The following is a 144179-nucleotide window of genomic DNA, read 5'->3' as shown; positions in this document are numbered from 1 at the left end:
CCACCAGCATTTGTTACTGGTTGATTTCATGATAGCAGCCATTCTTTCTGGAGTGAGGTGGAATCTCAGCATTGTTTTCATTTGCATCTCTCAAATGACTAGTGATGTTGAACATTTTTTCAAGTATTTATTTGCTATTTCTACTTCTTTGTCTGAGAAATGTCTGTTCATTTCAGATGCCCATTTTCAGATTGGGTCTTTAAATTTGGGAGGTCTGATCTTTTTAAATTCTTTAAAGATTTGAGATAGTAGACCTTTGTCTGAGGAAAAGCAGGTGAAGATTTTTTCCCACATTGTGGGTTGTCTCTTCACACTACTGGTGGTTTCTCTTGCTGTGCAGAAGCATTTTAATAAGAAGAGATCCCATTTGTTGATTGTTTGTGCTAGTTCACAGGCAACTGAGGTTTTGTTCCTAAAATCTTTTCCTACACCAATCCATGTCTTCAAGAGTTCTACCTAACCTCTGTTCCAGCTGGATCAGCATTTCTATTTTAATATTTAGATCTTTCATCCATTTCAGTTTTAGTTTAGTGCATGGCGAAAGATATAGGTCTAGTTTTAATCTTTGGCAAGTTGAAACTCAATTTTTCCAGCCCCATTTATTAAAGAGGCTATCTTTCCTTCAGTGAGGGTGTTTGGCTCCTTTATCAAAGATGAGATGGCTGAGGGTGTCTGGTGTTGTTTCTGCATCTTCTAATCTGTTCCACTGGTCCTCAGGTCTGTTTCTTTGCCAGTACCTTGCTGTTTTTATCACAGTAGCTTTGCAGTATAGTTGCAAGTTGGGGATTGTGATACCCCCTGCCATGTCTCTATTACCTAGAATTGCTTTTGCTATTCTGGGTCTCTTCTTGCTCCAAATGAATTTTTGGATTGTTTTCTCAAGGTCCATGAAGTATGCTGCTGGGATCTCAATTGGAATTGCATTGAATCTATATAGCAGTTTTGGAAGTATGGTCATTTTTACTATTTTAATCCTTCCTACCCAGGAGCAGGGGATGCCTGTCCATTTTCTGATATCATCTTCAATCTCTCTTCTCAGAGTGCCATAGTTTTCAGAGAAGAGGTCTTTGATTTCTTTCATTAGGTTGATTGCTAGGTATTTCAGTTTTTTGGATGCTATTGTGAAAGGAATAATTTGCCCTATTTCTCTATCAGTGAGTCTGTTGTTGGTGTAGAGGAAAGCTATTGATTTTTGTGTGTTGACCTTGTAACCAGCTACTTGACTGGATTTGGTTATTAAGTCTAGAAGACTTTTGGTGGAGTTCTTGGGGTCTTCTATATACGGTATCATGTCATCTGCAAATAATGACAGTTTGACTTCTTCATTTCCTATCTTTATTCCTTTTATTTCTTTCTCTTGTCTAATTGCCATGGCTAATGTTTCCAAAACTATATTGAACAAGAGTGGTGATGGTGAACATCCTTGTCTTGTTCTTGATTTTAGTGTGAAGGATTTCAGTTTTTGACCATTTAGTATGATATTGGCTGTTGGTTTTTCATAGATGGCTTTAATCAGTTTGAGGTAGAGACCATCTATTCCAATTTTTTGTAGGGTTTTTATCATAAATGCATGTTGGATTTTGTCAAATGCTTTTTCTGCATCTATAGAGATAATCATATGGTTTTTGTCCTTGGTTCTATTGATGTAGGGTATTACATGGATTGATTTGCATATGTTGAACCATCCTTGCATCCCTGGGATGAATCCCACTTGATCAGGGTGTATGATCTTCTTGATGATCTTCTGCATTCTGTTTGCCATTATCTTATTAAGGATTTTTGCATCTATGTTCATTAGTGAGATTGGCCTATAGTTCTCTTTTTTGGTTGGGTCTTTCTCTGCTTTGGGGATCAAGGTGATGCTTGCTTCCAGGAATGAATTTGGGAGTATTGCTTCCCTTTCAATTTCATTGAAGAGTTTAAACAGTAGTGGCAGCAGCTCCTCTCTAAATGTCTTGTAGAATTCAGCAGTGAAGCCATCAGGGCCCAGGCTTTTCTTAGTTGATAAGTTTTTAATTCTGTTTTCAATTTCATTGGTTGATATGGGGTTGTTCAGAATTTTTAGGTCTTCTTCGTTCAAGTTTGGTAATTCATATGTATCTAGGAATCTGTCCATTTCTTCTGTGTTGTCCATCTTATTGGCGTATAGGTTCTGGATGTAGGTATTGATGATCCTCTGGATTTCTGCTGGGGCTGTTGTAATTTCACCCTTTTCATTCCTCATTGCATGGATTTGGGCCTTTCCTTTTTCTGACAAGGTTGCCTAAAGGTTGGTCAATTTTGTTGATTCTTTCAACTAACCAACTCTTGGCTTCATTGATTTTTTGTATCATTCTCTTAGTCTCCATTGCATTGATTTCTCCTCTGATCTTTATAATTTCCTCCCTTGTATGTGCTTTGAGGTTGTCCTGCTCTTCTTTTTCTAGAAGCTTAAGGTTCAGCATCAGGTTGTTTAATTGGGCTCGTTCTGTTTTCCTAATATGCATACTCACTGCTATGAATTTCCCTCATAAGACTGTTTTCATTGTGTCCCATAGATTCTGGTATGTTGTATTGTCATTGTCATTTAATTGAAGGAACTATCTGATTTCTTCTTTAATTTCCTCTGTGACCCATTGGTTATTCAGAGGTGTGTTGTTCAATTTCCACGTGTTTATGAAATTTTTTGAGTTTCTTTTGCTATGGATCTCCAATTTCATCCCACTATGGTCTGATAATATACAGGGGATAACTTAATTCCTTTGTACTTACTTAAACATGTTCTATGTGTGAGTATGTGGTCAATTTTGGAGAATGACCCATGTGCAGCTGAGAAGAATATGTATTCTGATTTTGTGGGGTGGAAGACTGTAAACATCTGTTAAGTTCATTTGTTCAAGAGTTTGATTGAGTTCTAGTATTTCATTACTTATTGTTTGTCTAGTTGATCTATCTATTTGTGACAGTGGGGTGTTGAGGTCCCCACTACAATTGTATTAGAGTGTTTATGACTTTTCATGCCCATTAGTATTTGTTTTATATAGTTGGGTACACTAGTGTTTGGTGCATAGATATTTATGATTGTCATTCCTCCTCTTGAATTTTTCCCTTTACAAGGATGTAGTGTCCTTCTTTGTCTCTCTTAATCAGTGTTGGTTTGAAATCGACTTGATGTGCAAAGAGGATAGCTACTCCTGCTTTTTTTTGGGTTCCTGTCTCATGGAGTATTGTTTTCCACCCTTTAACTTTCAGTTTATGAGTTTCATTTTGAATTAAGTGTGTTTCTTGTATGCAGCATATTGTTGGATTTTGCTTCTTGACCCATTCTGCCAGTCTATTTCTTTTTATTGGTGAATTGAGACCATTAATGATGATGATTAAAACTGAAATGTATTGACTTATCATTGCCATGACTTTTTCTTTTTGTTGGGTCTTCCCCCTTTACATTTAATTTCTTGTCATGCCAGATGGGTTCATTCTGCTTTGCTTCCTGGGGTTGTGATCCTCAATGTCTGTTCCTAGGATATCGTGTAAAATTCTTTGGAGTGCCAGTTTAGTTTTCATGAAGTTCCTAAGGTGCTCTTTGTCATGAAAGTATCTTATTTCTCCATCAATTTTGAAAGATAGTTTTGCAGGGTACATCAATCTGGGTTGGAGGCTGTTTTCTTTTAGGGCTTGGAATATGTCACTCCAAGCTCTTCTTCCCTTGATGATTTGTATTGAGAAGTCTGCTGTGATTCTGATGGGCTTTCCTTTGTATGTGATTTGTTTCTTTTCTCTAACTGCTTGCAGAACTTTGTTCTTCTGTTGAGTTTCTGGAATCTTAAAAATTATATGCCTATGTGTAGATTTTTACTTTGATCAAGGCTATTTGGAGTCCTATATGCCTCACTTTATCTGTATGTCAAGTTCTTTTCCCCTGCTTGGGAAATTTTCTGCCATTACTTCTGGGAAGACTTTTTTTATGTCATCTGCATGCTCTCCTGTTTCTTCATTGACTCCAATCAGTCTTATGTTATTCTTCTTTGCATCATCTAGCAGCTGCTGGATTGATTTCTCACATTCCCTTATAATTTTGAATCAATTTTTCTTTTCCTTGTCATTAATTGCAATCTTATCTTCTGTATCTGAAATTCTGTCCTCACATTGGCTCATTCTGCTGTGTAGACTTTCAATGGAGTTTTTCATCTCCTGGAAATCTATTTGCATCTGTTCTATGGATTCCATTTGTTTCCTATGTTGGGATTCCATCATGTTCCTGATCTCCTCTCTAGATTTATTAATCATGTCTTGCACTATTAGCACAATCTCTCCTGTTATCTGAGAAATTATTTCTGATTTCATTTTTTCCAGATCCCCTTTTGTTGCCAGTTCAGTAGGTCCAGGTTGTTGAGTATCAGAGTGTTCCATCTCATTTCCCTTTGGGGTTGCTGTAGGTGATCTGGAAGTCTGGTTTTGAGACTTATTTAAGTGTCTTCTCATTTTGATTGGGGGGGGTGCTGTTGGGGCCTTGGGGATCACCTCCTCTGAGCTGGGAGAGGTGGGACAGGGGCTGGAACAGCAGAAGGGATGGTGGCTGGGAAGCCCCTTCCTCTGGGCCGAGAGCAGCAGGCTAGATGGTGGCTCAGAAGCCACTTCTTCTGGACCAGGAGCAGTGGCATGGCAATTCCAAAGACCCTACCTTTGGGCCAGGAGCAGTGGAATGGATGGCACCCTGGAAGCCCCTTCCTCTGGGCCGGGAGCAGCTGGACAGGTGGTGGCCCAAAAAACCCTTTCCTCTGGGCCAGGAGTGGTGGGACAGAAGGTGGCCCAGAAGCCCCTTCCTCTCGGATGATTTCTTTTTGAGACACAAGAAACAGGTTTAGACCAAGTTTTCCTTGACTTGCTTGATAATGTACTACAGGACTAATTGGGCTCTCCAGATTTGCTGACAGATTTCCCACCTTTCTCACAGCACTGGCTTTATATAAATACAGTATCTCCCACCAACTTCTCTCATTAAAACCTCAATGCCAAATTTGCTTTGGCCATAAGTGTGTGAGTTGACAGAGAACATTGAGATTCCCATGGAAGTCTACTTTTCTCATAAAATGCAGTGTCGGATTATGATAATTCTGTCTCCATCAAATGCCTATAAAAGGCAGAAAAATTGAGGGAAAAGTTAGTGAGAGGTATACAAGAATAAAAGAAAATAGCAAGCTATTCAACTCTCCAAGTTTTTCACAACTGCTGTCATTCTGATAACATAGTTCTTAAAGATCATTTGGGTGCCAGCTCCTTCTAGCTGACACACTGAGTTCCTGCTACTCTAACAAGTGAGCAATGGGTTTGTATGGAGGAGAGCTTAGTCTCACCAGAGGTTTTGTACATGTGAAATGTGGAACATGGGAACATTGGTAAGGCTTATCACATCAGTAGTTTCAAACATGGGTGATAATCACAATAAGGGGAATATGTTATAAAATTTAAACTCCTGATTCCCACTCCTAATGTTCAAATCTACTAGGTCTATTTTTATTCATTTTGTTTTACATTTTTCTTATGTTTTACTAGGCTAAAAATTTATATACAATGAAATACATAGATCCCTTTTCTTCTCTCTTTTGGCATTTCATTTTGAGTCTTTAGTGTTTTTTTGGGGGGGAAGGCTTTTACTTTAACTTCTTGATTGATTTTTTAAAAATAATTTGTAGATAATTACCACATGCATTTTTAAATTTATCACAGTCTAGTATTTTTGCATTTGACCTAGAATACTAGGGCTTAAGATTATGATTCTACTTGCTCTGCATTATTGTCACATATTTTAAATCTAGATGCATTAGTTGTCAATACAATCAATACAATCCAATAATATTTGCATTAAAATGTAGTTGTCTTTTAAAGACATTAAAAGGAAAAATATGTTATTTTAGGTCTACCCACATATTTATCTTTTCTTTTTGCCCTTGAACCTTTCCTGGACATCTAAGTTCCCCAGACTTTAGGATTCTGAATACATACACACACACACAAACACACACACACACACACACACACACACAAATCCATTAGCATTCCTTGTGATATAAGTTTTCTGCTAATAAATCATCAGCTTTTATATATTTTAAAAGTCCTGTTTTTTCTTTCTTCTTGAAAAGATACTCTTTCTGAAAATAGAATTCTGAGTTGAGGGAACTTTCAGTAAAGTAAAAATTTTGTTTCATTGTCCCTCTGTCCTCCACTATATTTGGTGAAAAATGAATTACTTTTGTGTGGTTCATAATCAGTGATTCATAAAATAAAAAGTGAATCATAAAATAAAAAGTGATTCATAAAATAAAAAGTGAATCAAAAGTGATTCATAATCTTCCACCATACTCTTCACCCAATACAAACTTATACTAATTTTTAATTTTTTATATTCTTGGTTATCAGCAATTTGATTATAAAGCATATAATTTTGGTTTTCTATGTATTAATTCAACTAAAGATCCTCTGAGGTTTTTAAATGTGAAGGTTATGAATTTTTGCCAACTTGAAGAATTTAAATTATTATATTTTCAATTTTTATTTCTCCCATTTTATCTCTCTCCTTGTCAGCTGAGATTCCACATATTAGAGTGCTTAATATGACTCACACAACTTTGAATGTTTCTTGTCTTCAATCTTTTCTCTCTATGTTCTTCACATCAGTTTTGTTTTTATTCACTAAGTTTATTGGTACAAGGGAATGGAGAAAATGGATATTTTTTATCTACCTTCAAGTTCAACTATTTCTTCTGTTATCTCCAATGTAGTGTTATGACTATCATGTGGCATTTTCACTTCAGGTATTTTAATTTTCAGCTCTAGAATTTGTATTATTTTTTGTTTTATTGCTTGCATTTCTATGCTGAGATTCTCTATGTATTCATTCAATATGAAATTCTTTGCTTCTGGTCCTTAGACAGTTATAATAGTGGCTTAAAGAAATTATCAGCCAATTCCAGCATCTAATGTGGATTTGTTGTCCTGTTTCTATTAAATTTCTTTTCTTCCTCTTTCTCTTCCTTCTCCTCCCCCTCCTTGTCCTCCTCCTCCTCCTCTTCCTTCTTCTTTCTTTGTACCAGGGATCAAACTCAGGACCTTCTGCTTGCCAGGCAGGCACTGTGCCGCTGAGCTACATCCCTGGCCTCAAACTGCTTTTCTTCTTGATACAGTGTCATAGTTTTATTTTATGTTTTTAATAATTATTATGTTCTAGACATGGTGACTTATACTATGGAGAGATGCTGGATTCAATTATGTTCTCTGAGTGTTATGGATTTTTTGGGGGGATTTTTTTTTCTGCTAGCACATTTTAAAATTACTAGCTGCTCACCTTCAACTTGTGAGGGCTTGCTTTTACGTATTGTTGAAGTAGACCTATTTTTAGATTGTCCATATCTTTAAGACAAATCCCATAGGGCAAAGCCTGTGATACAGTCTTTAAACCAAAAGCATGGTGTTTCAAAGGAAAAACCCAAAGTATTTATCAAGCCCTTTAACTTTTTCCTGACTATACCCTGAATGTTTGCCTTCCCTGAAGTGGGCAGCCTCTAAAATCTTCTTTGAACCTTTTAAATTTCCAAGCTACAGATTCCACTTAGCTTTTTGGATTCTTTTTTAGATTTACACAGTCACCAAGGGTGTGAGAGAAATTTATACTGTGGGGCTCCAATCTCTATAACTCTTTCCTTACCCAGGAGAAATTCTTAGCTACTTTAGGCAGCCCTAAATTCTGTCCTTTGGCAACTCAAACCAAAAATGCTACAATTTTCTGCTTGAGTTCTTGCTTCCCTTTACTACACAAACTGAGATGCAAAAGCACAGTAAGTGCAGTTCCTTTATGAGCAAGATCAAATTCTGATTTTGGTTATTCTCTGGTGCCTTCATGTTTTCTGTCAGATTTTAATGCTACCTGAGTGAGGGAAAGAAGGAATGTTAAAGGACTGTAAATAACCTCACAATTATCAGAACCAGAACACCTGTTTGTGTGTCTGCCTGGTTAATTTTTAAGTAAAGCCCCTCTGTACTTCATTCAACAAACAAATATTTATCAGTGGAACAAGTTCAGACACTCTTCAAGACCATTGACAATGCAACAGTGAGCAAAACATGAATTCCTCATCTTCAGGGAACTTAAACTCTAGTAAAATAGGGAATATATATATATTATGTATTATACATATATATATTTCATATTTTGATAAGTTCTATGAAAAAGTTAGAAAAAGGGTGTAGAGTGTGTCCAGGATAACATTTGAACAGGCTCATTAGAGGAAGGAAGCCTCTCTAAAGACTTTGCCATGTGAACAGAGGCCTCAGTGGGAGGAAGCCATCATGGGAATATTTGAAGAAAGACTGCTTTAGGCTGAAGAAGCAACAGTAAACTCAAAGACTTTAGAAAGGCATTTGGTGGCATGTTCTAGAAATAAGAGTGTTGGTTCATCTGGAGAGAGATAACATATGGTAGGTAGAGAAGCCACTCCAGCCAGCTCACAGAGAGCTTTGTAAAGAGTGTGTATTTTAATGAATGCAATGGAAAGGCAGGCTTTGATTTGGAGAATAGATGGGGGAGGAGTGAAATGATTTTCCCCTGATCACTCATAAATGGATTTGGGAATGCAGCACTGCAGATGCAGCAAGAAGATGCTACCTTGTTGCTTTAGTGTTTACATTGATGTTTCAATGTATGGTCAGAACAGCAGCATCTGCAACCACTGAAGAGTCAGTTTCAGACTCCACCTCAGAACTACCTTTTTTTCTTGTTAGAATTTCTGTTTCCACCTAATAATACCTTACCAATCATTTCTGGCCATATCCATCAGAACACACTTCCAGGAAGATGTGAGTTGCTTTGTTCTGTTAATGTTATCCTCCACTCCTAGTTCCTATATCATTCCAACTTCATACATACATATTTGTCTAAGTAGTCAACATAGGTCAGTGTAAAGAGGGAACAATGAACTGCAGCACATATTCAGTCTATCAACTGGTTTGAGAATACCTTCCAGAAAACAGTCACAGAAGTTTTGTTTGTGTGTATGTATGTATGTAGTGGAGGGCAGATCTGCCTGTAAGTCGACACTGTGTGGTTCTCTCCTCTCCCAAAAGCCTCCCTCACACCATCCAAACTACCTAGCTCCATGTGCAAATACATAATAACTAGTTAAATATTTTACTTTACAAGCTTTTTTTGGCATTGACCATTCATAAACTTGGAAGAAAATACTGCAGCAAAACGGAGTAGTAGTTTCTGATTTAAAAATTTATTTTAAAATGGCTAGGGATTTAGCACAGTGGCACCGCACCTGCCTTGCAAGTGCAAGGTCCTGAGTTTGATCCCTGGTACCGCAAAAAAAAAAAAAAAGTTTATTTAAAAATGAATACCAATCTAATTTAAGGAGATGATAAATTTAAGACATTTATTTTCAAGAAATATTCTTCCTCCTTGGTCTTCAGTATTAAAATTGCAGTTGTTTTCCAATAAGAATAATGACATTATTTTGCAGGGTTTCTTGTAAAGATTAATGATTTATAACTAGCAAGTAATTATATTGTTTAAAAACAAAAATTAGCACTTGATTATAGTGAATATTTAGGAAAAATATTTTAGATATTATATTTCTTAAAAACTTGCCAACAATTGACAAAATTTTGATGTGATTGTTTATTCCTCTCCTTCCTTCAAATGATTTAAAGTATATATTTAAAACATAAAAATCATTCCAATAAAAGTAAAAATATAAATAATAAGAAAAGTGCATGGTATTATTTAAATCAAAACAGGAGCTATTCTGTAATCTAACATTGTACCATAATTTACAGATATTTTATTTTCTTACCTTGCCTGGTGCCTTCCCTGTGTTGGGCCTCATGGAGTTGTGACCTTCATTGCCTTTTTCTAGGATATTGTTTAGAATTGTTTGGAGAGCTAGTTTGGTGTTCATGAAATTTCTCAGGTGTCCTTTGTTGTGGAAATATCTAATTTCCCCATCAATTTTGAAAGATAATTTTGCAGTATACAACAGTCTAGGTTGGAAGTTATTTTCTTTTAGGGCTTTAAATACTTCACTTCAGGCTCTCTTTAACTTGAGGGTTTGTGTTGAGAAGCCTGCTGTGATTCTGATGGGCTTTCCTTTGTATGTGATTTGTTTCTTTTCTCTAACTGCTTGTAGGATTTTGTTCTTCTGTTGGGTTTCTGGGATCTTGACTATTATATGTCTAGGTGTAGCTTTTTTTTTATTGTGGCTAGTTGGAGTTCTATATGCCTCACTTATCTGTTTGTCAAATTCTCTGCCTCTGTCTGGGAAGTTTTCTATTACTTCTGTGAACAGTATTTTTATGTCAATTTTACTTTCTCCTGTTTTTTCATGGACTCCTATCAGTCTTATGTTATTCTTCTTTGCATCATCTAGCAGCTGCTGGATTGATTTCTCATGGTTCCTTACTATTTTGAAGAAATCTGTTTTCATGGTCACTAACTGCAATCCCGTCTTCTATATCTGATATTCTATCTTCACATTTGCTCAATCTGCTGTGAATACTTTCAGTGGAGTTTTTGATCTCCTGAATATCTGTTTGAATCTGTTTCATGGATTCCATTTCTTTCCTATGTTGGGCGATCATGGTTTCCAATTCTTTCTTATGCTGGGCATTCATGGCTTCCAGCATGTTTCTGAGCTCACCTATTTGTTTTTATCTGTTTCTGTTCTAGAGCCTCTAATCATATCTTTCACTCTGCTCACCATCTCTGTAGTTATCTGGGCAATTATTTCTGTTTTGAATTTTTCTAGAGCCTCATTCATTTGTTTTGTTACTTCATGTGCTATCAGTTCAGGATGTCCAGGTGATTGGTTATCATACTCTTCCACCTCGTTTCCTCCAGAATTTGCCTTTGGTGAACTGGAAGTCTGTGTTTGTGTCCTACCAAGGTGTCTTCTCATTTTTAATTCTGTTGTTGGTGCTGTTTTTTGCTTTAATTCCTGGGCTGATACTCCAATATTTCTTATTTGAATATCTTTATTACTGGTGCTTAGAGCCCCTATGGAGTGATTGCTTCTCAGAGATATCTTCCAGGTTTAGTTGGAGTTTTTAGGCTTTGAGTCTCTAATGACTCTTAGGCAATCTGTTTTCAGTATACCAGAGAGGACAACTGATTAAATCAATCACAACACCTTAGCCCAATTGACACAATCAGCATCAAACCCAGCTTAGAAAATAACAATTTGAGGTAGCAGTTAATCTGTCACCTTTAACCTTGCCAGTTAGATCAAAATCTAGGGCCAACACAAAATATGTTTGTAGTAAGTAGACCCTTCATTATGGCAAATTTACCCTTCAGGATAAGGATTTAGGAGGGGTTGGCAAGGGAGGGGTAGAGAGAGAGAGAGGGAAATGTTAGAGGTGAGGCTAGAGGTCATGGGAAGATCATGCAAATTGTGGGGATCTGTTGAAGACAGGAGGAGAAGACAGAGTGAAAGAACAGAGACAAGTACAGAACAAACTGACAACAATAGGAAAGCTAGAAATTGTACTCACCTTCCTATAAAAGTGACAGTCGAGAGAATAGAGAGAAAAAAATTCACAATGGGACAGGAACAGGAACAAAGAGGGAGAGGAATATAGAGCCAGAAGGTATAGAGAGAGAAAAAAAGAAAAGAAAAGAAAAATATATATATATATATGGCAAACAAACAAACAAACAAACAAAAAGGTCTCCCTCAGGATATGTCTCTACTGTCCTGGAAGGCAATGTGGGCAGCAGTGTGTGGGTCTAAGTCAATTAGTCTCAGCAAGCCAGCTGTAGTCTACTGAGATTTAGAATGATTTCTGGCTACAAGGTCCAAATTCAGGTCCCTGACCTCCTGCAGGATTAAACTCTGCAAGGTTCTAATGCAGGTGCCAGCTGTCCTCCCCCTTATTCAAGTCCAGGTTTCTATGGGAGGTGCTGATCCCACCAACTTACCAACCACGATGGCCCAGTGTGCTTTTATTGACTTTTCCAATGGGCTTCAATTTTCATTGAGGAGCATCAGAAAGGCCCTCTCTATTGTTCACTTCTGCTCTATCTTCTGGGGCTCCTAACCATGGCCTTTATGTTCCCCCTGGCACCTCTGCTGTGTGGAATTCAGATGCCTTGCGGCCCCTTGTCCGCGCTACCAGAGGTCTCCGGCAGGGCACTTCGCTTTGATTTATGTCTCACTTCTCAAGTTCTTCACTTTTAGCACAATTTAACTGTTCTCTGTATTTTCACTTTCATTAGCTCAATAGTTCTTTGTGTCTATATACATAAAACTATGCATAAGAAGCAACTATGAAGAAAAGTAATGAATAAATATCTTATCTTTTGTACTACCATTTGTTCCAAAAGAATTCCCCATGGCTATGACTAAAATGCATAGCAAAGTGGCAACATGTTTCTTTTCCAAAAATAAGCTTTGAAAAATATATCATTTTCTGTGTGGCCTGGTTTGTTCAAGAGCATGTAATAATGGGTCAGTGAGACAAGTGTCACTGATTTAAGCCTCTGGAGACTCTGATGTCATCAGTGTGTGCCATGCTGTTGATGTCTCACTGGATGAGAACAGTGAGAGTACAGGGTAGGACTGGCAAAATAAACAGAACAGACAGTTCCATGCAAACCCAGCCCTACATCCAGGAACAACCCGAACTGCACACTCTCACTGTCTCTCTCGGTCATGTTTGCCTTTTTTCTTCTCAGCTCTGTTATGTTGCCTGGGGATGACCTTGCAGTATGTATTTCCAAGCTCCAAATACCATCAGTTGGTAAGAGCATAGGAGAAAAGGAGAAGCTAGAGTACATCAACTTCTGCATTTGGCAGTAGCTACTATGTCTTTAGAAAAGTTCACTGGGTTCCAAATTTCATGCAGCAGGCCAAGGTCATGCTTGCCATCACACCTCCTGCTCTTTTGTCATTTCTTCCATCTACATATGGCAGAAACTTTCTGTTTTGTCAATTTTTAGATAGCCTCATTGTCCTTCTTCAATTAGCTTCTGAACTTCTTCCATTACCCCCAAAGCCATTTCTGACATTAAATTCCTCATATTAAATGCTCTGTTTTTCTTTCTGGATCCCAAGTAATTATACCTTGCTAATAGAGGGTCAGTAGCACTGTTGCTTAAGGTCAATGCACTTTGATCACACTGAATTCTATAATTAGACATATACAAGATGTTCGTGAGAAAGAAAATTATAAAGTCATAAGTATTACAGTTGTTGGAATAGATCCAAAGCAAAAACTGGAAGATGTTCTACAGATTCAAGCGGTTCAAACAGAAATCTTAGATTTATGGCCAAATGCATTCACTTAATCATTAAAAGAGATTTAAATTACAACACAACATGATAGTTTTCTTAAGATATTTGCATGATCCAGAAGTCTGAATACAATTCTTGAATTTTAAACAGATGGTTAGTTTACAGGTAAGTGAATACAAAGTCTCTCCAGAGAGAAACCATAGCCTTTTCATTGAATTGGCAATGGAATAAAGAACCCTGAAATAATCGTGCAAGCCCCAGTTCAAAGGAGATTGAAACCATAATATATAACATGGTGTCATCTCTTCCTTTCTTAAAAGGTTTTATATTCTATTTGCTTAAATGGATTATGAGATTACATATTATTAACATTTTCATTTCTTTTTATAATCTATTACACAATTTGATTTTGTTGTGGTTTTGTTTTGTTTTTTGATTGAACTCAGGACCTTGTGCTTACAAGGCAGGTGCTGGCGTCACTGAGCTAAATCCCCGGCCCTTTAACAGAGAGATGCTATAGTATGTGTTTACTAATACATGATTCAGTAAATAAGCCAACATGAAGTATTAGTCAGCTTTTAATCAACTGGGACACAATAGCTAAAACCCACAATATAAAGGAGAGAAGGTATAGTTCGGCTCGCAGTTTCAGAGGTTTTCAGTCCATGGCTGGTTGACTCCAAGGCAGGAATGTCATGTACAGTGGAGCAAAGATGCTTGATTCACCATGTTTGGGAAGCAAAGCAGGGCAGCAGTGCCAAATAGTAAGGGGTGAGAAAGCAGACATAGACCCCAAGGCCGCACCACCATAACCCCCTCAGACACACCCGGAAGTGGCTCCACCAGTCTCCTGGGGCAGAGCCCACAGCTATCATGTTGACTATCCTCCCCAACCACCACATCCCACCCCTTGTCAAAGTCACACTCAAACACATCATTTTAAACCACATCTAAGCATTTAAATAAAATTACGAAAGAAATAGATTTTTCCGAGAGGCCTAAGAATGATATAAATATCATAGGATAATGAATTATAAAATATATTATGGATAACTTTGACTTTCTAACTACAAAATGATTTTGCACAACAAAAAGTAAAACACCCATGCAAAGTAAAAATGGAAAGTGACATAAATCAAAGAGCGGATGAGCTTTGGTTCCATTCATAATCATAGAAATGCCCTAGTAGGAAAATGGGAAGGTATGTGATACTGACAAACACATTTGAAAAGAATTTTAACCTCATAGCAAATCAAATATAAGTAAAAATGAGCTTCTTGTGACTCATAAAAATTATCATCATTAAATACTTTAATATAACTGACATTATTTGAATCCTAGCATTTCTATTTACTAGTTATACAAAACTAACAAGAACATTTCTGAGCATCGTTTTCTTCTATTAATCTGTCCAGTCACACAGAGAATCAAGCTGCTTTTCCCACGTGTTAGCATGTTATCTATAATAAACTTTTTTTTCATTCACCTCATGGCTGTCGTGTGGATTAAGTTAGTTAATACATGTAAAATATTTAGCATAGTGTCCGGAACACTTAAGTATACAATTAATCACAGATTAAAAAGAAGTTCAAAGTTATAAATTGATTGTGGATAGATTCAGATACCAAAAATAAAGGTTTAAGCCAAGAGGGCCTCATGTTTCATACAGAACAAAGAGCCCAGTGATGGGAGAGGAAGTTAGTTCCGCTTCTTAAAATACTAAGTATAATTTTCTCCATTATCTTCACAGTGAAGTTTTCTGTATGCACACCTATTGCTTTCTAATGATACGCTGATTCTGTAACTATCAGTATCTGCATTCCAGGAGGAAAAAGAAGAAAAAACAAATGTCATGAAATTTTGACCTAGGTGCCAGCTCAACCTCTTTTATTTTCAGGCACACAAATCTCTTACACAGCAGTTTCAGTATTACAGGTCACCACTAGCTGAAATATCACTACAGAGAAGGGACGTGTTTGCCAGAAATAGTAACAATGAAAAAAATTAAGAGACTTAGCAGTGGCTTTTACCTTTACGTTCTTACTGAAAATCTTCATTGTTTTTTAACAAGAAAAGCTAATTATTAAAACAAAAAACTTATACATTCTCTATTACCCAACGTTCTCCTACCCCCTCACATTCACCTACAGAAGAGGGAGAATGAGGAAAATATGTTGTGAGCATGCTAGTATTTTAAAAATCATTTTGGCACTTGAAGAATTTCATAAATTTCCATGTCTGCATTGCCTTTAGCGTCCTATTGGTGTGTGTGTGTGTGTGTCTGTGTGTGTGTGTGTAATAAGGAAAGGAGAAACTAATCCATTGGACCACACATGTACATCTTTTCTCCCTTATAAAATTTTTTGAGAAAAAAAGGAAAAGAAGCTGCACATTATCAACTGATTTCTTTACTAAAGTTTCCTTCTGTTACCAATACCCATGTCAAGGACCTGAGGAATTTCATAACTAAACATTAAATAAGAATTGGATAAGATTATAGGATTCAGTTTCTCACACAAAATATTAAACTGATTTGTTTTAATCAGATAATCTCTCCTGTTTAACCAAAGATTGTGACAGTAGAAAATGACTTACTGGAGATAACCAGAGCTTGGAAGTAAACACAGTGAGGGACAGGAGAGATATCTCATAAATGTCACATGTAGTGCAAAAGATATAAAACATTATCAAAAAGACAGGAAAAAAGCATCAAACCAATATCTCTGCTTTTGCTTTTTAAAAATAAAGTATTTATTAAACAAAGCAACCCTCTTGACACAAATTTTTTTATCTGACACTACACACCCATAAAATATTTATTTTGATGCATTTGCTACTATGGAAGAAAAGCAAAGTTTGATATTTAAGAAAAAATTGCAGGTGACCATTGCTATTTTGATATAAATTGTGGAGGAAATTTAAAGGCCAAATTTGTTAATAACAGGCCTTAGTAATAGGTCTGAGGAACAAAATAGCATGCTTTGCCAGTTACAGTTAAGTGAAGACACAAAGATTATAATACATTTATAATCATTTGTTAGGTCTCAGAGCCAGAACGACCCCATGGAGCACAGTGACATTTGAAGGCCATACATTGTGCACATTCCTCTGACACAGAGCTGTGTGTCTCCAGAATGAGCCACACAGCACACTTGGTTGCCACAGACTGTGGCCCAATGATGTCGGAAAGAGAAATGTCCTTTAAAGAGCCTTCTTCCTCCTTGGGCCGAGACCTGATTTAGATTAGAACTGTTTCTTTGCCGACATCTTTCCTAGGTGTTGTACATGATTAAGGTTTCATCTGGGAACACTGACCATCTGAAAGGGAGGAAGACATTTTGCAATTTGAAAGTAAACACTAAGGAAACTGTCCATAAGAACATAATATCATGGAAATAAAAAATAATCACAATAGTTCCCTGACCCCCAGGAGTAACTCTTGTGCACGTAAAAGATATCCAAAGTCCTACCTGATGCACTTTCATCTGGTGCTTTCTCCTGTAAACTGAGCCTGAGCTTGTTTCACCTTTAGTAATCACAAATTCCAGTTCTCCCCTCACAAGAGCTCATAAAAACACCAGTCCTAAACCATAATGTGACTCCTTTTTTTTTGAGACAAGGTTTTTTTGTTATGTGGTTGAAGGTGGCCTTGAACTTGTGGCAATCCTCTTCCCTCAGCCTCTTGAGTGCTGAGATTATGGGTGTCCACCACCACGTCTGGGAATGGTCCTCTAGTGAGGGCCTACAGTCTTCTCTCTGAGTGTGTACTCTTTTAATTCTTCCTAACATGCCTTTTTAATGCATCATACTGATGTGTCCTGCAATTCTTCTCTGTGTCGTAAGTCGACAAGCCTACAACCCGCCGTGTGGGTGTGGCAAGCTGTGGCCCCCAGCACCTCTTTGGGAGACAGTCTTGGACTTCATATGGTTAATGCTTTGGAGTTGATCACACTGTAAGGTAATCCTGGATCATTAAAATACTGAAGTCCACCTGACAGTTGTAAGAACATCCTGCCTAATGAATATTTCCATTCTTATTCAGAATGATCTTGATAATCCTATCGGTTTACGAATTACTGTTACATAGTAGATATTTATGCATGTATGTTGAATAAATGAACAGAACTCCTTCCTGAATGAACTATACATGACTCAATAAAATTCACTGTTGAATCATGAAGAAACAACTTTCAGATGAAATTTTCCTGAACTCATTTGAATTTATTTCTGGTTTTCAACTTTTAGACAAATACTGGTTTTTGAACAAATACAGGTGTTTTAGCCTAGCCTACTTGTCCTATTAGGGTAAGTCAAGACAAAACCAAAGACAGTGTGGTTTGTATTTCATGCAAGGTTAATCTCATAGAATTTTATTTTTGATAACTTTACTCAGATTTATTTGAGATCAAAAGTCATTGCTTTTTAAACTGACATGAACAGTGGCCATACACACCAAAAAACTAGTTAGTATTCTGAGCTTCTCCCATACAGGCAAGACTTGGATGTTATGCACTGGGCACAAAGTCAGTATTTTGGGCTGTTGAAATCTAAAACACATCCTTGTAATAAATATGGTAAGCTTTCTTAATATTAACAACCTATATTTTCCTTTAGCAATGCAGTTTTTACTATTGAGTAAATATTTCAAATGAATTTCTGATGAAAGGACAAACAAGTCCAACTACACAAATCACTTTTTCTCAAAGTGGGTGAAATAGAAAAAATGAGTATTGCAGAGACAATATATGAGTTATTTTCTATTAAAGCCAAAGCCATTTAAATGAAGCAAATTCCATACATCAATTAATTTTATGCCTCTTAAATGGTCTGTTTCCAGAAGAAATTTGAATTTCCTTGGTTATTTCAAGTGTGTTATTTTCTCTGCAGCATGATTTTTATATCGATTAAGAGTATAGCTAGATTTGATCACTAAAATCATGGTCTAATTCACTAAGAAAAAACAGCATGAACTGTAAAATCTTTTAACATTAATTTGAAATTCTTAACATATAAAGCCTTAAAAACTAACTTCTCGTCACTAGAGGCATGAGAAATAATGAATTCTGTGTAATATGAGGCTTATAGAAGATGGAACAGATTTACTTTGATGTTAACTTAAAATCAGCAATAGTTTTTTTTGAATTATGCATTACATCTGAAAACTGAGGAAAATCAAAACTTTTTGCAATTATAAATTGATATTTAAACTACTTAGTGACACCTTTTAATAGAATTTTTAGCATTAATTAAAAGTGACACAGTGTTCTACTTTATTGAATAAGTATCGAATAACTTCATACAAACCCTAAATAACAGAAGTATTTATTTATTGTAGATACAGAAGGAACCTCACATTTTAGTTTTGAATTCTCCCTGGAAACATTTGACTAGGTTTTTAAATTGTATCTCTCTTAATTGCAACATGGAAATGCTAGAAAAGTGTGCTGTCTTCATTAGTTTCCCTCCTTATTCTAGAGTTTAACAACATGTAAGGCTATCATAAACACTATGATATAAAGAGACTGATTTTCATGAGCTTGCTTTAAAAAGAAACTACTTTCATTCTGGTAGGATTTTCCTCACCTATGCATGAGGTGAAATGAGTGATGTACCATTATAAAAATATACTTCTGCTTTTATGGGAGATCATATAGGAAGATTGAACCTTAATTGGACTTCTCAGTGAGCACTGAGGAGAAAGAGGGCACGCAAGTGTGCTGACACACCGCAGGGAAAAGTAAAAACACCTGAGATCCTGTTGTTCACCTGGACACATACCATGGACACGTACACAAATGAACTCTGTGTAACTCTAATTGCTTGTGCCTGTGTCTGGGTGAATAGAGCCAAGGTGTGCGAGTCACTCAAGGCTCTATACCAAAGAGAGACAAGAGCCCCGGGCCCTCCACATTTTAACCCAATACTGTTTCTCTTTACTTTTCATCCTTGTTACCCCTTGGTCAGGTTTGAGCTCATAGGCTGGTTCCTACATGTTTTTCCTGAATATGAATTTATATATCCTCTCAATAGGATTCTGGAAGCTACAGATGGGTCCAAGAAAGGAAAGATCCCAAAATCTATTTATTAGATCATCACTCCCAGCAGTCTGATTACTTCTGCTTGAAGACTTGGCTTGCATGTGATCTTTAGGGAAAGCGGTGTCTTGTTTATTGCTGCTTTCCCAGTTCTCATCCTAGTGCTCTGAACTGAGTAGGAACTCAATAATTACTATCTGCTTTATAAAAATGTTTTTAAAACCTGCTTTTGGGCTATGTAAAGATAAACATATTGAAATGGAATCACATTGTTATTTTATTTTTCTTTTTCAGGTAACAATAAATATAAGAATGTTCCCATGTTCTTAAATGCTCTTCTAAAATAAGATATGTGAAAATAGTATTATATTCTTTTTCAAAAATCAATGATTTATCAATCAATATTTTGCAACACTATGGTTGTTTCTACTTTTTCTAAACATGTGTTTGTTTTTCTGTTCCTGTCTTTTTTTTTTAATTGTGCTGGGGATCAAACCCAGGCAACCACTCTACCATTGAGCTGCACCCCAGCCCTTTTTACTTTTCATTTTGAGACAGGCTTGCTGAATTACTCAGGCTGGCTTTGAACTTGGGATCACTCTGTCTCAGCCTTTCAATAAGCTGGGATTGCAGCCATGTGGTTCGAAGTATCTTTTGGCATGAAATTATTCTCAAATTTCTCATAGTTTATAAAAGGGAAAACTGGTATAAAGAGAAATAGTTTTTTTTTAACAGTATTTATTTGTGGCACTAAATAACTTTTCAAAATACAAAGGTTTTTTTTTATTTTTATGTTTGCCATGCATAGTAATTGTAACCATCTTGATGAATTATTATGTATACATACAGCATCTTGACCATTTTTACTCCCACCCCACCCCTGCCTTTCCCTCTTCCTAATTCCTCAGGTCCCCTTTCCCCTTCCCACATCCACAGAGTCTACCTCCCTGTTTTCTATCACCTCTCTTTTAATTTGCTCATAAAATCACAGCATTTATATTCTAGGTTTCCCATATAAGAAAAACTACATGATATTTAGCCTTCTGTGTCTGATTTATTTCACTTAGCATTATGTTTTTTTAATCTGTCTTCAAAATAAATATTTTAAAATTCCCTTATATCATATATAAAATAGCATTGTTTTGCAATGGATTAATCATGCAATTGAGCGTTTGGACTTATTTTTCTGTGAATTATTTTGTTGTAACCATTAGTATGTTGTATTAATTACAAAAATTTTTGTAGTGGAGCATTTTCTTTATATTTTTGGTCTAATGTGTAAAAATTTTTACCTTAAGGAATGTAATAAGTATAATTTTAAAAGAAGTTTAATGTGATAATTTTCTGATTATAAGTATAACACAGGATTATTGCAGAAAATTTGGTGAGAACAAACGTACAATTAAAGTTTTTCAGTATTCTAACATATAAAGGTATTACTAGTGAATTTGCTTTTAATCATTTTGCTATGCATTTTGAAATATGTGAAAAGTTGATCATAGATTTTAGATGACATATATAAAATAGATTGTGCTATATTAAAATTAGTCATAAATGACGTACACATAATCCAAATAATTATAGTTTATATCACATTTAAATCAAACCTTACATTGAATGATCTTAGTTCACAAGTTTAAAATCTAGTATTTTCCAGAACTTCTAAATGCAGTGCGGACAATTTAAGGATTGATTGTAGTAGTGTTATCTGAAAATCAAGAGATGGAATCTTTTATATATTTCTTTTTAAACACACAAGAATTCATATTTTTGGAGAAATTCCCTTAAGATGATGATGTCTAAAATATCATTCCAGGGTGACTTTATTGTTTAAGAAGTTATGAGGCTTCCCGTTAACTTAGAATGTTAACTAGCTCACCTCACTAAATCAGGTTGAGGCCCTACTTTTGGGTACAACCCAATTAGGAAACCTATGCTATCATTAGAAGGGAGATACCATTCTCATGTTAAAACTTTACAGTTTCTCCAGCTAGAAGGTCACGCGGTGTCTGACAGATGTTTCTCTGGGTAACTGAAGACATCCTGGCCATCCCGTGTGATTGCTGTGGTGTCCTGGGATGTTTCAGCTTCATCGGTTTTGGGTCCATAACTGTATGTGGGCAAAAAGAAGTATAAGGTAGAGGACGAAAGTGCTTCAATAGCTAAATGATGGCCATTTATTAATTTATGTAAAATTTAAACAAATGCATAATTGATTAACCAGCTATTTTAAAAATTAAAGGGAATTTTGGGAGATTTTGACATCATGGAAAATACCAAACCCCTTTTATCTTTTGGTTTAGATATCACCGGGAGCACATAGAATTTAACAAGGCTATATATTAGTTTAACACACTATGTGGATTCAAATAATTTGGGATGGCTGGATACAATTCATTTCATAAAACTTTAAGACACAAATCTTAAGGTTAATCAAACTAGATCACGTATTAGTCAGATGAAAGATTTCACATTAAAGCAATTCTTTAAAATACAGAAAAAACAAGTTGACAGACTAGTCTTTGTTCTTTGCCTATTCTATTCCTAATTTATTTACAGTCACTACCTATTTTTACAATAAACTTCATATACTATTTTTGTGGCTTCATTTCTTTAACTATTGATTTCTTAAGAGAATTTGCAGTCCAAATATATTGAACACATTTTTGTTGTTGGTGGGACATATTTTAATGACTGTTTTTGTGGATATCGGACCTTTAATCATCTTATGAAAGATATATTGAGTTATAATGGTTTTCCATTACTAGAAAATATCCTGTTTTAAGTAAATTAATAATATTATACAGTGAAAAAATGCAAATGAACAGTAACATACAGTTAGTTCTAGGTCAGTGTCTGGTTACATCAAGGTTTCATCTTTCAATTTACTAAGGTGAGCAGGGGATGTTTCAGTTGGTCTGAGATTATTTGTGAATTAGAATTTCTACAATGGACTGAATGTTCATGATGCCCAAAAATGTATACATTGGATACCTAACTCACAAGGTGACGGCATTAGGAGACAGGACCTTCATAAAGGCCTTGTGAGTTATAGTAAAAAACAAAACAAAACAGCTATCTATGAAACAAGAAGTCAGCCCTCAACTAGAGATCGCATCTACAAAGCCCTTGTCTTAGACTTAGCCTCCAGCACTGTGAAAAATAAATTTCTGCTGTGCGATTTTATTAGAGCAGCCCAGGTAGACAATGGGCTGCTGTATCATTGTCTATGGCTTTCTCTTACAGCAGCCTCTATCAGTAAGGGTTCACTAGAGAAACTGAATATATATGATCTATGGCCTCTCTCTATATATGTGGTATATGATATCATAATATAAATGATATATGATTTAGTAAGTATGTCTACAATGGCTGCCAACAGAGTTAGGGGTAGAAGTCAAAAGTTGAAGGCCCAGAGCTCACTGCGGGGTCATGTGCAAGTCTATGTCAGAAAGCCAAAGCGTCTGCATTGGAAGGCTGGAGGGTCTGGACAGTAAGCCTGAAGGTACTGGAGGAGACAAAAGGGGATGGCGAAGACTGGGGCTTCTCTGAAGAAGCAAAAGGGAAGGTTTCTTTCCATGTTTATTTCATCCAGGCTAAAAGCCTATTTGTTGGTACCACCACATGCAGGGTGAGTCTTCCCTCTTCAGTTTTCTGCTTATGTATCAATCACCTAGACATGCCTAGAATTGTGCTGTGCTAATCTACTAGGCATTTATCAATTTGTTCAAGATCACAATTACTACCATACAGCCAAAATGGGCAAAGATAGCCTCCAGAGGGGTAAAACCCCTCAGGTATAATTTTCTGTTTTCCTAGAAAGATAGTGGAATCTCTATTTAAAAGGTTGTTGTTAAGAAGACCATACTATAAAGCATAATCAATAAAGGTGCTATTATGAAGGCACTGACTATTTTTATATGTTATTAACTTATTTTTTGGTGTTTAAAATAATTCCTTTGACATTTTTTAGTCATTAACAATCTGCCTTAGATTAGCCAAAAATATTGCAATTCAAGTATCTCATATGAAAAGGTCTTTTCCTCCAATGATTGTTAGTTTTGTCTTTTAACACATCAAGAATGCACAAAAGAGTATGGTAGTTTTCATCTATTGTCCTAGAAGTATAACGTTTAAGGTTTTCAAGTGATAGCCCTTACCTGGAGGTAGTAACTTTAAATGAAGTCTGATATCATGCTGATCCTATTTAATTCATATTATATACAGTCAGCCCTTTGTATCCACAGGTTCTACATCCACAGATTAAAGCAACCACAGATAAAAATATAGTATTAAAATTACATCTGTACTGAATACTTTTTTCTTGTTATTTACTAAACAGTGTGGTATAATAACTATTTACAAAGCATTTACATTATATTACAGTCATCTAGAGATGATGCAAAATATATGAGAGAATATGTGTAGGTTTTATCCAAATACTGCACCACTTAATATGAAGGACATGAACATGCATAGATGTTGGTATCCATGGGGGATCCTGGACCTAATCTCTCAGGGGCAGGGACAACTAGACATGGAATTTTTTATTTGTGAGTACTCTTTACAAAGAGGAAAAAATGAACCACCTACTTCTACCAATGACATAAAATTATTTTTAATGATTTTGAAAGATTTTGATATTAGAATAATTTGTTGGGTATTACAAAAATCACATTTATTGATGACATTTAATCTTCATGGATTCTTTACAGATTGTTTATTCAAACCTGACTTGTGTCTGAGTACTGGTGGAAAGGTTAATAGTGCACTAAACGATGCAGGCCATCTGCATTCAACTTTTAAACTGTTCTATATGCATCTCCTGTATTCACTTTCTTTCATTCTAAAGTGCTTGTCTTCTGATTCATTGTTGGTAAAGGAAATGGGCTTATCTGACATTAACCTGGAACTACTATAATTACTCCTACATAGCGGGACTCAGTGCACCTCGAGACCATAATGTTAAATGAAATAAATCAGGCATACAAACTTAAATATTGCATGGCTTCTCTAATTTGAGAAACTCAAAAGTATAAAGGAATTAGGGAGTAAAATAAAAGATAGGTAATATAAAACAGGAAGATAGATCCTTTGCAAAAGGGAAGGAGACCAAGAGATGTGGGAGGTGAAAAAAGAATTAAAATGTGTTATGTACATGCACCATCTCCCCATGATGAATGTAATTATTATGTGCTGCAAACATGTACTAATAAAAAATAAAATAAATATGAAAGAGACAATTTAAAATGAGCTCCATTTACCCCAAGTAATACAACTGGTATGAATTTGTGGTAGCTTGGGGCTGCAGATTTTGAATCTGTTCTCCTGGAGGAAGTTGTAGAAATGTTAGAAGAATCATCTGAGAAGCCTTTAAAACTATACACTGATCTTCACCCTCAACTACCGAAATACCTTGGTTCATGAATGTTTCCGTTTGCAGGCAATTCGGTTCGCAAATAAAAGCATTTGGCAAAATTTTGTTTCTGTGTGCAAACTCTGCATAGGGTGACAAAAACCACGGCCATCTTTCCCACACAAAGGCAAACACAACCATCTTCGCCAAAATCGTAAAACAAATCAAGTTCTTGAACCATATACTTCAAGATGGGAAGAAGAATGTAAGAATTCAAAACAGATTAAAATACCAACCCAGAATTCCTGGAAGTACAATAAGAATTTTAAAGAGTCATTCAAATTTATGTTCTTTCAGAGGAATTTCCTATTTTAAAATGTCATGCACTTCTTAAACTTACAGAAATTTAAAGAATATTAGTGGTTAGTTTTTTTTCTAGAATACTAGTGTTTGACTTGCTACAGTTTGAAATTAATAGTAAACAACAAAGGTCCCATAACAGTTCATTCAGACCAAGAATGCATTAAGCAATAAATTTTTCTCTTTCTTAAAACATGAAATGGAACATGGGCAATCTACAGTTCTCTAAGATGAAACTGAAAAGGCTTTTTTCTTTTTTTTTATTCATTAAGCTTATTGGTACATTTTAGGTATACAATATGATGACATTCATCATTGGGAACTTGTACCTGTACATGAAATATCTTGGTTCTTATTTCTTCCTCATTCCCCTGCCCTTCCTATTTACAAGGACTTTGTTTCCATTTTTTTCATTTTCTCATATTTATTCCTTTTCCTTCTTTCCTTTTACCTACCCCTTTGGACCCCTTCCTTTTCTCCTTTCCCCTTCCCCTTTGGACCTTTTCTTCCTATTTCACTTTACCTATTATACATTTTGATCTTTATTTACACTGTTAAATTTCTCACACTGGAGAAACTATTCAGCTTCTTTCAGATGCCAAAGGAGAATTCTTACTTTGGAAGAAGAAAGAAACCCAACAGGAAGAAAACTGTGAGTAAAGATCAGCAATGATTCTGGACTGGTGGTAATATTTTTTATTCGTTTTACCTTTCCTTTTAGGCTGCTGAAAAGTTTCTTGTTTTCAAACGATATCCAAAAGACAGTGTATGATGCAGTTCTCAATCATTTCTTTACTCTTTCCACTGAAAAATACTCGTTAAATTAAGCCTTTCAGATACATGGCATGACATTTTGTTACTGGACAACATGCTATTTTAAGGCCATCAATACCAGCTGGATACAAGGGAAATATTTCTGGGCCCAATTAAAGAATTGACCATTAAATGAAAGTAATGTCAGAAGTAGGAGGGATATTAAAGGTTCACTGGTATACATTCCAAATTTCTGAACTACTGGAGTCTTTCAAGGAGCAATGGGCAGAACCAAAGTTCTTTTCAATATATCAACAAGACAAATTTCACAGCTCAAACTTTTCAAGCTAATCTGTGGTGAGAACTTGGAATCAAACAGTTGGTTTTACAGATGAGAGTCCAGATAAGAGATTGCTCAGGATTAACTGGTTTAGTGTGAAGGCTGGTAAAGGCACTCCCAGCAATGAGGGTTGGTGTCAGCAACCTCATTTTCTAGCTCGGCCACCACCTCATTGAGGCTGGTGCCAATCACACTGTCCTCTACAAGGAATGACTTGTGTGATGTGGCCTTCTCACATATGTACTTGGTAGTCCTGTAAAGTCTTCTATTTAAAAAAAAAATCACTCATGATTTTATACTAATTTAAATATTGATATCAACAAAAGTTCTGTATTCTTCTGCATTGATTTCTATGTTATGAAGGCTTAAGTCTTAAACCACAGAATTGAAGCTCTTCCAAGAGAGATTCGCTCTCTCCCTAGGTGTTCTTTTGGCAGAGAGGAATTTTGGGCAGAGAGCCAATTACTCAGGCAAGTGTGAATGGATTTTCTTAACTTTGCAAAAGAACACTGATCTAGAGTGGAACTGGAGAAATCATGTCTTAAATGTCTGTAGAATTGGCTTACACTATAAAGGAAATAAAAACATTGGGCCACATGGTTTAATCTTCTTTGCCATGATCCTGTAGATACAGTATTAATCTGAAAGATTTGTTTTATTGTTGTATTAGGATAACCAAGCGTAGTGTCCTAAAGACTGAGAAATACACTGAAACCAGTTTTCAGTTAATTTGAAATACCTAATATGTGTGTTCTTTTCTAAGAATGAAAGCTTCTTTTTTGTTCAGTACCAGGGATCAAACTCAGGACCTTGTGCTTGCAAGGCAGGCACCGGAACCACTGAGCTAATCTCCGGCCCCTGAAAGGTTATTTTCTGAGGCAATGAATTATGGGATGTGTCATGCACCTTTTTTGTGATCTTAGGATACAAAGTAATTTTATAAATTCATTATTGGAAAGTCAGTGCTTTCAAATAGATGTCAGTTACAGTCTGTGGAATTAGCAAATAAGTATTACAATATCTTACAATATCCCAGCATAAAAATTGCATTCTGATTTGCATTCCAATTCAGATAAAACCATACAGACTCAACACTAGTAGTATTACATCATTACTCTCTGTTTAAATCTCTATTATAAGAAGAAACAAGTACAATGAGTCATCTAAGCCTGTTCCAAAATTAGATCACACCAAATAAGCTGAAAAATGAAATCTTGGTGGCTTTGAAAAAGAAATGGCTACTCACTGATTTTTGCATATAAACACTTTTGAGTGATAATAGCATTGGAAATTCTAGGGTTTTTTTTTTAGAGATTTTTATGAACCAGTTACATTGCAAAAATAATTCCCAATAAAATTTGCAAATGATTTTCTTCCTTTCTAACATTTTTTCAGAGTTGTATTTTTAATCAGAAAGCATATTTTCATTCTCAATCCTTGTACTCTATTTTCAGATTCCTCCTGGATAACTTTCCTTATTCTAGCTTTCATCTATTATAAATATCAGCCCCATAAGCACATAGCGATTGCTAGTTATCTTGAGTTTTTCTCTGTTGTATTTTTTTCATGATGGGAATGAGATATTGAGAAAACAGAATTTAAAATCATAATACTATCCAAGATAACCATTTTAGGAGAGGGTTCTTTGCTCAACTGATCCAATAATATTCAGTCCATTTCACTCCTATTTTTGTAATAGCCTCACTACATTGGGCCTGAAATGACTTGGGGTGTGTAGTTATTTCTCTTTGTTACCCAAAACAGCACAGCTTGCTGGGATGTTAAGACATCAGCGAAATAAGAGGATGAAAAACATTTTAAATCTTCTATTGATGAGAGTAGCAATAAAAATGACTTTTTTTTCACCAAAGTTTAATACCATCTAATCCTTTATGGGATTTCTTTCATGACAGCTCTTAGCATATTTAGTCCTCCCTGCTCCTCGTGGCAATTGAAATTGGGCACCATTATAATTCCAAGTTTTCAAAAGACTTGCTTTCAAGTCAACTTGCTTATCCAGGCAGTTAGCTATGCAGCCAGCAGGTGAATCCATGCAGTCCTGAACAAGAATCCAGGGTGACACCTCAAGATCTGATACTTTTAAAGCTCCCTCTTCAGGTGATTGTAATGTGAAGACATAAGAGATAAGATTCACTGACTGATCCAGATTCTAGCTCAAGGTCAAACACAGGTTTGAATCAGAAACAAACTACATACTCTGTGATGGTTAAGTTTGTCAACTTGAATGGCTTGGGAACCAGCTAGATTAGTAGAGCACACTTCTGGGTGTGTCTGAGTGGGCCATGTAAGCATGACTTTGGGTACTGTATCTGGCCCCTTACCTCTTCTTCTCTGGCCCTATTCCACTGATCTTCTCAGCCACCATGAACTAAGCAGCTTTATTCCATCATGCCTTCTGCCAGCGTCCCTGCCTAGGAGCCAACTGGCCATGGACTGAATTCCCTTAAAACAGGTGCCACTGTAACTCATTTCTCCTTTAAGTTGTGTATCTTGGGTAATGTGTCCCAGAAATGGGAAAGTTAATCCACTACCTTCTAAAAGTGTGTGTCTTAGTCAGTTTCTTGTTACAGACACAATACCTGACACTCACAACAAGGAGAGACTTATTTTGGCTCACAGTTTGTAGAGATTTCAGCCCAAGGATGACTGGTTCCAAGGAAGGATAGCAATGCACAGGGGCATGGTATTCAGGAAGCTGAAGGCCAAAGGAGGAGCCAGGAATACAGATTTAGCCTTCCAGGCCATGTCCCCAATGAACTGCTTCCTCTGACTAGATCCCACCTCCTAATAGCAAGTTAGTTATAAACCCCCATAATCCAGTCACCTTCTAAAAGACACCTGAGAGTGCATGATACCTTTGGGGGACATCTAGATATAAATCATAACAATGGGCCTGACTCTTTTATGAGAGGAGAAATTACCTGGAACATTATTAAAAATGTAAATTACTGAGCATCACACTTAGGGAATCTTGGTTTAATCTGGATCAAAATGACCAAGTTTTTATTTCTAAATGGAAATATCCAGGTCTTGGGATTTGCTGCTCTAAAATCACTTTAGGTGTTAATACATTTTAGTATTCTTAGATTTTGGAAGAGGGCTCTCAAATATGAGATGATCACTTTATTCATTCTAGAAATATTTACTGAGCACATATTGTGTGTCAACAACTTCAAGACACTAGGAAACAAACAACAAATGAATCAAAGTCCCTGTCTCTAAAGAGCCAATATTCTATTGGGAAAGGAAAACAGAATGTATGAGCAAACAAATATGTCAGATGGGCAACTGCAAAGCAGAAAAATCAAGTAAGGGTAGGGAAATGAAGCATGAGGTAGTAGGGTGACTTTTCATTTGTTCCAGGTGATTTTTCTAATTAAATCACTTTGATATCAAAGAAGTCAGGAGTTAATCGTGGAACACAGAACTAACCAGAATGTAGTTACAATATTAAATATAAAGGCCCGGAGGGAGACTTTGTTTGCCTGGCATGTTGGACAAATGAAAAGGAGATCAATGTTTGGAAAGGAGTAAGATTAGAGGAAGCCGTAGCCAAAGACATCAGAGATAGTAAAGGAATTGGATCACACTGGGTGGAGAAGGCCAGGTACCCTCACATTTGGTTAGAGTGAAAAACACGAAAAGGACAATATCTGCCTTGAGTTTTAATAGATCAGCCCCAGTACTGAGCATATAATGTAGGAGGAAACTGTGGAAGGTAGAAGATACAGTTGGTGGGCTACAGCCTACAGTCCTGGCAAGAGTAGATGACAGAAAGGCAATTATTGTAGCATAGGAACTGGTAAGAAGTAATCAAATTCTAGACATATTTTCAAGAATAAACCATGATTATTTTTATAATGGATTCAATGTGGGCTACAAAAGAAAGAGTGTCATCAGGATGACTAAATTAGTGTTTGGACACTTGGAGGTCAGTAAATTTGGTATATATAAAATTCACTTCCAACAAATTTCCAGGTGGGCACCAGTGTGAAGCTTGTTTGACGTGACCAAGGGAACATCTTACATGGAGAACTGAAGGTAAAAAACCTGAATGCACATCTGAAATGACCTTGATTCATTAAAACTTGTATTCTTCCTGACATGAAACATAGAATACAAGACATGTACCTCTCTATCTATAACCAGAAAAGGTAAAAGAGCTAGTATTCTCTGACATCTGTGCCAGAATGGAATAGAATTTTTAACATCAGAAAAATATTTATGATTTTATCACACTAATTTGTTTTTAATAATTTTTAATATCCAGACATCTTAGACTCTTAAAACAAAACAGTGACTCCTATTTGAGCCAAAAGATAGACAACTAGTGAAAAATACCCCTGCTCTATTTCTTCCATCTTTAGAACTCACTTCCTGTTATTTTGGATTAAATTTTTGCATTTTACAATAACTATTGATTATATGAATCAATCTGCTAATCAGTGTGTTTAATATAAAAATCTACCTTGTTATTCTTCATATGGAGACAGAAATGGTCCGTTTTAAAAGCATAATGCAATAAATTTTGTTAGTTAATAAGAGCAATATATACTGTTACATCTTCATGTATAAGTTTTGTTCAAAACCTGTAACATTACTTAAGTTAGGATTTTGAATTGTTTTAATACTCCCCACTCTTTATTTGGCTTGTATTTTCTTGCCTTATTTATAAAGGTGTGTTCCATGTTTGTCTTTTATTGAAAATCATATTAAATCCTTTGGATACCAACACTAAGTGAGTAATAAATGAATGTAAATGTTGACTTTTAAATATCCATTTTGTACTTTATAGTCTTTATCTTAACCTCCATTTAAACTTTGTTCCTTGTGCAGAAATATTTTTCAATGATTCTAAAATTTAAGGACAAGTTTATTCGAGAAACTTATCTAATGAAGAATAAACATAAAAGTTCTATCAAAAAATAAAATTGACAAATATGCGTATCTACTAGAAGCTATGTTTTCATTTGAATCCACAGGTAAATAATTTTATTTTAAAATGCCTTACTTTCTCTGCAGAACTATATAAGGCTCATTACACTGACTATGTATATATGAACTGCTATGGAATCTTGAGGCTCAAAGTCATTCACGAAGCAGGTAAACTGGCAGGAGACTTTATGTTCCAGGACTTTGCTTTCTAATGGAGGACAAAAATTTGCTGAGAATTAGAATATTTAAAAAGACCAATTGGCTTTTTTTTGGGAAGTCATATTTCAAAGAAGGGAAAGGCCATTCTAAAAGTATAGAAGAATCGGTTAAAAGATACTTATTAGAAACTGCAACAGTATTTGATGTAGTATTTGGTTAAAAGATGAAAAGAAGGCTAAAGATTTTAATAGACACATGTTCCAAACCTTCAAAATACTATGGACAAATAGACAAAATAAATTTTGTAAAACTTGAAAACAGCTTTCTTTTGTAGTTGTGGATTGTCAGGTAACTTCCATTATACTACTCTGCAAAGAGAACGCAAAACAGAGAATAAAAGCCAGGATACCCCCCCCCCCCAACACACACACAAACACAACCAAGGTGTCTTTGTGGCTTAGATTTCAAGTAAAAAAAAAAACACACTAATATGTTACTATAGTTTTAAAAGTAGCAGAGTAGTCTTTGAACTATACATGTTTCACAATTGACACTTGGGAGGAAGAGGGCCCACAGATACTGATACACTGTCCTTATCATTGTAATAGAAGCCTAATGCTTCTCAGTCATCAAATACAGGACTGAATAGAAGGAACATTTATCTCCATTTAAGAAGATCACTTTGAAACCCTAACTGACCTCAAATTTCCTAACAGCTTAAATCACAATACTGCAGGGAAAAATAATACACAGCAAGCATTACTGATTAATGTTTTCACCTGCAAACGAAGATATGATTTTAAATGCCTGAATAAACTGGTGAGTTCCTGCTCAGTGAGTTCTGATGCTACTTCCAAGTATCAGAGGAAAAAGTCTGGATTTTACAAGCGGACTAGGTCCTTTTTTCCTAGGATGGTGACAAAAAGAATTTAAAACTATCCAGGGATCCTGAGGGACCAATACAGGAAGACATTTTTTATTTCCTCTAAAATGATGTTCTAGAAGTGTGACTCACTATAGTCTTCACAGAACTTAAGTTTTCTAATGAAAAGCATTCTAGAAGGTACTCCTTTTTACATTAATATTCTTTTCATCATGAATTTGTTAAAGCATGAAACAAACATTCCAAGACTGGCACAATAGAGCATTTAGACAAAAACAAAAGAACGAAATAATCAGAGAATTACCACTGAAAATTATACTAATTATGACCAATAAATTTCTTCCTCTATGTATAATGACATGAAAAATAAACGCAATGTAAAAAATGACAAAAGAAAAAATGCAGAACTATATTTAGAATATATATGCTATGGCTTGTATTTAGATGTCTCCCCAAATCCTCATGCTTTTTCAGAGGTGACTAAATTTAGAGTGTGTGATTGATTCACAGTGGGGCTAGGCTCAAGGACACTAGGATTAAGGATGTGAGTGCTACTGCCTTAAGTAGTCTGAATAAAATAAAATGGCCAGAAAGATACTGTTAAGGTTCCTTATTGCTTTTGCTGTCTTCCACTGCCATGAACTGTTGATCCTCTGCCACCCTGCCTTGCAGCCAGCTGATTATGGACTGAAACCTTTATAAACTGTAAGCTAAATAAACCTTTTCCCCCTTTAATTTTGGGTGTCAGTTATTTTGTCTCAGCAACGAGAGAATATTATCTAAGAAATCTGGTGGCAGAGAAGTGGGGTCATTGCTGTGACATTACCTGGCCATGTGGCTCAAGAGACTTTGGAACTGGCTTAGGGAAGAGAAAGAGTTAGGAAAGGTTCAGAGGTGTCAGCTAAAGAAGCAGAGCTGGAATGTCTTAGGCTGTTCTACATGGGAGATTCTGGTCAGAGCCCAGAACACCAGAAAGCCAGGGAAGACCAGGCTTGGGAGGTTTCTGCTAGGAAGAAGGACAGCAGAGGCTGTTGGGTTGCAGACAATGTTATGCCTTGGCAGAAAGTTGACTGGCATTTTGCTCATGTCCAGAGACTTTGCCTGAGACTAAGGGTGGCGGACTAATTAATCTCACAGAAGAAATTTCTAGGCAGTCCAATGTTGACACCCTGGGATGGCTACTGTTGGGGGCTTTAAGCCAGATTTATGTTGAGAATCAAGAGCAAAGAGCAGATGAAAAATGTTTTGAGTTTGGCCAGAAAGGAAGCTCCAGTAAAGTTGTGGCCTGCAATGATAGAACAGATGAGACTATGATTGCTGAGAAGGAACAGGAGAATAGAAAAGATGGCCTGAGGACATCACAAGAAGCAGCAGGACACCACCTTTTGCAGCCTCAAAATTGCAGAAAATGAAGGACTTTACTTTGAGAAGAGAGCCCCAGAGTACCGTGTTCCAGAATGGTAGCCTAGGGAAGTTGTTCCTCAGGATTTCGTTCACAGACACTGGACCCCTACAGCCAAGAGAGAAGGAAGCCTGGCTACAGCTCTAGCTGGCAGCAAATCTAGGGATCAACCACATGGTGCTGATTTTAGGTGCATGAAAAAGGCAAGAGTTGTGGGGTCAGGAAGGCTTCCATTCAGGTTTCAGAAGAAGGCCTGGGGGGCGAGGCAGTGTGCTCCTGAGAGGGCAGTGTGTGAAGCTGTGAGTGTGAAGCCAAAGGTGCAGTGGTGACCCCAGAAGTTTGGAGAAGCCAGGACCATGAATCCTCTGAAGAAAATTGCAAAGAGGGAGCAGAGACAGCCCCTGAGAGAAGCTGTGGGAGCTAGAATCATCTGGAATGCTGTAGGGGCGGAGCCACCCATGCCCTTGGAGCTCACAATTTGCCACAGATTTCCAGGGATACTGGAAGTAGAACTGCAGGATTTAATGTTTGCCTTGCTGGATTTTAGACTTGCTTTGGTCTCATTCCTTTGTATCCCTGTTGGTAACTTTTGGAATGGAAATGTCAATCTTGTGCCATTCAATGTTGGAAGTGTTTAACTTTGTCTTTATTTGTACAGGGGCTTGCAGCTAAGAGTTTGCCTTAAATCTCAGAGAAGACTTCAGACTTGGACTTTTCAGCAACTGAAATTGTTAAGACTTTGCTTTGGCAACTCTTGAGGAGATGAAATAAATGCTTTTTTACATAAAGGGTCATGCATGAGTCTTTGGGGGGCCAGGGGCGGAATGTTATGGCTTATGTTTAGATGTCCCCTCAAACCTCATGCTTTTTTTTAGAGGTGGCTGAATCTAGAGTGTGTGACTGCTTCATGGTGGGGCTAGGTTCTAGGACAATAGAATTAAGGACGTGTGTGCTACCCACCCTAAGTAGTCTGAAAAAGAAAAGAGGACAAAAAGACATTGTTAAGGTCTCTTGTTGCATTTGCTGTCTTTCATTACCATGAACTATTGACCCTCTGCCACCCAGCCTTGGAGTCAGCCGATTACGGACTGAAACCTCTACAAATTGAGCTAAATAAACCTTTTCCCCTTTAACTTTGGGTGTCAGGTATTTTATCTCAGCAATGAGAGAAACGTAACTAACACAATATATATAATCTATATACACACATGTTCTTAGGAAAACGTCTGGACACTTATACATCAGACTATTAAAAGTGGCTTCTTTGGGGCTATGAGCTAGGGTAGGAATTAAACTTTACATATGCTATATTAAGATTTTATTAGTATACATTACTTTTGATGAAATGCAAGGCCACAACTTAAAACAACACTAAAAATAATCAAAACAATTTGGCAATTTTTCCTAGATACAAAGAAAAAGTGCCAGAAAGTACAGAAGAGAAATGGCTAGATTTAATCACAATTATCAACAAATTCATGGTTTGCTTCTGAAACAGAACTGCATGGGTGGAAAGGCAGTGGGAAAGGAAGAAATTCTGGCCTGTTCCTGTGACTTGCAAGTAGCTAAGGCATAGGATCTGTGCCAGTTGCAAACCTGGGCATGCAGTCCCCCTCTACTGTACAAAGATGTAAAACGGCTGTTTTGTTTGTTTGTTTTGAGACAAGGTTTTGCTGCGCAGCCCAGGTTGGTCTCAAATTCAATATTCCCTCTGCCTTAGGCTTCAGAGTGGGGGTGTGAAGATGGTGTTTTAAGGTAAACAGAGACACCTTCACAATCTTCTGTCTCATCAATGCCAATCTTTCTGTATTCACTAAGAAACAACTTCCAGTGTACAGCACCACCAAAGGTAAAACAAAAAACACAAAAAAACGAGATATATAATTGAGAGAATGACATATTGTGTCTTGGCATATATAGATCTCTCAGATAAAGCAGTAAAATTGAGGGTGGATACAAAATGAACCTATGAGCAGTACATTTTTATTACCACACCTTAAGAATAGATTGCTTCTGATTTTTTAAGACCTGTACTTTCTTCCTGTGAGGAATGCACGGACAGAAGATAATCTAGCACTGTCTAAAAAATAGATGCTTCAGAAATTGAAAATTGAAATTTATGCAATTTTAAATCTAATAGGAAGATTCTTTCAGTATTCACTTACAAGGGACAGAGATCAAGTCTGGACGTAATGAACTCCAATCTTGTTGCTCTAGAAATGAAATTTTCTTAAGGCTCTGGGTTCCTGATTAGGGTATTGTACATACACTGCCACTGGATAAATGCTGGGCATTAATAGAACTCTTCTTTTTCAACACTGGGAAGAAGGAAAAGAAAAAAGATAAAACACCACAATAAACCAAATGAAGTCATGATAATGGGAGGATTTATTTAAAAAAAAAAAAAAAAACAACCTAGTGCTATGGTTTATACTCTCAAAGCCTCATGTGCTCATATGTGGGGCTTTGGGGATGTGAATGGACCCTAGGGGCATGATACTTATTGGTGGGTTGCTCCTCTGATGACTTGGGATGTGAAGCCTGGTTGGAAGAGGTGGGTCACTGGAGGCACTGCCTGGCAAGTCTGTCTCCCTCCCTCCTCCCCTGATCGCTTTGCTTCCTTCTTCCATGTCATGTGCTGTTCTCCTCTGCCATGCTCTTCTGCCTCGGAGGCAGCCAACCATGGACTGAAACCTCTATGAAAGAACTGTGAGCCAAAACAAGCCTTTCCTCTTTTAAGTTGTGGATGTCAGGTATATTGTCCCAGAGACAAGAAAGTAAGATACCTAGCAACAGGGAGACTCATAGGAAGAATTTTCCTTTGTAAACATGGGGATCTCACAATTCATGGTGTGAACACACAGCCCTGTGACTAAAACATTTAGAGTGGATGCTTCCCGATGGCAAAGATGATGTTGCTCTCACCTTTGCATCTCTACATCATCAGTACTAAAGCACATCTGTTCAACTGAATGGTTTTACAATTTTTTGCCTGAAAATGTTTTGAACCAAGACTTTATATCCCTAAAACAGCAGCATCAGTCTGTTTCAAAACAAGGGCAGTTTGTTGTTAGGTGTTGGGATGTATTAATGTACCCAGGAACTAGAATTTAGGATTATGAAGAGGGAAAATAAATTATCCAATTCTTTTCCAAATAACATATTAAAAGTTTTTTGATAGGGCAGGGCAATATCCTTACTCCTTTGATTATCTATTTCTAATGTAAATTCAGATATTTAAAACAAGACTCATATGCAGAATATCTCATGTTATATTTTGTTCCACATTACCTGCATTGAAGTACTATTGTTAGAAATTATGTGAACTTACTTCAGTTAGCTTACCAACCAAGCCTCAGTTTTCTTATCCAGAAAATGGGTTGTAAGATACAAATACATGTTAAGTAATGATCATAGTACCTGGTATGCAGACAGCTACCCATATCTAATATGGTACTATATTTGCTTTGCTACATCATATCATTCTACCACTCAACATATGGCCCAAGAAATAACACCAAGAATCAACAAATGGGATCATATCAAATTAAGCACTTACCAGCTTATCCTGAGTGTCACTGAGGAATTGCGTTTGTTTACATACTGACTATCCTGAGTGTTACTCAGGTAGGTGTAATTTCAACTAGTTGATTCTTCCACTAAATAAATTTGATAAAACTGTTATTTTTATATTTCCTGTTATATTATCTTATAAAAATTAACTACTCAATTTTAGTCATTCTGTATTCAAATAATTGGACTGGTAATTAAAATGCTTCTGTACAGCAAAGGAAACAGATTTAAAGAGACAATCTACAGAATAGGAAAAACAGTTTCACCAAGTACTCCTTAGGCAGAAGGCTAATATGTAGAAAATATAAAGAACTCAAACATATTAGACCTCCCAAAATAAAAGACCCAATCAAAAAATAGGCAAATGAAATGAATAGACACTTCACAGCATAAGTGCAAATGGCCAGTAAGTATATGAAAAAAGTTCAACATCTTTGATCATTAGAAAAACAAATGCTGTTGAGGTTGTGGGGAAAGGGAACATTTTTTCATTGTTGGTGGGAATATAAACTAGTATGATCACTATGGAAATCAGTATGGAGATTCTTCAAAAACTAAAAATTTAAATTCCAGTCGACCCAGCTATTCTTCTGGTATCTTCCTCAAAGAGTTAAAGACATCATATTACAGTGCTCCACACATACTCATGTCTACAGTAGCAAAATTTATAATAGCTAAATCTTAGATATGGCATATATATCCATCAGTAGATGAATGGATAAAGAAAACACAGTATTTATACACAATGGAGTTCTACTCTTCCATAAAAAAGAAGTTTGAGTCACTTGTAAGAAACTCTATGCACTACTGGACCATAATGCTAAGTGAAATAAATCAAACACAGAAAGTTATTTGCACGCTTTCTCTTGTATGAGAAACTCAAAATATAAATAATTAAAAAAGCAAAATAAAAGATGATAGGAAGCAGGGAAGTAGATTTTGCAGACGAGATGAAGAGCTGGGAGTGGGGGAGGGCAGAAAGGCATGTAAAAAGCACTCAGATGTGATATGTGCATGCACCAACTCCCCGCAATGAATGTATTCATTATGTACTGCAAACCTGCAATAATAATGATTAAAAAAAGGAAAATTAAACAGAACCAGGAGCTACTATGTGCTGTGCTCCAAGTAAAAGCTGAGAGATTAAAAGTAAGGACATTTTCTACTTCCATACCATGCTAACATCACCAATTTTGCTGGTGTAAAAACACGGGCAAGGAAAGAAGCTCAACTAGGGGTGGTGGTTGGCAGAGAAATCAGTGGCTGACACAGGGGCCAACCCACAGGAAAAGTGATTGTAGTGCTGGGTAACAAAATATCTTCTCTTAAAGAGCTCAGAGCCATTGACAATGCAGTCCTTATTTATTCAAAATACCTTTTCTTTTTTATCTCTGGAATTCATCATGGTGGACATTTTGAGCAATCAGAAGATTTTTAACATATTTACAAAAAGGCATTAAGGTAACACAATGTCTGTTTATTTTAAAGAAAAACTGTGGTTAAAATTAAATTGTGACTGGTATTTAGCTAAATCTCTTAAGTGTTTTATAATAATCTAATAGGAAGTAATAGTTTCCTGAAATTACAATATTTCACACATGCTAGTTTGAATGGCAATATTAGATAACATCATCTGCAACTGTAGTGTCAAAAATCTGATAGCAAATTTGCTGCTCCATTCCATTTGTAACATTATATGACTTGATAACACATTCCATCCATGGATATGCATCTACAAATCAAAAAGAAAATGATATTTAGCCATTAAAACTAAACAGATAACTAGTAATCATTACTAATTTGAACTTTTCATGAACAACAGACAAAAATGATTGGATTTTCAAAATGTTTTGACAACAAAGGCACTGCAATCATCTCATCGCCAATTGGTATTCCTTTGTCCCCTGTTCATTGTCCAATATTATACAGTAGTACTTCACTTCTCAAATTTAATTCTTTCACAATTTCTGGTCACAAAATGAATGAAGTTAATCAAATATCCCAATAAGGTCAACATTGAACCTAATCAACGAATTTGATTAGTTTCTTGTCCAACTTGGCTTGCGACCAAAAGTGGAAAGAGTTAAGTTCGGGAACCAAGGTATCACCGTACCTTGTGTTTTTGTTTGTTTGTTTTTTTCTTCTTGATTGAAAAGAAATGGAACTTGAACTCCAAAATAGCTCCAGCCTTACTGCTGTCCTGCTGGAACACCCATGGGGAGCAGAGATGGAGCCCAGACAAGTTGGCGGACATAAATGTCATTTCTAGGGCTTGGTTCTGATCACAGTAAATTCATTTATAATTTGAAGAAAAGGCTCTTATGATTTTTCACATTCAAGACTGAAAGGCATTTAATTTAGCAAGGGAAAAGGTTGATAGACACCTCTCCTATACTGCTGGCAGAAGTATAAATAAAATAGTTATAGAAAAATAATCTAATAGTACACATCAAAAGCTACCAGTCCAGGAGTTTTACTCCCAGAAATAAACCCAAAATAATTCAAACTGCCAAGACAAGTTAAAACTGACAACAAACAAAGGTATACAAGTTATACTTTGTTACAGATGAACAGAAACTATCAATTGCAGAACTGTTAATTAAAGTGCAGTGATTGAGTAGGTAAAAGTAAAGTCCGGTTAAAAATAACCTATAAAAGTTAAGAAGCTAAATTTCCAACAGGTAAAATTTACTGATAAAAACTATTAGGAGAAATAAATTGTCTTTTCATTGAGATCTGCAAATTTGAATACAAACAGAAATAATGGTCTCAGAAGGAAAATTCTGTGGCAGCAGGAATAATACCTACAATGTGATTTGATGAAAGCCTGGTTGATTAACTGAATGTTTACACAGAAAATTGCTAAAGTACATTAAAATTATTAACTAAAAACTTAAATGCTTCTTGTCAATATTTCATCCCTTTTGGAATAATTTCAAGTAAAACGTGCTCATGTAAAAACAGCGCTAAGTATGTTTGTAATCAAAAGTGCTTCTTTTATTATATAAGGTATGATACAAACTACAGTGAATGACTAAATTCTAAAAAAATTTATTACAGTAAAAGGAATTAGTCCCTCTCAAATTGAATACATTTATGCCATTACTTCTGCTGCTTTCTGAAGCATTTCTGGAAGTCCTCTTTCACATCTTTAATTTTTCTGTTGTGGCTGCCTCCATGTCCTGAGTTGATTCAAAATGTTTACCTTTCATGGTTATATTTTGACCTTGGGGAAGAGCCAGAAGTCTCACGATGCCAGATCCAGTAAATAAGGTAGATGAAGACACACTGTACTGTTTTAATTGATGAAATTGTCCTAAAAATTCTGAATTAATTCAGGACTTGAGGTACCCATGAAAGTGCAATTAAAGATACTCACAAAAATGACTTTCAGAATTGCTTCAGAAAGTGGCAAGAACAATGGGATAAATATATTTGAAGTGAGAGGGAGTATTTCGAGTGTGTAACCTAAACATTCACTGCATTTTTTGATCATACTTCCTATTTTGAAGTATTTGTAAGATCTTTTTCTTTTTTACCTACTTTATATCTGCTACTATCTCATCAAAAGGTTGATGATACAGTGGATCAATCACTTTGGACTAAAATATTTCAGAGTTCTAAAGTACACAGATTACATACAAATATGTTGCTATTTCGAGAAAAAGAGGGATATTGTTAAAATCATATTGCCTACCAATTTTTGTTCCTGGAGGACAAAACATATCCATGATCAAATCCATATTTCTCTGAAGGTCATCATCACGTAGGACTTCTGATGCTGGAATTTGAAAGAATTTGTCCTTCAAAAAATTATGACAGAAAAAGAAAATGTTATTGAATTTTTTAAAACTATAATTAATGTAGAAGTATTTTAAGAACATCATTTAAGTTATTAACTAAAAAAAATCTGTACTATTTCACTCCATGAAGACTGTAGAATTCGTGAACTGGAGTACTGGCCTGAACTCAAATAACTGATTTACTACACAGTCCTAAAACTTGACACAATATCTATTTGCTAACAAAAAATAACTTTGCTTCCTCTAATATGAAATGTGGATATTTAGAAATTATTGTCAACTGGTTATAAATAATGTCTACATAATGTGGACATCTCTGCTCTTTGTCCCTGGAGTAGTAGAATTTTCATATGGTAAAAAGAATGACTCAGCCATCCACTTGTATTTCTAAATTCTTCATTTTTTGATTATGATTTACAAGATGAAATGAAAAGAGATACATACAATTTAGATTTATATGCTTACATTTGATTTATAGTTTTACGGTGCCTTATGTTCTTTTAGGAAGAAGGCAGGCATGAGTAAATTAATTTTTTAACATATTAGTTTATAATTAGAAACATCTTTTACTAGCCCTGTTACTTACAGAATCCATGAGATAAGCTTCTAATACTCCTGTTCCATCATCAAGTGTAAATGTCATAACAAATACATGCTGCAGGGGTACAATACCCAATACTAATGAGGAAAAAAAGACCAAATCACATGAGTTTTTATAAAGATAAAATTAACTGTATGTACATACGAATATTGTTTACTGAAATAATTTAAGCAACAAAGAAAATCTTACACATGTGACTTTTGCTCTCTACTATCAATTTGTTGCACTCACTTGGAATACTCCATTACCTTTACATAGGGATAATGTTTCATGATATTATATGCAATTGAATCTTTTTGATTAAAAACTATTGTATCTTCAGCATGAGTTGATATCTTGAAAGAAACCACAAAAAGTGATTTATAAAATGCAATTTGTTATATGCTAATCATATGAAAGATAAAATTAAGATACTAGAATGTTCTAAAAATAGCATATAGTTAAGTGTTTTTTAACATATCTTTCTTTTCCTATTACAAGTGTCAGTGACATCCTATTATTTTTAAGAGATATCATCTGGTTAAATGGACAAAAATGTCACAATCTAGGATTTCATAATTTTGTAAGATGAGGAAAAAAGAAATTGGCGATACTAAATACATGAGAATTCAGGACAAGAAGACTTTGTTTGGAAGCAGAAGATACTCAATATGTTTACAGAATGCTGTATTAGCTTCCATCTATGGGATCTATATATAAACAGTAGTACTAAGGATACAAATAATAAATTAGGGCACACTGATATGAATTTAAGCATACTACATGCTACTAATATTAGAGGAACTGATTTTCAGACTTCAAAAGTTCTCAACAGGTTAAAAGTGTGCACTAAAACCCAGAAGGATGAGACCTGAGAGAGCTAAGAGACCACACAGACAAGCAAAGAAAACTGCTTTAAGAGTATGATGGGGAACAAGACTTGGTATCAAGAAGTTTATGTGAAAGCTAACAGGAGACTTCACAGGACCACAAACAAAATACAGATAATAATGTGGGAGAGCTAGATTAAAAGAAGAAAGAAAACACGGCTAAGTATACAAGTCAATATCCATACAATGAAATTTCAGGCTAGTAGACTCTAAGTGGTTAGTGTAAGAAAAATAATTTTCCTTATATTCTGAATTTGCCAAGCTATATCTGCAGCTCTATGTCCAGCTTTGAAAGCCAAATTCTAAAAAGAACATGAGTAACCTGGAATGTTCACTGAAGAGGAGAAACAACATAGTAAGGAATATGTGAGAGTACTGAAGGAAGGGAGGCTACCTGCTTGAAGCAATAAAGATTCAATGGAGGCTGGACAAGTATCGTCAAATGAACAAAGTCTGACTACCACACAGAAGAGGAAATATGTCCTCTGAGTAGCATACAGAATTCGGCCTATACTGAAGTTGCATGTAGGCAAATTGAAGACTAAAACTTAAGGGTACATGCTACCTTTCACTGCAACAAGTACCCCATCACAGAAAGAGTTTCCATCATGGGCTGGGTGCCAGTTAAAAATGCAATTAAGAAGATTCTTGTGCTTCTAGGTAGATGGATGTTTGGAGAAAAGTTGTAGCAACTCTCTCTAAAATCCTTTTCAACCTCAGGATATCCTGAGCTACTGAGATCTTTCAGAAGCTACATCTACGATCAAAGGTTAACAGGAAAACAAAGGACTGAATACTAAAATACACATTATGATTAAAAATACTGGAAGATGAAAGGGATATTTTGCAAATATTTTAAAAACTTAATGTGTTCTCACTGTAAGCTGTGTAAATAGTTTTTACTTAAGAACAGTTATAACTCAGTCTTATACATCCAGAAATTATGAAATATAAATTACTGATATGACTTTATATACAGAGTTAAAAATCAATGGAAATTTAGTTAACCTTCTGCCACAGAAGAGGGAATCCATGATGTCTCACCAACAAGGGAATTTAAATTTTGTACTGGTTTCAAACTAGAACACTGCTTACACCTGAAATTAATAAAAGAAATAATTATATTTAAAATAATTTAATCCATTTAATGACTATTATAACATTTTTGCTGTTTAAGCAAGTCATAAAGTAAATTACTAAACAGAAGATACTGTACCTTTTATATTTGTTTCAAAAGAGAATTATCAAAAAGTAAGCTTTTTACATAAATCAACAGAAAGATACTATGGGGTACAGAATGAACAACTTTAAATTGAAAATGAAGGACAGGATTTCAGGTCCAAGTCAGCAATTAATTAGGATCTAATGAATTTACTAATTCATTAAAATAAAAAAGTTGATTTCTAAGAATTTTTCTAGTTATAGCTTATGATTAATAGCTAATGACAGTCCAGACAAATATAAGCATTAGGAGAAAATTATCCTAACTAAAGCAGTCAGGAGTAGGAAATTTTGGTTAATTAATACCTTAAATAAGCACATATTAAGAGGTTTATAGTTTATGATGCCTAATGCTATAGTTATCTTTTGAAAAGTAAATACATCTAAAACTATATAATTATTAATGTAGTACATTATTGAGTATACATAATTTTGCTTTTTATATGGCAACATATTTCAAATATGAGTAGCTTAGTTTTTATTATGCATAAATGACATGTTTACAGGATGTGATAGGTGATAATAAAATGTACCTGGAAAAATGTTCTTGAATAAAATTATAATAATTCAAATTAAAAAGACTCCATTTACACATTGGGGAAAACAGAGGGGTTAACTATATTAGATTTATATTTTACCACCTGATTATCAAATATAAAAATGTTTCTCTTCTAAGAAAAAAGATGAACGAAAGAATGTTATTAACTAAAAAAGGACTGTGATATAAACTAGAATGAATTATTGGTAAAGTAAATGTATTGATTAAAAATTAAGGGTAATAAGCCTACATCAGAGAATTCATTACAGAAGTATTATCAAAGCAGTAAAAAGTGAAAAAGGAGAAAATTAGAAACATTAAATAAATCCAACACAAGGCTGGAAAGAAAAATACAATTTTTTAAGAAGGGTAAAATACAGTATAAAATGTGGTAAGCAGAAAAGAACAAAAATGTAGAAATATATACTAAATAAATGTCAATAATTAAAACTATATTTAAATTCATCTATTAAAAATAACTAAAATGTAGCATCTTTCATTTATAAGTAACATTAAAATAAGATGTCAAAAACTTGAAAGAAATGAAAATAAGATAACACACAATTACTATCTTATAAACAATTAAAAGCTTTAGAAAAATATTAGCAAAAATAAATCTTGAGGTAGAAAGTTGTGGTTAGGAATGCTGTCTTTAAGTGAGGATATACAGAACAATGAATTCATAGAAAGACAAGCAATGCTGAACCTAAATGAACCAACAAAAGAGTCTCAAAATATATAAAGCAAATGACAGAATAAAAGATTATAAGCACAAAATCATAGATTATTTTTACATATACATACTTATTTAAGAAAATGACTAAAGAGACAAGATCACAAAAGAAATAGAAGTTTTGATTATGATTAACAAAACTGGTCTAATAGACAACCTGTATAAAAAACCCTAACTCAACTATTTTGGAATGCATATTCTTTTTATACAGACATGCAAGACACACAAATGTGAAAATACAGATTCTATTTTAGGATAAAGGAAAGTTGAATAAATTCCAAATAATCATTTTGAAATGTTGCACAGTATTCAGCTAAAATATAATCTAAATAAAATATAAATGAAACATAGTACCCAAAATACACATGTGAAAAAATTCTGAATACACATTTAAATGATTAGTAGGTCAAAAAGGACTTATGAAACATTTAGAACTCAATGGTAAGAAAAATAATATATTCCAAAACTTGGAACAAGTCAATGACAAAATTGCCAGAAGGAATATTTTAGACTTTAAATATTAAAAATATATTAAAATTTATTAGGCAAATGAGGTAAACATTCAATTTAATAAGTCTGAAAAAACTAAGAGGAGCGAAAGAACATAAAGACAAAGATAAGATTAACAATAAAATTAATAGCATCACCAAGAACAAAAGCTCATTGTTTTGATAAAGAAAGGATAGGGTGGGAGGAAACAATGTCACAAAGAAATAATATTAAAAGAAATAATATTTCAAGACTATTAAAGAATATTAGATTCAAGAAAAAAGCTGAATTTTAAAAACCATCAAAATACGATGCACAATTACATGTCAATAATAAATTTTTTAAGCGCATAAAGTTAATACTTTTTAAGAAAAGTCTCACTAGTAATATATAACCCTTAGAATATGTATAACCATTAAGGAAACAAATTGAACACTAGCCTATATTCTATTTTAAAAAATCAGGTTCAAAAAAATTTTTTTTTGCGACAGGGTCTCACTATGTAGTTCTGGCTGGCCTTAAACTCACTACGCAGTACAGGGCAGCCTTGAACTTGAAGCAATCCTCCTGCCTCAGCCTCCTCAGTGCTGGTATTACAGGTGTGTAACCATCATGCCTATGCTTCAAAAAATTTAAGGAAAACATTTAAAAACATTGGTTTTAGAAAGCACTGTGGTTAACATGACTATATTAACAGTTAAAAAATCTATAAAATAAAAGGAGTCATAAAATTAGAAAGGTACAGGATATACAAGAAGTATGGCTATAACTGATGAAAGATGAGTATCTCTAAAAAGCAAGAATTCTTACAATTGCTCATGTGCACATTTTAACCAAAGAAGATTATTAACCACACAGAAAAACAAGCAAATGATACGAACATGGAATAGAACAGAATATCAGTATAGCTAATAAGCATAAATGTTGCTTAAAGCCACTAATTACCTAGGAAATAACAAAATCTTCATGGACACCATTTGACACTCACTAGCCTGAAAAAGTTACGACATAGACACTCTTCCAAGTGTTGGAGAGAATGTGATAGAAATTGAATTTTTTTTATATTATTGCTGATTTTTATTGCTATTGCCAAGGTGGTATAGTTATTGCTGTTAATTGATTCTCTCTGTATACCAATATCTGGATTGCCTTTGTGTCATTAACAATACTGTCGTCCAAGGCATATAAAAACCTACGTAGCCACAATCAGAAAAGAACATCATGACACATTATAGAAAATGCCCAAAGAGCTAATTGAACAAATACTGTACACTAGGCAGGGTGAGCAGCTAAGGAGGAGAGAAACAATAAGGGAATCAGCAACAGGGAAATAGGGCAATGACAAGAATAATTCAATACCTTTCAGTAATAACTCTCAGTGTGAATGGTCTCAATTCTCTAATCAAAAGACACAGATTAGCAGAATGGATCAAGAAACAAATCCAATACTATGCTATATACAAAAAACATGTTCAACCCCAAAAAGAAATCTATACACTAAAAATCAAAGGATGGAAAGCAATATTCCATGAAATAAGAACCTAAAAAGCCAGCAGGACTTACTATCCCATTTTCCAATAAAGTGGACTTAAAGCCAAAACCAATCAGAAGAGGCAAAGAAAAGTCACTACATATTGGTTTAAGGAACAGTTCAACAGGATAACAATTATAAACATATATGTATCAGTCACATCCAAATTCATAAAACAAACACTATGGACATAAAAAATAAAAAAATCAACACAATTATAGTGGAGAACCTTAATACTCCATCAGCACAATTAGATCAACTAGACAAAAAATTAACAAAGAGTATCAGAGTTGAACCAAAACCTCAGAACAAATAGACTTACTAGACATTTCAAGAGTGTTCTACTCAACAACAGAATACACATTTTTTCTCAGCAGCATATGGAATTTTCTCCAAAATAGACCATACACTAGCCCATGAAGCATGCTTAAGTAAATGCAAAAGAAATAAAATTATCCCATGCATATTACCAGATTATAGCACAATGAAACTAGAAATCAATGGCAAAAAAATACACAGAAATTATGCAAATGCATGGAAATTAAACAATATCAATGGATCACAGAAGAAATCCAGGAAGAAATTTGACAGCTCCTAGAATAAAATGATAATGCTAGTATAACATAACAGGACATAAAACTCAATAGCGTTAGTCCTGGTCTGTATTACAGGCATCTGCGCTGGCCCCTTGTTATATTTCTTTCACTGTAGATTACAAGAAGGTTGTTACATCTTCCACGCCCTACGCAGCTCACAACTCAATTCTTCCTCCTTCCCCACTTGCCTTTATGCTCTCGTTCTTCCTCCCTATTCCAGGCATTTTAATTCATATTCACTTGACAACTTTCACTTTCCTTGGAAAAGCTGCCTTAGGTAATTATCTGAGAAGGAGTAACAACCAGCCAAGGATAAACATTTTTAAACCATGGCAAAATTAACAGAACAACAACTGTTGTTTCAAGCTTTCTCTAGATTATTTATGTAATTCATTCTAGTGGCTTTCAGTGATCACATTTCCCCCCTCTAAGTTCTGTTAATGAACCCATAGTAGTATTCTATCACTCATACAGGTCTCAGAGTAAAAAAAAAAGTACATAAACCATCGGTACATAAACCACTGGTACATAAAGAACCAATGCTGCTGAAATATCTGCTCTCTTTCCTTTTTCGTTTTCATGCTTCATCTGATTTTTTGTTTGTTCTATTTGTTTGTTTTTTTGTTTGTTTGGTACCAGGGATCAAACTTAGGTCCTTGCACTTGGGAGGCAGGCACTGTGCCACTGAACTAAATCCCCGGCCTCATCTGTGTTTTTTTTTTCAATCACAGCTAAGATAAAAGGTTAGAAATAAAAATGTTATTAGTTATCATAAGCATCTTAGTAATATATTGGCTTTTAAATTATGCATGTGTATTACTTTAGTAAAAATATTAAGTTTTAGAAAACTGAAGTATAACTATCCAGGACTGTGTTTAGCACTACATGGAAAAATTAATCTCAGCCAGTATACTTCTAGATTTATAATATATGCTAGGGAAACATAATATGAGCTCAGATGGATAGCTTAAAATAGGCAGTAAATTATACCAATATATCAAATACTCCAAATAAGTACAATTATATCATACAAATGAGTAAAAATGTAGAATTTCGTAAGTGTAGAGTAGGCAGAGGAATATTTGTTTCTGCGTCCTCCTACACAGAAATAACAGTCATCTTCTACTAAATTCCTCCATTGTGTGATACACTTACACTTCACATACATTAGCAGTACTCTTCACAAACCTAGGGTAGATATTACCATCTATATTTCACAAATGAGTAAGAGTGTACCAGAATTTTTATATAAGGCTATCTGACTCCAAGTCCATATTCTTTCCATTATAAAAAATTCACTTTCAATTTAAATTTAGGAAGGAAAATATATGCTTTTTGCTCTTTTTCTATCTTAACAGTGGCTCATTTTTACCCTTCATCAAGGCTGACATTAGCTCATGTGTTCTTATGTGACATAAGGACTGAAAGCTGTTCTGATTAATTAAGTATCTGTTCTGCTTGATTGGTGTCTATGCCGTACTTATTATATATCTTGGATATCACACCTGTGGATGGCACAGAACTCTGAGTTTTTAATTAAATATTTATTCAGACACTTGAAATAATAAAAAACAACTTTTATAACATACATATTTCTTTTGTACCTAGAGGCATTCCAGGTCAACTTCTATGCAAAATTTGTCTGGTTCCTCCCTCTAAAGAACAAGCCAAGAGTTCCAATTTCAGTAGAAGCCTAACCTTTGCCATATTAATATATGCCAAAGCATAGGACACACCTTTAAATCAGCAGTAAAAAATTACTACACTCTAGGTTTTGCCAGAAATTAACCTTGAAATAAATCTACCTTTCTTCTCAAGGCAGGTGTGTAGAATTTGTTATTTGGGCAGTCAGCCTACAAGAAAAATACTATGCTCGCCATCTTCAGTTCTTGCCATCAAATTAAATTACCAGAAAAGAATGTATCTAGACATTAGCTTATGTCCTTAAAATACCTATACAATTTTACACTAAGTTATAATTTGGATTTTATCGAAATTCAATATAAGAAATGACCATACTGAAAAAATAAAGCAATAATATAAATGTTTCAAGGACAAACCTAAATATCATCATAACAAAATTGCTGTTATTTAGTTCTGAGAGCTTTACATGCTGGTTTTATTTATAATTATGCCAAAACCAGTTTGCTCAACCAATATATGGACACTGTTGTACAAGCTCCCTCAACTGGTTAAAATATAGAACTACCAAAAAACATGTTCCATTAGGTTCACTTTTTCATCTTCAGAAATTTCTGAAACTCCAACCTGAGATCAAAGAATGGACATGACGTCATTAGATAATTTGTTAAAGCCATTCTGTGAACATATATCTGCCAAGTCTTGCCATGTTTCTAGCAAGCAAAATGAATCACTCAACATAAGATGTTCTACTGCATCTTTCCCACCTTTATTTCTTTAAGTAGTTTAATGCCAACTTCTTTCATATTTCCAGAGAACAGATCAAGTATAATAAGCCCAAAAGATAAAAATGGTGGTTTCCCATTGCTTTCTTTAGTGAGAGAATTAGTTCAGCTTGGGGACATATGTTATTAGCTGCATCAGGTCACCTGAAGTAAAGTCCTTAAACTGCTGTAGGTATTCCATGGCCCTATGAATCTGACCCTGTTTGCACAGGCATAGAAGAGCTTTCTTATGAAGGCCACTTTTGCTGTAGATAATTTGAGCTAAAGCCAAACACTTGGCCTTGTTAAAAGTATCCTGCTCCCCATAATCACTAATCACATCACCAGCCTCCTCAGAAAATGTTAGCTTTTCTTGGGTGACCCAGTTGATAACTAAATCAAACTTTTTTTCAGACAGTCCACATTTGATTCCTTCCAAAGTTAGATATGCATCAACAGGATATTTAAAAGCATGACTTGTGCTATATATAGCCTCAAAAAATAAGAGTAATGGAAGAGGATTTCCTCTTATTTTCCCAACAGCCTTAAATTTGTTCATTATATTCATGTTTCGAAGAATTCTTCTAGGACTATTTGCTGCAAAACAAGCTGCCTTTTCATATTCACCAAGTGAGATTAATTCATTGAACCTTTCAGTGTAGTACAGCACAACTGCAGCACAGCACAATTGCAGCATCTTTTGCCCTGCTTGGATCATCTTCAAGCAGTTCTTCAACAATGCCTTGGTCACCTGTAAATACTTTGGTTTTCTGAATTTGGTCCACAAGGTCTTGAAATGAGCTGCTCATATCAGATTTTACCCATGAAGTAAGTGCATGTAAAACAATCTGTAGTCTTTGATAACGAAACTGTAATTCTTTGTTCAGATTTTCAGCTACATCTCGCCTTTTTAATAACACAATCATTTCCTTATCTAAATCAGCCTTCTTTTGAGCTGGTACAAAGTTTATTGACATGGCTTGTTTAATTTCTACATCTTCACGATGTTTCATATATTTACTGAGAGCATCTAAACTGACAGATTCATGGAGAGTCATACCTGGAATAGGTTTTGCAGGATTTTTGATGAAAGTACAGTATTTTACTTCTTTAACATCATACTCTGCCCTAAGCTGTTTCAGTTGATCTATTTGCAATTGAATCTTCAAGGAATTATTTTTAATAATCCTTATTTTTTCCTTGAGTTGGATTGTTCTTCTCTGGTGATATACCAAAGCTGTAGGCTCTGCTGCCAAAGCCTTAAGTTTCCCATGAAGATAAAATGCAGTTCTCTGGCTTTTCTTTATTGTCTCAATAAAGGCATCATATTCTTTTTTGACTGAAGTAAGAATGGATTTATATGTGGTAACATACTCTATGACCTCCTCGAGTCCTCACTTGGATCCCCGTCTCAGAAATTGAATTTTTATAAATTATTAAGGGAATCATGAATTATTAAAACCATGAAAGCAACTATTTGTTTTTTTCTCTCAAAAAGCAAAAATATGTATACAGTAATACTACTTTATGATCCATTAGTTCCAATTCTAGATAAATACCTCAGTAGTAACTTTCAAACACTTTTGGCAAAGACAGTAAAAATTAATTTAAACCATGTCACAGTACATACAGGTACACATACAACTAAAATAAACCTTTCGGGAGTAACACTGAACCTTCCTAGATAAAATGTTCTCTATTACCCATTTTGTCTTGTTCCATTTCATAATATAACCACACTGTAACACAGAAAAAAAATAGCCAGTCAGGATTCACTAAATTTTATGACAAAGGAAATATACAAGTAAACATATCACACCACATTAGCATCATCATCTATAAATGAAATTGAAATAAGATGTATCCATTCATAGGAAAATGGATTAAAATTATGATAAATTTATAAAATATTCTATAATTATCAAAATAATCTAAATCTAGATGTATCAATATAGATAAATTTTGAAAATAACATTGAGTGAATAGGGCAAGCTGAAAAAGAAGAATCATAATATGAGTTTATACAAATTTAGAAAACAAAAATCAATATGCTATACTGCTCAAGAATTCATATGATATAAGCATAAAAGCACTGATGAGAAGGACTGACTTCAAGTTTTAGAAAGTAGTTACCTCTGAGAAGGAAGTGTTAAGAATGGGGCTAATTTAAAGATGTGTTCCTTTTCTGTAAAATTTAATTTTTTAAACATAAAGTTCTGAAAATGTTAAAATATTAACATTTGTTAAATCTAAGTAGTGGGCACATACCTGTATGATGCAAATTTTGATACTTGTAAGTTAAAATTATTTTTAAAGGAAAAAAATAAATTAAAAGATATGTTGCCTTTTGTGATGACATTAAAGTACCAGCAAATCTAAACATGTCTTAAAATGTGAAGTATAAACAAAATTTATGTCTTAGTTCATGCTGAAACTGGTAAAAAGATTGACAGCCTTAAAATAACTTTTTCTTAACAGCTGGTAGGAAATGAATAAGTTACATTTTGAAGTTTATAACTAATATTTTCTTTCCTTCTTTAGACTGAGCAAGGTACATGATACCAAGAAGGCAAGGTACAAAGAAGACAAGGAAAGGAGAAAGAGAGACTGAGAGAATGAGGATGAGGATTAAAAAAAAAAGTCTGTTAGTGAATTTTTCAAAAGAAACAAAGAGAAGTGATAGGTTTTTTCTTTTTAATTAACTAGTGGATAAATCTCAAAGAAGATGACTTGGAGATCATGAGTCCAAAGACAGGTATGAGGGTACTGGGGACAGCAGAGTAAAAACAGTGATAAACCTAGGGATTCCACTTAGTGGTACACTAGTCCCACTTTATGGTTGAAGCTTTTTGATGTGCTATATATGGGACAGAACCCAGAGCAGTATCCACTTAATGACTCTTAGAGGTCATAATCAGGGAGACACGGTAATTGATTCAGTGAAAATCAAGATTTATACATTATAATTAGGACTAACAATTGCTACAAATTTAGGAGGAAAAGGAGAGGGTTAGATAGTATGACAAGATGTATCTGTTATAGTTTATATTCAGATGTTCCCCCAGAGCTTCATGTGCTCACAGGTGGGGATTTCGGGAGGTGATTGGGCATGTTACTCATCAATGGATTAGTTCACTGATGAGTTTATAGCTAAATATGATGTTGGGAGGTAAAGCCTGGTTGGAAAAGACTGTCACTGGGGGTGTGGACCGGCAGGGTGTATTTCCTTCCCTCATCTTGGTCACACTCTGCTTTCTGCCACCATGTCAAAAGCAAACCTCCTCTGCCATGCCCTTCCACCACGCCACCCTGCCTTGGACCCAGGCGACTATGGACGGAGACCTCTACAAATTGCGAGCTGAAATAAACTTGTCCTCCCTTAACTTGTGGATGTTGGGCTTTTTGTCCCAGTGATGAGAGAAGCAACTAAGACACCACCCTATAAATCTAAGGATTTTCAAGGCAGACCCTTTCTACAGTGATTATATATCATCAAGTAGTCAAAGAAATATTTTTTTTATCCCTATCTGCTCCTCCCACACCTAAAAATCTCTTTGTAGATCATAATCTTCCAATTTTCAGTGGCAGCAAACTAAATACTTTAGTGAGTCAGCAATTCCAGAACTTAATCACTTAATTGTTACTAGGTTTGCAGTTTTGAATTTAGTATCTAAATTCTTGTCATGCTAGAAAACAAGTATCAGAATCTGGTTGAGGAACAAAATGATGGTAGCGTCACATCTCCCACACAGTGTAAACATATATGTGCTTATCAAAACAACATATATACCACAGAAATGTAGTTTAGATGGGGTTACATCCTTACAAACTCTTGGTAAATTTAAAATATCTTAAATCAAAATGCATTTGATACACACAGCCCACAGAACATAGTACAGCTTAGTAAGACAATACACTATAGAATATCACTTGTTTACCCTCATGATCTTGTGGCTGACTTGAGAATTCTGGCTTCCTCCTCATGAGAGGAGCACTGTACCTCATATCTCTAGGCCAGGAAAAAGATCAAAAGTCAAGCATGGTTTCTATAGAATGCGTATAATTTTTGTACCACTGTGAAACTGAAAAATCATAAATCCCATCATTTTATGTCAGGAATTGTTTGTACATGTAAATTGGTACTCAATAAATATCTGTTACTATTTTATCCAACATAGTAACCAATCAGATAAAATGTTAAATATACAGTTTTTAATTCCAAGAAATCCTCAGAGTGAAAACATACCCATAGTGATACAGTCTTCCTTGTACAAGAAATGGTACGGAAAGGTCTAGGAGCTCCAGGTCTTTAGGGCCAGATTTCACAGGAATTATGCTATGAAACTCACTTGAAAGTTTACAGATTTCACCAACCGTACCTCCTGTTAAAAAAGAATAAACAAATTCAAGTAGTAAAATATGAGTTAGGTAAAATGGAGTACCTGAGAGACAGAAAATACTAGAGACTGAAAGATAAAAATAACAAAAGTCATAAACTTAGAGATTCGATACATTTATTTTGAAAAACATTAATTTGTAAATTTAGGATACAATACATTAACTAAAGAAATCACTGAACAAAAAATGCTGAGACATGAATAAAATACAAAACTTGTGCAATCTTAATTATCTTCTTAAATTTAAACAAACTGCTGCCAGGAACATTTTAGTTCAAGTAATCAAAAGAGAATACAATGAAAAGCAAAGTATGGTATGATTCTCACTGTTAAATTTGCTATATTACTAATGCTCAAATAATTTCAATTTTGAGTTTGAAAAGAATCTTTTAAAGTTTTAGGTCAATGTTAAATATAGAAACCAAGAAAAGTTCATGTTAATATATACTCTGTAGTATTTATTGTTCTTGGAAAAATCATGAAAATTCTCCTAAATCTATGATAGAGGAAGCATTAAAACCACCAAGTCTGCTAATAAACAGTATGCCCAATGGCGCACCATTATTAGATTTATATGTATCCAAAATTACCCGTATCTATGATATACTGTGACAGACAGACAGCTGTGTTCCACCTATTCACCTCTCCCTATCATCCAAAATCTGCAACCACTGATCTACTGTCTTCATAGTTTTGCCTTTTCCAAAATGTCATACAGTAGGAATCATTCACTAGTAGCCTAACTGACTACTTTCACTGTAGTAATATGCATTTAAATTTCCATCATGGGTTTTTATGGCTTGGGAATTCAGTTTTTAGTGCTGAATAATATTCAACTGTCTGGATAAACCATGGTTTATTTAACCAATCACATATAAAAGGACATCTTGGAAGCTTCTAGGTTTTGGCACTTATGAATGAAATTGCTGTAAACATTTGTGTTCAGATGTGCAGATTATTTTCAACTTCTTTGGGTAAATATCAAATATCATATGGTTGCTCAATCACATGGAAAGACTATGTCTAACTTTACAAAAACTGCTAAAATGTCTTCCAAAGTGGCTGTTCCATTTTGCACTGACTGAGAGTTTCTGTTGTTACATATTTTGACCAATGTTTGGTGTTGTCAAGGTTTTGGATATCAGTATTCTAACAGGCATGTAATAGTATCTCCTTGTCATTTTAATCTGCAATTCTCTACGGACATAATTAACATTTTTTCTAATGGTTCAATATCATTTGTATGTTGACTTTAGGTCTTTAGGCTATTCTTTAAAAACTGGGTTGTTTGTTTTCTAATTGTTGAAATTTAAGAGACCTTTGTGTATTTTGCATAAAAGTCATTTATATGCTAAGTTTTTTGCAAATATTTTTTTCTCCAACTGTGCTTGTCTTTTTTTTTTTTTGGCACCGGGGATCGAACTCAGGTCCTTGAGCTTGTGAAGCAGGCGTCGGAAACACTGAACTAAATCCCCAGCTCTAACTGTGCTTGTCTTTACATTCTCTTGACAGTTTTATTTCTCAGAGCAGAAGTTTCTGATTTTAATAAAACCTACCTTACCAATTATTTCTTTCATGGATTATGCTTTCATGCTGAATCTATAAAGCACTGCAATAGCAAGATCATATAGATTTTCATGCATGTTATATCCTAGGAGTTTTACATAAATTCTCATTTTATTTTCATTAAAAGTTCTTTAAGATAAAGTTGTAACTCTAGATGTACTGATTTATAAAATAAATATTTACTGAGAGCTAATCATATGCCAAGAGGATATGCAGATTAAAATAAACATGTATCCTGCCCTTATGGAGTTATAATCTAACAGGCAAACAAAACTATAAACAGATAAGTATAAAACAAATATAATACAAAAGAAATGTGATCTGCTAATAATATGTAGTGTATTAAGAACAGACACTAACAAGAACCACTTATACCTGGCTTGCAGGTCAAGAAAAGTACTTGGTAAATGTACACACTTATTGAATATTTGACATGAATTACTAAATAAAAAGAATTACTGAATTAACTTCTGAAGCAGTACTACAGTACTAGCAGCATTGCTGTTCTAAGGAAGAGAACAGCAATGAAATGCAAAAGAGGCACAGATAAACCGACTGGGTTTAGGTTTAGGAAAGTGACAACAAAATGTTATGTCTGGAGGGTAGAACAGAAATGGACAATGGTAGGAGATAAGACTGGAAGTTTGTGGAATGAGTACTATTTAAAGACAGAATTGGTGCTAAGGAGATTCCCTTACTCAAATGTCCTGTGGACCCTGAAGGACAGCTTGGCTTCAATCCAGAATTCTGGTAGAGGCAGTAGAACAGAATAGGACCCTAAGGCCTACCTGACATATTCTTTAATTGGTCTTAAGAGAAAAGCTCTTATGGAATCTGAAAGAATCAGTCTATTTCATATTTTAGGAGTGTATATAGGTTTACTCTTTTTTTCGGGGGGGGGTCTACATTTTTATTTTTCCTTTTATATTTATCTCCTAGTACAGATTAAAATATTGCTAAGAAAATAAGATACTACCTTTCATCTACCAAAGTGGTCAAGTGTGATGGTTAATTTTATATGTCAACTTGACAGGGCTAGAGGGTATCCACATATGTATCTGGTAAAACATTATTCTGAGCCTTTTGGTAAGGGTGTTTTAGAATGAGATAGTATTTCAATGGGAAGAATGAGCAAAGTAGGTTGCCCTCCCTTAAGTGAGTGGACCACATCCATTCAATGGAAGATGTGAATCATAAAAGCAACCCTCTGTGTGAGAGAGAATCCCATCTGTCTGACTGGTTTTGATCTGGACATCAGCTCTTTTTGGGTCTCCAGCTAGCTATGTTTTAGACTAATTATAACATGGCTTGTCCAGGCCTCCAGTGTGCTGACTCAGCCTATAGATTTTGGGACTTATCAGCTTCCATAATCATGTGATCCAATTCCTAGTAATACAACTCTTTATATATGTATCTGTATTCGATTGGTTCTCTTTCTTTGAAAAACCTTGATAACCCACTAAGTTTTAAAATGTGCTATTATATTTTGGTAAGGGTAGGGGAATAAGAACTCTGGTTTGTTACTGAAAGCGTGTATACACTAGAATAACTTAAGAGAGCAACATTTGTTGTGATGATTAAATGAAATGAACACAGATACTCTATAGAGTAGTTTCTGCCACACCGTCATTATATTTAAAGAAAAGGGTCATGAAAATGTCAATGTTTATATACACATGTATTCATGTGTATATATATATATATGATTATATATCACTTCTCTGAATAAAAAACATCAGCGATAAAAATAATACAACAAAGATAAGTTCATTCATAATATGAAAGCGAGTGTTTTTCAAATGCATATTAAATTTTCCTCTTATTATGAAAGGAGGAAAAGTCTGGATAAAAATAATGAAACTTTAAACTTGGCCTGAGGAAAAAAATGTGTGATGTATATATTAATATTACATGAAAATTAGACAAAAATGGAAATGATAAAAGAAAACATAATAAAATTTCATTCTTTTAAATCTTGTCAAGTGATCTTATTTATAAATAGTCTCTTCCTTGATTTAGATTTCAACCTGGGTTTCATCCTGTTTGTACGAAACAACAGTGACATCCAGTGGCCAAGACAATAGCAGCTGTACATAAGCAATCATCATCTCTATTTTTAATCCACTTGGAAGAGACAAGATTATATGCAGAAATCCACCAAGATGAATAAATGTAAATACCTGAGTTTAATGTATAAATTAAAAATGTAATTCAGATAAATATATGTGTATATATTTGAATGTTGTTCACATATTCCAGGTTGTAAAATTTCAATTGGTATTTTTACTTTATATGTACTACTAGGTTACCCATAAAATATATTGCAGAGCAATGTATTTGAAAAAATGTGCAAAAACAGTATTCTAAAAAGATGGTAACTTAAATATCTTACCTTCTATCAAAATTAGACATTCATTTGACAGTGGGAGAATACCATTATATTTTACAAAATGAATAACGACTTTTCGTCCTCCTTGATCTTCAGTGGTCCAGATTTGTGAATCATATAAGGGCGTATTTTGTAATTTGGTATCTGGGGTTTTAGTTGCACCATCTCGTAAAACTGCATCCAAATTGTCCTCATGTGGCACTTCTTGCCTAAAAATTGACATGAAGTATTAGAAAACTATTTTTATGTAATCTAGAAAATTCCAATTTAACAAATTATCCAATTAAAATATCATTTTTATATTCTACTTTTTCTTAAACTAAGGAGAGAATTCACTTTGCAAACTATATGACTTTTATTCAATAGATAAATATTTGATATTTTGTAGCTCAGTAGGTCTATGTCATAATTACATTAACCACTGACAATTTCCATGCCTGGTTCTGATACCAAAGTTACTTGTAACTATTTCTAGTACTGATCTGCTTTCCTGGATAAAAAAAGTAAACCTTCTTAGTGGGAAAAAACTTCAGCAGCTCCCTTTCTTCACTCTAGTTAATCTCACTTTCAGAGGGCACTTAATGTAAACCAGTATTAATTTCAATTCCTTTTAATAATAATTTGAAAAATCACACAGATAAAGTATCAGAATACAAATGGCATGGTTTGGGATCAAAAAGTTTATTATCTTAGTTTTGGTTCTGTCTCTGTCCTTGGGTAATCTCTTAACTTCTCTGAGATGCTTTTCTTGTTTGTTTAACAGGACATCAGAGAAGAGTGGTTTTATTTTATAAACCGTATGATTTTATAGAATTTAATGAACTAAAATTTGACAATACTTCAAAAACTAAAATTATTACATGTCTTTAATCCTTACTACCTTTTCAAATTGAAATAGGTAAAAATACAGGTCCCTTAACATTTTATTTAGTGATTTGGGGTTCAGAAGTCTCCTCAAACAGTATTATACTTGAATTTTGGATGAATAGATATAATATTAATATTTAAAAATATTCATGAATATTATGTAAATATACAAATACATGGAGGTATCTAGATACAGCTACACAGTACAGCACACTATAGTGAAAAGTTGATTTGTGGCATTCAGATGTACATATACATCAATTACCTAAATTTTCTAAAATATCATTTTATAGTTAGAGGGAAGATAGGCAAGTTACAATAAAAAGATGAATTTGTCTTGATCTATGTGCATATTAGTAAGATTGTAAAACAGGTCTATAAATTTACTTATATATTTATATAAGATGCGGTATTTGGAATAAAGACTTCAAGGCACTGAAATATTCTCTATTACTAAGAAAAATTTAAGTTGTGCTTACTATTCATCTACTGTAGTTCTCAAGCAGGACAGAAGTATTTCCAACAAGTCTTCTGTATCAGTTAATTAGAACACTCAACTACTTAGAATTCTCTTTTAAAAAACAATTTTGTGACAAGGAAGGAAGTCTCCTCAAGTAATGTACTATTCCTAATTTGCATTTATTAGAGCTACTAGCCCAAATTTCAGATCTGAAAATCTTGTTTTTATTTATTATTACTAAGAATGAATTGGAAGGATTTACTAAGAATTTAATACCTTCCCTTTAAATTTTAACCATTCTTCCAAAATACTATACACAAGTCATTTATACATTTTCAAGACTTAAAACTATATGTGCAAGTATATACACAAATACTGTAATATGAAATGAAAATTTCTGTTTTATTTTGGAAAATACTTACAGTGAATGACATTTAGGACAATAAAGTTTAACAGACTGAAAAAGTCTTTTGGGCTTATATGATCTTAGTTTTGCTCGGATTCGATATTGCTGAGGAGCTTTTTGTTTCAGAATGGCACATAATGGTGTCTTCTCCAAATACTGATGGTCAGTAAGTACTGTAAAGAATTTTTATATTAAATCAGAATAAATAATGTCTACAAGGTTTAAGTGTAATCATGACTCATTTCTGTTAACCAAATATATACTACAAAATCTAATTAAGCTGTAGTAACTGTTAATTCCACAAAAGCAAAGGTTACATAAGCAAGGCTCATGAACACAAAGTGAGGCACACAGTGGGTACCTAACAAATCTACTGAATACATGGTGAATAATTTGTGATGGCTCATTTATTTATTGGTACCGGGGATCGAACTCAGGACCTTGCACTTGTGAGGCAACCGGTGGAACCACTGAGCTAAATCCCCAGCCCACATAGTGAATAATTTGGGCAAGAAAGAACTAATTGTCTACAAAGTGTAAGTAAGTATTTTTATATGGGACAAATAGATATTTCCTGTCTAAACTTAAGGAAAACGGCAAGTTTTATATCACCAAGTAAACAGATTGGTTACCCGAGAAATATTTTCAAATATTCACTAAAAAGATTTTTCTGAAAAAATAGTTTTATTTTAGCTGAAGGAACGACCACTGATTACATTAAAGTTTTGAGGCGTATTGGAAGGCACTCCTTTATGTGCACACTGTTCAACACATAGTGGGAGTTGGTTACAAATAATGTCATATAGCATATTTTATATTCTCAAACTAAAAGATAAGCCCCAATGTACTTTAAGTATACAATGCTATATTTTATAAATCTTAGAGACACATGTCTTAGAGTACATATTCAATGTAGAGACATGTATCTGTACGGGTTGCACTTAGGCCAGTATAGGACAAGGCAGAGAAATATTAAATACAGACATATTTTTGCCCTCATGGATATCTCCTGTCACTATTAAGTAAAATGAGATTAGTTGGTAAGTATAAAGGACAAACTTTAATAAGCTCATTACTATACTATCTTTTATCTTATCTCAAAAATGGTAAAGAAGGAAAAAGAAAAAAATATAAGAAAAGGAAAAAATGGAAACAAAGTCTGTGTAAATGGGGAAGGGTAGGGCGGGTGAAGGGAGGCCAGAAAAATGGGGAAAAAATAAGAACCAAGATACATCATGTAAAGGTACAAGATCCCAATGACGAATGTAACTGTATTGTATACCTAAAATGTACAATAAACTTAATGAGGAAAAGAAACAAAAACAAAAACAAAAAAATGATATGTGGTCTTACTTGTAGCTGACAGTTGTTGACATCTTTCTACCTCATACAATGATACTGATCCAGAGCCTAGAGGATGGAGAAAAAAATATTACACTGCTTTAAAGTCCGCTACAAATTTAATGTGGCACTAAAAACAATAAAACACTGTTGAAAGAAACCAGATAATATCTAAATAAATGTTGAGATATGCTATCTTCATAACTTAGAAGGCTCCACATTGTTAAGACATTATCCCAAAATTAATCTGTATTGTCAATACAATCATAATTTAAAAAGCACAGGCAATATGTAATAAGAGAAACTGACAAGTATATTTTATCACTTAAGTGAAGATACAAAGAATCTAGGATACTGAGTAAAGTCTTGAAAAAGAAGAACACAAGAGGATGTACATTACATGACTTACTATAAAACTACAGTAATCAGAACAATATAATACTGATAAAAAGACTGGCCCTGCAACTACTAGAAATTAGTACAGGGAAAATGCATATTCTACTCTATACTGATCAGTAATGAATGGAAAAATACAGGAAAAACCCATTATTTACATCCACTTGATATTTGACAAAGATACCAAGACCATCTGTACATCTATATGGCATTTATGTGGTATTATAAAACTAGAAATTTCTATTTATAAGAAAAATATCTACCTCATATTATATCACAAAGCATTAAAAGAGAACAAACTACTGATAAATGCAACAGTGTAGGTCAATCTCAGAAACATAGTCTGCACAAAAGAGTACACACTATTCCATTTAGTTGGGAGTTCTGAAACAAGAAAAGCTAAAGGGCTCTAGATTACACAAATTTATGTATTGGTCAAAATTTATGGAATGGTTCATTACATGTAACTTAATGGTTATGACTGCATGTAATTTCACTGTAGTTAATAATATCCATACAATCTAAGAGATTTACTAACATCTGTAACTTTTTTGAAATATACCATTAAAGTAATATGAGTTGATGACTGAAAAGATAAATACAGAGATAGATACATAAGAAGCAAAACAAATAGAGTAAAATGTGAATTGAAGAATCTAGGTGGTGGATATGAGTGTTGAGTGAGCAACTGCTTTAACTTTTCTGCACGTTTCAACATTTTTTATTACATTCCAAAATACACTATGACAGAAATAAATGCAGAAGTGCATAAATACTAAACTTATTAAAAGCAATAAAGTGAGGGCCAGGGATTTAGCTCAGTGGTTTTGCCACCTGCTGCACAAGCTCAAAGACCTGAGTTCGATCCCCAGTACCAAAAAAAAAAAAAAAAAAAAAAAAGCAATACAGTGACCCAATGAACAGCAGGATTTTACTTAAACATGAAAGTAAAAGTAGAAATCATAGCAATAATTTGTTTTCTGATTTACAAAGAATTTAAAACTTGAAAATGTGTTTTCCAACTGATTTAGCATATATTCTATTATTTATAGTAATACATTATGTTTTTATAATTTATGCAATATTATACATGCAATACATACATGATTAGATCTTCTTCAGCATCAGTCATAAATGGTATAAGAACCCAAAGCAAGAGAACTTAGAGGGATACCGCAAGCTACACCAACACGGTACAATTTCAATGAATCTGACTTAGTATCTACTTAGATAACTACTACGCTATCATGAGGTAGAATCCATACAGAAACCAGAATTGTAGTAAAATAAGAAAATACATGTAAAATATATACATGGTCTCTCATAAATAGAAAGAAAAAGGTAAAGGATCTAACACAAAATCAGATAAAGATTAAGAAAAGATAATTCAAAGCAAAAAGAATTTAAAAAGCTGCTTAATATATGAGATTTTCAAGTATCCAAGTAGTCTGGAAAATTTGGAAAGGTATTACATTTTATTTGTCAAAAATGTCAAAAAGTTACAGACATTGTTAATTTCCAGCATTACAAGGGTGTGAGTAAAGGATGTCTTACACTGCTATTCAGGAATAAATCCCGATGACCTTTTGTGGAAATAATCTGAAAACATCTATAAAAGAAAATATATGCCTATACTTTGCTACATCAACCTCACTTTTAGGAATTTTTTAAGAAAATAAAAGCACAGAAATACATAGGTCCAGTGATTATTAAAACATTCCCTGTAAAAGGAAACACACTGCTGACAACTTAAATGCCTGAGTTGGAGAATCCCTGAGTAATGCTATGCCCATATAACAAAATATCAAGGAATTATTAAAATAATAAGTTTGGGCTGTATCAATCAGCTCAGAAAGAGGTCTATATTTTTAAGGAAAACAACTAATATAGTATGATTCCATTTTGATAAAGAAAAGTTATATATATATATACACACATGTTATCTTGTTTGTGTATACACACACACACACAGATTATGTCTGTAGAAACATGAAGGTTCTGAAGGAATCGCCTTATGGTTTACCTCATTTCAAGAAGTAAGTAGAGGGCCTATAGGCATAGGCATACAGAAAACTATTCCACTTGATAGGAATTATGACATGTGTTACTTTATAATTTAAAAATTATAATCTTTTTAAAAAGAGAAAAAAAATTGTGAAAAATATAATTACAAATTATACTGTCTCTAAATGATTGTTAATTGGATTAAACTGATATCCTAATAGTAGTGCATATAATCATGTTTCAGGCTAAAATACCATCACCAAAGTGCTACAAAATGGGAAGTTTAAAAATAGAATGAGGAAATAAATTTAAAATATAAATAAAAAGTACCTGCATCTGAATTTGACTTGCTTTGTCATCAACTGACAGCTAAGTAACTGTGAGCAAATGATATGATGGTCATCACTCATAGCCTGTTTCCTTGCAGTTAAAGGGAGAAAATAATACATCTTATGGGAGTGCTATTAGGGTTAAATAATGCATACAGGCATTTACTTAGTGCCTACCAAGAAATTCATGTTAATTTTCATGTTTACATTACTGCTATTGGAAAGAGAAAAGACACCCATAAAATGGTTTTCTGGATCACAGGAGGGTATGAGTTAAATTGTAAAAAAAAAAAAATAATGAGATTAAAAACATAACAGATTCAAGGATTCAGAATGTATAACTAGATATTAAGATAAGTGTAAAAAAAGAAAAATGGTTGTACATTGAGAGTTTCAAAGTTTAGATTTGAATAGTCACCCACTTAAGACAATAAGGTAAATATACATGTCACCGTTTGTTAATACCTTATAATTAGGTAGTTGATTAATTCAATAACTTGAAACTATGTGCCTTTCTCATCTGTGTATGAGTAAAAAATACCTGGAATATTTAAAATAAAACAGCACAAACATTCTTTCTCTTAGAAGCTGACTAGTAAAATAGTTACCTAGGAAATTATAAAGATTTACAAATACATATGAATTACATATAATCATAAATCAAGTAACACTACTACTCTAATTTGAAAATGCAATTATATATTTAGAGAGGCACCATGTTTACCTTTGCATAAAATATATGTGAGGTGTTCCTTTACAACATATAGATATGAATTAAAATAGTGAGATAGAGGAAGACATTAAAGGGAATTTTGTTGAGAAAGCCATTTTATTTAGCAGGAATTAAATCACAATAATAAAAACTGTTTACTTGAAAGGGTGAGATAGCTGTCCTCGTGGTCTGACTGATAGAGGCCGTCTGAATGCTGAGCAGCTGTCAAATCTGCAGTTTCTAAAGCTCTAAAAGTAAAAGAATACAATTTCAAATCACTCAACACTAAGCACAGTAAGTACGCACAAAATTCAAGAGTTTAATGAAACTGTTTATAAAATTATCTGTATTCTTTTTTTTTTGGTAGCAGGGATCAAACTCGGGCCCTCGCGGTTGTGAGGCCGGCGGCAGAACCACTGGGCTAAATCCCTGGCCCAAATTATCTGTATTCTTTAGCATATAGTCTATAACTTTATTGGATTACATGAAGGATCCAAGGTCCTCAAGCTACAAACTTGAGGTTAAAAACATACGAACAGGGCTGGGGATTTAGCTCAGTGACACTGAGCCTGCCTCGCGAGCACGAGGTCCTAAGTTGACTCCCGGGTACCAAAAAAACCCCACATAAGAGTAGAACAGTTAGACAGTAAAATATTGCAAACAAGAATAAGCTGGGATTTTTAATGGGTGAAATTCTGAGTCAGAACAATCTCACTGTAGATACAAGAAATGAAGTTCTAAGCTGCTACGAATTGCAATGTGAGTGAAAATGAGAAGAAATTAGTAAAATGAAGCTTTTTTAGTTATTTCAATTTGTGGAAGAGTATGTATTTTATCTGTTTGTATATACACACACACACACACACACACACACATTTTATATATATATATATTTATTTTAGAATACTGGTGAAAATGTTTCTGTACCTACTAAGAATTCAAGTACCTCAAGAAAAACAAAAATATACAGCAATTTTTTGTTTGTTTTTTGAGATAGGGTCTTGTTACATATTTAAGGCTGGCCTCAAGCTCACTATGTAGCCCAGTATGGTTTGGAATTCACAGCAATCCCCTGCCTCAGCCTCCTGAGTGCTGAGATTACAGATGTGCATCATCATGCCTAGCTCAAGATTTAGGATATTTAACTTTGCAAACACATCTGAACATTTAAAACATGTTTTATAAAAGTTTAATAAAAGTGACATGTTAAAATACTTCTATTATTTATTTAATCAAAGCCATTTCAAAAAATAATACACTTTTTCTCCCATGATATGATTAAGCATTTTTGGAATTCAAGGTAGAAATTAAGTTTTCCAAACTCTGGCTAAAATTGAATTAACACTGTGTGTTGCTGTATTAAATGTGACAAATGACAGAAAAAGAGCAAGATTGTAAAAGGTTTTAACTGTTGAAAAACTTAGGATACAACTCTGACTCTGATGCTAATTAATGACCTCAACTTAAAATAATCTGATTTGTTTCATTAGGCTTATCTATTCAAAAATAATGGAGAATGCTCGCTTTGGCAGCACATATACTAAAAAATAATGGAGAATGGCATAGAAACCTGTGAGGATCAAATAAGAAACTTATCAGAGACCTCCAGAAACAATACTATCTTGGAAATTTACTTAATGAATACTTTATACACATTTACTAAATAGGTATATAAAATGCTTACTTTTTCAGTTGATCCACATCAGAATTACTTTCAGGCAAGACTGTGACTCCCCGCCCGTAACTGGTACCTCCGTGGAGATGAAACTCTAGACTTAATGGTGCCTGGCTTTCAGAAGTCACTGACTGTAGTTTGGTATGGAGGCTGTAGATTCTAAGAAAGCTTCCAATCTGAAAACAGATAATTCATTATTTAGAAAAAAAAAGGACAGAACAAATTTCTGATATTTGAAATTTTACAACCAACGTGAGCCAATGGCCTATTAGGGTTTAACCAGAAAAGACACTAGGTTATACCAGTGTGAATGAACATCAGCTGCAAGGATGCTATAACAAAATCAAAACATACATGTACATTATGTACACACACCTACACACACATGCACACACACTGTGAAACACTGTCCCATTTCTGACATTCTAAAAGGTGCAAAAAAAATTGTCATAGCATCAATTAAATATAGTAGTAGTTAAACCCATTACTTAAGTGCAATCTAAGACTTCTATTCCATAGCATTTAAAAAAATACCTTCCTATGATTTAAAGTAGGGTTAATTAAATATGATCCTTAAATACTCTATACAAAGCAAGACAATTTAAAAGTACAACTATATCAAAATTATAAACATTTCTCTATCTCACAAGTTCATGGAAGGGAAGCTTGTATAAAGCATTTGTAGGGTAGCACCACACCTCTAATTCCAATACTAAGAGAGCCTGAGGGAAAAGGATCATAAATCCAAGTCCGACCTGGACAATCAGCAAGATCATATCACAAAATAAAGGAGGATAAAACGAGTCATTTGTAGGAAAATGGTTACACTTCCAGACCACAATGTGAAGTAAAATAAATCAGACACAGAAACTTTTGGAGAAATCTAAAATAAAAGAGCAAAATAAATAGGGAGATAGATAGATCTTTTGCAAAAGGGAAAGAGACCAAGATATGGAGGGAGGGGGGAGACAGAAGAGGGGAACAGGATGAAAAAGAATTAAGATGTGTTATATACATGAACCAATTCCCAAAATGCAATGGAGTCAATGTGTACTGTAAACATGTATTAACAGAAAAATAAAAATTGAAAAAAAATGGACTGGATATTTAGCTCAGTGATAGAGGGCTGTCCCTAGGACCACAAACAAAGACCACTGTAATTCAAACATAGAATTAAATCGGTGTTTTGAATTGAAGTTTTTATTTTTCCAATATGAGGAATGAAACCAGTGGTGCTCTACCAGTGAGCTACATTCCTTCCAGTCTATTTTTTATTTTATTTTTATTATGAGAAAGGGTTTGCCAAGTTCTCCAGGCAGGAATGTAACTTGAAATCTCCTGTCTCAGCCTCCTTCAGTGCTGAGATTATAGGCATGAGCTGGCACACCTGTTTTGAAGTTAATATTCTGCAGTTAATCTGAGATGTTTCACTAACTGTCTAAAAACATCCCCAATTATAATTTGGTATTTCTTTCAACGAAGATTTCAAATAAGAAATGTAGAATGCTATTCAAATATACTGACATCTACCTAAAGAGAGAAGCAATATAACATTATATTTATTTTTATAAAGATTCATACACAAAAAGTCTTACAAACTAGGAAGCTTAATTCACTTGCATAACTATATCGCTCCTGACTCTTTGATGACTGAGAAGCTACTTTTCTCTTTTTATCCTACAACTTCACCATAACAGAGGCAAAATCATATGTAACAGAAAAGCTATATAAGAGAGAATACTACAACAACTAAAAAGATGAGTAGCAAATCAACCTTCCAACTCTGCTTATTATAGAGAAAACACAAAAAGAAAAAAACAAGAGAAGATAACACTTATTTTTCGCATGGTCTCCAAAATGAGACTGGTAGAAAAAATAAAAATGTCTATTTTTTAATCATTCTTTTTGAAAGTTTATTAGTTTATAATATATAATATATATTTACATAGATATTTACATATATGTGTGTATATAAAACACTAGTACAACAGTCTATAATCTACAAAGGGTTTGAACCAAAGCCTAAACATACAGAGAAAGACCACACACTCATAGACAAAGGGATTTGATGTAATAAACATCATAATTTTAAATTCAGTACAGTTTCCATCAAATTTCTCAGTGTCTTTCATGGACTTTGAAAAGCTAATCTAAAAATGTATATCAAAGAGAACAGCCAAATCAAGTCAAAGGACAGGAGGAGTGAGGGCCTCGCCCTATTGAAATGTCCATAATTGTCCATCCATAAACACAGGAGTATATCCTCACATGTTCACAAAGAGAGAGCCTTGAGAAGTGCAAAAGTGAGATCAAGCAGTGATACAAAGAAGGTTCAATATGCAGAGTTTTATTTTAAAAGTACATGAAACAAACGTGGCAAAACATTTAGAATAAGTTTAAATGGTGCATGTAGGTGTTTATTACAGTATCTTCTCTACTGTTATACTTATTTAAAAAGGTAAAGGCAAGGATAAAATTCATTTGCATGAATAGGCAATAAAGGTGACAAACTGTTATAATAAGAAATTCCTTCTGGGGGCAGCATTGCATTTTTTTTTAAAGCTTAAACATATTTTGAAATGTACTTGAAGCTCTATTACCAAAAGACTTTGTCTCGCTTTGTCTCGCCAGTAATGCAATAAAATTCCAAAAATACAAGTCAAGGAATGATATTAAAAATTATAAAAATATAATTTAAAAAACTTACTAAAAAGTCAATTTCAAAACAGAAACACACACACAAAAGCAAACCATGTATGGCTACTAAGAAGGCATTATTCCTAGAGAAATAATCAAAATATGTTTTTCTTTTAGTTTAATATCTTTAGTTTCCTGTATACAACTCAAAATAGCCAAACTATAGCTAATAGATCACCAAAGACCAAACATTAATCATAACTATATACAAACCGTGTTTGAAAAATATACTGAAAGACACTGCCAAGAATAACAGGATAAATGTGTTAGAAGTAAGGGGAGTATTTTGAGGATTAATGGTAATGTGTGTTGTGCTATAATACATTAAAAATTTTTAATTCACTGTATTTTTTGATCACGCTTTGTATATTTCATAATTATTTTCAAAATTATCAGTATGAGAACAAGGACTTAAAATTACGATTTTAACTTCCACACAAAAAGTTTGAAATGTCATTTTGTGTCTGCAAAATTTTTGAGAATGACATAAAAATCATACTTAAAAATTAAGACTTAGAAAAGAATTAAAGGTTATTTAAGCTTTAAAATGAATTGCTAAGTAGAAATTGATTATATTTTACTGTGTAATTGCATTAATTAACCCCTTTATAAAAAAACACTTTTCCTGCTCCTATGCAACACACTTTGAATTGGTCCCAAGTATTCTGATATAAGAATGCAAATTTAAATATTTGTCTTGAATAAAAATTCATTTGTATCACTGTCATGTAACAGATTTCCTAAATTATTGTGTTACAGAGGCTGTCAGAAAATGTGATGTCCATGTACATTAGCTAACAGTCTAAAGTTATATCACAGAAAGTTACACACAGTTCCATGTAGAAAATCTTTTTAGTTTTATACTGCACTGCATATATATAATATAATGCTGTCTTTAGAAAGAAACAATGTGCTGTAAATACTTTCTTAATTGTGAATGCTTATAATATCCTCTAGTGGATAGACAATTTAAAAAAGACCTCTAGAATTCACAGGACTCACTGATTTCAGCAACAGGTATCATATCATACTTATTTATATGGAAAGTGCTATGCCATGTTCTTTTCATAGCTTGGACAAGCAAAACAAGACAAGTAGGGAAACAGAAAGACCCATGATAAGAGCATAAAAAAATTTAAAAGGTCAAAGTAGATAATGCAGAGTGTGGAACTGAGGTATTTCTAAGTTGTAAATCATTTTTTAGAAGAACTTGTGTAAAAAATAAAATTTAGAATTAGATGAATCATTTTTTTCTTTTGAAGTAAATTAATAATGCTAATAGTACTTTTCAGAAGAAAAATAGTAAAAGTATATCTTGAAAATTTTCTCCTGATATGTCATGTATATACATCTGTACATGCACACACATTTGTAAAAGACAAAAAAGTGTACTTATTATCTTCCTGGCCACTGGCTTTAACCTAATTTATTGATTTGAATTGTGTGAGCTTATTTATAATAGAATGTAGGGTGGAAGTATTTTCTTCTTCTGAGCATTTGTTTTACAAAAGAAACGTGGGCACCAAAATGAAGATTTGAATTATTTTAACTACCCACTATTTCTTTTAACTAAGTAGGCTGAAAGATATTTGCAATAAAGAAGATTCTTTCCTTTCAATGCACAAAAAAATTATCTCTAGAAACACTCATTGTGTATTCATCACTGGCATCACCCAATAGTTGCAGAATCTTGGGACAATTCACTTAAGGCTTCACTTTCTCATGTATAAAATGAGCTGATGACAGGGACTCTCCATAGGATAGTACCTAATATGATGATGTGCCCAGCAAATGTTATGATTATTTGTAATACTATTATTTGCTACAAAGGACACTTTCAAATAAAAGATACAATAAAAGGCAGAAAAAGTATTCCTTACAATCTCTGTTCCTAATTCATTAAGAACTGTCATACCTAACCTGTAAAACATTAAATTAAAAATTTTAATCAAATTCTCAAAAACAGTAAGCAAATTCCATAACTATACAGTACACACATTACTCTAATTCATAGTATGCATGAGAGCCAATTTAATAATTTCTTCAACAGTACAAAGTTACCATATATTTTATTAAACCAATTAAAATAGCTTAAGTTAACAAGATTTTATATATTCTTTATCATTTTAAAGCACTGTTTCTCACATGAAAAAATGTTTCTTTACTATTCACAGTGAAGCTGTGTATGGATATAAAATGTTCAGAAAAGATTCTTCAGTTTTTTTAAAAAAATGTCCCTTTCATTATATCTTACAATGATATACTTGGATAAACATTTTATAATTTAATAATTCCAGAAAAAATAAATTTGAAGTAAATTTCTAGACTCCAAGTATCATCTATAAATATAATCATTTATCACCAAAAATTGTATGACCAGCAATCACAAAAGTAAAAAATATATAAAAACATAAAGGAGTAAACATTTATTCTACTCAGTATCACCTTCAGGGATTTTGCCACTTGAACATGGTTATCATAGACTAAAATGTCTATTGTAAGATTCTGTAGCCGACGAATGTGATTTAAGTCACCCTCAAGAACGTGGTCTTCAATGGAGACTCTCCAAGATGGAAATGGTGTCCTGGTGCCATCCCATACCTGCCACAAGGGAAGAGTAGAATTTAAGAATCTTTATAAAAAAAAAAAACACTACCATAAGGGTATTTTTAAAGATAACTAACTATATGACTTTAAATATCTGTTAAACATTAAATGTGAACTATGAGTAATGAAAAAAAACTAGAAGAATGTAAAGAAAAGGTCACCCTCCTATGAACCTACACAAAATATTAACGTATTGCTGACTTCATCTTTTTTCTTCTGGTTGCATACAGAATACATGTATTTGAAACAAATTATATTCTGCATCACTCCTTTTAGTTTAATGCTGAATACTTTATCAGGCAACAAATAGTATTCTAAAGTATGATTTTCAATATTTTAATATCATTTTATGATACAGGTACAAATTTAGCAGTCTTTATTAGAAAACTGGGTTTTTAAAAATGTTTTACTATTTTAAGTAGTTTAGGACCTGGATATATAATTTAGTGGTAGGGCACTTGGGTAACATGTGTGAGGCCCCGGTTTCAATTCCCAGAACGGCAAAATAGTTAACTCAGGAATTGCCATGCTGTATATAAACCCTTTTCAGTACCTCTGCTAAGTTTAAGTTCTTAGCCTGCTAGAAATGTATTCTGAATTTTGCAAATTTTTCACTTTATTCTGATTTAGAAAAGCTCTATTTTAAAAAAAAGAACATATATTTTGTTTACATTTGATTTTAAGGATAGAAATGAATGAAAATAACAGGTGCTGAAAAAGGAAATGTATGCTGAACTGTCACAGAAGCTACACTGAGATGCTGGGAACAAAGACACAGAATAAATACGCACTTCCTTATGGCATGAGCCAGCCTGGGCTGTGTTTGGGTTTTAACAGATGACATGCTGTGCTACAAGGGGTGTGACAAAGGACAATGGAGTGAGGTAGAAATGTCTCTGCATGTAAGAAAAAGCTTGAATCAACAAGAACAAACAGGCTATTTGAATGAAAAACACTAGATTTTTGTAGAAAAGGTCAGATCAGCGACAGATCAGTGTCAGGTCACAGGGGAAGTATAATCTTGGCAGAGCAGGAAGTTGCAAATAAACAACTATGTCATGATCAATAATGTTACAAGCATTTTTCTCCATTTAGACTTCATTCTTTGAATACAGTGTTTTTTGACTGTAACATTTTGGACTTCACAGACCAATCCAAGAGACTTTGGGGATGGGCTGAAAGGCTGAAGGGCTTCTGCTATATTGATTTTATGGTCTAGTTGTAATTGTCTAGAAATCCTAAACTCAACAAATACACATGCACAGTTGACCCTTGAAAAACACAGGTCCCATTTGAAAAAACTTGCACATCAACCACATACACTAGAAATTCACACGTATAAACTACATATATCATTGGATATTATTAATTCAAACAGCTTTTCAGTTAACTATTTAAGTTTTACATCTTAAAAAAACTACACTTTTTCTTTTTTCAAGAGTTAAATCTTTCATTTCTTACTTTATTGAATTCATGGAGACTTCTTGAATAATACCACAAATAGAGAAAACAGTAAAAACTTTTGTCTTTTTTCACTCATTAAAGACTCTACAGTTACACCAATACATATGTTTGGCTTAAAGTAGATGTTGCTTACTCAGGTAAGGAGATATATTTCTAATATGGTTCTGCTAAACGTTTTCATAAGTATTTTTTTTTTTTGGTACCTGGGATCAAACTCGGGACCTTGCACTTGCGAGGGAGGCGGCAGAACCACTGAGCTAAATCCCCAGCCCTCATAAGTATTTTTTAACATTCTTTGAAATGCTCATATGATTTTTAACATCCACGAACATGCTCTAAAATTTTCTTGTCATTAAACCTTTTCTCAATTCTAAAAATAAATTGTGGTAGATTATACATTTCCAGGGGTTTTTTTTGGCACCGGTGATCGAACTTGGGACCTTGTGCTTGCAAGGCAGGCATCCAAACCACTGAGCTAAATCCCCAGCCCTGTGGTAGATTATAGAATATTATCCATTTACTATTATTATTGATTTGATCAAGATTTTTGTTTTCTGTATTTATAAGTGAAACTGAGATATTGCATTATTATGTAGTATCAGTCTGCTTTTGATATAATTCACTTTGAAAAAGTTTATTATCTAGGCTCAATACCCTTTAATTGTTAAGGTAATAATTTTGACAATGCACAAATACTCTGTATTTTCATATTTACCAGCATGAGAGCTGAATGTAATTTTTTCTGATGTCTTTGTTTAGAAAACCCCCTTTTCTACCTTTTATAAAATTAGAATTGGCCAAACTTTTAAGTAAACCTTTTGGTTTAATAATTTTTATCCTTTTCTACTTAAAAGTCATTAATTATGTATAATAATTCCTACAAACTTTATAGTTCGATGACAGGTACTTTCATATACTGTTAGGAATTGTTTGAAGGGGGACAAGCTCTATGAAGAGTATTTTAGCAAATGTCATCAAAATTTAAAGTCCAGGTATGTCTTGACCAAAATCTGAGGACGCTAACATTCTTTGTAATAAATGGGGTAATATTTGCACTAAAACTTATACACATCCTTTTAAATATTATAAAGTTCTCTCTGGATGACTTTATAATACCCAGTATCATGTAAATGCTATATCAATAGTTAGTATTCTTACTGTTTAGAAAATGACAAAAAGAAAAAGTCTATAATACAAAAATTCTCATATTAAAATATTTTTGTATATAAATATACCTACCTAAAATATGGATGCTTCTAAAATCATAATAGTGATTTATTTGACATTAATAAAATTATTTATTAAAGATTGTCTAATTCTTTGTTATCCAGCATTCCTCTCATGTTTTTATACAAAGGAATAAATGTTAGAAATTGGACTAATTCCTATTGATGTTTTTCTGACTCACGTTATTTTCTGTTTTCCAAACCATATGACTGATCAAACATAGAAATGATCCACCAGCTCTGGCTATGTACGACTTCTGGTTATTTACAACAAAACAAAAACATAAAAGAAAAACACTAAAAAGATATAGTGTCAACACTGTAGATGTTAAGAAAACAATATGCTTAGAGAAAATTTGATTTAAAAATATTGTTCAGAAGATGTATAAGCAGAATAGAAAGTAGTGGAATAATGATATCTATTGCACTTTTAATGCAAATCACTGGTAAACATGACAACCGAAACATTAAAATGAATGTATTGTGATTATTGAAAAAGAGAATATTGTTATTCTCTTTCCTTTGAAAAAGGAAGTAATTATACTATACTGCATGTAGCCCAAATATCATTTAGATAAAGTCTGCTTCCTCCTACTTTGATAAAAATAATTTTAAAAATTATTTTTGATGAAGCCTAAGAAAATCAACCTCATATAAATCAGTTATAATTCCACTTTCTAGATAGCAACAGTAAAATATTGCTATATATTTTCCAATATATTTTGCTATGCTTATGACTTTTAATATATAAGTGAAACTATATTCCTTACTAAATAGACTCATGAAAGCCTATCTCAACAAATGTCTCCAATGTCATCTTACAGTCAGAAACTATTCTACTTTACATAGACAAAAAATTTTCTATTGCTATTTGAAGTTTCCTCCAATTTCAGTATTTTAAGATAGTCTTTTAAATGTATTTTTGTGCATATTTAAAAATTATTTTTTAAAAACAAATTTATGAAAATAACACTGTTGTGTCAAAAGGTATATGAAGAGTTTTGAGACTTTTTACTAATTTTTACTACTGTACTTATTAATTTTATTTAAATTCACTTCTCAGTGCTGTATTTTAAAATGACAGTTACTTGAGAGCAGTTGTTACATATCTAAAAAACTGTGCATTAAAATGTGAAGCAGGCAAATCTTGTTTCTTTAGAGAGAAAATGTAGATTCTATTATTAGCTAAAGAATACTAGATTTTATCTCAGCATTTAAGAATATTCTAACACCAGAGCAGTCAAAAGATACCTGTACACACAGAATCTTTGTCACTGGAAGTGTTTGGAGGTTAAGAAATGTTTCTTTCTTCAGGATGTCACTTTGGCTAGACAGCATTCCCAGTTATGTAGGATTCTTTCTAATTTCCATTGCTGCAGTTTCAGCTTTGTCATATTGGCTTATTTACTTAACTTTGCTTATAGTATGTGTTTGCTTTGTCATAGTAGTCCTAAGGTGCTAGTTTCAATTTCAGAAACTTCATATTTTATGCAGTGATTTGTTTTTCACTCATTGTTTCTTAAAATGAGATATTACACATATCATCATTAAACCAAAAGATGTGTCCAAGCACCATTATACTTCGTTCTTTACCCTGTTATTACAAACAGATAGCAGAGAAATAAACACAGGACCACAGCTTAAGCAGTGCTATTCAAATACATCCTCCTTGAATGATAATGCAAGGAAAATATCAAGTATCTTTTCAACAAGTTATTCATGAGCAAAGCTGGAAAACATGTAAATAAAGATTAGATGGATCTTACGTTAATTTTTTCCCAACTTCTTTAAAAAAATTAATAATAATCATAAATATTTCAAAATTATCCAAGACATACCAATGAAGCAAGAAGAAAAGGATATGGGAAAGAAACCCCAACATGAATGGGCGATCAAAGTAAATGAGTAACAAAGTAAATGATCTTGACAAGGAAACAGAAAATTCATATACAAAATTGCAACTTAAAATATAACAGCAGAAAATAAGCCTATATTTTATTCCTAATAATAAAGCATATTATATTTAAAATACAGATCTCATGATACTGTTTTTCTCTCTGAAAGGAAAGTAAAAAAGTGCAAAAGTAGAGTTGAATGAATATTGAGTGTCATCAAAAATGATAGGTTAAAATTTAAGTTCTTAGTATGATATATGTATGCAAACACATTCCATTAGAATACTACAAGCTCTTTATAGACATGCAGGTAGTACTAAAATTAAAATTTCAAGTATTTGAAAATGTACCTTTAGGAGAAATGATGCTCCATCTACTTGCGCTTTGCCCAAGAGCTGACAAGTCAGATCAAAATACTGCATTGGCTGAACATCACACAACTGTACTAAGGTTGAAGAAGGTGAAATGTGTGTAGAGGACCAAATTCGTAAGGCTTCTACCATTTTGTGGTCTGCAGCAGTGAAATGAAAACACTTGCTTGAAGTACGAGGTATGACAGGAGCTCCCAAGGTTCCCTCAAAGGTCAAAGATGCAAAGCCCGAGCTGGTGATACCTTGAGGCTCATTTTTATATACTTGGATCTAAGAAAGTTAGGTAAAGTAGAAAACAGATACAAACAATATAGCTTACTGATAAAGAACCCAGGAACCAAGGAAACTTAAGAGATTTAAACTTTTCCAGCATTACTAACAGTGAATGTAAGTTTTTCCTTTTTCATTTGATTAGCACATGAAACTATGAAATCCACTGGTGCTATACTAAGGCACATAAGTATCACATAAATTTCAAAACACTCTACAAAATTTAAAAGCTAGGAAGTAGTCATCCTATTCCAATCAAGCTTGTGCTTTTTGTATTGTATGTGATTTTCTATAAAGGTACAATTTACATGAGGAAGAAAGGAAAGCAACAATTATGAGTGTTTTACTATAAACTAGAACACTTAAAATATGAATATGTGAAATAATAAATACAGCTTGAAACTAAGGTTTAATCAATCTGACAGAGAGTTAAGATATGCCAGGAGGATTTTTTCTTTCTGAATTTGGGGGTTCATTTAATAGACAGAGAGTTGATAATTCTTTGTGATTATTATATTTTGATGAGGCTACTCTTTTGACCTTAAGAAATGTCCTTATGAAATTTACCTTATTTGGGTGAATCTGTTTGCAAAGTGAGTCCTAAAGGTAAAAGATTCTTTGTAAAACTTGTAGGTTTTCCAAGAATATGTATAAAATATGTGTAAAGTCTTATTTTTGGATAATGTCCTCTGTGAGGCAGGACTCTGTGTTTTCTGAGCTGCATATCCAAAGTCTAAGAGGTATCAGCAAAGTCATCCCCAACCAGCCTAGACATCCATCATCCTCCCATTGCTTGAACTCTAGTATCTGTTTCCTATTCAATCACACAGGTAGTTCTTGATATCCTTAAGCACAGATTTCAATCAGGTGTTCATAGGTAACAACCCATCCTTACCGTTGGTAGATTTTTGGACAGGTATTTCCATGTAGCTCTTTCTTCTCCAGTGCCTTGACTTGTGGGTGCCCTGAAGTTTGATATTCACCCCCTTAACTTGGTGGGATTACAGTTTGTACGTCATGTTACTGTGCAATGGTTGAGAAACTGTCCTCAAACAGGCATGTGGTAATCATGTGGCTTACTACCTAAGTCTCTCCTCTCTTTTCTGATCATAGCTATTGCCCAACAAATGACAAGAGTTGTTTCACCTTCATAGCAACAGAGTTAGTCTAGTACCAAATAATTTTTTGCAGATGTAGTTCATTCTGCAGATTCTAATTTATACTTGACCTACAGATATCAATCAACTCATTTCACACATTTACTCATATATGTGTTTTGTTGGTGCTTTCTTTTACAGTTTAAGCTTTCCCCAAACATTTATGATTTTTGGTAAGGTGATCACCAATTCTATGCTCACTATTCTATTTTCCAGAGCTCATTTCTGCCAATTATCAGTGTAGACAAGAACAATCTGATAGAGTCCTATTGATAACTTGGTTTTACATCTAATTTATCAGCAAGTTATCTTTGGTTGACATTCAAAATATACTGAATTCTATTCCAATATACAGTATCAAATTGTTTCCACTAGGATCTGATTCCAAGCTATCCTCATCTCATGACATCACAGTAAAATAATCTCATAACTGATCTCTCTAATACTTGTCCTTCAACAACCCATTTTCTGTCCATGTTTGTCAGAATGTTTTTTAAAAAATATTATCCAAGTCATTTTATTTTTAATTTAAAATTCTCTAATGACTTCTCAATGTATCTAGAATAAAATCTAAACGATTTACCTACCATAAGACTATAAAGGGATAACCAAAACATACAGTGAATGTTTAAATTTTTAAAAATTACAGTAAAAGACATTACTATTAATCACTCTTAAAAGACTTCCCCCCCTTACTTTGAACACACTTATCCCACCATTTTTGTCATTTTCTGAAGCAGTTCTGAAAGTCCTATTTCATGAGTATCTTTACAAGGTATGATCAAAAATACAATGTTGTCAAGTGCCATCCAATGGAAAGGCAGACTTCTAAAAACACTATGGTGCACCCAATCTTCGTTTTTCACTGGTTCTGGCACTATGAAACTTCTGGCTCTTTCCTAGTCATAATGACCAAGAAAGGTAAATGTTTTGAATTGATTTAGGACAGAGAGGTAGCTATGAGAGAGCAATTTAAGACATGAAAGAGGACTTTCAGAACTTCTGAAAGTGCCAAGAACAACGGGCTGTGTAGGAAGAGGGATTATTTTAAGGGGAATCAATAGCAACATGTATTTTACTGTAATAATTTCTTTCTTTTTGGGGGAGGGGTTCTCAGACAAGGTCTCACTATGAAGTTCGGGTTGGCCTTGAACTTACTATGAAGCCCAGGTTGGCCTCAAACTCACGGTGATCCTCCTGCCTCAGTCTCCTGAGTGCTGAGATTACAGGTATGCACCATCTCGCTTGGCTTTATAGTAAGTTTTTAAAATTTGTATGTTCACTGTATTTTATTATCATTCCTGTCTACTTTTTTCTCTGGTTTCTTCTAACATCTCTCTCACAATTTAGTAGCATCCAGGCTGGCCTTCTTTTTGTGTCTCTAGTACTATACTTATTCCCATCCCAGAGTTTTGAGGTTAAAAATGGAAACGCAAGGAGTGGGAAAAGATGTTCATTATCTGTATGTCTGACAAAAAAAGATTCTTAGCCCAAATATACAAAGATTTTCTGAGAATAATTAAGAACAGGAAACAAAATCCATACAAAATGACCAAAATATCCAAACAGGTATTTTATATTTCAGAAGATATTAACATTTGAAAAAGTTCTCAACTTCATAAATTTTCAGGAAAATTCAAGTGAAAACCACAGTGATACTAATGAATACATATCCAAAAAAATTTTTAAATGGAAAATACTAAGTGTTGTGTGGACCAAACAGAATTCTCTGAAATTGTTAGTGATAGTAAATTGGTATAAAACATTTTGAAAAACTAAAGATGAACATAAACACATTCTAGGGCCTACCTAGCAACTACACTAAAGTACACTAAAGTATATTTAGTATGTGTATACTAAATAATACTAATATGGTGTATACTAAAGTACATATATATGTGTGGCTGTAGATATTCATATTTATATTCACTAAAAGACATACTAGACCGTTCGTATAACTATTTATAATATCCACAAAGTGGAAATACCTAAATGTTCAAGAACAGAATTAATATACAAATTATGATGTATTCACACTAAAAATCAGCAAAGTGAAACCATGCAAGCAATATGGCTGCTTCACACAAGCATGAGCCAGACATGTCAAAAAGAAAACCCAAACTACACACTGCTTAATCCAATCACAAAGGGAAAATAAAGAACAAACAGATGAAGCTGTTATAGAAGTTATGGGACTGAGCTGGGAATGGTGGCACACACCTATATTGGCCTGGACATTCAGGAAGCTGAGGGAGGAGGACTGTTTGAGCCCAAGAGTTTGAAGCCAGTCTAGGGAACAAAGCAAGACTCTGTCTCAGAAAAATAAATAAAAAAGAAATCACGAGATTGTTTACTAGTGTCCTTTATCAGGCTTCACATGGAAAACTTTTAGACCATCAATCTGTATTTGGAAGTGAGAAGATGGAATTTAACTAGTCTGAATCAGAGCATCTAGTACATTTCTGGGGAAGGCAGTTTATTTAAATAAAGACATGTCCCACCATTTACATTTCTTCTTAACATCTGAAATGCTTGGTGTCATGTTCTAACAAAGCGACCATATAATATATGCTAATAATAGAGAGTTCTCTTCAAATAAATATAAGTTCCAGAAGTATGAAGTATACCTTAAGTCTGTGAAAGCGAACAATGTCTCCAATTTTATAAATTCGTGGAAGGGCTTCATAGTTTCCACTGAAGAGTAGACAAGTTAACTTTACATTTGTTTGGTCCACAATTGTTACAACCGAGCAATAATCTGGAAAACACAAAAATATTTAACTTGACTTAAAAGTATTTCAAAGCATTTCATACAGTATGAATATGCTCACTTCAAAACACCAACCAAACTTTGTTCCTTCCTTTGATTAACTCTTCTAAGAAAAGGATGAAAAGAGACATTTTCTTGGCTCTCAAGATATTTTCTTGGTACTGCCAAATTAATCTACAAAAGTGTTGCACAAAAATTAATTTTACAATGTTTAGTAAAACCAAAATAAAAATACTGCTTTACTTTTTTGGAGAGATAATAACTTTTTTACTACTTCAAATATTTTAAATTGTTTAGCAGATGGAAATTTTCAAATAAACAAAACATAACTCATGAAATATGCATATTTACTTATTAAACTAAAGGTGAGTGATGGAGGTACAGCTCAGGATAGAGTGATGGCCTAGCATACAAAAGCCCCTGGGTTCAATCTCCAACACTGCAAAATAAATTCAAAGAGTAAACAAAAGTTATTTACAGCAAATGTGACAGAGTCATATCTGTATTGCATAAAGATGCTTATAGTAAATATATTATACATAAGACAGATGAACTTTTCATAGAAAACTGCATAACAGCAAAAAATTCAAAACAGTTAGTGACTCTTGCTAAACACCTGTAAAAGATTATACGTTAGAACAAGAGATTAAACTGGCCAAAATTACTAATTGGAGTTTGCACAAAACTGGTAAACTTAATATTATGTTGATAAAACTGAAATAGATAGTGCCTTTTAATATGTGTTTCAGAAAACTTCACTCTAAGAAAATGCACTGACTTCTTGTACTTTCCAGTACTCAATGAGGATGGTAAAAATAGTGAAGAAAAGAGAGGGGGAGAAGATATCAACTTATTTCTGGAAGGCAAGAAAGTAAATGGTTTGGTGAAATCCATAAGATAGTACAAGATGGCTACAGCGAAAGTGGGAACCGCTGGGACTGAGAGCGGTGAAAGTAAAGCTGAAATTAGGTCAGTTAAAGCGTTATAAACAGAACAAATGTTCATCAATCACCATCCACTCCTAACCCTCCACTCCTACACTAGGATGCAGCCAGGCACAGTATCTTAGTATTAATCACATGGTTTTTTTCCCAAGAAAGTTGTGTTGATTAACTGGGAAGTGGTAAGACATCTCGTGGGTGTTACCACCCAAAAGAAGTCCCTCTACTTCATCACATTAGGGAGCACACAGCCTGATGGGCAGTTCTCTTCTCACCTATCCAGTTCTGACACTTTTGAGCACTATGTCCAATGCAAGTACTATTTGTCTGCATCTGATTTCCCAATCAAAGGAGTGCATGCTGGAAAAACAAACTACTTATACAAAACAAAGAGACAAATGTTGACAAAACCATACATACATTCATAAATATAAAAAGATTATAAAAAGATAAAAAATATGAAAAGATAGCAAATAATTACCATGTATAGGTGCAAAAATGAAGAGGAGCTAGGGAAGAAAGATGGTAGGAAGAATAGGAAAGGGAAAGAAGAATGGGGGAAAGGAGAAAAGGGGAGGAGAAAAGGAGGAAAAACAAACTTGATTTTGTGAGGAGAGAAAATAACTCAGAGAATATTTAAGAAAACATCAAAATGAAATCAAAATCTTAAAAAGCATCTTCAAAAAGAAAAGATATTATATCCCCATCCTTTGATATGCTACCAGTATCCACTGGCCGAATTTTAGTTTTTAAATTTCCTTTTGCATTAGTTCTAATTATCTATAGGTACTGTCATTTCATAACATTTATTCTTTGAAGTCTTCCAATGATCAAGGATAAATTTTCTGTTTTTTAAAACATAGAATAGTACCACTGCCCCAGAATGCTGAAGAGGTGAGCCTCTCGGACAGCCATACCACCGTCCCAGAGGGCCGAGGGGGTGAGCCTCTCAGGGCGCCATACCACCTCCCCAGAGAACCAAGGTGAGCCTCTCAGTCCTACATACCACTGGCCCTGAGCACCAAGGAGGTGAGCCTCTCGGACCTCCACACCACCGCCCCAGAGTGTCAAGAAGGTGAGCCACGTGGGCGCCAGCGCACCCCCTGCCCCGGTGGTATAGAGGCATTATCTAGATCCACACCACAGAGTTGCAGGGGTCATAAAGGACATTGTTCTGAGCTTAGGAAGATAGAGTACAAGTGAACAACAGAAAGAGGGCCTCTCTGAGGCCCCTTGATGAAAATTAAAGCCCACTGGAAAAGTGAAGAAAATCTCTGCAATAAAAGCACAACAAACCTCCTTAGTTGGGGAGCAGCCTCCAGAGTGGACCAGAGCAGCGGGGCTGCAAGTAGATCCCAGCCAGGGCTCCACCATGACCCCAGAGGCTCAGGCACACTGGCCCAAGCCAAGGGGTCACCTGGAAAAGAGCTGCACAGGCACACAAGCAACAGAGGTTTGCCCCAGTACCATCAACAAGTGCGTGAGACCCTAGCCAGAAGCTTGGTCGCACAACAGGAACTAGGGTGCACAGCCCCCAGCCAAAGGCCCTCCCAGACAACAGCTACACAGGGGCCCTAGCCAGTGGCACATCTAGATATCATCCCAAGTGTGCACAGGCCCCAGCCAGAAGCCAACCCAGACAACAGGTCAGCTCAGGGATCCAGAAGGCCACCTTTCTGAACCCAGGAATTAGTGTACTGGTGAGCAGCAGAGAAAAGGCAGCTCTGTGGCTTGCTGAGAATTGAAGACCACTGGGTGAGCAAAAAGTTGCCTCAACAAAGGCACAGCAGGCTATATCTGTTGAAATGAGAAGACACATAAACAAGTCTCAAAACCAGACTTCCAGATCACCTAAGGCTATGCCAAAGGGAAACGAGATGGAACAATCTGATACTAAACCACCTGGAGTCCCTGAACTGGCAATGAAAGAGGATCTGGAAAAAATGAAATCAGAAATAATTTCTCAAATAACAGCAGAAATTGTGCCCATAGTGCAAGACATGATTAATAAATCTAGAGAGGACACAGATAAAAAAATAGAGGAGCTGAACAAAATGGAATCCCAACATAGGAAACAAATGGAATCCATAAAAGAGATGCAAACAGATTTCCAGGAGATTAAAAACTCCATTGAAAGTTTACATAGCAGAAAGAGCCAATGTGAGGACAGAATTTCAGATACAGAAGATAAAATTGCAATTAGTGACTAGGAAAAGAAAAATTTCTTTAAAATAGTAAGGGACCATGAGAAATCAATCAAGCAGATGAAGCAAAGAAGAATAACATAAGACTGATTGGAGTCAATGAAGAAAGAGGAAAGAGTGCAGATGACACAAAAAACCTGTTCACAGAAGTGATGGCAGAAAAATTCCCAAGCAGGGGAAAAGAATTTGACATACAGATAAAGTGAGGCATATAGGATTCCAACTAGCCATGATCAAAAAAAATCTACACATAGACATATAATAGTTAAGATTCCAGAAACCAAACAGAAGAACAAAATTCTACAAGCAGTGAGAGAAAAGAAACAAATCACATACAAAGGAAAGACCATCAGAATCACAGCAGACTTCTCAACGCAAACCCTCAAGGCACGAAGAGCTTGAGTGACGTATTTCAAGCCCTAAAGGAAAACAGCCTCCAACCCAGATTGATGTACACTGCAAAACTATCTTTCAAAATTGATGGAGAAATACTTTCATGACAAACAGCACCTTAGGAACTTCATGAATACCAAACCAGCACTCAAAAAAATTTTAGACAGTATCCTAGGAAAAGACAATGGGGATCACAACCCCAGGAAGCCCAGGAGAATGAATCCATCGGGCATGACAAGAAATTAAAGGCAAAGGGGGAGAATCCAACAAAAAGAAAAAGTAATGACAATGATAAGTCAGTATGTATCAGTTATAACCATCAATGTTAATGGTCTCAATTCAACAATCAAAAGAAATAGACTGGCAGAATGGGTCAAGAAGCAAGAACCAACAAGATGCTGCATACAAGAAACACACTTAATTTAAAAAGAAACTCATAGACTGAAAGTTAAAGGCTGGAAAACAATACTCCATGCAATAGGAACCTGAAAAAAAGCAGGAGTAGCTATCCTCTTTGCAGATCGAGTGGATTTCAAAATCTGAAACACTTCTGGTCCCAAGAATTTCAGATAAGGGACAGTCAACCTGTATGTAAAAATCTATTTTGAACATGTGTTTTTATTTCTCTTAAGTAAAAACTTAAGAACAGAACTACTGATTCTTAACAGTAATACAAGAAATTTCTATATTGTTTTCCAAAATGGTTTTATCACTTTACATTCACATTAGCAGTATTAGAAAGTTCTAACTGGTTCACACCTAAGCTGACATTTGTTCTTCTTAAACCTTTAACTTAATCTCCCTAATGAGTATATAATATGATCTTATTATACTGATTAGTACTTTTCTGATTTTAGTGTTGCACACCTTTCCTTGTGCTGTACTTGCTATTTATTATGTTTTGTGTCTACTTTTTAATTGGGTTGTCTATTAATGAGCTGTAATAGTTTTTTATATATTCTGGTCATAGGTTATATGTATTATAAATATGTTCTGGTTAAGGACTACTTTTCATTTTCTTTTTCTTTTTTTTTTTTTTTTTTTTGGTACTGGGGATCAGGACCTTGCACTTGTGAGGCAGGTGCCAGAACCACTGAACTAAAGGCCCGTCCCTACTTTTCATTTTCTTAATGATGTCTTTTAAAGTTCTAAACTTTGAAGGAAACTCATTTATTATTATTTTTTATACATCATGTTTTTCGTATCCTAGGAAATTCTTGCCTATCCTAAATACATAAACATTTTCCCTTACAATTTCTTCTTAAAGTTTTATTCTTTCATGTTTAGGTTCATAGATCCTTTCAAATTATTTTTATGTATGGAAATAAAGGGCTGAGGTTAATCTTTTACATATGGATACCAGATATTCTAGTACCATTTCTTGAAAACATCTTTTCCTCTGCAATTGAGTTGAGTTTATGTTCTATAAAATGTTAATGTTAAATAATCTTTCAAAAATTAGTGGACTATATATGTGTGGTTCTATTTCTAGATTCTCTGTTTTATTCCACTCATCTGTGTCTTTCCTTAAGCCAACATTGCCTTGACTACTGTAGCTGTAGAAGTCTTAAAATTAGGTAATAAATGTCTTCCAACACTGTTATTTTTTTTTATTTTTACTTTTCCAGGTCTGTTCTATTCCTACATACCTTTTAAATTTCAATATCCAATTCTTCATTTATAGCAAGTATACACAGATCTGAATTTTTATATATAACATGTGTTTTCTAATCCTGTTAAATTCAAATATAAGTTCTAGGGGCTCTTAGAGATTTCTTAGTATTTGCTCTGTAGATGATCATTTCATCTACATATAAAGATTTTGTTTCTACCTTGCCAATCCTATGCTATTTGTTTATTTTTATTGCCAAACTATTTTGGTTTGGGCCTATGTTTCAAAGTTTAATGGACAGATGAAGAGAGGGCATATCTGCCCTTGTTCCCCATCTTAGGGAGAAAGCATTGTATCTTTTCCATTCATATAAGGCATTTTTGCTGAAGTATGGAGTACATGTCTTTTATCTGTGGAGAAGCTTCTGTTCTACTTCTAGTCTCCTGATAGCTTTTACCATGAACGGCTGTAGAATTTAGTCCAATACTTTTTCTGCAACTGCTGATAGGATCGTATGGCTTTTTCCTTTCCTCTGTTAAAATGATGACTTATGGGGGTGGATCTTCCAATGCTGAACCAACATTGCCAGCCCTATAATAAAACCATTTACTACATACTGCCAGATCTGACTTCTAATAGTTTGTTTTGTTAAACAAATTTTTATTTCTGTTCATACTTTTCTCTTTTATTATCCTCTTTTTTTTTTTTTGGTACCAGGGACCATCTCTTCTATTATCTTTGTTCAGTTTTAGTATTAGCACAGTGTTGACTTCCTAAAATGAGGGGAGATGTGTTCCTTCTTTTTTCTGCTTTAAATGTTTGATATAATTTATCAGTTAAAATGTATATGAGCCTGTTGTTGTCATATAGGTAACTTTTCAAGCTAGGAATATACTTTCTTTAATAGGTGCTATTCAAACTTTATATTTCTTCCAGAGTCAGTTTCATTAATTTATCTTCCAAGGTACTTCATAGAAGTTGTCAAATTAATTTCAAAAAAGATTTCTGTAATATGCTTTCTATATCCTTTTAAAATCTGTAAAATCTGTGGTAATGTCCTCTAAATCTTGATATTGTAATTTTTAAAAATGTATAATTGGTACTGTGTAATAGGAAGGAAAGGTCTAAAGGAGTAGGGGAAGTGGGAGGGTAGGTGGAAAGGAAAGAAGGGAAAAGAAAAAATATGAGAAAAGGAAAAAAATGGAAACAAAGTCTTTGTAAATAGGGAAAGGTGGAGGGGGTGAAGGGAGGGCAGGGGTACGGGAAAAAAATAAGAACCAAGATATGTCACGTAAAGGTACAAGATCCCAATGATGAATGTAACTGTATTTTACACCTAAAGCGTACCAATAAACTTAATGGAAAAAAAAAACATAGAATAAACCACATTCTTATTAAGAATTATCATGTAATTCTATTATATCCTTTTACAAATTTAAAATATGTTATGGGAACTAATATTTTTCCTACATCTTGAAAGATAATGGTATTTATTGTCCTAATAATTATTGCATAATTATGCATCAGTTATTCATATTTATCTTTAAGAAGACTAAATTAATTTCAAGAAGGATGAGGGAATTGCCTAGAAGGATGATGCAAGAGTGAAATGAATGACAATGGAAGTCACTTCACCGTCATTACGTTACATGCAAAGCCAGACAACAGCACTTTAGATGATAAAATTGGTCCCCTATGTGAAATTTCATACTACTTATCTTTATATAATATCCTAAAGAAGATTCCTCTCTCAAGCTGAAAAACTGATACACAAAAATATATTTCTAGGGATCAAAGGAAAACACAAAATATTAGTACAGATAGGAAATATTATTTTCTTATTTAGTAAGTCATTTAACAGGAAGGAGTACAACACACAATAAACTATCTTTGTTAACTCTACAGTGCAATTTACATGTATATAATCAATTCTCCTACATGAACCACTTTTGTCACTAACCAGAACTATGAAGTCCCTCTGTAGTTCTGTTGCCTTTTTTCCATGTACAGTGATACAATTAACCAACTTCATAGTGAAACAGACCACTGATTTGCCAGAAAAAGACACAATGTGCTATGAATAAAGCATAAATATTGTGAAAATTTTAAGTTTTTAAAAATTTTATAATGGACAAATCACAAGGGTAATGTGGATTGTATAAAAAACTTCCCCAAAAGGCTCATTCATATGTTTGGAGGTGGGGCTTTTGGAAGGTGATTACACTGTGGGTTGCTAACTTCTACTGCTGAGGTTCATAGCTAAATTTGCTGTCAGGAGTGAGGATACTTGTAGGAAAGACTTATACCTGGAAGGGTGCATCTTCCTCTGGTTCTTTTGCTGCTCTCTGCTTTCTGGATGCCAAGAAGTTCAATTTTCTGCTATGCTCGTCCACCATGGTATTTCTGCCTTGGAGCTAGCAAACCATGGACTAAAACCTCTGCAACCATGAGCCAAAGAGAAACTTTTTCTCTTTGAATTTGTGTAGGTTAGATATTTTGTCCTAGTGACAGAAAAGCTGACTAATACAGGGAAAGAGATGAGTGATCTAACAAAATCCGCTGTAGGCAGACATTATCAGTCTTAGTCTTTTTACATGTTTGTTTCTTGGAAGCTTCTATAAAATTATATGGAACAGATTCATTTGTAATAGAATACCGAAACTCACATCTCATATTTGTATCAGAGAATTCTTCACTATTTCTATTTATAATGTCACTGTAAGCTGCAGTAATTCTACATTATTCCTTTCACTTTAAATATTTCAAAATAATCCACTTTTGTAAATTGGGAGATATAATGCAAGAACAAAATTACAAATTTAATGGCATAAATGGTAACTGAATTTAAATATTAGCCAAAATGAACTAACAGTCCAGTGCTTGTAGCGCTAAGATACTACTGAAGAATGTAATACCTTTAAAAAGGCACTGGGATTTTGGGTTTTAAAAAGCAGGCTTACCCTAAACTTCAAACTGAAAAAGGTTTCATACTCTTCCTCCACCTAAACAATCCCAACCTTCCAAAAGACAGCTTGATCCATTGGCAATAACACGGAGAAACACTGATGCGGGCCCATTATCTTCTGGAGGGTCACTACTAGTTTTTGTTGTACTTTGTGAAAATTTAAGACTCTTTTTTCAAATAAAAATACTACACAATCTAATCAATTGTATAAGAAAACTTTACTGAGCCAAGAGAGCATCCATTTTGGCAACACACACACACACACACACCCCACTGGATCCTGTCACACACATCCTCACAAACAGAAACATAATGCATATATTCAAAGCCCAGTAAACCTTCCTCCCTGTTCCCCAAAAGTGACTGTGTTAGCTTCAGAGTTAATGTGGGAATGGACTTCCAAAAGAAGTAACCTCAGGGGATCCCCAAACTGTAGTCATAGCTGTTATGCATACCAAGGAGTATAAATCTGCACGCCCAGCATTCTGTGTGTAAAAGACATTACAATATGTGCTGGTGTAAGTTTATGTGAGAGGGCACTCCTCTGAGGCAGCAAGACATGGCTAGGGGGCCTCAAATCCCCACGTGTGTGTTAGGTGTCTAAAAGGCTCTACATCTAGATGGAACGCTTCTGCACTATATATCTGCACCACCAAAATGCCAAGTCCCTGTTCTTAACTTTCTCTTGACGTTTTCTACTTGAAAGTACTTCTACCTGTGACTGTAAGCAAGTATAAACCAAAGAGTGTATTGCACTGCTTTTCAAAATAAGATTTTGTTAATACACATACAGGAAAGAAAGGAAGGGAGGGAGAGAAGGAAGAAGAAAAAAAGAAGATCTTTCCATAAAATAAGAGCCTCTCTGAAAACAAAAAAAATCTGTGTTATACAGATGGAATGGTAAACAAGAATTCATAGGCATATAAGATATTCTTGATTCAGTGAAGTGGTGGAAGTAGTGTGGATATTATGTGACAGAAGCACCTGAAATACTTATTATAGGAAAATGACCTTCATTGAATAGTCTGAATAAATGAACCTGAAATTTAAATTTCCTTAGGATTTCCCTCCACTACTCTACACTGTTAAAATATTTGTTCTGGCCAGTATGTTGCATTTAGAAGCAATGATCTTTTAGCCTTTGCATCACTATTTTCCAGTTCAATTGTTTTTTAAATATTAGTGCAAAAATGAATCTAAGATTATAACCACTATCCAGTAAGAATATTAAATAAACAAGGAATAGTTCCTTCCCACATGAAATTCATGTTTTCCTTATATTGACACATATTTTTATAAACTGATGTTATAATCTTAACTCATGTTATTTTATGTCAAAACTTGCTAGTATACAGACTTTATACTCCCTAAATATGCAATAACTCATTGTGATAAAAGCAGAGTTAATGATGCACGTGAAATTTTCCAGAGTAACTGGGAAGTGACATTTGAACTTGGCACAGATCAATTTAAGATGGTCTTAGACTCTAGCGTTACATTAAACATTCAAAAATGAAACAAAATGAAAACAGTACTTATGTTAAGTACTTCATTTCTACATCTTCAATTGTAGAAAAATGCATTATTTAGTCATTAGTTATTATTAAGGGCTTACTTTATACTAGGTAGTATGATAAGCTATACACACCCATTACGCCAGCAGTATGCTAAACTGTATGTGAATGTGTACATTTTCCTACTCACACATATACAAGAATTTCTTACATAATAGTATGCAACAGAAATCAATGCTTGCAGCTTTGAAACAAGGGAAATTATTTTCTTAAAAATGGTAAGTAAGGTGCCCACTTCTAACATCTTGTAGGTTACAGAGCTGGCGTGTGAATTTAGCATGTCTAATTCATGTCTTTAGATTTAACCAGGATACAACATTATCTCCATGCTTCATGTTTTTAAAAACATAAAAAATCATCCCCCAAAAGGAAAATATTATACTTTAGTTTGTGATTGAAACTTAAAAGGGTTTGCTAACCAGATAAAATTATGCCAAATCTGATCCATATTACAGATTTACTATTGCATGGATTTGTATTGTTAATTACTGAATAATTAATGTATCAGTACACTGAAATTTTAACTATATATTTACTCCACAGAAACAGACCCCATGAACATTGACATAGAAAGATTCTACTACAATTCATTCCAATGAAGCTTACAATGTATGCTATTTTTACACTGTGATAAATAAAATTTATTTTTTGGTTTGTAAACTAAATGAATAAAAGAAAATAAGAATAAGTAAAAAAAAAAAAAGGAACATTTCCTGAGATACATATAAGAACAAGAGTTAAATCTTAGGGAATAAAAACAAAGGTAATCCAAGATGTATGTTCTGGTGTGAGGCTATTCAAAGAAGAGTTAATTGTGAGTGGTTAAGAGGAAAAAGAGAAAGCAGCATGGAATTAAAAATCAGTTGTTGGCAAACCAAGGCTCCAGGTCAAAACTGCCCTACAGCTTGTTTATTACCTTTCCAAAGTCTTCAACTTAGTTTTTATAAATACAGTGTCTTCATATTCATCAGTTTATATAACATTTAAGTTACTGAATTAAAATAATAAGTAAAAATACCTACAGTTTTGTGAACACACAGAATTATAAAAATGCAATTCTTTTTATTTATTTGGTACTGGAGATTGAACTCGGGTCCTTGCGCTTGCACGGCAGGCGGCGGAACCACTGAGCTAAAACCCCGCCCCTAAAAATGCAACTCTTATAAGAATACAATTCTTGTACAAATACAGCTTCACTAGAGGAAGAAGAAGTGAGCATGTGCACTGATCAATTCCTAGTTGTGAGAGTTCATGGTAATAAAGCATCAATTACAAGGATTTACAGATTAGAGGACTGTTAAGGGAGTTTTAAATTCAAACAACTCAGCTGTGTGAAGATGTCTGTTATAGGGGCTGGGGATTTAGCTCAGTGATTCTGCCGCCTGCCTTGCAAGTGCAAGGACCCGAGTTCAATCCCCAGTACTAAAAAAAAAAAAAAAAAAAAAGATGTCTGTTATATAGCTTAAAAAATTACATATATCATATGTATGACAAATGTTATTGAGACCACATCAAATATTTTTCACATTACTAACTGAAGATACAAGATTTGTAAAGAATGACAGAGGGTGAGCAGGTACCTTTAAATAAGAAAAGGCAGACAGACAGGGTTCCAGATTTAGCATTAAGTCTTCGTAATTCATAGGATTTATAACACATCATTGATCCCTCCTCATGTTTACAAAATCAATACATGTCTTTACCTACAGTAAATATATGGCACTTGTAAAAGTCTTTTCCCGAAGCCTGTGACAATGAAATTTGTCTCAGTTTTCTGAAAAATAAGGATAATAATAGTATTCTCCCTACAGGTTTATTGTTATAAATTAAATAAGGGGTTACAGTGCTTCAAACAGCACCTAGCATGGTCAGTACCACATGCATACAAATGTGTCGTAGAGCAAAAGCAGCAGCAACAGTTATTTCCAATATTCTTCTTCCTAACACTCTTTTCTAAAAAAACTACATATGAACTTAAAATGTCTTAACAAAATATCTAGTATCTAAAAATACCTGGGCCGGGGATTTAGCTCAGTGGTTTCGCCGCCTGCTGCGCAAGCGGAAGGACCCGAGTTTGATCCCCGGTACCACAAACAAAAACAAAAAATAAAAATACTTAAGCCAAGATAATACCAATCTAATCAAGGTTGGCATGTGAAATTGAAAGCATAGATTTAAAGGACAACAAAGGAATTTCAATTTGAACTTCTACTGGAGTCCCAATTAGGTACTTTTCTTTTTTTTTCCTTTGGTACCGGGTATCGATCTCCGAACCTTGCGCTTGTGAGGCAGGCAGCGGAACCACTGAGCTAAATCTCCGGCCCCAAATAGGTACTTTTAAATGTGGTGCTATCAACCTTCAGAAAAGCAACTTCTCCTGGGAAAAAAAAAAAACAAAAAACAAACTAGGACCCAAAGAGAGAGACTTTACGAGAAGACAGAGTAGAAAATAACTATTAATCTGACTTGCCTTATTCATAAAATAAAATTTGAAGAGATAAAACAATGGCTCAAAAGTGTTATCAAGTCAAAAAGATCTAATATCTCACTTAAAATCTGGGATAACGAAACTTACCAAATAATATGAGTAAGGCAAACTGCCTAGATTTTACATAATTGCTCCAAGGATGTGTTCCACCAAAACAAAAAACAAAAACAAACTTTCAATTATGTTTCCACAAGATAATAAAATATTTATTTGCCCTGTGCCTTATTTTCATTCTTTACTACACGGAGACATGGAGCTAAAGGTAATTTAATCTATTTTCTTGATTGTTCACATCATCAGCGAAGGTGGGAAGAGTAAAAGAACTTTGATGGATCAGCATCCTTAAATTACCTAAGTAGTATAGTCTCTCAATATATGTGTTTACACTGTTGAGAAATGGTGACCTTAATGCTGCAGTACTACTTCATATTGAAACTGCTGACAAAAGTATTTAGTTTATACTATGTATAGCTTGATATAAATCTGGAAAAGATAACAAATTATAAATTAAGCCCTCTAGTCTACAATCTTGAGTAATTCACCTAATTTCCTCAGTATGATTAAGTGAAAATTGCCTTTGAGTTTTATTATAAGGGAAAACTGGTAGTTCATCTAAGCAAGGTCGTTAATCAAAGCAGCATGCACGCATAAATTATATAATCCACAAAAAAATCTCCATAAAAGCTGCTTCATCTTTTTATCTACTAGCGCACTGCTGTTTTTAAACCAATCAGAATTTCAATACTATTCCACTTGTATAAAAGTGTATTATGGAAACATTCTAGTAAAAGCTATGAAGGCAAATCAAAGGCCACAATATATGCTACGAATTTCTTTGACAAAGAAACTTACTATGTAATACACAAATAAGAATACTCTACTCTACACTGGTGTAAAGTTGTTTCCCTTCTTATTATTATACTACAAAAAAGCACAGAAGGTAGGAGAGAAAGTATACATATGATATAACAAATAGTAACAAGTTTATAATGACAAAGATTAGACAGAAGATATTGCATGAGTTCATAAATGTTATTCTGGAGATTTATATTTTATGCTATATATTGAGCAAGTCATCAAGAATATATACAGGCATAAGTTATTCTAAAGCAACAAGGTTCTCTACTTTCAATTTGTATGCGAGGTGAACAAATAATAACAATTTTAAAAAATAACTAGAAGACTTCAAAAGATACCCTGCAACAAAAATAAACACATGCTACAATACAGATGAACATCAAAAACCATTATGCTAAGGAAAAACCAGAAGCAAAAGTTTATACAATCTAGGATTCTATCTATATGCATCATTCAGCATCTACAGAAACATCACATACTAGAAGTTACCTAAGTCTGGCATGGGAATAAGACTATGAATAGAATGGGAATCTTTTCATGTGTTATTGTACCCAGAAAAATAAAATTCAGTCATCTTGGTTAAATCAGCATCAAACCATCCAAATGCTAGCATTGAAGTTTTCTTGTTATATCCTGTGAATTATTATTTCCTCTTCCATTCTATTTGACATTAAAAACTGTATTGTATTTTAACAACTCATTTCCACTACAACTTGGGAGACACCAAATATAAACACATGTGCTCTACCATCTAAGTACATCTTAAACTGGATGAAAATGAGAATCATACACATGATCAGAGGGCACCAAATCAGCTGTCCTTTGTTAAAAACTTTTATTATAACACATTTATTTGTATAGTGTCACATTACAAGGCACATGCAGTATCATTAACCGGTTTCATGGTATAAGGTGCATCCTTTTTGTATGTTTATCATTAATTCAGTTCTTAAAGGATCAGACAGGAAATATTTTAGGCTTTGTGGGACATAAAATTTCCATCACAAAATCAAAAATCGTAAGTGAAACCATTTTAAATTGGGGACAGTATGTACTGATACATGCTTCAAAATGTATCAATCTTCAAAACATTATGTTAACTGAAAAGACAAATACAAAAGACAGGTACTGAATGATTACATTTATGGGAAATGTCAAGAATAGGAAAATCTAGGATTTCCCAGACTCCAGAACTGTGAGAAATGAATTTCTGTTGTTTATGAGCTGACCAGTGTAATTATCACACTACAGCAGCCCAAACAGACACTCTTGCCTACCTCTGTATGAATGTGTGTGGGTGTGTGTGTGTGTGTGTGTGTGTGTCTGTGTGTGTGTGTTGCAACTTTTGAATAGGTGCATCAGTTAAAAAAATAAAGATGATCTCTGTTATAATGGCCCAATTTAAACTTTTTTCTGGGTACAGACCATTCTTTGAATTTTGTCTTTTCCAGGCAAGTGATATCTGGCATGATACTCTTTCATGATCTGTTCCAAGGCAGTGAATTCTGGCTCACAGTCAGTCACAGGACCACAAAAATACAGTATCTCAGAAAAAATTTCTCTCTGTATTGAACATAAACATACTTTTTCTTGTCATTATTCCTTAAACAATACAGTGTGATACTCATTTATATAGCATCTACATCATATCAGTATAAGTAATCTAGATATGATTTACAATATAAGGGAGAGTTATATACATTATGTATAAGTACTGCAACATTTTACAGAAGGAACTTGAGCATACACGTATTTTAGTATCCTTAGAAGTCCTGAAACCAATATCCCATGGATACAATGGGAAAAATGTCATTAGTTTATGATTTGAATTAAATTATATGTGTGTGTATATATATATATATATATATATATAGTTATTTTAAGACGTTGACAGCATTTTTCATAGCTTTAGAAAACTGGATCAGAACTGAGGGTTCAAATTTTATACAACTCCTAGATTAGTTTCAAATATTAGTTCCAAATATTTTAAGATCCAGACATTAGTTATGTATACTGCCAATATACCCTATATATTCAGATAAGCCACAAAATTATACTATGTTCATAAAGGAAGAAAGAAGAAAACTGAAATTCACAAAGAAATAATGTTGTTGTAAAGGAAATCAAGCTTGAGATTAACCCCCCCAAAAAAATCCTGCAGATAATAGAACAAAGTGTATTCCCAATGATTAAAAGTTGGATAACATCTGAACTGCCTCTTCTAATTGAAAAATCTATCAAAGGTCATACACCGAGATAAGAAAAATCCATCTCAGGCTCATTTTTTCCACATAACACTATATGCAAATATAGACAGATAGATATAGTGAGATACACACACATATATATATACATATATGTATATATACACATATATATATACACACACAAATATTTTGAAAAATCAGGTCAGTTACTAACAAAACATTAGATCATCTAATTCTATAAACAACACAACACTATGCTATATAAGCAACTTTTGTTTTAAAAAACATATATGAATTTTAAGGATACAGATGTCTATATTTTGCAGACTTTGGGATGGTAAAGCTTTTCCAAAGGAACATCCTCACCCCCCAAAAAACCCTTAACACTGTACAAATACTTTAAACATTTGTACCTCAAAAATTACTGGCAAAAAATCTAAACAGTATACAACAGCTGGGAAAAGCATTTCTAACATATATGACAGAAGACAGGTTACTATTAATACACAAAAAGATTCTAGAAATAACAGAAAAGGACAACTAAATAAAAAGGAAGAAAAAATATTTTGATTTTCTTAATGATATAGAAAGTGGGGGTATACTAAAGTAGAAGGAATACTCAAAAATGCATATGGCTTTCAAAGCAATTGTTAACTAGATAGTAATTTTTAAAAAATCAAATCTTATTAGAATCCATTTGACCTAAGAATATAACAAAACACTGACTGATACCACTTTAAAACCGTCTTATTTGTAATAAGACTCAGCACTAAACATGACGGCTCTATCATATAGATCAGTGGTGGCAATCCTATAGCATTTATGTCCCAGTGGGCTGGTTTGTATCAAGCACTGATACAGATGTTTTGAATAAATCACTTTTTCCATATTTTAAATTAAATACAAAAAATATAAATTAAATACAGAAAATATTTTTCACTTTGACCAAGAATATATACAATATAATCCACAAAGTGTCTTAGGTCTTTAAAATGATTCCTACAAAAAGACTTCTAAAAGAGTGTAACATTTTGTTTTAATATACTGCTGATATTCCATTGTTTAAAAACATATTTAAATCAACTTCTTCAGCATTAGCTTCTGAATCTGAAAAATTCACTGTTTTACTACAGAAATATGACAGCTTTCTCTATTTCTAAAGTTTGGAATGCTGGCCACTTCCTTCTCATTTATCAAAATCCAATTTATTCTTGAAGTTCAGCTCAAACACCAGATCTGTTAGATGTCTTTCCCCTGTTACCATTAATCTCTCCCTTTCCACTCCCAGAGCCCTTTGCTTGTTTCTTTCATTATGGCATACAACTAAACTTTGTATTAGCTAGTTCATTACATTTAGGTCTCCCTTGAAAACTGAGTCTGTCATTTTATCACAATGGACAACTAAATCCACTACAATGCTACAGAGTAGCAAAAAAACAAACAAAAAACCCTTCAACTGAATGAATAAAAGAACATATCACAAGTTTTAAGAAAATTGAGAAAAGTTTGAATTTTATGATTACAACAATCCAAGTTATAAACTGATAAAACATAACTCCTTAAATTAACAGGCTAATAATTTGCTAGAGGAAAAGGTCATAAATTATAGAGTACCAGGATAAGCACAAAAAACAGTGGAAGCTTCCAGCTTCATTCAAGAAGTCACTCCTAAATAGAAGAAAGAGAAAGCAATAGAAAGGTGCAGTGATGGGGAAGAAAAACATTTCTGCTGCCTCCATTCTTCTAGGTGGAAATGGACAGAAGAGTCAGAAAACAGTGTGAGTCAGCTAAAGAGGGGGAACTTAGCTCAGCTTTTTCAATTAAAGAGCTCAGTAATGATCAGCCATAACCTCTATGCCTTCCATTTCTGAACTTAAGACAGCCAAGCACCTGGGAAGAGTTTCACTTCACTCATCTAGAGACACTGTAATAATTCATTTTAACTCTTGATAAATGGAAAATACAGTGCTGCCTAGCCCCAAACTTCCACCATTATAATAAGCAAGTCATTATTCATCTTTAAAATACATTCAAAAAGCATGGACTAAACCAGGTTGTGACAAACACCTGTAATCCCAGCCGTCTGTGAGGCTGAGGCAGAAGGATCAAAACTTTGAGCCCAGTCTGTGTGACTTAGCAAGACTCTGTCTCAAAATTTTAAAAAAATTTTTTTCAAAAAGCAGCTGGGATGTAGGTCAGTGTGAAGGCCCTACGCTCAGTCCCCAGGACAGCATTAAAAAAAGTATATGAACTACACATAAGCTTTCAGAGCAAATCCCTACTATAAAATCTCCAAAGTCCTAAGAAGCCAACTGCTTTGGTTCCCTATATGAAGCAGATCATATTAGGTAACCTTGATGAATCAATTTTGATGATAAAATATTTTAATATATGGTAATTCTATAATCCTTGAGGAATTCTTTCTCTTTTCATGGTGAATCTTGTTACAATTGAGTAAAGTGTTGGTATCTATAGTAATATATGTCCCTTAACAGAACTGATAGACTTTTGAAAGAATAAAAAATGATACCATTTCCAGAACTGACTCTAAGGTTCAGGAAATGATGTATTTGCTATAGATGAAGACTGCTTACCAGAATTAAGATACTGTAGTTTGCTGCAGGTCATACATAATTATTAGTACTCGGGATAACAAGAATGTCTTCAAGAAAAATTTTAATCAAGGAGTAAGGATGCCAAATTATACCTAACTGCCTGTTCCACATTGAATTTAACATTAATGAAATGAATTTTAGTACAAAATTCTAACCAATGATGTGTAACATAATATGAATTTATCCCATATATTTACCAGTAAATTTGAGTTCATAAAGATGATTTTTCTCTACCTAACTGGTTAAATATATCTGGGTGTAACTGAAACTGTGGGTCTGTACTTGTGAAATAACACCGCTTTATGCAGTATTTGAGAAAAGTACAGCTGTGGACTGTTCCTACACATCTACACCAGTATTTTTCTGGGGTAACAGTAATGAAGTTGATCATTTTCTGAAAAGGAGAATCAGTGTTATTGTCTGAATCTCCTGCAGACTTTGCTCCTGTTGAAGAATGAGTTCTGTCAACAGAAATAAAAATGTAATTGTAACCAAAGCTATAAGATGGATAATTTTAAAATTTTACTGTCTCGGTACTGGTAAAGACATCTTGCTGTGTCTGAAAGATGGATTTTAAAGTTTCAATGACTATGTTCAGACAAAATTGATGACACTTGTTTAATTTAGTACCTATGAATAAACAAAGAAACATATTGTCTCTATAATAACAGACCGTTCATTACTAGCCATGAATTTTTTTTACTAAGACTGGATTCAACTGAACATATCTGATAGTAATATAACAGATGTATGCATAAACTAATAAATATTTGTTCTCTGTGGCTTTCATTTTATGCATGATTTAATAACATCAGAATAAAACATGGTGATATTGTCTAATAAAATGAAAATTAATAGTGTCAGTGTTTTAAAAGCAGGTATCATTTTATTCTATATTATCATTTTTAGATTGTTTTTCAAAATGACATATTTGAACAACTTATTTTTAAAGTTTCAAAGACAAGAATTAACAACATACCAGGTACAAAAAAAGTTTTTAAATTATATCATCTAACAAGCTAGATAGACAATAATAACAGTAATGTACCTTTTTCCTAAACTTGGCAGGCCAATCAAAGTCAACCAGGTAAAACTAACAATTTAATCTTTAAGAGGATCTATCACAATGATCATACCATTGTGTCTAATACTCGGAAGGACACATGTAAGATTTGAGGATAACTTTGAGAGAAGAAACTGCCAAAGTGAATTTAGGAGTCTATGTTGATAGTGTGTGGGAATGTACAGTTTGAGTAACAATAAACTTGGAATGAAAAAAGTTGAGAAAAATGTATTTATCTATTTTTTTTTTTTTTGACACAGGATCTCATTATGTATTCCGAGCTGGCCTTGAACTCAGTATGTAGTCCAGGCTGGGCTCAAACTCTCAGTGATACTCCTTCCCTCAGTCTCCCAAGTGCTGGGATCACAGGTCTGTGCTTTCCTGTCTGGCTGAGAAAAATATATTTAAACAAAAATATCTCTGCTTAGTTTTGATGTTTAATGTCTCCCTTTCTCCTCTTTGTTTTCTTCTGAGGGTTATTTTTATTAGTATATATTTGCAGTACATTATGACGATTTTCCTATCATAAGGATTTTCCAGACTTAATCTGAAATCCGTATCGTTTATCTCCAGACTAGTCTTCATACTGACATTTTCAGAACGTAGCTTTTACACTGTACCATTAATAAAGTATGTTGACCATATGAAAATGAGATTGCCTCTCAATCACCACACTCAAGAGTATCTTTCCAACTTATTCTTCAATAAAATATGCATATATTTATCTTTGAAAATAAAATGGTTTTGTAATATGAACTCACTGAGAACACTGTTGTGCACTCTGCATGAGAAGAGCTCCTGGCATGCAGTATACATGAAGACAGTATTTCATCAGCAGCAGCCATCATTTCACATTTTTAACATCTCTAAAATATGGGTTTCTCTCTTTTTTTTTTTAAAGGCTAGTTTAACTGGGAATATTTTCTGTTCTTAATGACACATAAAATAGTACCTTTAACCAATGATGGAATTTTAGAACAAGGTGAAATACTGGACTAAATTGAGAAGTGTGTTTTCCTGCTTGCTTTTTATCATCTCCTGATAAACTTGTCTATAGCCTTACATTATCATATAGTAAGCTATACTTTAATTTGAAAAGTACTCAGGCGTACATATCAAAGCTCATATGGAAGTCTAAACTCAACATTCTAATTTCTTCATTTATTCTTTTTGTGGGGTGGAGTAAAAAATAGGCAACATCACAATCCAATTTACATTTTAAGTTTAAAGCACAATGTTCTAGAGCACATCACTAAAACATTTTCACCATGCATAACACAAACTTTAAATCTACTGTACAGCAGCTACCCATTTCTCTCTCCCCTCAGCCCCTTGAAACAATTTTACTTTCTACTTCTTTGAGTCTGATTCAGATGTCTCATATCTGAGTGGCTTATTAGCATACAGCTCTCAAGGTTCATTCAAGTTGTTGCATATGACAGGACTTCCTTCTTTTGAGAAGCAGAACAACTTTCAACTCTACGTATGTGCCACATGTTCTTTTTCTATTTATCCCTGATGGACATTTACATTGCTGGCAGAGGTTGTTTACTGTGAATGATACTACAATGAATATGGATCCTAATTACAATTCTTTTGGATAAATATCCAGAAGTGTGACTTCTGGTGCTGAATCACAAGGTAATTCTATTTTTAAGAAAACTTAATTTGTTTTCTACAACGTCTTCACCATTTCACAGTCTCATAACAATGTATGAGGGTTCCAATTTCTCTATATCCTGGTCAACATCTGTTATTTTGATTCTGATGACCATGTTAACAGGAATAAAGTTGACACATCATCGCTGTCTTGATTTCCACTTCTGTTAATGATTAGCGATAGTAAGGATCTTTTCAGATTTCTGTTTGCTCTTTGTCTTCTTTGGAAAAATGTCTACTCAAATACTTAACCAGATTTTAACCAGGTTATTAGGTTTCTGGTTGGTTTTAGTTTCTGTGTTGTTGTATTTTACTGTTTATTACTGTTATTGTTTGTTGTTTGCTATTTAGTGACAGTTCTTTATATATTTTGGAGATTAACCCCTTAGATATATAGTTTGCAAATATTTTCTCCCATTCTATGTATTGCTTTTTCACTCTTTTATTATCTCCTTTGGTAAGCAAAAACTTTTTAATTTGATGTATTTCTGTCTAGTTTTGCTTTGGCTGCTGCACTTTTGGTGACATCCAAGAAATTGTTTCTAAAGCCAATGTCAAGAAACTATTTCCCTATGATTTATTAAAGGAGTTTCAGTTTAGGAGTATATGTTTAAATTTTAACTCACTTTGAAATAACTTTTATGCCAAATGATGTTCCAATTTCATTCTTTCGCATGTGGATATTCAGTATTTTCAGTACCATTTGTTAAAAGAGACTATCCTTTCCCTCACTACTTATTACTGGGACCCTTGTTGATAGTTGAACACATGGAGCTTTATTTCTTGGCTATTTCGTTTCACTGGTCTATATAACTGTACATCTTCTATTATCTTCTTTTATGTTTGGTTGAGTTTTTATAATGATATTCATTGATTTTTTTTCCTCATTTTCTTTTGTGTATTTTCCTGTTAGGGGTTTACCTTATTATTATAAAATATATTTTAAGCTCATATAAAAACTTCAATCACATAAAAAAATTCTACACTATTAATTCTCCTCTCATACTTTTAAGTCTTTGATGTCACAATTTACTTCTTTTATGTTGTGTAACCATTAACATATTTCTACAGCATTATTTTTAAAACATGTCTTTCAACTTCTGTACCAGAATTAAGTGATTTATGTACCACTATTACAATATCGCAATATTGTATATCTGTATGTATGAGTGTATACACACATACACACACACACACACACACATACAATGTATATACACACATTTACCAGCAAATTTTATACTTTCATATGCTTTTGTGTTGCTTGTTGGCATCCTCTGAAAAAATTTTTTCTTACCATATTATGAGATTCTAGAATCTAAAAACTGTATTTATTTTATAAAACAAAGATCAACAAAGAATATGCACATGTTTTGCTCAATTATAAATGAGACACGAGCTACTGTTGTAATAAGACTTAGGGTACTAAAGGAGTTGTGTTCTCGAAACAAGTAATGCAGTTCTAATCTATGAAAACTTTAACAAATTTAATACCTACCTGTTCCTTTGCTTAGATACGGGGGCTTAAAGAATTTCACAACACCATAGACATTGACAATTGTACCACCCTTAAGTTGATTCAGGGGTGTATATATATAATTTGTCACTGGAGTCTTAAAGAAAGAAAAGACAGTGAATATTTATTAAATATTTACATTTTAAGATCATATTAGCATCATGCTTATAAATTAGCAAATCTATATAACTGCATTTTATCTTATACAACTGCATTTTATCCTTAATCTTTTATGAAGACATAGACTAAAAAAAGGCAATGCACAGGACAGAAAACTTACTGTATAAACCAAGTATTTTCTTCAGAAATAACTGTTTATAAGTGGTATAACTGGCACACCAGCCCATAAAAACATAAAGAAACCAGAAAACAGCATATGAAAACATCAGTAATTAATGAATAAACTGAAGCAATAACAGGAAATGCTTTTAAAATATGTATATCTTCAATGTCTAAGAAAACAGTTTCACTAAAAGCAAAGGTATAATGACTAGGTATAATGAAACATTTCTGAGAGCCTTGAAAGGGTAATTAGAATATCGGTCCGATCGATAAAGAATTCCATGTCTTATAATTTCAAAAAAATTTTTCTATCTAGAATACTCCCAAAGTTATGAGAGATTCTAAGTAATTAAACAAATTTAGCTTTTTTTTTTTTTTTTTTTTTTTTTTGGTACCGGGGATTGAACTCAGGTCCTTGTGCTTGCAGGGCAGGCAACGCTGGAACAACTGAGCTAAATCCCCGGCCCAATTTAGCTATATTTTAAGTTAGCATTTCCCTAACATTTTTTTGGCAAAGAAGCCACAGAGTATAACAATTATAATGTTATCAGAAGGAATCCTAAAAAAAAGTTTGAAGGTATTTTATCTTTAATTTATCTTTAATGGCTTTTCTGGCTTTTATCTTCAATATCACTTCAAAACTTAAGTATAATTTCTGTTTTTCTCTATTCTGTTGTAAAGATTTTATTTGGGCATATATAGAGCTAGGTTCTGATTCATTATGGGATAAGGTTAAGAAAAACTGGTAATAAGAGAAAAGAAAGATCAGTTTACTGAAATAACTGTGCTTAAGTGTGGAAAGAGAAGAAAATGGTTTACAGGGCTCTCTTAGCCCTATAGACAGAAACACTATATTGACCCTGAGAAGGCTTCAGTTGGGTGGGTCCACCATCATCCACCCACCCACAGCCAAACGGGAAATAAAGTTATCTATCACTCTGAAAGATAAAACTTAAAAACTCAAATAAAAATGGATTAATTTTTAATGAAACTGATTCCTCAGGTTAAATACAGAAGAATAGGGCTTAGAAATCTAAACAAACTTTAATACAGAAAAAATCAGTAGCTCATCAATGATGGAAGAAGTATAATAGCATAAGGAACAGAAGAGAGAAGATTTGTGCCTCGCTGACAAGATAACTCCATCCAATATTCTATCCTAATAAGTACCTCTCTAAAACAGAGGAATAGGGAAGGCCAGCACAGCTCAAGATCGACCACTATTATCATCCATGTAACTGGACTTGCTAACTAATGACCAAAGAAACCAGATTATTAATTTAGCTTTCCATCATAAAATATGTCTCCTTTGTAGTCATTCGCTTACAAGTTTGTATAATATACTCTTGAATGAGCATATATTTGAGACTATGATAAACTTATATAATTCCCAATAAGTTCATGTATGTTGGCAGCCAATCTGTCTTGCTGACAATAAAGTACCACATTCCATAAAACAGGATTATGAAGGAGCACTCAATCCGTTTTAAACTAAGAGATAAATGTGTATTGGGGGGATATAGTAAGGGTAAAGTATTATGATCCAAATATGATGTAGCCCCTGAACTGAATTTTTATTTTTAATAAATACACATGCCTAGCTGCTACAATAATAGCTTATGTCCATAGACATGTGGCATAAGATATTAAAACATGTTCATGAGAAAACTGAGTTCATGAGAAAACTATGAATAAAGAGAATCTGATAGCATTTTCATAAGCCATTCAGCATGTAGATCACAAGATCCATATTTCACATAGACATGAATTTTTTTAATGTTCAGACAGTTGAAAAGGAAGCCTGTTATGGAATCAGTATAAATTCAATTCATTGATTTCTTTACTTTTTCCTTCCTTTTTTTCCTTCAACAATGGACCATGTATTATACACAGTGCTGAAAGCTAAATTTGTGAATAAAACACAACCAGTCCCTACACTAATGGAAGGACAGACCAAAAGAGAGGAGGGACGATGTAATAGATGGCTTTAGAAAGTTCCTTCCAGGGGCTGGAGTATGAAGTGGCAGAGTATTTGCAAAGAGTCTCCTCTTGAAAAGGTAAAGGAAGAAACCAATTAAGCGATAGAAACTGGAAATGAGATAAAGCACAATGTTCTAAACAGAAAATAACTCAACATTTGAAAATCCTTAAGAAGGTGTACACGCCAGAGTACAATAGCCAAAGGTGATCACATGATTAGGTTGGGTACAAATACTGGGCCTTCAGACCACATGACTTGGCCAGTGAAATGATTTTAAATTCTGAAGATAGGACTAGGTGAAATTATTGTCCTAAGTTGTTTGAAAAGGCAATCCTTTCATTCCTGGAAAATAAAATACTTTTCCTAAATTTTTAAAGCACTTCTGGTTCAAGGATAGACTGGTCACTTGGTAATATATTCCAAAGAAGAAAAATAATCTTTTCAGGGAAACAGTAAGAACCTCATAAACAATAACTGGATGTTTTATTGATAACAGCTGAAAGGTCCATGTTCAGTTTAAAAATGCAAAATGAGCATCCCAGAGCCAGAAAATAAAGTCCGAAAAAAATAAAACAAATTTATTTAATTTAGAATATCTGGACTTTGTGAAAACTATTTTGCCCAGTTCTGAGGCTTCTTCACGTTTGCCTTATTCACAGGTTTATAGATATGCCAAGTATTCGAACTCGATCAATCTACAACAATCTTGAGGAATACTAATGCCTAGGGTTAATTCCCATTCAAAAACCTTTATTAACCCTTTTATTGGTCAGTTTTCCCAAACACTAAATTTTAGTTACACTACAATTCAGAATTTAAAATTTGCATCTTAAAGTCATTGTCAACTACAAAAAAGTCCTTGTACTATTTTCCCATTAAAAACTAAAGGTTTAAACATATAAATAGAATACTGTATTAAACTTTATAAATATATTGTGTTCTTTATAGTTTAATTCAGCTGTATTTTTACAGTGCCTGTAAAAATGGTAAAATTTCCACTGCTATGAGATAATAAAATTTTATAGAAGTTTAAAACAATTATTTAAAAAAGCAAAATATATCAAAATACAGGCTGGCCTAGAACTCACAGTGATCCCCCTGTCTCAGCCTCCTGAGTGCTGGGAGTAACATGCTTATGCCTAGCTAAAAAATTTCTTTTTTTCAAAAAACTTGCCAAATCATAATTCAGCAATCTGTTTAAATACAAACTGATGAAAAACAAAAGAAATGACTTTCCACATAATTTAAAACTAATAATCTAATGTCTTCATGTAGTACAAACATTTTTAATTTAATTTTCTTGCATATGTATAGCTTATGCAAAACATCAGCAGATACTTCAGACAACAGAATAATCGGGTATTAATTACAGTACTAGGCAAATACATAACTCAAATGTAACACTATGAGATATAACAAAAAAGATTAGACTTTCCCATTGATGGGAAATCAGACTATGAAACAGACTAACTCAAAATCAAACTATAAAGTGGATATAAATGTATACATATCTATGTGTACATGTATGTGTAAGAATTGGAGTAAGTATTCTAAAATAAATATTGCCTTACCAAAGACATTGATTCTGTGGCAAAATCTTACAGGTTTAACATAAACCTGGAAAAAAAAAGAGAGGGCTTATTTGTATAAAAATTACTTCAAGTGTGATTACAGTGTTAAAATCATTCACAATTATATAATATTTAAAATGGCTACAAAGGCATTACATGGTACAGATTACATGTTAAGAGTGACATGTAAAGTTGTCTAGGCTACAATTAAAAATTAACAGATGTAAGTTCAAATGAAAATGGACTTTAAAAAACAGACAATAAATTGTAAGTACACCAATATTCAGTTTCTAGGACAGACTGTGAAAGACAAAAAACTATCAGTTGAAAGCAAGTAGAAAATCTGAGTTGATATTAAAAAATTTTCCTGCATAGAGCCCTGGACTTTTTCAAAAGGGAAAAGAAACAGAAATGTAGTAGTGATTAGTGTAAATCTCACCCATATTCAACCTAATGTATTAAATTAAATATCAAACAGATCTACTCCTACTTCTCATAATGCCTTCATCCGTACTAGAAAAAAAAATCAGACACATGTGGGCCTGTAGGTTCAGGGTTTGGTCAAATCTACCTAACAACCCTGACCAAAAGGGTGGTTTTCAAGTTGTGTGTAGCAGAAAGGAGCAGAAGAGGAAGAAGACAATAATCATTTTCACAAAGAATAAAATAGGAGAAAATTCATTGTACCTATAATACTGTTATTAATTTAAAATAAAATCCAGTAAAACTATCAAAAGTATCTGGATGCTATTATTACAAAGAACAGGATGAGGTATTCAGTGTCTATATGTCTCTGTAAGTTTCATTAATAAATAGTTATTTGCTAATAAGAATATTTCCATCAACAATAGATTGCATATACGATGGCAGTCCTATAACATTATTTCACCTAGTGACATAATAGCTATCCTAGTTCATTAAGTACACACTATGATCACACATTTCTTAGAACATTTCCCCATCATTAACAGATTTATGACTATCAATCATCATTAAGAGATTTATGATTGTATCTATAAAGGACCTTCTTTTGTATCAGAAGTTATTCTAAATAAAAAATCAAATTTAAAGTAATTGAACTTATTCAACAGCTAGGGCTGATAAAATGATACCCTATAATACACAACTTTGGACTTCAAACTGAGAACACCTAGGGAGCAACAAAAATGGCTTTCTCTGAGGTTCCCGTATGTAAATAAAGACCATGTCCACCAAAGAAGAATGTGACTGGCTTCAGATTTTCTTATGATAATTCCATTTACCAAGGATGATTAAACTGTTATCATAAAGGACGAGACTGATAAACAGCCCACAAATCCAGCACCCAGAAGAACTTTGTATTAGGATACTGTCTGTTCTCCAGACTCATTATTGCCTCTAAAAATCATTTGCTGCCACCCTAAAACTGTTGGTATCTCCCTTCTTACCCATAAAGAGGATACTGAAGTCTCAACTATCAGGCCTTTCTTTGAGTGTCTTACTGTGTAAGGCTCCTGTACATATATATACATTAATGAATTTGCTTTTTTCTCTTGTTAATCTTCCTACTGTCCATTTGTTTCAGTACATTCAATTATTGAACCTTCAGTGGGAAAGTTTGGACTAAAATAATTCAGTCAGGGTAAGTAGTTCTGTACTGATTTACAGAAATACTACTTTTATCTCATCTTTAATTTATTGAAAGAAAACTATGATGAGAAAATAAAAGTTGTACTTACATAAAGAGTTGAGGTCTTCAAATGCTTTCAATGTTTACCATCTTATAAAGATGCTGACAAAACAATAAATCCAGCCATTGCAATAGTGTCCTAGATAGAAAAAGAGTAAATCAATCACTAAATACCTGTAATTCTGAATGTCATATATCCTTACATTATTATTATATTATTTAAAAGCAGAAATTACTGCTATAAGAAGAAAACTGGTTAACCTAAACTGACTGATTTAATGCTTACAGAAAATATGATTCAGACTATCACTTCCTCTGAAAGAGCCAGAGTATGTTTCACTTCATAGACCAGAAAAACACGACGTAAATCACTGAAACGATTGTATTTAGTGAGACTTTAAAACTTAGTATTTTTCCCAGTTTATGTAAATATGTTGTAAGAACACAGTATGCCCCAGTGAAGATGTAGTTCAATTTGAGGCTTCACGTGTTCCTGGATTTTTCCTTAGAACCTAACTAATAACTGTTCGTGGAAACCCCTGTAATTTTGTGCAAACAACAAATATCCTCCACAATTATTTTTATGGCAGGAAGTCTGCAAGTAGCCAATGAGAAAGCATTATTCACTTCTCCTTGCTGCCAACTGGCTGCTGCCTTACAACCCATTTCCCATTTCAGCAGATTCGCCAGCATTCTCTCACCATAACAGGTTGCTATACCAGCTATAGCTATCTGGTTTTGTTCTTCTTAAAGCCCTAAGATCCCTAAGATGCCGCTAACATGAGCCACCATGTTCAGCAATTCTGTGATTAAAAAAAAAAAACAAAAAGAAAACTTATACAATAGTTTCAAAAAATCCTTATATTAAAACCTCATTTTAAAAAGTGAAAGCTAAAACTGAAGCAAATGCCTTATATTTCTACAAAATGTTTCATTGTCTAGCAAACTAAAAATTAAAACCTTGTTGACATTACTTATAGTGTTTTAGGATTTTGACAAAAGAGAAAGGCATAAAAATCAAATTAGAAAAATTCATTCTTTTATGCAGGAAGTTTTACATTTGCTTTGCAACAATCTTTAATCATGATACTATAACTTCTAAAGTAAATACACAAAAAGCCCTCAAATGATCAATATTCATAGATTTTAAACTCAGGGTTTGAAGTAAACTGTAAACTGAGTTTTCTCATCACTGTATTTTAAGAAATAAAATCTTGACTTATGATCCTATTATTTGACAAGTACTAATTAGTCGCTATACGTCTATTTGGATGACCACCTATTTAATATTTATTTCAATAGTAGAAAACATTTTTCACATTCAGTTCAGTAGCATATATTAAATACCTAATATGTTGTACATGTTTTGTAGATGCATTGTACGCATTTTACAAATCCATAACCCTCTTACATTGTTTCCCAAATAAATATTAAACAAATATAAGAATCCTAAAGAAATATTAAGATTAAAATGTACTAAAAATATAAGCAAATTAGTTCCTAATATTCAGTATCATGCATTTATTTTTGAAATGCTCACTAAGATGTCTAGGATAAAATAAGTGAAAAAACAATTTATAAAACATGATTAGTATAAAGTCATCTGGTGAAAACAGGCATATGGAGGTTTATACTTACACAAACACACACGTGCAGATGTATGTAGACACACATGTAAGCTAGAAGGATACAAATTAAATCATAGCAGTGACTTTACCTATAGAATGGGCTGGGAGACGGCAATGGGTTCAGAGGGGAAGAGGAGACTTGCTTTTTAGATTACATCCTTTCACATTGCTTGAATGTTTTTAAAAGCATGACCACACAAAAACAACAAAATTTTCTAAGATAATATTTGCAAGACCTTATTCAAATTCATAATAATTTTCTCCTTGAGGTAGGAAAGAAAAATAGTCATGGAGATAGATTCTTCACTTACTACAAGTTCTTTAGCCTTAGAGTGGTTGTCTCAATAATAAAAATACAGTAAAAAAATCAAAAGGAGTTAATAAAGGCTTAAATGAGAAACACATGGAAGGTTTTTCCAATCTATAAAATTCCATACAAATTTAGTATCATTTTAGTAATAAGATTTAATTTATTATTAAAAACTAGTTAAATGTTAGATACTGGTTATAATAAATATTTGAAAAAGAAACAATACTTTTTTACCACCTATTCTTTGGACAAAATCTACCTCACAGCCTTTTAAATTCAGTCATATCATTTGCTACTGAGCTATGTAAAATTAAAAAAAGGGTGACAGGAAAAGGAACAGAAAAGTTCTTTAGTTTCCTTAATCCACCAGAAATTAGACTTTATCACTTTATCTCTTTACATCATCCCACTTCAAAATATCCAAATGTGTTGCCCAGAAAATTCTTTAAAAATTATGAATTAAAAAAACACCACACTCTCATGAACACATTCACAGATAAACCTCATGAGGAAAAGGAATTACAAGACCTTCAGGCTCTCAGTTAAGCAACTTTATGTAGAAACAAACAATACATACGTACCTCTCTCATAGCAATTCTACATAAAAAATTTTCTCCAAAGATTTTTTCTCATTTTTCTTAAAAAGTCTCTGCATTCATATTAATACCTGACTCTCACAAACATTTTTTTTCTAAAAATAATGCAAGATTTTTATAAGCTACCAACTTCTAATATCAAATCATTATTTCTGGGTAATGTGGCCTCAGAGTTAATTATTTTTAGAGGTTAATATTAAATTTAGCTATAAAACTATGATAGAATCACATGAAATTCTGTCCTTAAAGAGCAGTGTGTGATAAGTATGGGTTCACAGATCTCTTAATAATGAAATAAAATTCATGGATGATTTCTTCAGAAAAGAAAATATATACATACACTTACATATTTTTAGTCACTCTGAGAACCTCTTACATCCCTTTACACCTAGTATGAGCTATAGTCATCTAGACTATAGCCTGATGGTCCTTTCAGGTAAATTAAGTAAACATTTTAATCGGTATTTAACTCTTGAAATAGGATGTTAGAGCCTCTTCTTGATCATTCATTAAAATGGATGCTGCTCCTTTGAAGAAATTAGAAGTGGGTAGTTCAATGTCTTACTTATTTACAATGTCTTACTTATTTAAAAATGTCAGGAGAGATGAAAGGAAAAGCAAATCATCTTAGCAAGTTAATCATCTTAGCAAGTTGAAAGGGCTCAGACCACAATTTCTGGCCTAGATTCTTGATATCAAAAGTGTGTATCTTTAAAGAAAGAGTTAATATGAAATAAGAACAAAAACTACTTGTCTCGTATACTACAGCCCATAAAAGTTAAATATTAGGAATTCAAAGTATTGTTTAAAAAACTGCTTATGGACACCTAGCCAACTGAAAAATTGGTATGAATAACATTTGTTTGATGTCATGGTGTGTCTCCTCAATAGTAGGTTGAAATTTAATTACCATTGTAACAGTTTTAGGAAGTAGGGCCTTTAAAAGAGGGGGCTTTACCTCATGAGAGAGATTAAGGCCTAGTATGAGCTCAGCACTCCCTGTCTTCTCACTTCCCACTATGTAAAGCATAGTATGAAGCATTCAAGGCATCACATCAGAACCACAAGGCCAACCCTGCCAGCACTTGCATTATGTACATCCCTGTCTCAAGAACCATGAACCAATACCTTTCTGTTCACAAAAATTATCCAGTCTTGTACTCTGTTACAAGAGATTAAGACATTTGTTTTTAAACTAATTCTTTTTTGATAGGGGAATGATGAGGTATTAGATGAGGTATCTTTTGAAACTCAGTATCTACATTCAATTGAGTCATTAAGCAACATTTAAAAAATGTTCTCTATTGGAACAAAACACAGTAATAGTCTCTAGTTCAAATAAATAATGATATATGAGTTAACTTTCTAAAGAAGTGACCCTGTTCCTGTTAAACACCTATTTATATTCTAATTTTTATTCATTGTCTTTCTTCTGTCCTTTCTTATTCTCATCATTCACAAAGGATATCTTCCTAAAACAAATGGCGTGAGTTCAGGTCATCATAAACACTGAATTCTTAAGCACAATGGTCATCATTTCAAGAATTAATTAAACTGATACCAGCCATGTATTCAAGAGAAGGAAGAATAATAGTAATGAAGGCAGGCCTTTACTAGAGCTACCCACCAAGAAGAGTGCCTCATCAAAGTAGTTATATGGGGACTTGTTTAGAGCTACTGATTCCTACTCTAAATCCCTCAAGCAGGATTGTATGTGAGCATATGCTTTCTTCTATTTTATTTCCTAGTCCCCTTCTCTTTTGCTTTGTTCAAAGTAGAAATTAGGAAAAATTTAACTGATTACCACCTCTTCACAGAAGTTCTGACTCAAAAAAGAAAAAGATAAAATTTGACTCTGGTAATGTATTCGAGAGGGAGGGAGGGAGGGACAGAGAGAGAGAGGAGGGAGGGAGAGGGAGAGAGAGGGAGGGAGGGAGGGAGGGAGAGAGGGAGGGAGGGAGGGAGAGAGGGAGGGAGGGAGGGAGGGAGGGAGAGAGGGAGGGAGGGAGGGAGAGAGAGGGATAGAGGTTCTAAAGATCCTTGAAATGAGTATTTAATCTAGACTCTCAAGACAGATTCTGCAAAAATAGTGCCATTTATAAATCATCACAATTTCTGCAACTATAGTACATCAGAACTATACAGAATTATCAGCTAACGTAACATTAAATTTACATTAAATTTCAATCTGGAGACATTCACTGTTACTCAAAGCATAGTAACTGTAGAAAAGTAAGATGAGAAGCCAAACTCCTGGGCTCAGATGCCCAATTGCTATTTCTCTGCCCTTTTCTCCTTATTTGGTCTGTTATCTACATACAAATAAACAACAATAACAACAGTCAGGTACTGAGCTCCTCCTATGTGCCAATAGCAGATATGTCTAATACTGACAATAAATCAGAAAGGTATTATTATACAAAGATGAATAATAAGAAGGGCTTTGCCTTAGAGATTCAGATAGCCTGGGATTTAGACATTCTAACCTTCTTGCAGTACCCAAAACACACACTCATCCTTCAGAACATTTTGTACTTGCTAATTCCTGTCTAGAGCACTATTACTTCAGGTATCTGAAGGATCACTTCATTACTTCTTTTAAGTCTCTGGTCAAATGTTACTTCAATCTTTCCTTCATCACCAGATAAAAACATACCTTTCTTTCCTTCTCATATACCGTAGTTTATCTCTTCTCCACTGCTTTGTTTTCCACAAAGCTGTTGTCACTTGAATAAGAATGTATTCATTTATCTATTATTGTCTGTCTTCCATTAAAAAGTAAGCAGTATAACTATAACTTTGTCTGTCTAGATCACCAGTGCTGAGGAACAGGCCCTGGCTCCTAACTGGCATTAAAAATATTGTGGAATAAATACCTGAGTGACTGAGTGATGACACTAATTCTCTTAGATTCTCTTCTACAAAACTAAGATGTATTCAGGAATAATATTTAAAATATTTTAAATTTTAATGAGACTGGAAGATGGTGCTTCATTTTGCCTCAAAAGAATTTAGGAATTACCTTTTTTTTTTTTACAGCAACAAAAAAAAAGGCTATGATTAAGGATAATTTTGTTTTGGAGCAATCTTTCCAATATCACTTCCTTTTTCTCCCTATGGCAGCAATTTGACACAATATTTCTCTAAATAATTTAGGATACAGAATTTAAATGATTTTTCAAAAAACAAAAACAAAAACTCTTACTGATCAAGAAATACAATGAAATATACAGAATATACTGATAGGGCATTTCCTTCCAAAAGCTGCAGAATTTAATTCCCTAAGTAATGCACTTCAGAATTCCAAATAAACACACATTATACTAGATTAACAAAATTTATAGGGAGCACATAATACACAATAACAGCTGTTTTTATGCAAATATTTACTTATTGTAGAAAAAAGTAGGAAAAATTAATATTCAGCTTTTTTAAAAATTCAAATTAAAAATTTAGGAAACAGATGTTCTTAGAGACATTTGTGTTGTTTCAAAAACTGAAAACTTAAGCCCCCACTCATCATACATACACATCTGCACACTTAACTAATCCTCATACATAACTAATTAATTTCAGACCAGTTGTATCAATGTTTTAGTTTTGATCATTCAGGATAGTTCTTCAATTTCTATAAAGCCTTCACAGTGATTTCCCTACACAAATAAAAAATAATTCATAAAATGACTGGGGAAGAAGGAACACTGACCTGGTTGATTATATAAAGAAACTATTGTTACTTTAAATGTAATAATGGAATTGTGCTTGTGCATAATATTCAAAAAAATAGGAAGGTAAGAGAGGTATGTCGATAATATATATATTTTTTTTCATATTTAGAAATTGATGCTAATATTCAGGCAATATAATGGTATTATGGCATGTACACACATACACACAAACACATATATACATAATGTTTGTAGTCTTTCTGTTTTATGTACTGAAATATTATTATTTAAATTTTATAATTATTGATATTTGACTCAAAATAATATAGTAAAATGAGTTGAAGCTGGAACAGTGAAATAAACTCAATAACTATTTAAGTAAGATGTTGAATATACAAACATTCATTAAATAATTTTCAGTACTTTGGTATATTTGAAAATTTTTCACAATAAAATTTTAAAGACTATTAAATAAAAAAAAGTTGCACTAAAAAAGAAGCCATCTGCTATCTGATGTTTTGCTCAAATTTTCCAAGCAGATTTATAGTTTACTGAAGCTGCTACAATAGCTCTATTATAGATTCCACCATTAAGTAATTTCCCATTAAAGTAGATAGTGAGTTCCATAGGCCAAGTACTGCATCTTATTAATTTTAGTTTCTCCAGAGTCTAGCATAGCATCTGCAGTCAAAATGTTCTACCACTGAGCTATATCCCCTCTACTAGCACATTATCTATCAAAATGTCAATCTTTAATAAATGTTTACTGAGGCTGAATGAATGCAAATGAAGAAAGAGACAAAGCATGGACAATCTCATTTCACTGTGTAGAAGGGAGAGTTTTCTCCCCACATATCATTTACTTGTTAGTAACAATCCTAATCATACGGGATTGGACTCATGGCCTTGCAGACTCTCTAGTAAGGAGCTACATCCCCAGACCTGAAATCTATTTCTAATATTCTTGGCAACGCTGTTTTAGAAAAAAGGTCTAAGGCTAAACAAGCTATTTGGAGACTTACTGCTGACACAACAATGTATTTACTAGCTACATGGGTTGATAGCCTTATCTGTCAGATCTGTTTTAGAAGATTTCCAACTTACATTAAAGGTATTGTATAATTCTTAAGACAATCAATTTTAAATAATTTTAATATAATTGCAGAAAAATATGTAAGATTATACATCAGGTAGTAGTTAATCTCTGGAGATGTGCTGTCCAATATAGTATAAACTAGAAATATGTAACTACTTAAATTTAAATTGTGAAAGGTTTAAAAACTTGGCCACACTTGCTACATTACAAATGCTCAGTAGCTACATAATGCATTAGTAGTACTACACTGGCAGTGCAGATATGTAACATTTCTATCATTGCAGACAATTCCATTGGATGTCACTACTTTTTATGGTCTTTATCTAGATGTTTCCCCAAAGCCTCATGTGCTTATATAGGTGGGGCTTTTAGGAGGTGAATGGATCATGGGGGTGTGTTGCACATCAGTGGATTACTTCACTGATTAGTTTATAGCTAAATGTGGGCTTAGGAGGTGAAGCCTGGTCAGAGAAGGTGGGTCACTGGGAATATGGCCTGCAAGGGTCTCTCTACCTTCCTTCTCCCTTGATCTCTCTCTGCTTCCTGCCTGCCATGCCATGCCATGATCTGTTTCTCCTCTGTCAGACCCCTCTACCTTGGAACACGCTGACCATGGACTGAAACCTCTACACACTGTGAGGCAAAATAAACCTTTTCTCCTTACAGGTGTGGGTGTTGGGTATTGTTATCTCAGCATCAAAAAAGTAACTAAGACACTATTTAGCACTAGGGAAGCTGTGTCAGGAGGATCACCATGAGTTTGAGGCCAGCCTGGGCTACATAGTGAGTCCAGGGCCTATTCAATGAGATTTTTCAGTTAGACTGTCATTTCCTTTTTTTTTTTTTTTTTGGTTGAGACAGGGTCTTGCTATGTAGTTCAGGCTGGCCTTGAATTCTAGTTTTCTGAATGTTTTTATCTTGGAAGGTATATTTTATCGAGTATGTTTTCTGCATTAACTGATATGATCATGTGTGTCTGTGTGTGTGTGTTTCCCACTTTTCCTCTAATTAACATGATATATTGCAAGGACTGATTTCCTTATGTTGAACCTCATTTGCTTTCCTGGAAAACTTCTAATCAGGCATGGTGTCTAATCTTTTTCATGTGCTATCGGACTTGGCTACTATTATGCTGAGCATTTCATATTGGCACGTATTTTTAATATAATTATTACATAACACTGTAAGCATATAGAGTTATAGCTCATATTTTAATCAGAACTAGGCTTACTTGAGGGAGAAATGTATATAATTTTAAACATTCTGTTGAGTACTAAAAACTAAAATGAAGTGAGAGGACAAATTATTTCTCTGTGGATCAGTGATCAGTTTTAATCATTCTTAGAACTGTTGCAATTTTATAGATGCCTTTTTTTTAAGGTATTGTTTTTTACTACCTGAAAATATTGACAAAATCTCAAAAAAAGAGTTTATACAGCATCACTATTAACACTAATTCTGTTTCTAGAACAATCCAGGAATATTGTAACCAGCATCTCAAAATAAAACTTTAAAAGTTAGATTTTTTTTTTCCCTTTAGAGACAAGTGGCTTCTCTGACTTCCTCAGGCCTACCTAGGGTATACACAACTACCCACACCTCTCCTCAGCCCAGATGAACAGAGAAGCACCTGATGCTAGGACCAGGAGGTAAAGTCCAATTTCCTTTCCTTAGGCAAGGGAGGAAGAGGTCTGGATCCAGAAAGGGATGGAACAAGCATTAATATATTTATTTTGTCTCATTTTATCCTCTCCCTACACTGATCCAATTATACCAAATGAGAGAAGTTTCATTCATGTTAGTTTTCAAACAGTATTCCAAAAACCTCTATTATTAGATTTTCATGCATCTATTTAAGAAGCATATGAAAGATCTTTTCAAAATCTGTAGACTTCACTATGTGACTTAGAACTATTGCAATCTTTTTATTACCTCTTTAATCAAGCCCTTCAAAACAAGTATAAATGCACATTAAAACATTATTGTTTCTCAAATGCAAGTCAAAGTGCCTACTTATCAAAACCTAACACATATGTAACTATTAAATGACCTACAGGACTTTTATTTCTGAAGTAGTAGGGATGAGATTACTGCCTAGCATTAAAACAGGAAATCAAGGAAAAAATATATGAAACAACAGTTTTCAAACAGTAAACAAGAGAAAATGATTTCTTTGAGAAAGAAATAAAAGTGATAATCCTAGCTGACTTCCTGGAGAGTTTACAGGAAGTGAAAAATGGTGGATAAATCCAAGCAGACACATGGGCTCACTGAGTTAAGTTCAGAGTCTAAGGCTGTCACAATGCCTTAGAATTGTCAGGACAGAGGGTTGAAAGGGAAAGACTGCACAATGAGGGCTGGGAATATTTTAGAGGTATCCTCCAGTCTGTGAAGAATTCATCTCTAAATATGTGGGTAGAAAGTATTCTAAGAAAGAGAAAAGCCAACTAAGAAGAGTTGCACAGAATAACCCTGAGATTCACAAAGGGCTGGGAATTATTCTGGTTAATAGCTAGAATAGAAAGACTTCCTTATATAGAGAGCACAGAATAGAATCTTCAAAAAGATATTCCTTTAGTAAGAAAGAAAAATTAGTCTCAGAATAAAAGTTACTTTGCACCCACCTTAACAAAGTTAATCAATCGTGATTGTAACAAGATTAAATGCACCTCCAAACACCAACAATATGTAAAGGATGACAACTCCAATATTTGATTATATAAAATTCTTAATAGATAGCAGCCAGCAGGACTGCTAGGCAAGCAAAAAGGAAGTACAAGAACATAAAGGTGGAAGAAATAAAATCAATAGAAGGAATAAGGATGAAGCTCAGTTGTAGATAACTTGCCTAGCAGGTGCAAGGTTGTGGATCTGATCCTTAGCACTGCCCACCCTCCAACCAGACAATTAAAGGACAGGGCAACAGCACTAGCAGAGAAGATTTTTAAATAGATTAAAAAACAACAACTATGCTCTGGAGACAGTGAAAAACATGAGTACAATGAAGAGAAATGATAGGTATGAAAAAGACTCAACCAACTGGAACTTTGGCTGAAAAAAATACTGGAAGTTGATAGTATACTGAACGGTGTTACCAGTAAATTAACACAGAAGAGTGTTACAGAAAATTTAAAAAAAAGAAACAAACGAAAAGCAAATATCTGTAAAGATCAATAAAATAGACCTCTTGCTAGAAATGATCAGGAAAAAAGCATGACAGTAGGCATAAATTACCAAGCTGAAAACTAGAAAAGAGACTCCACTAGAGATTCTACCAACATTAGGAATATAAAAGAAATATTATGAGTAACTTTGTCATTGATACATTGAAATATATTGAAAATATAAAAAATGGACAATTTCCTCTAAAAGCACAAACTACTAAAGTTTCCTCAAAACAAAATAGCTTTAAAAGTCCTATATTAATTAAAGACATGAGACTTAGTCTTTAAAGCTTCCCTATAAAAATATCCCCAGAAACTGGTCAATTCTACACGAGTTTAAGAAAGAAGTTACAATTCTCCAAACTATTCCAAAAGTAGAAGACAAGTGACAACTGATCTCATGAGAACAGCATTATCATACCCAAACTCTTCAAAATCATTAAAAGAAAGTGTGAAACAAACATCATTCATAAGTACAGATCTAAAAATATTTAACAAACGATGAGCAAATGAAACCCAATAATACATAAAAAAGGACAATACACCGGAATTAAGTAAGTTATCCTCAAAATACAAAATTACTTTAACATGGGCAAAATCAATCAATATATCTACATATTTATAGACTAAAATAAGAAAAACTATGATGATTAATAGAGGCAAATGACATAATTAGCAAACTCTAATACACAATCATAATAAATTTTGAAGAAGCAAGGGGAATTTCCTCAATCTGATAGAGGACAATTACAAAAAAACTACAGCTAACCCATGGTACTGATAAAAGAACAAGTGCTTTTGCCCTTAGTTTTGAAGAAGGAAAAAGAATGAATGATTTGACCTCTGTTATTCAGGAGAAATCTTAACCAGTGTAGTAAACAACGAAAAATAAAAAAGCTTTTTGGTAAGAAGGAAAGACTAGTTATCATTCACTATGACATAAAGGTCTATGCAAAAAATCGTCAGGATCTACAAGATTTACTAGAAATAATAACAGAATAAACAAGAATGGAGGACACATGATCAGCATACAAAAATAAACTATATTTCTATATTCGGGCAATAAACAACTGGGAATTAGAACCTAAAAAATTAAATTGGATCAAAAAGCATGAAAAACTCTGACCTATAGTAACAAAATATGTGCAAGAGCCATAAACTGAAAATTGTAAACATTATTAAAAAATATTAATGAACAAAATATTGGACCATTAGGAAGAGCTAGTGGATCAAAAAAACATGATCGTCAAATCTCCCTAGATGATCTATAGATTTATTGCAATAGCAATCAAAATCCTATTGGCTGCTGCTGGTATATAGAGAAAAAATTTATATTTTTTTTACTGGCCATATAGTCAGCAACCTCACTACATCTGCTTATTAAATCTTGTATTTTTCCATAGATGACTTGAGATATCTCACACTTACAGTAATGTCATCTGTCAGTAATTGTGTTAGTAATTCCTTTTGCTCTGTATATTTTTTAATTCTTCTGTTTTTACTTAATGTAAGATGAGGACCTCTCATACAATGCTGAGTACAAGTGGTAAAAATATGCATCCTCACTATACTGCTGATCTCCGGCCAAAGTTTAAACATTTTACCATTAAATAGACATTTGCCTTAGAATTTTTTGAAGATATTCTTTATCAGATTAAGAAAGTCTCTTCATATTCCTAGTTGTCCAAATGTTTTGATCATGAACTGGTATTACATATATATGAGGCAAAATAAATTTTACAAATGAAAATATGAAGTACTGATGGCAATGCGAAATAACCAAAATTCTCACACACTACTTATGGAAATATGAGCTTGTGCAAATACTTTGGAAAAATGTCAATATCTTACCAAAAATGAACAGATGTATACTCTACAACACAGTACTTCCACTACTCGGTATTTACACGTATGATTAAAGAAAATGCATGCATTTACCAAAAACATGTACAGGTATATTTAGTACAGCCAAAACACAAAACTGCTTTTTTCAACAGCAGAAAAGACAAACTAATATATTCACACAATGGAATAGTAGATAGCAATGAAACAGAATGCACTAAAATATTACTATTGGTCAAATCTCATTAACATGTTCAGTGAAAACAGTCATGTGCAAGAGAGACAATTCTATAAAATTGAATGTGTATAAATTTAAAAAACAAACTAATCTATGGCATTATAAGGAGATTAGTTACCCTCAGAATTACAGTGACTAGAAGTGGGTAGGAGGATTCTGATCATGGTCTTTTCTGGATATAGAAGCTAATTACAAATGTGTTCCTTCTGTAAAAAATCATTACGTGTGATTTGTTCAATACTCTATATGTATGCTATGTATATTTGCTAAAAAAAAAAACCAAACAGTGTCCCAAGGAAATGAAAGTCGATGAAGTGAAATTCTGGATGCTTTTCTTTCTCTTCTCAAGGAATGGATGACCTCTAATAAAATCTCACACAGAATGTTTGAAATTGTCCCTTTCATTTACTAATAAATCTATTGTCCTGCCCAACCCTTATAGTTCATATAAGAGTTACCAACTTTCTGCTATGTGTAAGATTAACCATTGGAAATTAAAAAAAAAAAGATCTTGTACGGACATAATTAAACATTCTGCCAATATCTGTTACTTGACAAATGTTTTATTAATTTCCTCAGAAAACTAATGTATTTAGAATATCTCTACGCTCTATTAATTTGCTTTTTAAGACCACATTTGCACCAACTATTATTTTGTAATTATTCATTGCATTTTTTCAAATCCCCTAAAATATAAAATCTATGAAAACAGCAGTTAGGTTTTGGTTAATGTAACCCTAGTACCGAAAACTATGTTTGGTATGTGGCTAGTTTTTTAGCAGTTGTGTAATATTTCAGTTCCCAGTCTGTTTCCCATTCACTACTCTTGACTTTTTGAATTACAAGGTTTAAAGGAGCTCTACCTTATAATAAAATCTCTAAGTGTTCCAAGCTATTCTTTCTAGCTCACCAAGATTATCTGAGGGTTACTAAGTAAAGGAAATTCTTGTGTAAGAATACTTACATAAGAAGCAACATGCTGAAAGCAAACTTTTAAGAAGGTAATTTAGTGAAACTAGCAAGAGAGACCAGTTAGCTATTGTAACAGTCTAAATATGAGAGTAAGGGAATCATAAGTAAAATTAAAAAGGCAGGAGAGAGAGGGAGAGGGATACCAGGAATAAATAAATGAATGAATAAAAACATAAATAAGCAAACAAAGCCAGCCAGTGGACATTATGGAGGAAGAGCTCCCACGTTTGATACCCTTATAGTTACTATCAGAAGACTGCCAGAACCATAATCTTGCACAAAGCCCACCTCAAATTTACACACACACACAAATACTTCTGTGAAAACACCTGTCCATAAACTTTCTGTTCAACCTTAGAGGACTTGCGCCACCCTCATTATTAATTTCTATGGTCAGGGACTACTGTCACAAAATATATTATGTCTTCTTCCCCATTTTTGCATTTAAAATTTCCCTTGCCTCAACCTCTCTGAATACACTCACTTTACTATAGCATTCTTTTTTCCCACTGTATATATTTCTTGCTATAATCACAACCTGGCTGTGAGGATCTGAAATATACTTTGTAAGATTTACTCAGCAGCTGAACTTCACAGGCACCTCACTGACTTTCTTAATTTAAGTGGCACAGCATTTCTGCTTCAGTGATGCCCAAAGAAAATTCTACCAGGGCAGTTGACAGTTGAGGCTGAAGACACGAGGACCCGTGTTTTACCCAAAATACAGTCAATTAATTTGCTTTAAGTCTCTTCGATTTGGTTTCCCTATTCCTTTCTTTAATAAGCTAGTCAGCACTGCTGAAGTTGGGGGAAGAGGTGCCAGGCGGATGGATTATTTTGTAACTTTATTACAATTATCAATATGTAACATTTAAAAAAACCTGAAAATCATTTTCTATTTTCTTTTCTGTATTAAGTATCCATGAAAGCCAATCTTAAGATCTGGAAAAATTTCTCTTACAAGCTTTACCACTGTTCTTTAAAATGCAAAAACAATTGGGAAGGAGGGAGCTGAAAAGCTGTGGTTTTGATTTTGCATCCTTTTGATAGGTGACGTTTTCCTAAGCAAACCATTCAACGAAAGCTTCTTGCTGGAGAGATCTGTTCTTAATAATCGAAGAAAACACAATGATGTTAATTTATACACTGTAGGTTGAATCTTACTTCTCCAACACTTTCCAAGGGATATTTCCTAGTGTGGCTATTTAATGTGTACGCACTAACCTTCCACTGGGCACTCGAGGTCCATGAGGGCGGGGACTTGGATTTACTAACATCTATTTCCCCTAAATCGCCAGGTGAGCTGCTGAACACCGCAGATCCACGACAGAGACCTACGTAGGGTTTTTAAGCGATAACTACACCGAATGTTGATCTAAACTAAATCGAGCCTCTTATTACACATACCCCTGAAGTACCTTGTACTTACGCACCAAATTCCAAACCCAATTAAAAACTCACCCGAACCGGGAACAGTCCAGACAAGCACGCCCGTGACGTCACATGCGCGCAACAGTTCAGCTCTGCGCATGCGTGCATTTGCGGAGGCTAAATCGCGCGTTATTTCCCTGTTATAAGTAGCCCGGGAGTTCCAGCGAAGTACTGTGTAGAAAAAGGTTTTGTAGCCTCCGTGCTGCTCGGATGGGGTCACTTCCCCCTGGAATTGTAGCCTCTCCCCTTAACCCCGCCCTTCGTCAGTTTCCCGCATTTTGGTCCCCGAGTTCAAAAGCAACATTGCCAGAACCAGGGCTGGATGTGAGATTCTGGATGGAAGATCTTCGGGACTGGGCTCTTTTAACCCCTCGGAAACAAGTACCCAAATGCAATTTTTTCAAAGAACTATTTACAGAAATAATAATGTTTGATAGCTTTATAATGCATTAGCACAGTTCTACTAATGAGTTATGCTTATTTCAGACAAGTTTAGTTTACAAGGATATAATTTTGTGATACAGTCAATAAGCCATATTGTTAAATGTGAATCTTCTGCGAATTTCTAATATTTCTCTAATCATTTAATGTTAGTGAAACTGCCTCAGTGTGAAACTGTAATGTGATAAATACACGAATATTCAAGAATTATAGTATCAGCTTTAAGTACACATTTCCAGGAAGAAATGGCTATTTGTAAAATACTTCTTTTTTTCAACAGGAAGCATTCAGTGTCAGCCCATCTTCCCTGGCTCCTTCCCACCTCTGCATTCTTGTGCCCTGAATAAACCACGGGTAACCACTGAGTCTGAGCTCAGGAGCTGTCAGGCTTAGGCCATAATCATGTTCCTCTTCTGGCCTCATCCAGTAGGGGTGAAATACTGAAATACGAAATACTATTTCAATACTGAAATACTCTTCTTCCTCCCTAAATGATACCCTTCTCCTAGGCTTTAGAACCTGACCCTTTTAATCTCACTTTCATTGACAGTAATAACTTCTCCCAACATGTTTTAAACTTTCCCTTATCCATTCTTCCCTATCAGGATTGTAATACATTCTTCTAAGTAGCCTAAGCTTATTAAGAGTAGAATTGTTTACTATTAAATCCATGGATCCTATGCAGTGTCTGATAATGCTGTAGGTTCTAAGTATTTGATGAAAAATACTCAGTAAAAAATGTTTCTCTCTTTCCCCACGTATAACTTCCACTCTTCCATCCCACCCCCAGCTGCATCCCTTTACACTGAAACCTAGACAAAACACTGAGGTTTGCCAGGCAAGCACGATGATACTGAGCTAAATCCCTGACCATAGACTCACCTTTGGAAAGCAGTTTCATTTTGCTATTACATGGTCCTAGTTTTCTCCTTTTTGTCTATCAATTTAATCTAAGAGTTTTATTCTTTCCCTAGCCTATAGCCTGTATAGCCTCAGTAGCCTATATGTCTACGTTTTTTTAAGATGGGATGGAAATACATAACAAAATTGTACACAACTGCTTTTTTTTTGCTTTTGATTATGGTGTGGGTTCTGAGTTTCTCAGGGATGCAAACACTTAACATACATTCAAGTAACTTTCATTCCTCACCTTAGCAGTTAGTTCCTAGAGATGAAGAAAATTGAACAGGAATATACATTACAGTTTAACATAATGAGGGAGGGAAGGTAGATTGAATCAACTAGAGAAGGCACTAAAGACATGTTAATACAAAAACAATCGATTACTATTTTTCTATACCTGATGAAGTAGCATAAAACAGCTATTGCAAGATTAACAATGTAATTACTGTTACAAGTTACAACTTGTAAAGGCACATGAAAAAGTTTTAATATAAAATCTATAGTTTAAAGATACTCCTTTTTAAGAAAACTTAAAACTGAGCTTCTCACTAATAAATAATGACCAACAAAAGAGTAGTAGGTATTATTATTAGGTAATACATAAGTGTAAGTAAGGAATAAGTGTAGTTCTAAGTAATAAAGGTAGAATTTATGTGCAAATTTCTGGTGCTTCTCTCTTAGCATTTTCAAATTGTTCTTTATTTTCTAATGTCTGAATGTTGAGTTAAATTGCTTCTAATTCATTTATTTGCAGTAACTGTGAGGTCATTATCCTATATTTGCCATCTACATGTCTCAAAGACTGTTGTCATTGTGTTGCATCCCTACATACACCCCAACAATATCATCATTTACTTCTGAGATTTTTCTAGCAGGGATAGGCTGTTAGTTGGAATTCATTTCCTTGTTTTTAATAACATTTCTGTTCAATTCCACTGAACAACTAGATTGATTTATAAAATATTTCACTAAATCATCATGTTTTTACATTATTACATAGTTGGACTAGTGTATATTTCATGCATAAATTTATATCAAATTTATATTTAAATTATAATTTTAAATGATAATGAATGCAATCACTCAATGAATATTAGCAAGACAAAGATATTTTTAAAACATAATATTGTAAACCACAAATTGAGAAAAAATCAGATTGTATTTTAGTAGTATTTTTAAATTATCCTGTATTTTTGTTACCTTCAATTCTACTCATTTTTTAAATTCTTTGCTAAGAAAAAATAGATATTCCTGTTTTAGTTGGAAATCAATTAGTTTATAGTGTATTGATTTATATAGGTAAATTATAAATATGATTTTTGCCATGTTCAAAGACTAAGAAATGTATGACTTACCAATAAAAAGTAAAATAAATATTTTTATTTATACATAGTAGTTTTTAACGTGTAAAAAAACTCAAAAGGCATTATGTAAACTCAACTCATTCAACCAAAGTTCAGAGAATATTGATCACATACTTAAGATTGAGCAGAACCCTGAAGCAATAAATTAACCATACCCAAGCCTGGTCTCTACTCATCTGGAACTTTCAATGAAGACAGAATCTTTTTTAAAATGCAGAGAAATCAACACAAAACTTACATTGCAATTTTATGTACAAGCAATAGTTTGTATTAACAGACAACTATATAATGGAAGAAACTGATTTTATTACTCCATTATATAGGCTTCCTGAAGAACTGAGAATTAATCAAAAGTGATAATATAGCAAAGTATTAGAGGCAAATTGATACTTTAAATTTCATTCCTATTGCAATATATAGTTTCAAGCATAAAAATACTCTGAATCAATTAATGCATTGTTAGTCTTTTTCCTGTTAATATTCTCTAAACCCTTTGCTCAAGTCAAACTCATCATTTTTTATATTTCAAACCTATTGACTGGCACAGATATAACCATCATACTAGCAATAATTTTATGTAGTAATACTCAGATATTAAATATGAAAACATAGAATGAGGTGCTGGTTAAGTTGGCACACATTAAACCAATACTCTGATATAAAAACATGAATGAATTAAATTCCAACCAAAAGTTTAAAATTATTAGCTCTATTTACTTAAATGTGTTATATTAATAGTACTACTTATAAAAATCCAAATTGTGAACTCTCTGTTGTGGGAAGAAGCTAAAATTTCAACAAAGTGAGTCTATTTCGTGATCCTACTGCCTAACATAGTTGAATTATATGTGTCTGATGTAACAGTTCAGCATAGGGCTTGTGGATCCTCCTTTGTTTGGTCTACAGCACTATCTCCCTAAATATTTGGCTCTCAAATGGTATTTTTTTCAGGCACTTACTCTTCTTCAAATGTGTTCTATTTTGTTTCTCAGTGTTTTCTTTTTTTTCCTGTGCCTTGATTTGGATTAGAAGTAAGTTACAAGTACAGTCTCTGTGTTACTGAGAAGTGTCTAGCTGTGATATGTCACTTTCCTCAGTTTTTTTCAGAATTTGTGAAATTTAAAACTGTGTAAATCACTATAATCTCCTGTCCTTCTGAAAACTTAGTTTGGGCTCTCTTTTCTATCTTCTAATCTAAAGCATATAATCTAATTTTTCTAGATATATGTGCACTTCTTTCAAAGCACAGACAAAGCGTTCAAGGCCTGTCAGTGAATTTAATGTTCTGCTACTGAAAACCATGCTGAGCCCAATGAGGATTGAGTCTTGGGTGTTTCCCTGAGAATAAGTGAAAGGCCAAGGGTTATCTATCTCAGTACTGTAACAAGAATTGATACTTTTTTCTTCCAGTTTCTTTTCTCTTAGCTCAGATAATTCTTATAAGAATTTATGTGTCTGTCTTTTGGAGAGAAAAAAAATGTATCTAACATTCAACTATACCTTCAATTTTACTTCAATTGTTTTCTCTTTTGAATAGTTCAAATAAAATTAGATTATACCGTTATTTTAAAATATCATTTATATTATGATTCCTTTCTTTCATGTTAATTCTGTCCAGCTATTCAGGTACTTTCATTCTGATTCTATTTAAGCATATGGAGATGTCAAAAATGATATTAATAAAGTATTAAAATCGCTGTTATTAGCTAAAGCTTGCAAACAGCCCAAGTGCCCTTCAACTGGAAACTGGATAAAGAAGATGTGGGTTATTTTATAAAATGGAGTACTACTCAGCCATAAAGAATGAGAAACTAGAGACATTTATAGCTAAATGGATGCATGTTGAGGCTATAAGTGAAATAAATAGGACACACGTGTAAATACCGAATAGTTTCTCTAGTGTGAGAAACAAAGTGTAAATAAGGATTAAAATAATTAAAATGAATAATTGATAATTTGAAATAGGAAGAAAAGGTCCAAAAGGGTAGGGGAAGTGGGAGGGGAAAGGAAAGGAAAAATTGTGAGAAATAGAAAAAATGGAAACAAAGTCTTTGTAAATAGGGAAGGGAGCACAGGGAATGGGGAAAAAATAAGAACCAAGATACATCATGTACAGGTACAAGCACCCAATGATAAATGTAAGCGTATTGTATACCTAAAATGTACCAATAAAATAATTTAAGCAAAACAATAAATAAATAAATAAAATGGCTATTATTGAATGCAGGATTTGAGTGACTAGTTGCTCTCTGTTTTGGAAATTAAAAAATTACTTTTTTCATCATTTATCCATGTAAATAAAAATAACTAAGCCAAAATAATTGTTTTTTCAGACTTGATATTGTATTTAAGTACTGTTACAGCTAAGATTATCTGCTAACCATGGATATAACATTTCAGACATGTATACAGTTCATAAGCCCATGCTTTAAGAGCTGCCATCCCCCCACACAAAAGTCTAACTATACAACTATGCTAATATAACATGATCAGTTTCCACTTTGACTATAGAGGGGCCCAGAAGATCATTTGATCTCTTAACTCATAAGGAAGCCAATCTCTTGACTGGCCTGAGCCAGTGAGATTTTTCTCTTAGGAAGATGGAATTGGCATTTGTACCCAAACCAGTGGCTTTGAATTTCAAGGACTATCAGTCAGCTAAGGTAGTCATTTTCTGCAAGAAAAAGCAGAGAAAAACAAATTTCAAATAAAAATGAGGTATGAATCAGATGTACAAAAAGCGACAAATCATACACTATGAAACCCTGGAGAAAAAGAGTGGTTTCCTTATTTCTTACTATCTTCAATATAGTTCTTCATAAAGAGTCAGTGGTCTTGCTCTTGGGTTCTATGTCATGATTTTGAACTGCAAAAGAATTCCAGATGGTTTCTATTTGTTTTTTGTCACCTGCTACTAATAGGATGGTGATGAACATCACTCAGAAATTCTATTGGCTGCTCCTTTAAAATATATATGGAATCAGACCACTGGATATCACCTCTACCACTACCCTGAAGATGCAAATCAGATACAAGAGTTTTGCAATAATATCCTGGAGGGTCTCCTTGATTCTTTATTCCCCACTTCCTGCCTACAAACATCCAGTGCTCCATTCTCAACAAAAACAATGATTTGCACCACTTGCTCCTCGCTGAAAACACTGCAAGGACTCTGAAGTGCTTTAAAAGTAAAAATCAAAGTCCTTTAAATACCCTAAAAAGCAACATATGGTAGGATGCCTCAGCTGTCCTTCTGATTTTAACTCTTCCTGTCCACTCATTTCTGATAAAGTAGCTTCCTTGATGTTTATGTGGAACTTAGAGCACACAGTATTAGAATTCTCTTTCCTGACTAATTCCTTCAAGTCTGTTAAGTATTTCCTCAAATACAGTCTATTCAAAGAAGTCAAATTGACCATTGTACTTCATATTACACACACACACACCTCTGCACTTTTTTCTAGAACACTAATGACCTAACATACTATAAGATTCAGTTATTTAATTTTGTTTTACACTAGAATATAAGCTCCACAGGAGCACAGACCTCAGGCTGTTTTGTTCATATGTCAGTAAACAAAGAAATAAGACATCATGCCTAATGATACAGTAATCAGTTTTCTTTCCTGTGGTGCATAAACCCTGTAGATAGCATTTTTCACTATCTCCAAATTACCAATGCTTGAAAATCATCAGTAGAATTGATAGAAAGAAAAACACTGAAGACAACAGCAAAATTATATGTGACTAAGAAAAATAGACAAGTTTCTTATCTATGCTGAAGAAGTCGAGAAGCTATTTTGTAAACGTGTGTGTGTGTGTGTGTGTGTGTGTGTGTGTGTGTGTATAAAGTTTAGCCTAGGAATAACATGAGGAATCCATAAAGCCTACCAGTAGTTGAAGGACCATACTCTTTGACTTACAGGTAAAAAGAGAAAGACCTTTGAGTGTAATAACTGTTGGTTAAAATTTAAGTATTGAAAATTCACCTAGGTTAATAGAGATAAGGGATTTCTAAGTAGAATTAGTAATTAGAATATCTCTTTTATTTTGAGACTGGATCTCTTATGTTGCCCAGGCAGACTCCAATTTCCTGAGCTCAAGAAATCTTCCTGTTTCAGCCTTCTCAGTAGCTAGGATTACACGTGTATGCCACCATACCTAGCTTAAATTAAAATATTTCTAATTGTAATACTTAAATAAGACATGCATTTTCAATATTCTTTGAAGCTGAAGATTGTTTTATTCCACCTTTTCCATCAGCCACATAGAATTATTTTTCATCAGTTAAGGTCACTCTCTTTTCAGCTTCCACCTCCTTTCCTCTGGGGCATAGACAGTTGGAGTGGAGTAAAGTAAATTCAGTGAGAAGTCCTGTTTATGAGGAATATTAAAGAGACAAGTCATGCTCAAAGAGAAAAGTGGCTAAAAATAGAAAAAAAATGTTTGCGTCACAGCACAACAGGGGATTCAAATGTGCTGAGCAAGGACAAATTTTGCATCATGGAGGAGAGGAATAGGTCATTCTTTCATTTTAACCATGACATATGACACAGAGGTGACTCAGTATATGAAAAGCACAGAGTTGAAGTAAACTGTCTCAACAGAGATAATTTTTGATTAAATTACACCAAAGATACATATTGATAGGAGGAAGAAAACTATGTTCAGGAAAACTATTGAGTGAAAACTCTTCTGAGTGTTCATCCAGAAAAAAAATTTCTTTGGGAAACTTTCTTGTAGTAAAAACCAAGAAACCCACCTCCCTTCTAGGTATGTGTGGGGGCGTTCTTTTGGGTTTATCTGTAGAAATGGAGAAGAAAGGGGAAAAAAAGTAGAACCAGTTAAAAGCCAGAGGATTTATGTGGTTCCCAGAAGAGATGGCACTCTTTGATGCCTATGCTGCTCCCATTCACATACTAAAAAAACAGTTTTATTAAAGTTATTGAGGTCAAAACTTTTGAGAATAAGTGAAGTTTTGGGGAAGCTTGGTTTATGTTCAGATTGATACATGAATAATTGAAGCAGCATACCCAGAAGCATGAAAAAAATAGAAAAAATAGATCTACTAAAAACAGACATGGAGGACAAATTATTCAGACAGGGTCTTTTAAGTTCTTAACACTGGAAGCAGGGTTTTATGTCTTGCATTCAGGGTCCCTTTCACTTCCATGTCTCACATTTTATATCATGAATAGGTATCCTGGAAAATCCTGCATACATACAGTTTCATTTCATATTCATTTCATATTTCAGTTACATTTCATGTAATCTACACTAAAACAGTAGAAGTGTTGTTTGTTTTTTTTTAAATGATGGTTGAACTCTAAAAGTCAGAGCACACAGTAGCAGGCAGCAATTTATTACCCCAGATTTTTCTCTTTCTTTTTTTTTTTTGAGTGATCAAATGTTGTGCAATTTTAGAATCTTTGTAATGAATAGTTTTGGAAAATGGAAAGTTGATTAAGAGTTTGCATGTTTTTAAATTTTATAATGGTTATTTGGAGTAATGGGGAACAATTTGTTTTAGGTTCAAAATACATTTTAAAACAGGATGACATTCTGTCAGAACTTTCTACTAGTTAAATTGAATCTACATCTATTCATTATGTTCACACATTTTTACAGGAAATGGGATAGAAAATATATAGAGTCCCAATAATGAAAATTGAAAGTAGTTTATTCATTTTTCACTCTTATGCAAAAGCAATGAACTTTATAAAGCTAAGTGTGATTTTTCCTCTCTGCTACTGTATATTGTTGGTATGATAGGTTATAGCTATTATATTAATTAAAGAATAAAGTATCATTGGGGTTCTTTTATTTAATCCTCAATGGTGAAAATTAGTTCTAGATCTATTTCTCTCATGATTCGAGTACAGTAGAAATGATTGCCATGTAATCACTTTTGAAACACTTCAGTTTAATTAGGGTATAATCTACCTCAAACTTGAGGTCTTAGGAACAGTCATGCAACTCTATGCAGCCAGAAATGTAAAGAAATACTTGCTGGCACTTGTAGATTGATTTCTCTCTAGAGATATCATGCAAAATTAGTCTGCTATCTTCCTGATAGCAAATGAAGAAACATGTGTACCTACAACTACTGGCAGCCATCCCATGACCCAAAAGGAACCAAATTTAAGAAAAAGTCAGTTTCCTGACTGAGTGAGTGGAACATCAGGTTAAAAATAAGATAAAATAAAAAATCAGCGGGCTGGGGGGTTTAGCTCAGTGGCACCATGCCTGCCTTGTAAACGCAAGGTCCTGAGTTCGATCCCCGGTACCGCAAAAAAAAAAAAAAATCGACAACCTTGATAATAATGGTAAACTCTTAATTCGCATTCAATCTCATTTGTCTCTGAATTTCTAGTTATGTGACCTGCCATATAACTATGGTTTCTTGTGGTTTAAGTCATTTTGAGTTTTTCTTTTTCTATTGCTAGTAATAAGAGTCTTCTTTCCATCGAACATCTGGGAATTCATAGATGTACAACATCTAATGTCACTAATAGTCTCAGAGTTAACAAAAACTTATAAAATATGAAAGGATAAAGTAAAAAGTGCATAGCTTCTAAGAGTTCTGTAATTCTTTTTCATACACCATCCAGCAACATTTTCATACAGCTTTCGTGAATTATTCCCTCACCACTCTCAGTCAGTTACGTGCTTATGGCTTCTTAATTTTATATCTTCAGTTCCAGATTTGTATTTCTCATAAATTCCAAACTTGTATTTTCAACCTCATACTAAATATTTGCATTTGGAGGTTTTCAGTATCAGTTAACAATTACAAAACAGATCTCTTAATTCTATGAAATCTAAAATTATTCCTCTCTTTTTTTTTTCTTTTTCTGGTACTGGGCTTGAACTCAGGGCCTTCACACTGAGCTACATTCCCACATGTTTTGTTATTTTTTAATTTGAGACAAGGTCTTGCTGAGTAATTAATCTGTCCCAGGTAGGTTCCAGATCTCAATCCTCTTGCCCTCAGCCTCACAGATTGGCAGAATTACAAGTGAGCATCACCATGCTCAGCTATAAATTACTCCTTTTTAAAGGACTCCATCTCAGTCAATGACACCACCTTTATCCAGTTACTTAGGCTGTTGTGGACTGAATCTTTGTCATCTCACCCTATCCTGGTCCCCATCCCCCAAATTCATACGGTGAAGACCTAGTCCTATGATATTGGAAAATAAAGCTGTGGGAGGTAATTAGGTCATGAAGGTGGGGCCTCCATAATGAAGTTAGAGGGTTTTTTTTCCTTTTTCTTCAATTTGTCATATATTAGGTTTTTATCTACAACGTGCATTGTAAAGTTTACATATATTAAAAGTCAATCAAGTTTGCCTAAAATGTTGACCTGGCTACATAGCACATTTGATATTATTGCACACATGAAAAGTGAAAATAAATGGATTTACAGTAATTTTTGGCTGTCTGGATTCTGAGTCATATACCAACACATTTAAACAAAATGCTTCTGAAAACTAATGTTTCCAGATCATGCAGTTAAATTAACTATATATTTCTAGTATGTTTATTCTTACAGTTTACAACCCTGACCAGAAAGTAAATTCTATTATGGCAGAGATTTTATTAATGATTACTTTTCTATCACTTAGGAAAGTACCTCTACCCAGTAGTTACTTAGTAAATGTTAATTGACTGAATAAATGTTGTTTTAGCTGTCAATCCTACTCCCCATTCTTATGACAAGGCATTAATTTGCTATAATAAATCCAGACACACTGATTCATGTTTAAAAACAAGTACAAAGCCCAGGTTTTCCCAATTAAAAGAATTACAAACACATTTTATAATAATTAAAAAATGGGGCCGGGCATTTAGCTCAGTGGTTTCGCCGCCTGCTGTGCAAGCGCAAGGACCCGAGTTCGATCCCTGGTACCAAAAAAATAAATAAATAAATAAATAAATAAATAAACAAACAATTGAAAAATGTTCTGTTTATATTTTGCTTGATGTCATAAAAATATTTTAAGCTCAGATGTAAATTCACCCATGAAGTGCAAAGACCTTCATTAGAATGAAATCCCTCCAAACACAAGAGAAAAGAGTATAAGGAGAAGGTAGAGAAAGGGGGCTGAGTAAAAGTGAATGACTGTGTACACATGAGCGAACAACGATGTTGGAGCTCCCCATCTGCTGTGACCCGGCCACCTACTCTTGAGTTTTCAGCTATAAGAGCTAATCTATTTTCACTGTGACAATTTGGCTTGAGTTTCTTTCACTTATAACAAAATGATTAAATGAGATCCTGATTTATTGTCCATGAGCCAACGTCTCTTCTTGGATGCATTATTTGAACCCCACTATTTAAACTCTTACCATCTCCTTTCACAGTGGCAGTGTTCTTTCCATGGTGGGATGTCAGCCCATCTGTACCAACACAACTCAGTAAAGCTGTAGACCACCTTCAACAGCAGCAAGAAGAAATAGTTTCTGAATTTCAAGAGAAAGTCCTGTAGTGAGGACTGAAACGACCTTCAGGGGAGTGATGTAGCCAGCCTCAGGCCACCCACAAACCCACGTTACTTCACATATTTCCCTGGCTCCCCCAAGGCAAGGTCTGGGGCAATGAGGTGCTCTGCACAGGGCAGCCTCTTGACACAGACAGCAGGTCCCACGACAAATGAAGGGGCTTTTTAGGAGCCTGGATTCTGTGCTTTGAAATCAAGTTTATAATGACCCAATTTCAGAACACAGAATTGGGAAGTAAAGCACTATCTCTTAGAAATTACTCAATTAAAAAAAGAAATAGAAGTCCAGCCAGTGAGTGTCTCAAGGCAATACAAACCTTACTCAAACTGTTTGGTTTTTGAGGGTAATCTACACTGAATTATTAATCTGATTCCAGTTTCTCAGAAGCCCTTTGGTAAATATAGCTGTATATCACCATAACTGAGCACTACTGTAAATCCCAGGAAGCCTGTGAAAAACTTAAAATATTAATATAAAGATGAAATATTAAAATTGTAGCACTCACCCCAGACATTTTATATGGAATATTTTCTATAGAACTATATAAACTCTATAATTTCCCAGCTTTTGAAATTTCATTTCTAGAATGAAATAAATACAGTACTACAGGTAGGGTAATTTTTGTTAATCTATTATACTTAAAATTGCCTAATTTGATTATATTCAGATAGCTTCAAGCTTTAACATGAGACTTTACACATTATCTTTAGCATATTCTCTCAATTGCTCATTAAAAGCAAATATAAATACATAGAATGTTAGTAGAGTTATTTAATTTAGAGGGCAAATATCTGCATTTTACATAGATTCACTTCTGCTCTGCCTGTACCCCGATATTTGCATTCTGTGTGATAACCACCACAGATAAAAGCATAAGCACCAATACATTTTAAAAAGTCTCCAAATGATACAAATTGTAAGTTAAAAACATTTAATTAGGATCATTAGATAATAAATATATAATGATATTTGGATATTTTATCATGGATTATTGCATTTTAATGTCAATAATACTGAACCATTTCTTCTATCATTATGGCCTTAAAAATCTGCTTCATTCATTAAACACATGGAGGAAACATTCTGCAATTGAAAAAAATTCCTCCTCCAAAAACAAAGAAACAAAAACCATTAGAACAAGTCCTTGAATATCTAGAACAGATAATTTCACACAGATACTGCATTGCTTTCTTAGAAATGTTTAACACAGGTCAGAAAAACAAATGCAAATCAGAAATCACAGAAAATTTTCAAGAAAGATATTGAGTGAAAACAGCTGACTGAAAACATATGACTCCTCTCCAACCGAACTTATCTTTCAAATGGCTATATATATTTTACAAAATAAGTCTAAATTGGTGCCAGAAAACTAGAATTTTTTTAATCAAGTAACCATATAGTTTGAGATATTCACTGACACACAAAAGGGGAAAGAGTTCAGATGAACCATAGCCCAAAGGACATAAAAGAGGATTGTGTGGCATGCTACCAAAGGATGCTTAAATCCCAGAGCCGACACACACAAACAGTTTGGGAGAACCCCAAGAAGAGGAATTATCTGGGTGAGTGCTTTTTCTTCCCAGGACACCAGCTGCCTTCTCCCTCAGAGGAAGCTGGTCAGGGTGAGCACTTGTATCACTGAAGCCAGACACAGACAAAAAATTTCTGGCACAAATTACCTGCATTCTACTTCCACAATCAGGTCTGATGTTAGAACAAACACACACAGCCAGGAATCATCAAACAAAAGCGTCAGTGTTAAAACAGCAACAGAATTTTGGGGAAAAAAATGCATTCTTGACTTAAGTCACCAGTTTGTCAAGAAACTAATTCCAAACTAATTAGAAACTAATTAGAAAGCCACAAAACACTTCAAAATATAATGAATAACTGCTGAGTAAATATGACAAAAATAGAATTAAGGGCCTATTACAGATGTGGAATATTAAAAAGTATCAAATAATCAATGGAGGTAATTGGGGCTTGGGTGCTCAAATAATTGGGGCTTGAGTTCCCAGAAATAATTATTTCAGAACACGCTGATGGTTCAGTTAAGTTCTGGGATGCTTCTGCAATAACGCTACAAGTATTACATAAATTAAACACATCTAAAGTATTTGAAAAGTCGAGAAATAAAGAAGACAGACCAAACACAGATATTGTAGATGAAGATCCGTATGCTATTCAGATCATTTCCTGGTGTCCAGAAAGTAGAATGTTGTGCAAAGCTGGAGTTTCAGCCTGTGTCATTATTTATAGATTCAGCAAACAGGAAATGGTTACAGAAGTCATTCCAATGCTTGAAGTTCGATTGTTATATGAGATAAATAATGTGGAATCTCCAGAGTGAGCAGCCACCACCTTTGTCAACACCTGTGGGAGGCTCCAGTCCTCAGCCCATTCCTCCTCAGTCCCACCCATCCACCAGTAGCAGTTCATCTGATGGTCTTCATGATAATGTACCTTGTTTAAAAGTTAAGAATTCAGGGCTTAAACAATCACCGGGTTATCAGACAGAACTAATTATTCAGTTGGTATGGGTGGGTGGGGAACTACCACAACAAATAACCAGCCTGGCAGTCTATTCATCATATAGACTGGTGGGTTTTGGCAATTGTAGGCATTGTTATGGTTGACTACCTACAGAAAGCAGTGCTGCTCAACTTGGGCACCAATGAATTATATAGCTCTAATGACACTCACCGGGGAGAACCCTGATCTCATAAATCTTGACAACTGTTCGGAACAGGTCTATGTGATATTAGTGAAGGGAGTTTAGTCCCAGAGGATCGCTGCAAATCTCCAACTCTATGTAGGGGAAAATAAAGCAAATGAAACTCAGACTTTAAAGACAAAAATAAAAAGAAAGAGTTTTTAAATAAAGAAAATTCCATAAAATTCAGTGGACATTGTGTACCAATAAAAATTTACTCAGATTTATTAACACTAGCTCCCTGGCTTTAAGCTAAAGAAAGATTTGCTAGCTTGCAAACCACCAAAACTATATAAAATAAGTAAAAAGTAAACTTACCTTAACAGGCACTTGTCCAGTTTAGTTTTAACTTTTTCTATAGCCTTTTTCAGCATCAGAAGGAAGAAACGCCCCCAAGAAAAGCAACCATTACTCAAATATTTTGTACTGCTTTGTATTTTTATCTATAAAGGTAACTGACAGATATTTTGAAATATTCAAGAATTCAGGTGAGATAATTTTTACAAAGCCTTTCTTGAAGAAATTACTAGAGGATACATTTTAATTAGTCAAGAAATAAATTGAAGGGTTGCAGTTAAGCACAAAATAATGTAAATGCTGAAGTAAGAATTTAACATTTAGGGAGGCTGTAGTTACAGAACAAATTCTATGCTAATGCAGAAGTAATATAAATGTTTGGTTGTAGAGGGGAAAAGACAGATACATACTGATTTCAGAAAAGAAACATACAAATTTCATACTTTTTAATTGTGGTATTACAGTTTCCAAAGACACTTAACATCTAATTAATAGTAACAGTAGCTTAAAAAATATATAGGGTAAATTTATTTACTAGAAAAATAAAGAATTTGTAAGTATTATAAAGTATTGTAACTAATATTAACTAGGTGGTAGATGTAAAGGACTAGAGTCAGAATAGTAGAAGTAAACTACTATTATAATGTTTCATAGTGACAATTCAATAGTTGAATAAGAAAAAGGAAATTGTTATATAAATTTATGATTATAAAAATTCCAATTAATCAGAAGAATACTTCACACAAGTAAATACAAAGCATGAGAAAATACAGATTTCATATTGAAAGATGAAAAAATCAAAACATCTGCTACCTGTTCATGCCAAAATGATCCAAAATGATAAGAAGTGACAGATTTTGGAGAAAAGGAAACCCTTTTATGCTGTTGGCAAGAATGTTCAATTGGATACAGCTGTTAATGACAGGTAAGAACTTTTCTGCCTGTTTTACTCCAAGAACATGACAGATAATCTTGGTAGAAAGAAAGATTTATTCAAAGCTACCTTTGAAAGAGACAAGGAGGCCTTTGTCTCAAATCTTTGTCTCCCTTTACTCCTGTGTGCAAGGGCTTTTATTGTGAAGGAGAGAGGAGGAATACAATGAGTCTGTAGCTGAGGACATTTCCTGTTTCATCCACCCCTTCACCTTTGGCTCCTTCCCTCCCCTATGGGAAAAGAAACTGCACCTTGACCTCAAAGGGCCAGTATCTGCATAGGCCTATTAGACTGGTACAATAGTTTTCTGACAGAGGCACTAGTTTCTCTATTCATCCGAGCTGAAGAGAGGAGAGAGTGGTAGTTTACATTCTCAGCAGTATTGCTTCTCGGCCTTTTGGCTAAGATCAAGTGTACATTCTCTCAGCATAAGAAAATTTGAGAAGCATCTTATCTCTAAAAGAAAAATTTCCTGATTTTTAAAGATTTTATCCTTTCATCTTGATCACATAGGTATAATGGAAAATAGTGTTCTTACAAGACAGGATCCACTGAGGTTCCCCAAAGAGAAAATTAGGACCTCAACTCACCCTATTTATGGGGCATGTTGTAAGTTCACCGACTTCAGCTACAGAAAAGGAATTTTTGGGATTAGTCAATAAGAATCACAGAAAGTTTATTATAATTAAAGAATTATACATTCAAAGAAAATAAGAATGCAGACCCTCATAAAAGAAACTCATTGTGTGGTCACGGGGTTGTCCTCAAAGGGGTGATTCAGGGTTTTGCTAGTGTCTGTTGGGTTGCCCTTTTGGTGGGCTGGGTTAAATGCAAGCTATCTGTATGCATTGAAGTTTAAGGAAATGCTACCTACTTAGTAATGTTGTCTCCGTGAGGGTGGAAGTCTGTGAGAGAAAAAGCATAGACCCAATTTATAGGTGAATAACATACTCCTAATCTATCATCTTTAAGACTCCTACAAATTTTATGGAGTGAAATTTTCCAGGAAAGGAAAATAGGTATTGCAACCATGGATAACTTTGGTTGTGTCCTTCAGTTTCCTTTAAAGTACAATCTTAAAATTTTGATTTTCTTTGTCTCCAGTCTACCTATCTTTATCTCTTCTATTCTACCTCAGTGTGAAGTTTCCTTAAATTTTTTAAAAAATAAAAGTATCACATGGCCGAGCAAACTGACTACTGAATTGGGAGAAGATGTTAGTTTTAATTATACTGTATTTAGCAAGCATTACTTTTGGTTGAAAACACACTGTATTAGCAGCCTGGAGATGGATATACCTAGAGACAAGACCTAGGAAAATAGAACATTCAGAAGGAGTCAATAGATGATGTCAGAGAATGAATGGGAGAGGGTTTACATGCAATAAATCTGTTGCGTATTTACAGATACAGAGAATGCATAGTTATGGTTGAGAGGGTACATACAGAGAAAACAGAACCTTTCTAAACTTGACAAGGAGGCAGCAAAGGATGGAAAAGATCACGTAAGTACAGAAAAGTGGAAAAAAGGCAGAAAAAGGCTTTAAAACACATAGTTTTAGATAGCTTTTAGTTTTTATTTCTTCTTAAAAGGAAATGGAAATGAAGAGAACTGAGAAATCTGTCACTGGGCACTTCAGGTAGATTTCAGTAGAGAAAATTTTGTTAAAATATGAGTCTTTAAGCATTTCCAAACTCCTGTTTTCAAAGTAATAAGAGCAAGGAATAATTCTTACCAATTGTATACAGCATAAGATATTGAATATAGCTATATATATGTATATATATTATATATATATACATATGTATATTCCCCTTTTTAGACCAAACTGCCTATTCAATTCACTGAAGTTTCCACTATCTAATTGTGCTAATACCTTCCACACTGTGTTAGTTACTTTTCTCTTGTTGCTGAGGCAAAATACCTGACACCCAAGTTGGAGGGGAAGAGTTCTATTTGGCTTACAGTCGGCAGAGATTTCACTCCATAATCAGGTGGCTCCAAGGCAGGATGGCAGCAGGGCAACAGTTCATGGCAGCAAGAAGCAGCAAAAGCAACAAGAGCAGCGGGAGGGGCACCACAGAGGAGAAACAACATGGCACTCATATGGTAGCAAAGGCAACAAGAGACCTTCACTGCATCTTTCTGCCTTTTGTCTCATCCAGACTACTGGGATGAAGGTGGTGCCAAACCACTCATGTGTAGTGGTTTAGTTATCACATGCCCTTAATCCCAGCATCACACAGTCTAGATTCAGCTACCTCTGACCAAGTGAAGCTTTGGGGGGACATCCAGACCCCGAACCATAACACACATATATTTCAGATAGTAAATACCAGCCTTAAAATATATTGTCTAGTCTTTTCTAATGTTTCAGAAATACTAAGGCTTGTCCAGATTACAGTATAACTTTTTAAAAAATTGACACTACATATTTATTGACTTAGCATAAGGTTTAATAGTTATTTTGGGAGCTATGGTTGGTTAATTTTGAATTTGTTATTTGATAAAACATAACACTTATGTTAAACTAAATTTCTGCACTGTAGACTTAAAATATAAGCTGGATGTGGTGGTACAAACCTGTACTCCCTGTATTCTGCAAGGCATGAGGACTGTGAATTTGATCCTATTTTTGGCAGTGTAGCAAGACTCAGTCTCAAAAATAACAAAAAATAATGCCTGGGGTTATAGCTCAGTGCAAAGGTCCTTGGGTTCAATCCTCAGTATGCACCCCACCCTGTACTTTATTTTTTTTCTATTCAGATTTATCTGGATAACTTCATCACAGTGTTTCTAGCTGGCTGTTTTGAATGTCAATGTATTATCCAAACTATTAGCTAGTCTCTCAATTTTGGGTTATTAACAAATTTGTTAAGTATAGCTTTTATTTTTCCTCAGTGTCAAAGATTGATTTGTATTAGTTATTCTTCAGAAAAATCCAATATCCTGAAAGATAGCTAACATCACAAAATTGAGAATGTTTATTAATCTATACATGATAATAATACGTTATTAGATCAAACATTTCTTAAAGTCCTTTGTAGTATTTATATGTGCTAGGCATTGTTCTAAATAGAAATATCAACCCAGTTACCTTTCATCACAGCCCAAGGAGATGGAACTATTAACATTTACAGTTGACTGAACAGAAGCAAAGATTGAGTATGCAATTTTCCCCAACTTAATCTTAGATGAAAAGTAGTAAAGCCAAGATGAGAACCCAGAAAATCTGTTGCAGACTTAGTGCTTTACAACCAAGTTCAATCACTGTTTTGTGCCAATGTATAAGTGCACAGCATCAGACATCTTTTACAAATTCAGTACTATTATTAATACTGATAGACAAATCCAGTGTTATTGATAGTATTGATAAAATAGTTGGTATTTTACTAAAATGATATTGATATTGATGTTCATAAATTTAGTTTGCCAATTATTTTCATCAGTTCTATAGAATACATAGTTTTCATAGTTGTAATGAAATAGCAGTGTGTAAGAAAGGCATTGAGAAATCAACAGTGATTTAATTAAGTTTCCATAACTAGATTTGAGTTTTGAAATATAACTGATAGTATATAAATATTTTGAAGATAATACTTTATTAAGATGAATAGAGAAAATTCACACTTCTCTTGCTGTTAAATTGTTCCAAATGCTCTGACTTCATAGCAGTTTACAAGAAGCTAGTACAATGATGGATAGCAGGACGGTTATCTTTTCTACCAGAGAGGCTAGCTTTTTTATTATTTGGTGGCTGGAATTGTAGATTGCAAAAACACAGTAAAATCTACAATGAGAAGCGTTTGCTTTTACAATCCAATTTTAATATACAGAGCTCAGTAAAATTTAAAGTGAATCATCTAAAAAATACAGGTAGCGTTAATGGAATCACATTTAGTATTCTCTGTTCAGGCATTATCTCAGACTGATATTCAAAGTGTTTTTGTAAACACAGCTATATCAGAAAATCTATGCAGTAAATTTTAACACCAATGAGAATCTTTATAGAAAATTTAAATATATTAAGTGACAAATGTATACAATGTATTTGTACTTAACATTGTCCTTGTCATTATTTAATTTATTTTAAAGTGCATAAGAATTATTTGATAGTTAGTTTCCAAGGAAATTAAGTCATTATTTTCAAAATATCTACTGTTATCACTATAAATTTAACTTTTCACTCTGAAATTTCACCTCTCAACTATGAAAAATGCAAACAAGGGAAATGTTTTTCCCCTTTACTTTAACAAAAAGTTTTCAGATAAATACAGAGAAGTTTCCTTTTTGTTTCCTGATATTTTGGAGAGAATAAATTTTTTATCACTAACTAATTGAAAAACTATTTGTTCTCATATATCTTTAATGAAAACCCTTATATTTATTTTATGGCTTGGTTGTTACTTGCCATCCAACAACACAAAGGAAATTCTTAAATTATGGATGATATAAAAGCAAATAAAATACTGAAAAAGATATGTTAAAGTAAAAGTCTTTCTTTTGTTTTTTGAGACAGGGTCTCACTATGTTGTTCAGGCTGGCCTTGAACTCACTATGTAGCCCAGGCCGGCTTCCAACTCACAGTGATTCTTCTGCCTCTGTCTCCTGAGTGCTGGGATTACAGGAGTGCACTACCATGTCTGGCCTAAAAGTCTTATATTTTCATCTAAATGCAAAAATGACTAAATTATTTCCACAGGAAAAAATGTTCTTCAGAAAGTAATTAATGTAATAATAAAACAACGCATATAAATACTTTAAAAGATTGAATTATGAGCAAATGAGATTAACATTTATTGGAAAATACAAAATGATTCCTTATGAAATAAACTCACTGATAAAGCAAACAGTGCAGCTATTAATTTTGTTGAAAAATCACCTGTTGAAAATTTTAACATACTATCAGACATATAGAATTATGTAATAACAAATATCAATGTTAATTAATTGGTATGTGAAATAGAAAAAAAGGTGCAAAAGGGAAAGGGAAATGGAGGCGTGGGGAAAAGGAAAAAAGGGAATGGAATTAACATGAGAAAATGAAAAAATGGAAACAAAGTCTTTGTAAATAGAGAGGGGTGGAGGGCTTGAAGGGAGGGCAGAGGAATAAGGAAAAAATAAGAACCAAGAGAGATTATGTAAAGGTACAAATCTCCAATGATGAATGTCATTATATTGTATTCCTAAAATGTACCAATAAAATTAATTAAAAAAAATTGAGTCCTACTTAACCTGTTCAAGTTCTGTTCCTAAAAATACCAACAAAGACAAAAAACAAAAAATTGGACCAATTTTTATTCAAAATATAAATTCAGAAATATATGAAATAATTTTCTTGTTTCAAAATAAAAAACAAAGTTTTCATTCACTTCTAGAAAGCTTTCCTGTTGAAACTAAAAAGAATTATAATTTAGAAGTTTAAAGTTTTAGTTTAAAAATGTGCATCACAGATGAACTTTTAAAATAACAGGATAACCAATGTGAATAAAATCAGAAATTTAAAATGAAAATATTAGAAATAAGTGTTTCTTTTTATTGCCCTGTCATTAGCAAATGAAAAACAGGTAATTCTGTTCAAGCATTCAAGATAAATGTTTTTAATTTTATTG

General features: G+C 33.8%; 1 protein-coding gene, 1 non-coding gene and 1 pseudogene across 6 annotated transcripts; 1 reads left to right on the top strand and 2 right to left on the bottom strand.

The window, feature by feature from the left end:
• Window positions 1–38425: 38425 nt before the first annotated feature.
• On the bottom strand, window positions 38426–123557 carry Pot1 (protection of telomeres 1). Of its 5 annotated transcripts, XM_021237579.2 has the most exons (18): window positions 123441–123557; window positions 108515–108604; window positions 106797–106842; window positions 102945–103059; window positions 81219–81306; window positions 80725–80855; window positions 76650–76940; window positions 71553–71708; window positions 66420–66586; window positions 64895–64983; window positions 61307–61363; window positions 59970–60126; window positions 58224–58429; window positions 54115–54250; window positions 43364–43452; window positions 41472–41563; window positions 40780–40885; window positions 38426–38814 (listed from the first exon to the last, which is right to left on the bottom strand). In XM_021237579.2, exons 7-18 carry the CDS (start codon window positions 76800–76802, stop codon window positions 38702–38704), a joined length of 1521 nt encoding a protein of 506 aa, XP_021093238.2. In that variant the 5' UTR covers window positions 76803–76940; window positions 80725–80855; window positions 81219–81306; window positions 102945–103059; window positions 106797–106842; window positions 108515–108604; window positions 123441–123557; the 3' UTR covers window positions 38426–38701. The 5 variants fall into 5 exon arrangements, with proteins under 5 accessions (XP_021093238.2, XP_004856473.2, XP_021093237.2 ...); XM_004856416.3 differs by lacking the exon at window positions 81219–81306; XM_021237578.2 differs by lacking the exons at window positions 81219–81306; window positions 123441–123557 and adding an exon at window positions 123204–123391.
• LOC106010381 (clathrin heavy chain linker domain-containing protein 1-like) lies at window positions 43461–54108 on the bottom strand (annotated as a pseudogene).
• Window positions 123558–138948: 15391 nt separating the features above from the next.
• LOC147829620 (U2 spliceosomal RNA) lies at window positions 138949–139135 on the top strand. The gene has a single exon (XR_015448823.1). It is a non-coding gene; the product is annotated as a U2 spliceosomal RNA (small nuclear RNA).
• Window positions 139136–144179: the final 5044 nt, after the last annotated feature.

The sequence above is a fragment of the Heterocephalus glaber genome, unplaced genomic scaffold (assembly GCF_053883595.1).
Source record: "Heterocephalus glaber isolate CG9 unplaced genomic scaffold, H.glaber_assembly_v1.0 deba00000546, whole genome shotgun sequence".
Lineage (NCBI taxonomy): Eukaryota > Metazoa > Chordata > Mammalia > Rodentia > Bathyergidae > Heterocephalus > Heterocephalus glaber.
Note: the sequence above shows the minus strand (reverse complement) of the source record. Positions and strands in the feature narration are given on the sequence as shown.

What these genes read in the sequence shown, in the direction of transcription:
- Pot1 (XM_004856416.3), bottom strand. An exon ending in AAGTGGCAAAATCCCTGAAG is followed by an intron (nt 66,587 to 71,552) that starts GTGATACTGAGT and finishes ATCTGTTTTCAG; the next exon opens with ATTGGAAGCTTTCTTAGAAT. An exon ending in TGTCCTAAATGTCATTCACT is followed by an intron (nt 58,430 to 59,969) that starts GTAAGTATTTTC and finishes GTCAATTTTTAG; the next exon opens with GCAAGAAGTGCCACATGAGG.